General features: G+C 43.6%; 1 protein-coding gene across 2 annotated transcripts; it reads right to left on the reverse strand.

Moving 5' to 3' along the window:
- Nucleotides 1-52528: 52528 nt before the first annotated feature.
- On the reverse strand, nucleotides 52529-95558 carry LOC147884412 (serine/threonine-protein phosphatase 7-like). Of its 2 annotated transcripts, XM_087398407.1 has the most exons (5): nucleotides 95019-95558; nucleotides 79844-80341; nucleotides 79087-79233; nucleotides 77029-77136; nucleotides 52529-52823 (listed from the first exon to the last, which is right to left on the reverse strand). In XM_087398407.1, exons 1-5 carry the CDS (start codon nucleotides 95406-95408, stop codon nucleotides 52722-52724), a joined length of 1245 nt encoding a protein of 414 aa, XP_087254533.1. In that variant the 5' UTR covers nucleotides 95409-95558; the 3' UTR covers nucleotides 52529-52721. The 2 variants fall into 2 exon arrangements, with proteins under 2 accessions (XP_087254533.1, XP_087254534.1); XM_087398408.1 differs by lacking the exon at nucleotides 79087-79233.
- Nucleotides 95559-107868: the final 12310 nt, after the last annotated feature.

A 107868-nucleotide genomic window follows, 5' to 3' on the forward strand; every position in this document is an offset into this window, starting at 1 on the left:
TGAGTGATTTTACACGATGATTGATTACAATTGTTCAACAACGATCACACAAAAAAGTATTATCTACTTGTCTTTAGCATTGTAATAGATCATTGTGTTTCTCTATGTATATTTCATAGGATCAATCAAACTTTAGCAATCTGCTACCGCTCTATTATTCTTTTACTTTGGTCGCTTCCAATTACATAGAATCTCGAGTCAACAATTCGGGCCAAAAGGGTAGCATGTGCTTCAAATCTATTGGCAATATGAAGGCGCAGTCGTCAAAATTAAAGTAAAATAAATGGGATGAAAACCGTACCTACACAATTACTTTCTCCATGTCCTTTTAAGTTTTGGGTACCGAAAAACTGACGATAGGAGAGCACTACCTTGTGGAGTTTTGTAAGAATAACTATTTGGATCCAAGTCGGCGTTAGCTACTTGGGGCTGACAGCATCTTCTCAATCATGTAACCAAAGCAACGGATACCTGTTCACGCAAGACGCATCCTGCCCACAATTGACAACGCGTGAAACTTGCTACGACTGTGTAATCATACAAGAGCATGAACTCCTTCACGTAGCTCATAGGGTGTTGACACATGCGCGAATGAAAGCACCTTGCCCTCCCTGCACCTATGCTTATAGGAACTACGACGAAAGTCTTTAGTACACACAGTCGAACGGGTGATGTCAAGCGACACACCTTCAATCAACCGTCATGCGCAACACCTTATATATTGTTGTAATCGAGCATTCGATCAATAGATTCATTTGTCTCAATGAGCAATCTCTGAGTTTCTACATGGTATCAGAGGCTAGCCAATGGGTCCAACCCAGCCTCGACTTCCGCACAACCTAGGCCTCCTCATCCTCCTTGAAGTAGATGGAGTGACAAATGAGAAGAGGATCCTGCGGCAGCAGCAACCCAATCAAGATGCAGACAAGAAGGACCTGCGTCAGTGATGGCAACCTCCCGCCACAAATAGGAGAATCATACGATGAGGACAAAAATCTACCCTCAATCAGCGGAAACAATGGTCCGCCAAAGTTCGCAATCGCAGGGCCTCCCAACAAAAGTTGTCTCCAGCCAAGGCGAGGAGAAGATCCTGGCAACAATTTGCCCCATGATGGGCACACATGACCAAAGTCAACAAACAGGAGAAGTTCCGGGCAAATTGGAGCCCACTGAAATAAAAAATAGTGATCGCCAACATCCAGGTACAAAAGACGGCGATCCAAATGCAGCAGCAAGGCTACAGCAAAATCTAATTCCTGAACGACCTCGTTATGCAGACCTGGATAAATTTGCAACCCTGCGACAACTCGAATGTTTTGTGCGTCAATTTATTCGATGCATAATTCTATATGACGATGTAGTTAATCCCGACATCGTTCTCTTTATCAAGTCAACCCACTGCTCATCCTCCCAGTCATTTGTCCTCCATACCTAAGTGTTCCATCCACGTCTCTCTTTGAAAGCGGTATCCAACCATCTCCCACAGCAAAGCTCGAGTTCTTTTTTTCTACATATATTTTGAGCAATGAGAATATTTGCGCAGAGAATAAGTCTCGTGAGTGGATAAGATATGGCATATTACCTAAATGTCAACAGTCGTATTCATATTTCAACTCAAGAAATCAAAATCTTTGACGAACTAGTCACGTAAATCTCTTTTACTTTCTAAAATCATAGAAAACAAAATCTAAAATAGAAGGCATATCAAATAATATCCTAGTTTCTATCAAAACGTCATATATGATTTATTAAGTGGACTTTTTGGGATTCAAAGCAAAAACTTTTAGGATACATTTATTATTATGATATATGTACCAATTACACCTTTAGAATGATCTACGCACATACAATTATGTCTGCAAATTTGTTCGCTTCTTTGGGAACATTCTTAGCATTTTCCATGGACTTTTTAATCATGTACTAAAAGGACTTTTTGAAATTCGGATGTTGTCAATTTCTAGGATACCATATGAAAGTTGTTCCCATTTCCCTCAATGCAAAATTCAATGGCAAATTGTTGTGCCATGCAATACATTTTAAGAGATCATTGTGTTTCTCTATGTATATTTCATAGGATCAATCAAACTTCAGCAATTTGCTAGCACTCTCTATTATTTTTTACTTTGGTCTCTTCCAATTACATAGAATCTATGGAGTCAACAATTCGGGCCAAAAGGCAGCATGTGCTTCAATTCTATTGGCAATATGAAGGCGCCGTCATCAAAATTAAAGTAAAATAAATGGGATGAAAACCGTACCTACACAATTACTTTCTCCATGTCCTTTAAGTTTTGGGTACCGAAAAACTGACGATAGGAAAGCACTAACTTGTGGAGTTTTGTAAGAATAACTATTTGGATCCAAGTCGGCGTTAGCTACTTGGGGCTGGCAGCATCTTCTCTAATCGTCTCAATCATGTAACCAAAGCAACGGATACCTATTCATGCAAGACGCATCCTGCCCACAATTGACAACGCATGAAACTTGCTACGACTGTGTAATCATACAAGAGCATGAACTCCTTCGCGTAGCTCATGGGGTGTTGACAAATGCGCGAATGAAAGCACCTTGCGCTCCCTGCAACTATGCTTGCTTTCCTCTCTCTGCTTGCGTCTCTCCCCATAGTTCTCTCTTTCGATCCATCTTTGCTTGCACATCTCCCCATAGTCCTCTCAGATCCTGAGACAGACTTTTCTCCCGACACCGAGTCTTTCATTTTCGCAACATATTTGCCAACAGAGAACTTCTTCATGACATGGGTGGTATCCATGCAACTGTGACAACAGATAATTTTATAGCTATTGTGAATGTACAGTCTATGAGAAAATGCTTCCTACGTGTTTGGATCGAGAAGCAACGAAATAAAGGAAGAATTTTCACAGTTCTTTGTTTATTTCCAACAAATCGTCATTATCAGCTTTATGTAGACAGAATTGGAACAGTCGAAGGATGATTTCCATTTGGTACTATAGTGATTACCGGTACGCCTCAATCTCTGCAAATGCACCTCTTGCCCCACGACTGCCGTGTCAACTGTTAAACCCTCTCCGTCCATGAGCAGATTGCAATCTCTCCCCACAAATCCTATGGTAGCATGGGATCTCTCATTCAAAAATACGTTTCATTCGGGGTGCATGTGAAAGTGAATGGTGCGCAACAAGACTTCGATCAAAAAAAGGGAGAAGAGGCTATTGATTTCCCTCTTTCTTTGTTAATCTTCGTCTTGTGGCACATTGTGCTCAATTTCTTACCGGTCATCTATGAGTTGTTAATAGAAAGTGACAATCCAATCACACGAGGAAAGGAGATGGTGTGATTTGAGAAGGTGAACTATGGAAGATGAAGAACTAGGTACACTTAAGTTTTTTGGAGCTTGCATAACTTTTTGAGTGGACACCTCCATAAAAAGCTAAAAGCTTGAGAAAGCTCTTAACCCTTGGATGAATCCAAGATCAAGGGCTATAATTGTGACATGTGGCTCAAGGAGGGCTCATAAAACTAAAACATGCCTCTAGGGTGCCTATCATAATAAGAAATTTACCAACAAATGTCATGATTATGTAAAATAATACTTATCCAACACTATAGGCTCACTAAGCATGCATGTGCACAAGCGATAAAAGTATCGATTATATATTTATGAGGCAAATATCCTAATGTATTTGCCTTACATTTTGCATATGCCACCTATGCACATACTTCAAAAGGAGACTTTTGGCCACCCTTGGTGCTTGGTGTGCCCTTTTGCTGACTCCTTCGGTCTCAAGACTTATTGGGGCTTAATCCATTCAACTCAGCATATTGGTGGTGGCTCAATTTGCCCAGATTCAATTGCTTGGCATTCACTTCACACTTTCAGTTGGTTGTTGAACATTGCCACTTTGGGGATTCAACAAAGCATAAAAGATAGAGTATCACCAATGACACTTAAAAAGAGTCAATTTCAAATCCTTAAAGAATGACTCCATTACTACCACCCAAAAAGGTTTAACAAAAGTTACCAAATGATTTAAATCTCAAAATGTACTAAAGAGTTTGCTCATTACAATTCAAGATATAAGGTTGGTATCAAAACGGCCCTTTGTTAGTGTTTCCTCATCCCTTAGATTAGGAGAGGAATGTGAGTTGGACCAATGGGAGTGCCCCTTATGTGTGAGCGCAATTCATCACTTGATTTAATATTTACATCTTGTGTTAGGATGCTTCCATTTTATGTTTACATCTTGTGTTAGGATGCTTCCCCATGCCATTAAGGCCTCTTACTGGTGCTAGGTGGCAAGTCACCAACTATTTCACATTCTATTAACTTTGCATCTTTGCCATTACCTTCACAGTTTTCCCTCAAAATCATGATGCCATGTTGATTCCTTTACCTTCTCCATCGAGCAGGAAGCCAATGTTTTAAGCAAACATTTTATGGATGACTAGATTATAAACTTGTAGTGGGGGTGCACTATTAGAAGAATCTCCATACAATATGTGTTTAAGGGGCAATGTTTAAAACCCTACTTACTTACTAAAATTCCTATCAAAGTGCTTGAATTTTATGATTATAGGAAGCAAAAAACCCCTTGTGTTGAATCCATGTCGTATGACTACATTTTTTTAGGTGCACCCTTGGGCAAGCTTGTAGGTCTTGTGCTTTTCTGCATACTCGAATGCATTTGTCTAGTCCATGCTTCCTCTAGTATGACATCTTGTAAAGCATTGGTGGGAGATGTGCATATTCTTATTTCACATAATACTCCTTGCATTTCACAATGGTGCAATTCTTGCATTCCACTACACCATTCTATTATTCTTAGGTGAATAAAATTCTTTATGGATGCCATACTGTTTGCAAAATTCTATAAATATTTTTGGAGATATGGTCTCCCCCATTGTCGAAGCTAAGATATTTGAATGAACAACCCACTTGAGTTTTTTTATGTTCTTGAACTCTTAGAAAATTTTCAGTAGTCTAAATCTTGCCCTTAATGATATAGACACATTGCAGTGCGCATGTACAAGCATATTCAAAAGTAAAAATATAGCTATTGTTTGTAAGTGATTGCGTATTTGTGATGTGTTTACCATGTAGCTCACTATATCACTCTATAAAGCTTGTTCCAATGGATTCTTTGCCATTGTAGCTTACTTCTTGGGAAATGGTAGTGTGCTTCCTTCCATACATGCATTCGTCACCTCAACTAATTCACTTGGAATTCCCTTGAATTGTTGGTATACCAAAGTCTGATGGATCATATTCAATTATTCCATAATGGATAGCTATATGTGAATGGTAAAATGCAACAAAGAATGCTACTATGAAGTGCCATGTGGGTACGTGCTAGATGAAGTGCCATGATGGCCACTAGATGATTGGTAAAGCCTATAATAAGGGCACAACTACGATGTGATAGGTTGATGGATATATTGGCCATACTATAAAGCTAGAGAATACAACCTCTTCTATATTGGAGGGTAGTGCAAGCTAAGGGTGTTTTGATGGATTGGTTTCCAGAACTATTTAAAGGGAAAAAAACACCCATAGTTCCCTAAGGGAATATTTTTTTATACTCTTCTACTAAAAGACCATACAACTATTTGTGCTCACAAACATACCATCTGATTGAAGGTGTGTACCATTTGGATGTACAAGGACTATCCTAGTTTTAAACAAGGAGACACTATGATATTAAATCAGTTATATCTCCTCCTTATATATCATATGGCCATCTCTATTTATAGGAAAGACTCCTCACATAGTGTAGACCTTAATCCAATTTAGTATATTTTTAAAAGAATTTTTTCTAATAAAAAACCATTCAAAATTGTTTAAAACATTAGGAAAATATGGATTTTTGTGCCCCTAGCCAAAGGCACTCAAATTATAGTTTATACACATTTGACTATATAGGGGGTTCATAGGAGGTTATGTTGCCCAAGTATTAAATCTATAATCCAATGTTAAGATATTGTGAGATCTACTTTTAATTTTGACTTGAAGTTGTGAGAGGGTTGGTAAGGTAAATTAAAACCAAATGTAGTAATTTTTAAACAACTCCAAGCATATCCAACTTCATAAGGATAACGTAGTAAACAACTCCAACTTCATAAGGATAATGTAAATTGAAACCATATGTAATAAACAACTCTAAGCATATCCAACTTCATAAGGATAATATTTCTTGATGTGACGATGATGTGCAACTATATAAATTCATCATGAAAGAGTTGATTGAAGCCATGGTAGATGGATGGGGTGAATCCCACATTATGCACTACATGATGTGTTTTTTTCAAAATTTTAATTGCAATTAAATTTTTCTTATTTACCTCGGTTATTTTTCCTATGTATGTAACACGTTCTTTGTGCTCATGGTCCATGGTTTCTTCACCAATATGGTTCTTGAATGCATGGAGTGCCCAAGAGATGGAAAAGTCTCATTGTAGAGCTCAAGGTGCTTATTTCAAGAGTACATGGCATGGAGGTGGGATTAACGGAAGTAATGCTCTTCAAGGGATGTTCGAGCGGTTCTATCATGGTATAATTGGGTCCTTCTATGCAAGGAATAAAGCTTTGCAAAACGAGTTAGCCCAAGTAGTTCGTGGAACTCAAATGAGGAAAAGAAGGCATTCATGGATATCTTTGCAAGCTTCCCAAAAACATACAAGTTGGATAGCAATCACAAGTCCTATCGGAAAGCATTCGATCGCTAAACCAAATGTACATTGAGGTTAATCAAAAGCACACTTCAATATTTCTTGTGGAAATTTGATTAATTGGTTCATTTTTCTTTTTAAAGAAGCATTAAATTTTATACTTGTGGACCCAGCACTTAATTATTTCTTCCCAACACATTCAAGCAATAATTGTACAAGCACAAGAGAGCTTAAGCTTGAGATTTGAGAGGGCGGCTAACGAGAAAGAGGCAAAGGGGGGGAGACAAGAAGGCGGGGGGGAGCGGCAATGAGAAGGCGAGGGGGGGCGGCAATGGGAAGGCAGGGGGGAGGGGTAATTAATAATGATGTGCAAAATAAGTGTACCTCTATATGAATGCAAATACCTTCATTATCTCAATACCATAGTACTCTTTCATACCAGTACAGTCCTTCCTACCTTCACATGTCCCATAGCCCCACCATCATTGATATGGCAAGAACAAAGCAGATTGGAAGGCCGGTTGATACAAGAACAAGACTCCCAATCCTAGTCCATGTATACAATGAAATGATCGAAGAAAGACGAAAGACGAGACAGGAGTAGGAGGAGAGGTCAAAAAGTGATGAACACACATACGATGAAGAAGGAGATGATAGGGAACAATCAAACCTTCAGAGATAGCCAAAGGTGGAGCAGCAAGAGGTGAACCAGCCCGAGGCACCTCAACAGCTAGAAAGCAAACCAGAAGAATAAGAGTGCAAAAGGCATAGATTGGAAGAATGGGCCAAAGCATAAGAAGATGCAAGGCATATAAGGATTCAACTGGCTCAGCAATCAAGGCAACGAATGGACAACCAGGAACAACTAGCATGGTGCAATGCCACTCAAGACTTTCCACGATCTAGACAAGGTGGAAAAACTTCGCCAGAATTGAAGCGAATAGCGAAAGGCAAAGGCAAAGTCAGTGGTAGACGAGGTGGCGGTGGTGATGGTGATGGTGATGGTGATGGTGATGGTGATGGTGATGGTGATGATGATGGAGGCAGAGGCAGAAGCGGAGGTGGAGGTGGAGGTGGAGGTGGAGGAGTCCCTAGACGAAGGCACCTCAGAAAGCCTGCAATGAAGGCACTTTTTGAGATCAGAAAGTATCCAAAGAGTGTAGATCCTCTAATCAAGAGAGCCCCATTTACTCGATTGGTCGTGCAATCCCATAGGGATGATTATTGTATTCAATCAATCAGACTAGCTACCTTACAAAAGGTAGTAGAAATGGCTCTATTATCCCTTCTTGAGGACATGAACTTGTGTGCAATCCATGCCAAGAGGGTTACGATCATGACAAAAGACATGCAGCTAGCAAGGCGGATGAGAGATGACCCATTATGTAGGCCATAGACACTTTGGTGTATCATTTAGTGATTTTTTGTTATTGTTAAAAGCAACTTTAAGCAAAGATGGTTGTAAATATTTTCTAGTAATACAATACCTTTGGACACTATAATGCTTCTTGAAATTTTGGATCTGTGCAGAGTGTTCGTCCAATAATTTAATCTTCTCTCTGAATTTTTTTAATTTGTTAATAATATTTTGGACAAATTAGTATATTCTGAATGATATTAGGACTTGCACATCAAAGGAAGTTTTTTAAAAAAAGGCCCAATCAAGGGCATGAAATTTTGCATCAAAATATATGTACTTTCAATTAATTAGGGCTTGTAAACCATGGGGCATTCTTCCCCCAAAAAAGAAATTCAAAAAATGCCCACAAAGGGGGTATGTGCATGTAGGCATGAAATTTGGCCAAAGAGGGAGTCCGTCTAGCCCAAAGTCACACCTGCGTGGACATACCCCCTCTAGGGGCATTTTTTGAAAGCAATTTTGGTGGAAGCATCCCCCATTGTGTATTACTACCTAATACACCATCGGGGATGCTTCCCCCAAAACACTTAAACAAAAATTCCCCAGAAGAGGGCATGTGCGTGCAGGGGCGATTTTGGGCCAGATGGGGGCCCAAAATTCATGCCTACACGCACATGCCCCCTTCTGTAGAATTTTTTTTAAAACAATTTTGGTAGAAGCATCCCCCATGGTGTATTACTACCTAATACACCATGGGGGATGCTTCCCCCAAATTTTATTTTTTTTAAACGGCCCCAAAAGAGGGCATGTGTGTGTAGGTGTAATTTTGGGCCAGACGGGGGAAGCACAAAAATTGTTTACAATGAGAACACAAATTTGACATAATCAAATTCAATGATATTGCAAAATACCCAACATCTGGGAAAAAAGAAAAGTATATATTAAATTTTGATATGTATATACAATATTTCTTGTATACTTTAGCTGATGCGCTTTTTACCAAAAGTTTTTCTTACTTTGCTTGAGCTAATATTGATGCTCTTCTCTGAGATGACAAGACAGTGGGTTCTGTGAATGTTTCTACAAGCTGCATGGTCTCATTAACACCTGCTGAAGTACCCAAAGCAATGGCCGCAATAATTCTTCCTGCTAGTCTCTCTACAAAAGTGGAAAGTGCCAAATCCCACCTCACCAAAATACACTTGCGTGCAGATGGGGGTAAAGGCACAACGGAGACTAGATTTGAAAGTTCCCTAGACTTTATCATCTTCTCCTTCCCATAAGGAGAGAGTGAAGTATGGAAGCACACAAGGCATGGTGATACATTCCCATTAAGTGTCCTAGTACTGAACGTCGATGTTGTCACCTCAACCCCCACATCGTGTCGCAAAAATATCAACTTTATTGACATCCTAAAAGTTGCGATAACATCATTAATATTTTTTAATCTCAAACTAAGAACATATTGACAAAATATCATGAACTTACAATGTGTGCAGCATCTTTTTCGTCATATCCTGATTGAGAAATATTGATAGAGACTTTGATCTCATCAATTATTGGAGGTGGTGTCGATGATGAGGCTGACGAAGGGGTCTCAACTCTCTAGCGTTTCTGCTCCCTCTCTGCCTCTAATCTTTCTTGGACCTCATAAAACTCCTCTATAACTGCTACATTATTGGAGTCATGCTGCATTTCCTCCCATATAGTCAATATTGGATGCTCCAAAGTGTTTGTAGGTGCCAAATCTGTGCACCTATCCAACCCCTCTTCTTAGTAGCCTAAGTCAATACTACTCTCCCAAGCGAAGAGTGCCCCTAGTACTTCATCTTCTCTAAACTTTTTGATATATTGGATGTCAATCAAAAACAAATATTCTCTATTTTCAATCAAAATATAGGGAAGGGTTTGCATCAAAACATCATCTGCCATACCTTCCTCCTCTTCTTCCTCTTTTGGTTGTCCCATGGTGGATGATGTTTCGCATGCTTCTTTGGGAACCACAACCACCTCTGTCATGTGCTCCACTTTTGTTGTTTCCCTTGTCCAATCTTGCACTGGACCAGTCTAGAGCAAGGGCAGCTTCCACAAAAACATTGAGATTCTCTTCAACTTCAACATCTTGCTCTACTACTAGAAGAAGAGGTGGCTCTATCTTAATGCATGGAGGTGCATCTGTGTCCTCCATTTTTAGAAGAATTACACAATAGGCTATCTACAGGGACACAAAATGGGTTCCTATAGGATCCGCTTGCAGATCTAACTCTTCATCCTTTAAAATTCTTCTAAAAAATTTTGGACTAAGGGATTCACAAATTCTATGCAACCTATGTCTAAAAACACTATTAGCCTAGTGACATTCAATGACGAGATTGGTGGGAACCCATTCTACTCTATCTATGTCTACCCAGATCATGTAAGGCTTAATTTTCTCTCTATTGTAATCTACCACATCTCTGAAAAGATCTAAGTGCTTGTGGATTGTGCCAATGACGTCTATCTTGTGATAAAAAATCTCATACAATGATCTCATGCCTTCATCACAATCACCTATTCTCACCTTGTTGATTGAGCATTTAGACTTCTCAAAGTATAGAGTGTTTCCTAGACTTGGTGCACATAGAGAGAGAGGCCAACATGTAGCACTTGAGGTGCATAATAGTGTTCATTTCTCATATGCCTCTATCAAGAAGAGGTACACTATCCAATCACATAAGTCCAAGCAGCCTAGTTTGGAAATTGACTAAATAATTTAATTTAAATAATGAAACACAACAATTTTCACCAACCACCGGGCTAGTCATCAATCATTTCTATTTGTGAAATATATTTTAGTTTCAACTAGGTTGGTTTAGGACAATCACATAACTCCTGTTTGACCTGAGCCAGGCTCAGTGATATATTGCATGATGTTCCAACCATCGTCCGATTAAGGACACTCACATTAAGTCCAAGCTAGCCCGATGTGGGAATTAACTGGTACATGACTCGAACTAGCTCGGAGATTAAACTTGAATAATTTAACTACTAAAGAATACGGCAATTTGAACCACCATTGGGCTAGTAATCAATTATTTCTGTTTGTGAAACATGTTTTGTTTTCAACCATGCCAGTTTTAGGACAATCACATAACTTCTCTATGTAGCCAAGTGGTGACTCCACATGTTGTAGAGATCTTGGAGGAATGCCGATGGAGAATCCAATCCTGAGCAACTCCTTGTGAGAGCTTTACATGCATGAGCCTAACTCTTGTGTCACTCAAGTGTCTAGCAGATTGTGTCAATGTGATTGCACAAGAATGTAGAGGGAAGGGGAAGAGAAGAAGGGAATGTAGGATAAGAGAGAGGGAATGTGGAAGGGAAGGGGAAAGTGGGAGTGGCAATCACAATGGAAAGCCAGAAGTCTCACTCACAAGAGAATGAACATAATGAGAGAGCCTGTATTCCAAAAGTTTGCAAGTCATAAAGAAGACTAAAGTCAAAGTTTTGGCCTCTTGTACAATCCACCTTTTGAAGGGAGGGTTAGACCTTGTACTCTCTTTCTCTCTCACTCTCTTTTTACCAACACTTAGGCCCATATGGCTCCAAGGCAGATAGCATATAACTTTCCTCACACCCTCTACTACTCCTCACACCTGGCATTTGCATCAAGTGTTAATATTTTCAGTTAACATGCCCCCCTTCTTGTTCACAATTCGGCCCAGGATTGTGTGTGGGTGCATAATATGGGCATTGTTCATGATGCGATGCCTATCAAAGAGTTTGTGGGAGATTGGGAAGAATGCATGGAGAGGTTTTCAAAATTTGTCTCAAACATATCTTATATGTGGTGACCATGTAGATTCCAAACACATATGTAAAGCCACATAATCTAAGAAATAGGGGTCCGTTGTTCAAGTCAAACACAAGTTCAAAGTGGAGCCGTTGATGATTCTCCTCTGTCAGTGGCTCAAGCATAGGAATGTCCCTTAACAAAATGATGAGCAAAAAAAATGCATCGTAGCCATGACTATTGGATCTGGGACCAAGGCAAAGGAGGTATTAAATTCCTTCATTTGGGTGGCCAGTGCATAAGATGATCTCACTTCCAGAAAATGGAACATAGGGAAGTTGTATGCAATGTTGGGATCTGATGATCGCATCTTCTCAAAATCTGGCCAATTCCATCTTCGGTGCAAAGGCATATATTAAGTGGGATCTACTTGCCGGTTGACACTAACGGATCAATATGTTCTCAAAAAAGCTTCATGCTTCAAAAATAGGATGTGACATTGAGGCTAATGAAAGCAACAGCTGTCTTTTGTGGTTAGCACTTAGGATCGAGCCCTTCATCTTCTCTTCATATTACAGTAGATTATTCTATAGGCTGTCCCATTTTTAGGAACACGTGAACTTGTGGCACTACTGTGATCCTCATAGAATAAGCACTCAGGGGTAGAAGGGGGTTTCCTGTGGTTTTGCCCTAGTAGTAGGTTCTTGTAGATCTAACTCTTTCTTAGGGGTAGGTTCTTGTAGTGCTACCATTATCTTGCCCTTGAATGATGCTGAAGGATGCTTGGCAGTAGTATTAGGAAACTCTGAAGGAGGGAGAGAATTGTCACAAATAGGACCTTAGGTACCCAAATGTAGTCCTTGCTATTGTAGAAGCCTTGAGCTTGTAGTAGCCACTTAGGGATCCACTTGGAATGGTATTTCCATTTTTTACTTCTTGTCTTGCATCTCCTTACTCAAGATTTCTTCGGTCTAGCAGCTTGTACTCCCATTGCTGTAGGAAGTAAAGGGGGAAGCAAAGTTTTGCAATGACTCTAACCTTGCCTAGACTGAAGAGTTGAGGTTGGAGGTGTATTTTAATCTCTTTATGCCACTCTCTCTTCTCATTCTTTTACCATCCTCTTGGGCCCATCTAGCTCCAAGACACAATCCTGGCTCTATGGACTTGCCACTGTCCATCAAATCACATCACTAACCAGTGGTGGCATATTGTTAACCAAACTATTAACATGCCCCCCTTCTTGATCTCGGTCTAGTCCTCTGGATCATGCAACGTTCGTGGTTGTTGGAGGTTGTCAATGAAGAGATCATGCAAAGTAGTCTTTCTTATGCACCATGATAAATCTTCTTTTGGTCCATTGTGTAGTAGAGGGATGTAGTGGCTCCTTGTCATGGAATGATTGTTGGAAGTATGGATGAATGATTCTTCTAGAACTAGCACCTTGGGGTTTGAGTGAGCCGAGTTGAGTACTTGTGACCATTCAAAGAAGGAATAAGAAAAAGGAAAAGAAAAATCTAAGGGGTAAGTTATAAAGAAGAAGGTGTTAGTAGGGATTGATGTAAAATCCTAGTAGTGTTAGTGTTAGCAGAGTAAGTAAAGTGCATTCTCATGCTCCTCTTAAGTCCCATATTTTATTTGAGTGGGACTTCCAATGGATTCTCATCAGACTATGTCTTTGACATGCCATGTTTGAACATCCGGAGTTGTGCATGACATTTTGTCTTGCTTCTCTGCATTGAAGTTCCTTTAACATCCATTTTATGGATTATATTTCATTGAGGGATTTGCTTGGAAGTATTTAAGCTACCCAATAAGGTTGTGGCACCATCTGGAGATTTATTTGTCTAAGTCATCAAATTGAGAGGAGTCTGATAATACACCATACAAACGAGATACAAACCCCTAAAATGAAAACTATGGCTAAAGAGGTTTATAGAAGGAGGATTCTAGGAAAGGCTTCTAAGCTAGAACTGAAAGAAAATAAAAATAAAGAAAAGAGGATGAGTAGAAGTTAGATAGTTAATGATGATGTTAGTAAAGGAATATGAAAAAAGCTTTGAGGGTTGCAAGAAACTCATCCAAACCCATATTGCTGTAATCACCTTTACCTTGGAGTTGATCCTTGAGAACTTCTTGTAGAGAACCACTTGTCGTTCCATGTGTGAACTCAAATCCAAGACCCCTATGACTTAGGCATAAGACAGTGCCCTATTGTATTTTGGCTCTATTGATGGGATTTGTTGTTGATGCTAATTGGTGTATTGACTTTCCATAGTGTTTGTAGCTTATCTTCTGAACCAAGGAGCCCTTGGGCTAATGTAGTTGTGATTTTCTGAGTGTGCCATGCTGAGGACCGAAAGAGGACTGACTGCCTAATTTTACCTAGTCCTATTTTCACCTAGGACTTCCACATGTGAGCAGAGAGGTAGGACTTCCACATGTTATAACTTTATTGTTGCTGTTTATGGACACACCTAGACCTAGCACTTGGAGAGGAGTTCCTATTCACCTAAATGGCCTTAGTACCTATCAATACATCAAAAGGTGAGTGTAGTGACATATTGACTAATTGTGACCCAGACCTAGCAAGAACATCATTTTGTAGACCACTAGAGGAATGACCTCATGTAAGTCTGATAATCATTTCAAAGGAGAGTCATTAAGACATCACTAGAGATCTTTGCTTGCGAGCAGTTGTCATCCCATTGGCAGCAACATTGCTTGAAGTTCTTTGAGATCCTTGAATGCAATAGTAGGTTCTTGTGGAGCTACTCCATTTTTAGGAGCAAATTCTTGTGGGTATACTATTGGCATGTTTCTTGTTATTAGTGTTGCACCATTGAACATTGCAATCTCCCACATGTACCATTTCTAAGATACTCATCGTAATAAAGTGATATATGTTCTATGTATCAAATGTGAGTAGGATTGCAATGTCTCAGAGATATTTTGCTTTTGTTGAGCCCAAGTTTCAACTAAGAATGTTGTAAGGGATGAAGATGATTTGTTGTTCACATTGCAAGGTCCTTGTGTGACTTCCATTGTGTTGGAATTACTTGTGTGGCTGATTCTTGCGTTGCTTCCTTGATGATGGATGCCATATTTCTCAGTAAGGAAGGTTCTTGTGTGGCTCCCAACATGAATTCATCTTTTGTCTTGGCAGGTTCTTGTGTTACTGTCTCTTTTTTCAAGATAGGTTCTTGTGTTACTACCAGTTGCCTTGAAGATGATGTAATAAAGTGACATGCCTTTTGAGAGACTTGCAGTCGAGCAGGTTCTTGTGTTACCATCTCCATTTTTGAGACAGGTTCTTGTGTAACTACTCGAGAGGAGATAGATGAATTTCTTTGCATATCATTCTCCTGCATTGGTGCTTTTCCCTTGTCCTTGCAAGCAGATTCTTGCTGTTCTTGGCATATCTATGCGAAGTAGGTTCTTGTGTGACTACTAGTGGTGCATTTGCACTCGTTGATGCTTTTGTATTGCTAGATTTGGAGCTCCACCCCTACTTTTGCGATGGAGATAGTGTACATTTAGGACTAGGGTAAGCATGGATGGGTTGTTGATTACTCTGGCGAGGCTTGGCTACCCATATATTAGAGTTGCCAAGGTAATATCCATGGGCCTCGAGTAGTTTTATCGGAAACCCATTGGTAATGTACCTTCCTTGTTGGATGGCATCATCTTCTTCTTTGATGTTGAGTTTTGTTGTTTACATGAGAGGGTGGTTGGTGATGGTGAGTCTTGATGTTTAGAGGAGGGGGTGAATCCAAAAATATGATTCACCCTCAAAGTATCCTTTAGCCTTCAATAAATCCTTTCGAACCCATATTTGCTTGGTTGCTCTTCTTCTTTGTTTTCTTTGTTGGTGAGGTGCTTGCCAAGGTTGAGAAGCAAAAATGATGTTGATGTTGATGTTGATGTTGGTGCTTGAATGTTGGGCCGGTTGGTAGTTCTTAGCACATCTTGTTGGGTCGACTCATCATCATATAATTCTTTGTAAGTGTCTTGGATCCAGCTTCTACCAAGAATGGTGGCTTTTGTTAAGGTACTTGCACAAGCTACAAAAAACTTGCAAGGCACAATATAATTGTCCAAGGAAACATTCAACATTAAAGAACCAATAACCTTAATAGAGGTACCCTCTATGGACTAAATTTCAGAATCACATACTTGAAGGTGTACCTGGCCGATGTCTCCTAGGAGATGAGTTTTTTGCTTGCTCGCCAATCTACCATGGCTTGTATTCAGCATGTTGCACCTGCTAATGTTAGCTCTACCCAAAGTTGAGATGGAGTCGTATCTATCTCATTAGGATCAAGGGCATTGTCAATTCCTAATTTAATTTGATTAGGTAGTACCACTCTTATGGTGTAAAATGGTGTAATGGAGTTAAGTTGTTCATCATCAAGGTGCATCATCTAAGTGCCCTCAGCAGTTGGTAGATAGATTGCCACCAATGTATGCATCCAATCAAGTGAGTCTTCTGGTTTTGGTAAAGGAGCACACCAAGGTTCATCAAGACTCTTCTCACTATCCTCTTTCTCATATTTTTTAACTAGCTTTACCGACACAGACCTATCAATGGTATCCGATTCATCTACAAATATATTTTCAAACCTAGTGTGAGCCTTCCATGTTTCGAGATAAACTCTCATGACTTGTTGGTCTTTCCTTTGATAAATGTTGTTGGAGCACCAATCATGGATCAATACTACCATACGCATGAAAGGTCTCCTCCCTAGAATAGCCTGATACCCAAGGTTGTTTTGGAAATCCATTACAACAAGGCACACTCGATATGTGAGACCAATGGTTTTGATTTTAATGTCCTTGAGTACTCCTATGGGATGAGCCATGCCTCCATCAACTAATTTAACTACCAAGGAAGTACTCTCTCAGTAGGGACTTCCCCACTTTTCCCTGCATTGTTTCGTGATGATGCTAACACCTGCTCCTCCATCTAAGATTGCCATAGCTTTCTGATCATGGAAGGAGATGGGCAACACTACATTCATGTCATCACTCTCAGAATATTGGCCCAATTTTTTGACTGGCACCCTTGGAAGGTCTTGAGATTGAGTGAGAGATTCAACATTCTCTGAATTTGTGGATTGGGGTGTCACGATTTTCCCATTTATCCAATCCAAGAGGTCTCTCCATAGAGTAGGATTACCCCATAATAGTGTCGCGATGGGCATCTTGATCTCAGTGGATAGGAATGAGGCTAACCCTGCAATGTCTCAAGAACCAGTGATAGGTTCCCTGCCTATTGATTTCGACTCTTCTAAGGATATGTTGTCAACCTCCTTTAGTTGTTGCAAGATAGGGTCTTCTTCCAACATCCATTGCATTAGGGTGGATACCTCTATTGAAGGGCATGACACACCTTCTTCATCTACCCTTTTAGGTATTTGCAAGGCTTTTGAGGCTCGAGTGTTTATCTCATTTCTTGGATGAATTGTATCAGTACTCTTGCTTAACTTGAGCCTTTGCTCACATTCCTCTCAACACTTCCATTCCAATTTATGTGCCTCGGTGAGATCATGTTTCCCCACCCATGGGTTGGGATATTCACTTTGACCCTTAGGTGTTGTGGCTTGGCCATGGGTTGAAGCCATTATAATTGCCTCATTTGCCTCATGCAGGTGGTTGTTGCTAGTACCATTTGAGAGAGTATCACCAGAGGAAGATGATGTTACTAGGGAGGCTGTATCTTCACCTGACCCATCTTGGATGATGACCTTATTTTTTCCCTTCCCAATCTTTGTTGCACCCTTGGTGCTTACTCGTGTTGATTTAGCTGCCTCTCTAGGTTGTGATGTGCTAGCTTTATCCCTTTTAGCTTGTTTGCAAAACTCATGATTACATTCAAGGATACTGATGACACTTGGCCTCTCTCAATGCTTAGCAAGTTAAGGCTTGTGGACTTAGATGGCCTTCTCATCGTAAAAAGATGGTCCAGAGTGCTTAATGGCGGTGGTGTATTAGTTGCTAGTGCACATGTGACCGGCTGATTTGTTGCTCCCTTAAGGGGACACTCATTGGATTGGTGGGGCCCTTGACACATATGGCATTGAATGGGTTGTGCCTTGGTCAAGTTGTTCCTTTCTTCCATTGTTTGAGAAATCGGTGCCATTTGGTAGACCGAAATGTATTGGCCATCTTGTATAATGTAGTGACTTATAATGCCATATAGATTTTGCATTGTCACCATTTTGGGGATAGTTGTTTCTAGTGAAGGTAGGTTTGGGGTCTCCCCACCAATCATGAGGTAGCTCTTCCACCAATACTTGATTCAAGGGAGTAATTCGTGGTGGTGGTGGTTGAGGTCCCAATACTAGCGGGGGTAATGGAATATTTTGAGCTCTAAATTGCCATTGATTGGCGAATGTGGCTCCTGGTATTGGCAATTGTGCTTGACTAGATGGATTGGGTAGTGCAAGTAATGGTAGATGTGGCATTTGTTGATACATGGGTTGAGGAATCACTTTAGGATAATGACATAGGATGTGTCATGATTTCCCCAATGAACATAATAGGCACAGTAGAGTGCTGGTCTAGCTCTAAGATGAGGGCATTCCTTAGTGGGATGATTCCCAGTGCATACCCCACAACATATGTTATCTCTTTGTGGAAATATATGGGAGTTACTGGGGGCATATTTTGGTGCTTCTATCTTCCATTGTTGGCTCAACTTGTTTAATAGATCTGTGACCAACTCTTCCATGTTGAGCCCTTGGGCATCATGCTTGCATCCTTAGTTGCTTTTGAGGTTGAAGCCTATGCTATTTGGGACATATCAGAGGAACCTAAGGATTTATCCTCTTGGGGCTTCTCCCTCATGTTATCCCCTAAGTGTATCACTGTCTTGCTACATAGCTCAAACGATGTGGGATGCATAGCAAACAAATGATCATGCATCTTAGCATCCCATAGCCCTACAAGGAAGCGTGGAAGAAGTTGCACATCACTCATCCTCTCGTGGGGTTCATATCGCAAGTTCAGATGTCCTAGTGATATATTCTATTAAGGACTTAGTATTCTTTTGCTTCACCTCATAAAGTTGATTAAGCAAGCTCCACTTGGGACCACTGGGGGCAAACCCCACAATGAAAGATTTATGCACTGTGTCCCAATTTATTTTATCCTCAGGGTTTAAGGATCTAAACCATTGTCTAGCCTTGCCATCAAGACTCAAGCTAAAAGCATTGACCTTGTCTCGATCCCCAATATCATGAAAGGTCTCACAGATTTGTTCAATCTCTCAACATGGGAGACTGGGTCTCCTTCTCCTACAAACTTGCTGATTAGCTTGGAGACTGTGATAGGCTTGCTCCTTGAGGGGTTGTTATCCCTTCCTAGAAACATTGGTGGTGGAGTGGCGGCCCCCCTTCCTAGCGCTTGCACTAGGATTCTCATAGCTTCATCCCCATAAGGACCGTTTGTGATACAAGAGAAGTTGTGGAATGGTGAGCCCTGTCTCATACATTGGTGGTCTTGATGAAGGGTTCCATCAATTAGATGGCTCAAGGTTGGGATGGGAGGATCTAGGTCCACTAGGCATTTTCATTGTGACTCGGGTTGGGTTGGGCTTAGTAGGTTGGTTTGGAGGTCCTCTAGGGAGTGGTATGTTCCCTACAAGCATAGGTCTATAAGGGGCACTTGTTGGGTAGGGAATATCTCCCATGTTTTGTTGCCAAGGAGGCATCATAGGGGCTTCTATGGTGGAGGGTCTTAATTGTGGACCTTCAAGGTTACTCCTCTGCCCCCTTTGCTCTAGCATTTGGGTTCCTTGTGAGAATGTAAGTCCAAATCCATCCCGAAAAGATTGTCTATCATCAAAGAATTGGTATGACGGGGGTTGATTACCATTAGGTATCATGGGACTTGGCTCCCTGAGTATTTCTTCTGACATCAATGGTTGGGCCGCCATTTGAGCCTCTCTAGTCTATCCAACAAATGGGTTTAGCCACTCTACTAGGTCTATCAATCCAAACCTTCCCATGATATTGGAAAAGGTTTCCCTCAATGTAGTTGCTATTGTAGATGGGGTAGGAGTGGAGATCAGTGGGAATGGAGTTCAGAGCCACTGAAGCTCTAACATTAGAGGTTCACCCATGTCTCCGTCCTAATTTAGGCACTCTTCCGAGTTGGATAATTCACTTGGTGGTGGTTATTGCAATGAGCAAGAACTAACTTTTGAGCTTACTGCCCTGAGGATGCCAAGCTAGGTATGGACGCACTATCCTTAGGCTCAAGGTGAGCTTGTAGGACTCTTCCTAATCTCAAGATCATGTGTTCATTGGCACAGTTGAGGCCCCAATTCTAGGTTGATTTCTCCTTGATGCGAGGTCAAGGGACGGCAGCCGCTCGTGGCTCCTCTGTGCCACAACAAGGCACGGTCCAAGGACAGCATCCTGGTGAGGTGCGGGGGGTGCTTTTTCTTGATTTTTGTGTTCCTAGAGCTATCCCTACAGTCGTGGGGATAGAGCTATGGTGACTACCCGTGGGGATAGGGCTATGGAGATCACTGGTGGGGATAGCAAGCCGACGAGATAGAGTTAAGGCAATGACCCATGTGACAGAGCTAAAGCAACAAGTCAATGCCTATTTGACTGGTGGGATAGAGCTATGGTAATGACCCATGGGGATAGAGTTAAGGCGATGTCCCGTGGGAATAGCAAGTCGATGGGATAGAGTTAAAGCAACAGCCGGTAGGATAGAGTTAAAGCAATGAGTCAATGCCTATTTGACCAATGGGATAGAGTTAAAGCAATGAGTCAACACCTGTTTGACCGGCTGGATAGAGCTATGGCAACGGCCTGAGGTGATAGCAAGTCGGCGGGATAGAGTTAAAGCAATGGCCGGTGGGATAGAGCTAAAGCAACAAGTCAACACCTGTTTGACTAGTGAGATAGAGCTATGGTGATGACTCGTGGGGATAGAGCTAAGGCAATGACCTATGAGATAGCCTTATGGCACTGAGTCAATGCATGTTTGACCAGTGGGATAGCTAACTAATAGTAATTAATTAGGGTGATGGGTTAGGTATTGACGTGTGTTAGGTCATGGGGATAAGGCTAAGGCGATGGGTCAATGCAAGTTTGATTGGCAGGATAGCGCTAAGGCGATGGGTTAGTGCAAGTTTGACTGATGGGATAGCACTAAGGTGGTGACCCATAAGGTAAGGAACGCATAGTTTTGTCGACTGTTTTTTTATGATTCTTGATTATTTAGAAGTTTTTTCATGTTTTTTTGTGATGGGGGGATGCTAAACTACCTAATCTACCTACCCAATGCAAAAAAGAAGAAAGAAAAACAACATTTGGTTGCAAAATGAGATATTTCTTGAAGAGGTGACTGTCAACACTCAAAACCACTTCAATTTTTAGCATGATTGAAAATGAAATATTTCTTGAAGAGGTGACTGTCAACACTCAAAGCCACTTCAATTTTCAACATGATTCATCATTCTTGGTTGTTTTTTATGGGTTTTGACACCATACACTCCTTAGCAATCTTCCAAACTATCTTTTTACCAAATCAAAACACTAAAAAACATAAAAAGCAAGCTTCAAATGATCAAGAAAACTTTCCAATAGAAAATGACAGTTTTCCTCACTTTTCTAGCCAAATAGATACTTCTTCACTCTTTCCTCTCCTATAACTCCACTAAAATGGCTCCAAGTTAAGCTCAAAACAATGTGCAATGGGTAGACTATGAGAGAAGGCAAATGCAATGCAAAGGCATACCTTGAACTCCCCAGCAGTAGTGCCAAAAATGTGTAGTCTTGACGATGACTCACATGTCATGGGGATCTTGAAGGAATGCCAATGGAGCCTCCACTCCAAGCTACTCTTGTAAGAGCAATGCAAGGCATGAGCCATCTGCATGTGTCACTCAAGCAGCTCTCGGATTATTGCAATGTGTTTCCATGAGAGAAAGAGGGGAGGGGGATAAGGGAGAAGAGAGGGGAGAGGGGAGAAGGGAGGAAGAAGGAGAAGGGAAGAGGAGAGTGAAGGGGGATGGAGTTGCAAACACAAAGGCACTACAAAGGAAACAAGAGAACACCCAAAGACACTCTTAAAGAGAAGAGTGAGCTTATATTCCCAACTTGTGCATGCAAGAATGAAGACCAAAGTCAACCATTTGGCTTTTTATACAAGTCACCTTTTGAAGGGAGGGCCAACTCTAATCTCTTTATACCGCTCTCTCTTCTCATTCCGTTACCATCCTCTTGGGCCCATCTAGCTCTACACTTTGTAGGATATCATGTTATGACTTGCCGCTGGGTCCATAGAGGCTTCAACAGAGCTAATAGTCTCCCTACATAGTTGAAATTTCACCTGTGCCCTAGCCAAAGCAATGGTGAGATCATCCATGGGGTTTAACCTTGTCATGGATGCTTTGCAAATTGTCACTAGCCCTAAGTTTTTGGTTTTGGCTTGCCAAGCCCTAGCTTCCTCTATCGCATGTCGCTTCATGCGCGCAACCTCATTTTTCATCTCTTTTTCCTTATGGATGGCTTGTGGCATTTTATAGCATCAAGGGACCATAATAGCATTTGATATTGTTGTCGTTGATGTAGCCACCCATCTCCACTCCATCACCTTGTGTTGTGATTTCTACAACTCAGTATGGACCCATACCATGATATTTCAACTTATGCTTCATATTCCTTATGCTATATAGTAATGCAAGGTCTCCTTTTAGGCCCTTATTCTAGAGGTTGTGGTTAAACCACTCCTTATGGTAGAGTTTAATGACCCTTATGCCATATGTAGCTCTCAATCTTGTCTCATCAAGCTTCTTAAGCTCAATTAGCCTTTTTGGAATCACCTCATCTAAAAATTTATCTCTAATTGCAACTCTGAGGCTCGGGACTATGAATTCCATAGGCATGACTACTTCCTCCCCAAATGCTAGGCTAAAGGACGTGCAGTTGGTAGGACCTTAGACACCATCCTATATGCCCAAAGTGTTGCGGTGAGTTTCTGTTCCCATTAATTATGGCTGGCCTCCACCATGCACATCATTGTGCGGCACAGGATTTATTCAAACTCTCAGCTTATCCATTGGCTTGAGGGTAGTAATGTGTAGATTTCTTGTCCATGATGAGTAACTCACTCATCCGTATGCGAATTGTATCATTAACAAAGTGTGTCCCTCGATCACTCACAATTTCTAGTGGGAGGTCGAATCATGATATAACATTCTCGTACAGGAACTTAGCAATAGTCCTCGCATCCACTTTCTTGGAAGCCTTGGCTACTGCCCACTTTGTAAAATAATCGATGGCCATGATAATATATCGGTCCTAAGTTCCTTTAATTGTTGGACTGATTGGTCCCACAAAGTCGATACCCCATTTCTTCAATGGTTGATCTATAAGGACCCCTATTAGAGGCATATAATCTTGGTTGTGGGGTATGGAGACTCATTGGCAAGCACTGCTTGATAAATTCTGTAGCATCCAGAAGAGTGTGGGCCATCATAATCCTACTTGTAGTACCTTGTGGGTAGTAAGCTCTCCAATGAAATGACCACCTGCGATGCCCAAATATGCTTCCTCCAAGATCTCTATAAATTCATCCTCACAGACATGATGATGCATTATGCCATCCTTCCCCATTCGGTAGTGTTGGTCGGCTATCAATTAATATGGTGGCGCATCCTTAATAAGTTTCTTAGCCTTATCCTTATTGAGGGTCTTGTCTTGAGGGAATATATTGGCTAAAAAGTGTCTAATTTCCTGAGCCCATTCTAGAATTAGACCCATAACAAATAGCGGGGCATCTAAAAGACCATCTTGAGATATCTCAACAACAAAAGTAGAATGGAAGACGGTGAGAGAGAGGGGGAGCTAGAAGAGAGAGTCACACAAGTTTTGGTGGGTGCAGGACACCCTAATCTTCTATGTCATCCATATGTATATGTGTTTGAGTATTGTACATAACCGGGGTTAAGGTACAATGGCCTTTAACCCCAACAACCTCCCACTTAAAGGCCAATGTACCTTCAAGGGAGAACAACCAATAAGCATACTATCCAATGCCCATCAACACATGACAAATACTTAAACCGCTGACTAGGTAGACTCTTCGTTAGCATATCTACAAGATTATCATCTATATGAACCTTGATAAGCTCTATGTGCTTGTCCTCAAGTACCTCCTTGATAAAATGGTACCTGACCTCAATGTCTTTGGTCTTTGCATGAAAGACCGGATTTTTGCTAGTTGAATAGCACTCATGGAATCACTATGCAATGTCGGTACACCTGTATGAATCCCCAAATCTCTCTCTAGCTGATCAAGCCATATAGCCTCCTTGCAACCCTTTGTGGCTGTAGCATACTCGGCCCTCTGTGGTAGACAAATCAACACACTTCTGTGCGCGAGACATCCATGACATTGCACCACCTACAAAGATGAACACATAACCAGAAGTGGATCTCCTCCTATCCACATGCCCTGCATAGTCTAAATCTGTGTACCCAAATACACACATCTCTCCTCTGCTAAAGAAGATACACTGCCTCCTTGGTACCCTTCATGTACCTCATGATGCACTTAACTACCTCCCAATGCCTCTTTCTTGGATTAGCCATATACCAGCTAACAACTCCCACTACAAATGCAATGTTCTGTCTAGTAGCTATCATAGCAAACGTAAGACTCCTAGCCATTGATGCATAAGAAACTTGGCGGCCCTCTCCTCATATGATTTGGAACTATCTGCCTAACTCAGTTTCACATATGGAGGCAATGGAGTACTTACTGCCTTCCCCCCCTCCATATTGAAATGCTACAACACTTTTGTAACATACTCCTTCTGTGAAAGCCAAAGGAGTTTCCTACTCCGATCACGCGTGCTGCACATACCAAGAATATGTCCTGCAGGTCCCAAATCCTTCATGTCAAAGGCCTCATGCAACTTGGCCTTCAATGCATCAAGCTCATAAATGTCCTTGCTAGCCAATAACATATCATCCACATAAAGTGCCAAGAGTATCAGGCTATTATCATTAGCCCTTTTATTGTAGAGGCAGTGATCAATCTCACTTCTTCTGAAACCTTGGGACTGAATGAAAGCATCAAACTTGTGATACTATTCTCTAGGTGCTTGCTTAAGGCCATAGAGACTCTTTTTTAGCTTGCAAACCAAATGCTCTTTGCCCTTTTCTTCAAAGCCTTCCAGCTGTACCACGTAAATTTCCTTATGCAAATCCCCATGCAAGAAAATTGTCTTGACATCCATCTGCATAAGCTCCATATCCTCTATTGCCACAAGTCCAAGTACACATCTAAGTGTGGGCATATTCACAACTAGAGAGAATATCTCATCAAAGTCCACACCCTTCTCTTGCTTGAACCCTTTAGCAACCAAATGGTCCTTGTACTTAGGCACATCATCACCTGTGATCTTCATCTTATAGACCCATTTACATGGCAACAATGCTTTCTTTCCATGTAGCAAAGAAACCAAGTCCCAAGTATTATTCTTTATGAGTGAACTCATCTCTGATTGCATAGCATACTCCCACTTGTGCTGATACTCACACATCATAGCCTCTCTATAGCAAGAAGTCTCTCGGCAATCAGTAAGCATCACATAGTCTACCCCTAGAACAAATCTCTCAGGTGGTCTAGACACTCTAGATGTTCTTCTCAAGGGCATTTCAACTTGCTGTCCTGCTTGCATATCAACCACATTTGGCTCATCGTTGCCACCAATAGATGATCCATCATCTGCTCTTGATTGTGCACCTGTGGGAGTACCTAGTGGCACCATTTCCTACACATTTAGTGCATAGACAGCTTATTGTCTATCAACATATGCAGGTGGATTCACATCCTAGAAAGTGATTCTCTGCATTTCCACATCCCTCATGGGTGTCTTATGCATCTTTTTCTCATTGAAGGCCACATCATGGCTTCGTATGATTTTCTTTGCTTCTAGATCACAGAGACGATAGCCCATCTCTCCACTTTCACTATAACCTAGAAAGATGCATTTCCTAGACTTAGGATCTAACTTCTTTCGAAGCTCTTTTGACACATGTGCATATGCCTCACACCCAAATATACATAAATGAGAGTAAGAGGGCTTCTTGCCACTCCATGCCTCTTCAGGAATACCACCATCCAAACTCTTGCTAGGTGATCTATTGATCACATGCACTGCAATCTTCATTGCCTCAGCCCAAAAACCACCAGAAAGACTTGCATTGGAAAGCATACATTGCAATCGTTCTTGAATGGTGCAGTTCATCTGTTCTACAACTAGATTTTGCTCTGGAGTATGAGGGAGTGTGAGCTCCCTCTTGATCCCATGTGTATCATAGAAATGCTGAAAGTCATGAGAGATATACTCTCCAGCATTATCAATCTGTAGGCATTTAAGCATTCTACCTGACTGATTTTCAACCAAAGCAAACCATTTTTGAAATACCTGGAACACATCGCTTTTCTGAGCTATATCATAAGCCCACACTTTCCTAGTTGCATCATCAATGAATGTCACATAGTATTCGTTCCCACCTAATGACTGTGTAGGCATGGGACCATATACGTCTAAATGCTCTAGATCAAGCTTTTCTTGCTCTTCCTTTCCCCTTCTTTTATGGGCTGATTTAGTCTGCTTCCCATAGAGACAATGCTCGCAAAATTCAAAGTCAGAAAGACTCAAATGTGATACATAACCCAAACAGCATAAGAGCTTCATTCCATTCTGGCTCATGTGCCCCAACCGGCAATGCCACAAAGTAGTACTTGGCTACTTAGTTATTGCAACAACATGATCAGACACCCCTGATACATGTAAGGGATACAGTGTCCCACACTTGGCACCCCTTGCCAAAACCATAGAGCCCTTTTGAATTTTCCAACTCTAAAAGCCAAATGTCGTCTGAAAACCGGCATCATCTAGCTGACCCACTGAAATAAGACTCTTGGTTAGCTTAGGCACATGTCCCCCATTTGTAAAATGTAGACCCATTTGCAAAAGAAAACTTTGTCACCTACTCCCACCATGTCACATGCATAGTTATTTCCAAGATGCACACAACCTGTCTTTCCACTATCATAAGTGGAGAACCATTCCCTATGGGGAGTAGCATGAAATGAAGCACCAGAATCCAAAATCCAATCCTGGGAATATGCATCATCTGAAGTGGTAAGCAAGTCTGCAGGTAGACTAGACATGAAGAGAATGTCATTGTCACTATCACCAGTGATGACTCTATTAATCTCCTCGATCTTCATTTTTCCTTTGTCCTCCCTTGGACTCTCTTCCTTCTTATTTGCACCCCAATTTGCATTCTTTTTCTTCTCCTTTTACTCTCTTTTTAGCTTGTAACAATCCTTTTTCATGTGGCCCTTCTTGCCACGGTGGTAACACTCAATGTTCTATGCCCTAGATTTGCTACGAGACTTCCTTCTTTCTTGGGACTTCCCCTTGAATTGTGATCTACCCCTTTGCACATTTAAGGTGAGAGTGCTCTCAACGGAAGCAAGAACGGAAGAAGGAGAGAGAGAGAGACAGAGAGCCACACAAGTTTTGGTGGGTGCAGAACCACCCTAATCTTCTTTTTCATTCATTTATATATGTGTTTGAGTATTGTACATAACCGGGGTAAAGGCACAGTGACCTTTAACCCCCACAACCTCCTATGTAAAGGACAATATGCCTTTAATGGAGAACAACCAGTGGTCATACTATCCAATGCCCATCAATACGTGACAATACTCAAACCACTGACTAGGTAGACTCTTCGTCAGCATATCTGCAGGGTTATCATCTATATGAACCTTGACAAGCTCTATGCGCTTGTCCTCAAGTACCTCCCTGATGAAATGGTACCTGACCTCAATGTGTTTGGTCTTTGCATGAAAGACTGGATTCCGTGCTAGCTGAATAGCACTCATGGAATCACTATGCAATGTCAGTACACCTGTATGAATCCCCAAATCTCCCACTAGCCGATCAAGCCATATAGCCTCCTTGCAACCCTCTATGGCTGCAACATACTTAGCCTCTGTGGTAGACAAAGCAACACACTTTTGTGCACGAGACATCCACGACATTGCACCACCTACAAAAGTGAACACATAACCAGAAGTGGATCTCCTACTATCCACATGCCCTGCATAGTCTAAATCTATGTACCCAAGTACATGCATGTCTCCTTTACCAAAGCAGATGCACATCTCCTTGGTACCCTTCATGTACCTCATGATGCACTTAACTGCCTCCCAATGCCTCTTTCCTGGATTAGCGATATACTGGCTAACAACTCCCACTGCAAATGCAATGTCTGGTCTAGTAGCTATCATAGCATACATAAGACTCCCAACTGCTGATGCATAAGGAACCTTGGCCATCATGGCCCTCTCCTCATCTGATTTGGGACTATCTGTATGACTCAGTTTCACATATGGAGGCAATGGAGTACTCACTGCCTTCCCCCCCTCCATATTGAAACGCTGCAATACTTTTGTAACATACTCTTTTTGTGAAAGCCAAAGGAGTTTCCTACTCTGATCACGCGTGATGCACATACCAAGAATATGACCTACAAATCCCAAATCATTCATATCAAAGGCCTCATGCAACTTGGCCTTTAATGCATCTAGCTCATAAGTATTCTTGCTAGCCAATAGCATATCATCCACATATAGTGCCAGGATTATCAGGCTATTATCCTTAGCCCTTTTAGTGTAGAGGCAGTGATCAATTTCACTCCTTCTAAAACCTTGGGACCGAATGAAAGCATCAAACTTCTGATACCATTCTCTAGGCGCTTGCTTGAGACCATAGAGACTCTTCTACAGCTTGCAAACTAAATGCTCTTTGCCCTTTTCTTCAAAGCCTTCCGGCTGCACCATGTAAATTTCCTCATGCAAATCCCCATGCAAGCAAGCTGTCTTGACATCCATCTGCATAAGATCCATATCCTCAGATGCCACTAGTCCAAGCATGCATTTAAGTGTGGTCATCTTCACAACCGGAGAGAATATCTCATCAAAGTCCACACCCTTCTCTTGCTTGAACCCTTTAGTGACCAAACGGGCCTTGTACCGAGGCACATCATCACCTGTGACCTTCATTTTGTAGACCCATTTACATGGCAATGCTTTCTTTCCATGTGGCAAAGAAACCAAGTCCCAAGTCTTATTCTTCATAAGTGAACTCATCTCTGATTGCATAGCATACTCCCACTTGCGTTGATCCTCGTGCATCATAGCCTCTCTGTAGCAAGAAGGCTCCCCGCAATCAGTAAGCATCACATAGTCTACCCCTGGAACAAACCTATCAGGTGGTCTAGACACTCTAGATGATCTTCTCAATGGCATTTCAGCTTGCTGTCCCACTTGCATATCAACCACATTTGGCTCATCATTTCCACCAATAGATGATCCATCATCTACCCTTGATTGTATACCTGTGGGAGTACTTGGTGGTACCATTTCTTGCACATTTGGTGCATGGACAGCTTGCTGTCTATCAACATATGTAGGTGGATTCACATCCTGGAAAGTGATTCTCCTCATTTCCACATCCCTCATGGGTGCCTTATGCATCTTCTTCTCATTAAAGACTACATCATGGCTGCGTATGATCTTCTTTGCTTCTAGATCCCAGAGATGATAGCCTATCTCTCCACTTTCACCATAACCCAGAAAGATGCATATCCTAGACTTAGGATCTAGCTTCTTTCGAAGCTCTTTTGGCACATGTGCATATGCCTCACACCCAAATATATGCAAATGAGAGTAAGAGGGCTTCTTGCCACTCCATGCCTCTTCAGGAATACCACCATCCAAACTCTTACTAGGTGATCTATTGATCACATGCACTGCAATCTTCATTGCCTCAGCCCAAAAACCACCAGAAAGACTTGCATTGGAAAGCATGCATTGCAACCTTTCTTGAATGGTGCGGTTCATCTTTTTTGCAACTGGATTTTGCTCTGGAGTACGAGGGGATGTGAGCTCCCTCTTAATCCCACGTGTATCACAGAAATGTTGAAAGTCATGAGAGAGATACTCTCCACCATTGTCGGTCCGTAGGCATTTAAGCGTTCTACCTGACTGATTCTCAACCAAGGCCAGCCATTTCTGAAATACCTGGAACACATCACTCTTCCGAGCTATAGCATAAGCCCACACTTTCCTAGTTGCATCATCAATGAATGTCACATAGTATTCAGCCCCGCCTAATGACCATGTAGGCATGGGACCACATACGTCTGAATGCACCAAATCAAGCATTTCAAACTCTTTCTTTCCCCTTCTTTTATGGGCTGATTTAGTCTGCTTCCCATAGAGACAATGCTCACAAAATTCAAAATCAGAGAAACTCAAATGCGGTACATAACCCAAACGGCATAAGAGTTTCATTCCATTCTGGCTCATGTGCCCCAACCTGCAATGCCACAAAGAAGTGCTTGGCTGCTCGGTTATTGCAACAACATGATCAAAGACCCCTGATACATGTAAGGGATACAAAGTCCCACACTTGGCACCCCTAGCCAAAAGCATAGAGCCCTTCTGAATTTTCCAACTCTGAAAGCCAAAAGTGGTGTGAAAACTAGCATCATCTAGCTCACCCACTGAAATTATCCTTTTGCTCTCTTTTTAGCTTGTAGCAATCCTTTTTCATATGGCCCTTCTTGCCACAGTGGTAACACTCAATGTTCCATGCCCTGGATTTGCTACGACACAGAGAGCCAGAAATCCAATGAAATGATCCCGGATTCAAGAATGAAGGTGTTTCCAAGCTCCTGAAGTGAAGTGGACACCAAAAGCAAGCAATAGTTGCCTCTACAAGTCAATACGGAGTCTCTGTCATCGAACGGAACAGGGAAAAGCTCAAAAAACGACTTTTTCTTTGAAACCACTTAACAGGCTCTCAAAACCACTTCGCAAAGCCAAAGTGACTTTTCCAAAGGTTCCTCCAAGGTCTCTGCACACTCGGATGCAAAGCTTCCCATAGAGCTTCTCCTTCCTCCCACAGAGCTGCTGAGCTTCCAAGCATTCACGCACGCTTAGCTAGATCACCCGGGCTCTGATACCAGTTGAGAGTGCTCTCAACAGAAGCAAGAACGGAAGAAGGAGAGAGAGAGAGACAGAGAGCCACACAAGTTTTGGTGTGTGCAGAACCACCCTAATCTTCTTTTTCATTCATTTATATATGTGTTTGAGTATTGTACATAACCGGGGTAAAGGCACACTGACCTTTAACCCCCACATTAAGGTACATCCTGCTTGTTGCCATCCATAGACTTCTGTCTAATCTCCTTGGCTAACAAGCTACCCACAACATCATCAAACTTCAGTACTCCACCAGGTGCAGAGTTACTTACAGCTATACAGAAGGTATCCCATGAGGATGGCAATGAACATAAGAGAAATATTGCCTTAGTCTCCGCATTAAATTTCATCTTTTGAGCGTGAAGCTGGCTGAAAATAATATTGAATTCATTCAAGTGATAAGCAATGGAGACCCCTTCCTTTATCTACAACTCAAACAACCTCTTCCTGAGGTAAACTTTATTAGAGGCAGTTTCCTTCTCATAAGTGGCACATAATTTCTTCTACAAATGTTCTGATCTGGTCATTCACTACTATGAAATAAACTGACTCTACAAGATGAAGTCTTACAAAAGACTTTACTAAAGCATCCAACTCATTCCAATCATCCTCAGACATATCTACAGGCTTAGCTGCAATCCCTGCCAAGGGTTTTATCTGCTTCTTTTTTAATAAGCACATCCCTTGTCTATTCTTTTCACAAAGAAAAGTTTGTCCCATCAAACTTTATAATGCTGAAAACCTCATTTTCATACATGGAAGAGGATGCAATGATGCAAATGAAACAAAATCCCAAATGCTAGTACCTACAAGAGAGAAATCACACCAAATACTAGGTGCACCCAATATGTCTGCCTTAATGAAGGATAGTGTCACCAAAACTCAAGGCTCAAAGCATCAAAAAATGCATCTAACTCATGTGCATATACTATGCATCCATATGAGCAAATCTGGCCCAAAATAAAATGTCAACCCACAATGACAAAACAATGGCAAATATAACGCCAATAAGAGCCAAATGCCTCAAGCATAAATGCCATCCATGGGCATAAGCATCATTAATATCTCATCCAAGAGATCATAGCACAACCCATTACAATATGTCAAAGCTGTCCCTCAACATAAAATAGCATCTATGTGCTAAACATCCATCAATAAAGCATCCCACAAGGAAATCTAGGCCTATCAATGCATTCAACAAGGATTGCAATGCATATAAATGGCCTATAAAGCATCCATTGCAACACAATGCAAACCACAAATGAGTGCACATGGCTCAGACTGCAACTAGAGTGATCTGCATAAGGTATATTCAAGAAATCATGGCCCCACGGCAATGACCGCTAGTGAAAATAAAACTTGGGATGTCTCAAAACATGGGCGTCACTACACAATCGAACTCAGCAAGACAATATGCAAATATCTCTCCTTTGCCACAACTCCAAAATCTCATCCAAGGATGGAGTAAGAGCTAGTCAACCCTTGCATTTACTTATAAAAAATGAACCTTAGGAAACTTAACCTTAGCCAAAATGCCACATGGTAATCAATGAGAAGGTCTTGGAAACTTTGAGAAATTTCCTTCAAAGAGATGACGGGAAAACATAGAGAATCACAACTCTGTCAATTCTTCAAGGAATAGCAAGCAACTTTGTAGACATATGTTTCAGGCAATCCTGGATCCAATGGTACAGATAGCTCTACAAATGGACGCCCGGATGTTGAGTTTCCACTCATGCAGGAAATGACGGAATGAAGACATTGGAGTAGACAGAGCTTCACTATAACTTCAGAACTTCACGGAATCAAAAGTAGCTTCACAAGTAGAAGTTTTGGACTGCTCTGAATCCACTGGGAGTGTCTGAACTACAAATGGTGGCCTGGATATGGAGATCCAACACACGAAATCCGCACAAGAAATTGAATTTCGTCACTTTTTGCAGGAGCTATAACTTTTCACTGAAAACTCAGATGATAGAGATGTAAAGGCAAAAAATGAAGTACTCAAAGTCTTCTACAACTTTGTTTCATATCTTAGGGCTTGCAAAAAACCACTCGGAGAACTTTCCAAAGGTTTCTACAAGGTCTCTGCACATCAGGATGCAGGTAAAGACACCCATTGAGCTTCTCCTTCCTCCCATAGAGCTATAGCAACAATCTTTGGGCTCCACAGTCAGGACCCGCCGGGCTCAGCTAGAACACCCGCGCTCTGATACCAGTTGAGAGATCTCAACAATGAAAGTGGAATGGAAGAAGGTGAGAGAGAGGGAGAGCCAAAAGAGAGAGTCACACAAGTTTTGGTGGGTCCAGAACACCCTAATCTTCTATGTCATCCATATATATATGTGTTTGAGTATTATACATAACCAAGGTTAAGGTACAGTGGCCTTTAATCCCCACACATCTTTCACTCCTGTTCGCCGGTTCTCCTTTGGGAATATAGGACATGTGGTCAACCATAAAGTGGGTGCATCCCTTCGATACAACAATGGTGAAAAACTCTAGAAGCATCCACCGTGTGATGTGTCCTATTATACAAGGCTTGTTGGCTAGATAGAGGAGAGCCTAGTGATCTAGAAAGAAGACTAACTTGTTTGCCAACAAGTACTGCCTAAACGTTTTTATAGCATATACCATCACAAGTCCTCCTCGCTCAATTCTAGTATAGTTCATTTCCATGTCATTGAGTTGGCATCTTGGAAAATATATCGGGTAATCTAAATTAAGCTCACCTGGTTGTGCCAACACGCACCCTATTGCAAACTTAGAGGCATCAATGTGGACATAAAATATCAAGTCCAAATTTGGGGCTCGCAAGATGGGGGCTAAAGCTAGAACGAGCTTGAGAGACTCATGGGAGCTTTGACACTCTTCTATCCAATGAAAATTTATCAACAACTTATACAAAGGGAGTACAAAGGGTGAGCGATCTTGGCATAATTATAGATAAATCTATAATAATAGCCCCTATGCCCAGTAAGTCTCTGAACACCCATTGCATTAGTGGGGGGTGGTAGCTCCAGGATGAGTTTGATTTTATTATAGTTTGTGAAGAACCCATTCTTGTACACATGTCCAAGTATAACCCCATGTTTAACCCAAAACTTACATCTAAGTGGGTTGGGGAAATCTGATAGATGCAAAACCTTTCAAAAACCAGTCGTAGGTACTTAAGGTGATCATCCCCAATGGAATGAACACACAAGTTTTGTAGGAATACCTCTAGGAAGTCCCTCAGATATTCTTTGAAAGCCATGATCATTAGTCTTTGGAATGTTGTTGGAGCATTGGTGAGCCCAAAGAGCATCACCTTGGAAGCATAAACTCCCCATTCTATGGCAAATTCAATTTTGTGTTGATCCTATGGTGCTATGGATACTTGATTATATCTAGAAAACCATCCAAGAAGCTATAAGCTTCCTTTCCAGTTAATTTTTTTAGAACATGCTCTATAAAGGGAAATGGGTAGTGGCATGTTTGAGTCACAGAATTTACCTTTTTGAGATCTATGCATACGTGGATCTTACCATTCTTTTTTAGCACTATGACAATGGGGGATACCCAGTCCATATACTCGATCTCGTAGACAAACCCGGCATTGATCAACTTGTGTACCTCTTCTCTTACAATCATCACATACTTTGGATTCATAGCATAGGGTCTCTTCCACACCGGTCTAATATCATCAAACATAGGGATAGTGTGTTGTACGACCTCGGGTAGCACACCCTGCATATTGGTATACTTCCAAGCAAAGTAGCATTGATACTCATGCAAAAGGGCAAGTAAAGCCTATTCCCACTTAGCAGTGAGGTCATCATCTATGTAAACTAGTTTAGGGTACTGTGGCAAGGTCCACTTCTTTGACCTTAGCTGGACCATCATAACCTTGTTGATTCCTTTCTTTGCTATCCATTTAGCTTTCTCAAGCTTGTGGTTTGAAACAGTGTAAGATTTAAAGTTCTTGGGGACTTGTCACAAATCAGGTTCCCCCTCTTCCTCATCCTCCAAAGCTTTTGAGGTAGGTTGATTCTCCTTAAGAGAATTCTTGATGTCTTTGGCTTTTGAGGCCTTGCTTTTCTGTGTGGTTTAGCTTCTAAAGGGGCCTTAGCCTGGGCTAGATGGGATTCCTATCCTTTAAGGGTTTCTAGGGGGCCTTAATTCTATCCAACGTGGCTCCCCAATTAGTCAAGAACTCATGGTGTGTGGTAATGGCACCCACATATCTCAACCAGTGAAGATCTGTCTTCACTTTTCATATCCTTAGGTCATCCTTTGGTGCCTTGAAGATGTTCGTCATGTTTAAGGGAGCTATGGTCCTTGGCATCTTGGAATCATAGGCCGCCATTTTTGTCTCCATTGCATCTAGGGTGGTGAGAACATGCATCCAGTTCTATGAGAACTCAGCTTCTCACAGCGAAGCATACCAGTGTTCATTTTGGTCCTCTCACATGTCCTTCTTATTACATTCTTGGAACACATTTACAGAAGTGGTTCTTTGTGTAGTATCTAACTCGGCTACAAATAAATTGCCAGTCATTGGGTGGGATTTCCATGTCTGGAGGCTGACCCTCACAATTTGTTTGTCCTTGTGTAGATAGATTCTATTAGAGGCTTAGTCATGGACTAGACTTGCCACATGCATAAAGGGTCTCCCTAGAATGACATCATAATGATCTGGTTGTTTATCTAAATCCATTACAACAAACCAAATGTGGTAAGTGAGGCCAAAGGTCTTGATCTTAATGGCCCTCAACACTTCTACTGGCTAGGTTGTCGCTCCATCGGCCAGTTTGACAACCAAATTGGTGCTTTCCATCTCAAGCCTAGCACTCTGTGATAACAATGCTAACTCCTGCCCCCCATCCAATATTGCTGTAGCATTCTTGTTTTGGTAGGTGATCGGAAGCACAACATTCATATCATCACTGTCAAAGTATTGGCCTAGCTTGTTCACTAGTATCTTTAGTAGCTTTGGCTCTTTTGTGGGGGCTTTGACTACCTCGATGGTCACATCCTCAAGGGTGATCATATGACCATTCATCTAGTTAGAGAGATTTCTACAAAGGATGGATTTCCCTCTTAGTAGGGCTGCTATAGGCATTTTTACCTCGGTGGACAAGAATGCAACAAGCCTAGCACATCTCGAGGTTGGATGATTGACACTCAGCCTTTTGACTTCTATTCTTTGAACACATAAAAGGACATGGGGTCCTTGTCAATAGCCTAATGCCAAGTAGGATCCTCTTCAAACGTTTTGTGTCATAAGAGCGATCGTCCCACCAATGTGCCCTTTGAGACTTCCTCATCCATCTTTTCTAGGGTGGGCAAAGTTTTGGGGGCTCCTTTAGGGCTTGATGGTTTGGATGAATGGAGTCCATGCCCTTCTTGATCTTCAGCCTTTGCTCAAATTTCTCTTGGCATTCACGGGCTAGCTATTGTGCCTCTGCGAGGTGTTGCTTCTCAATAGTAGCATCAGGGTATTCATTATGGCCGACTGAGAACTTAAGTCTTCTCTGTGTGAATCGTGAATGCCTCCCTGCAAGCTGTTGCCCTCACTGCCATGAGTGCACATGGCACCACGCGTCACACTAGTCCTCCATATGGGGGGCAAGCTGAGCTCACATCCCCTCTATGCCACCATTTGGGATAGCCATAGCTAGTTGCCACAACTCACGGGATGTGGCTATCATATGCACCAACCTGCCTCCCAAGGGTGGTAGAAGCCTTCCTTCTCAAAAGTTCAATAAGGCAACATCAAGGCCCACATAGGAGCAACTCCCATGCCACGTCTACCACCAAGAGTGCGTATAGCCAATAGCTCACTTTGGTGCATCGAGTGGCAACCATGCTCATCGCTTATCCTTACTCTAGTCTCTTGCACCAAGGCTAGCAAGAAGTGCCCAGCCAACCAAATCCTTTTCAAAGATACAACTAGTCCCATTGAGCCCACTCATTGAAGGCAGAGGCCCATGTGGATCAATAGCTCATTTGTGCACTCCATTCTCACCCATGATTGAGAGCTTGATCTTTCTTGTGCAAGCACCTCGGATAAGCTCCCCTTCAACCTTCCTCTACTCAATCACCTCTAAGTCTTCTCCTATTCAAAGATTCAACTAGAGGCTCTTCCTAAGCTGTGGCACGATTAAGGCCTTCTTGGTGGGCCTTTTTCTTACGAGCACTTTCATTCCTTCTCTCTTTAACTTCTTCTTCCAAGTTCCCATATTTCAATGGGAGGTGCAATTTATTGCTTATCCCAGTGATCTGGTTCTTTGGTGGCAACCCCGGCCAAAGGGGCTCTATGGTACCACCCTCAATCTCCATAGCTATCAAAGTTCTTCTTTCACCATCAAAGAAGCAATAGGTATAGCAAGTAGTGAATCTTCTTCATGGCAAGCCAAGATAGTTGGCCTCACTCCCTCGAGAAGACAGATCAAGGAGGACTAGCAAGCTAGCCTAGCAATAGATGGTGACCACATTCAGGAGGTCATTATTTATGTACCTCTAGCTTGGATCCCCGAAAACTACTATGGATCTTGTAGAGAGGAGCCCTATTCTCCTAGGCCCTCATTTGGTGTATCTTATCCCTTGGTGTCATAGATTCATGGTGGAGGACATGGATTTGACTCACCATGTCCCCTGATTTCCTATTCTACTCTGCTTCCCTTGGGGGGCTTTGAGGGAGTACAAGTCCATCCTTCCTTCCATAGGGTAGTCCTTGGCACAATTTAAGAGTATCCTTCAGAGTCAAAGATGGTATTGGTGACAGATGATGGAGTCCCTCGACTTAGGCTACTAGTAGAGGGCCTAGACACCCTTTCAGAGGTGATCCTTCCACAAACCTTGGAGGGAGGTATGTTTCGCTCTAGCGTGTGGAGGTCTTTGGTCTACCAAGATAGTTTTTGAGGTGCAAGTATAAGGGGAACCTAACCAGAGATTGTATGAGAGGTCTGATCAAGGTGCATCCCTCTTCACACGAGACATTGGGACAACATAGCGACACGAGAGAGGGTGGGACTCAGAGACCATTTAGGCAGTCACAACAACAATTTCAGCAATAGCAGGCTGAGTCCCAGACCCCATGGGTTGAGCCTTTAAAGGGAAGGTGGACCAAGGTAGGGAAAAAGAAGCATAGAAAATGTTCCAGAAAGAATCGATGTGTCAATGTGCCAACCACAAGAGGCAAGCACAGACACAGGGAGATCAGGTTGGTGGTCATAGTAGGCATACCACGAGACCCAGAGAGAGGAGGGATTACAGAGCCCTTGGACCCCCACATCTCTTTAGGACAATTCTTGCGAACAAGGGTACCAATCTAGATACACTTCTTTTGGGAGTCTCTTGGCTCCCACCTGTCTCGTTTCTATAGGGTGGGACCGAGAGGCTCACTACAGGCTAAGTCAAAGTTGGAGGAGGAGACAGAGGTGGACTTATAGGACATGGAGTGGCAAAGGGTCAGGATTGTGGGCCACTTGGGTAGGACTTGGTACGTCGATCCCTCCATAGTCTTATCGACCCCAGAGGGAGCAATGTGGCACCTATAGATTTAGGAGGGCAGACCCTTATGTGACATTCAATGGGATCTAGGAGAGTGGTTTTGGCGCACTTGCATAGGGCATTCGGACTAGGTGGAGGAGGCCTCATTCTTGTACCCTACTCGCATTGGGCGCCATTTATAGCTTGAGGTAACAACATGGTCCCCCATGATGGAACACCATTGGTTAGAGCAAGATGTCCCAAGTGAGGTCATAGCCTGCTTTTGGCCCTGCCTTTGGACGAGTTTGCACCTGCGGAAGATCTCCTACTTCTTCTGGGTATTGGCGTATGGGGACCTATGCATCGGCATTGGCTAGAGCAGATGCACCAGTTGTGTGGATGGAGTTTTGGAGATGACCTCTCATTGTCTATGGGACTACCTAGTCACACATTAGTATGGCTGACATCCTTTAGGATTGTTGCTAGCACACAGAGGATGAGCAGGGATTTCACATGGGGGATGGTAGCCTCTCTCTCATAGAAGGAGGCCATGCCTTTGTGATCAACCCTTTCACTCTGGCTTACAGGATACATGGACAACAGGTCTCCTAGATTGGGATTCATGACACAATTTAACCTTGCCGCTACCACCTCTTCTAGAGGATGGTGTGTGGGAGACCATTTCCAGCATTACTATGTGAAATGTCTGGGTGGCTCGATACAACCAAGTGATGGAAGGTTAGAGGATTTCTCTAATAGCTACTTTAGTAGCCATTTCACAAGATATCATCTTCACCTTGTGCGTCATGTGGGAGGGTGTTACTCCAGGCTTGAGAGCGATTGCCGAGAGACATGGCCACCAAGAGAATTGTACACCCTTTTCTTGAGGGATATTCACTAGATGTATAGACCACCATCATGGTTGCTAGCTCCTATTTTAGAATCTCTATAAGCAATGAGCCATGAGATCCAAAAATAGGTCTATGCTCTTAATAGCTAGCAACTTTTTATTTGTTTTCATCGACAACTCCTTTTGGAAGCCGTTTGTCTGGTTTTTTAAGCATTAATAGAATTTATCCTCTTTCTAGCAATCTATTTCTTTGTTTTCATCGACAGCTCCTTATGGAAGCTATTTGTATGTTTTTTCAAGCATTAATAGAATTTTTCCTCTTTTTGGAAAAAAAAAAGTCTCATCTATGTGACTCTATCTCTCACACGTTGCACTTTCCTTTGGGCCAAGGAGTAGTAGGATCTAGGATTGATCGAGCGGGTTTTGAATATGTGGAGATAGAAACCATGATAGTGTCCTCATCCAAACCACTCACATCTCCCTTACATGGAGATGTGGTCGCTTTTTCTTTCTTGGCATGTTTATGGAGCTCTTTACTCATAGCCCTAGCTTGGGCCCTCATAATCACATCCAATGAAACTGAGGACATTTGGCCTCTCTCAATACTCAACAAATTGATGCTGACCTTAGGATCAGGGGATCAGGGGCCATTCTAAGTGCCCTTCTCATGGGACAGTACTTGTATAGATGGTCCATCCCACAGCCTAAACATAACAGGGCATTTGGGTTAGTAGAGGATGTTCCAAGAAAGGGTTGGTCATCCTATAGAGGTATAGTCCTTGAGGAGGTGAGGTCTTTGGCACTTAAAACAAGCTATGGGCTAGTTGGCCATTGCCTTGTAAGGACACTTGCTGGCACTGTTGTGGTCCTTGACAAGTATAGCATTGGATGGCTAGCCTACATTTCACGCTGTTCATATCCCTAGCTCATTGCATAGTGATAATGGTTTGATACACTGGAATATATTGTTCCTCTTGCATAATATAGTGTCTTATATAGCTGGACTAATACATAGAACTCTCTTATGGTGAGGAATTAGGTGTCAGAATGGCATAGTCTGGATCTTCCCAGTCACTCGATGGCTCTTTAATAATCACCTGATTTGTAGGTGTAACCCATGGTGGTGGGTCTACAAACCCAACATGGGTGGTGGCAATGGTAGGTTTTAAGCCCTAGGTGGCACTTGATTATCCAAAGGGTCTCCTTGTATAGCTAATTGACCCCCCTAATTATATACTGGCAAGGTCAAGGGTTGCTTTTATTAATACATGGGTGGGGTAATAGCCTTGGGGTATCGACATTGTGAAGTCTCATGATTTCCCCATCTTGCACGGTGGGCACCATAAAGTGCTGACCTAGCCCTAAGGCAAGGACACTCAATTGTAGCGTGGTTGCCCGTGCATATCCCACACCATACATTGTCTCATCTTGAAAACAAGTGAGGATTACTAGGGCCTTCCCTTACCAACCCACCCTTGAGCTATTGGTCCAATCAGTTCAATAGGTCAATGGCCATTTCATCTATGGTGGTGCATTTGGCTAGCAGAGTTGCCTCCGCTTCACTGGTGCTAATTGTTTTTCTGGTATGTGACACCTCAAATGGAGCTACAAGTGGATTCTTTGGTTGCACCTTATCATTCATATTATCATCCAAGAGTACAACCATCTTGTTGTAGAGCTCAAACGATGTGGGTTTCAGGGTAAATAGATGATCGTGCAACTTTGCATCCCTTAACCCAATGAGGAAGTGTGGCAATAGTTGCCCATTGCTCATCCTTTCATGAGGCTCGTGGAAGGAATTCAAATGCTTAATCCTTGCAATATGTTTTTGTAATGCCTCGTGCCCTTATTCTTGACCTCATACAACTGGTTGATAGGGCTCCATTTGGTGGGAGTGAACCCCACTATGAATGCTTTTCTCAATGTCTCCCAGTTGATTTCCTCTTCCACACCTACGACCCTCTACCATTGGCCTACCTTACCATCTAGGCTCAATCCAAATGCATTCACTTTGTCTAAATCACCAATGTCCTCGAAGGTCTCACAAATCTACTCAAACCTAATAGCTTGCAGTGCGGCCCTTCCTAGTGCTTGCACTAGGTTCCTCATAGCCTCATATATCAGTACCATTTATGGTGTGGGCAGAGGTGCTTGAAGGGCTGGCATAGTACCATAATTCGGTGGTCTTTGGGGTGAATTATATAGAAAGTTGTAGGCGTGTAGGTGTTGTGTTAACTAGCCCTAGCCATAGGACCTAGAGCCAACATTCGTGGCAGGCTTAGCCGTACTATCTACACGAGGGTGGGCCTTGGCATGGGTATGTTCACATTGGGCACCGACCTATAGTGTGCAGCCATAGGGAAGGGAGTGGCTTGTGGGGCTCCTACCCAAGTTGAGTATAGATTGGGACAAGGGGCCATCGTGGGAGGAAGAGTACTTTTTCCAAAGTCCATCTGCTCATTTCCTTGCCCTTCAAGACTCAGAGGCTAAAGGCTAGGTACCCAGGGCTCAGAGGTTCTGGTGAAGGATGGCTCACCCTCATAGAGTCAATTGAACATGAGGCCCCATAGGATCTCCGATCGAGATGGGCATTGGGTTACTTGGAGCACTATTGGTGGTAGATGTTGGAGGAGGATCTGGATGCTCCTCTAGCACTCTGGTTTGCCTGGCAAAGGGTCTGATCAAATTTGGGTAGGATAGGCCAAACCGCCCCATAAAATTAGAGAATGATTCCCTCAATCACGAGGTTTGTGGTTGAAGGTGTGGGAGATTGGGGCCTAATCAGGCTGGAATTAGTGGCCCCTAGATTTGGGTTTTCCCCCATTTGGCGTTAAAGCTCATCATGTCCTCTGAACTCAGGGACTCCGTGTCTATGGGACCGTGCAGTAAATAAGAATTTAAGGTCAAGATTTTGGATGAAATTGATAATGCAGTGTGCGATGGGCCAGTTAGAATGTTATTTGCATTGTCTTCTAGCTCTTGGTTAATTCCTATACCAAACCTCATATGTATGTGTTGCTCACTCAGGACTGCTCTAATCAGACTCAGTCACTGTGTCTCTCTAGCCTTAAAGCAGCAGTCGTCGTCATCACTGTGTTAGCCTTAAAGCAGCGACACCTTAACGTGACGAGTTCTTAAAGCATCGATTCTTAATGCCTCCGGTTGTTAAAGCAACGACTCTTAATCCAACAGGTGAAATAACACAATGGCTGGTAAAGCAGCAACCTCATAATGGAACAGGTAATTAATGCCATTGAATATAGCAATGACTCCTTAACACAACGATTTTGGAGTCGCCATGTTAGCCTTAAAGTAGTGGGTTGACTTGTGATGTGATAGTTGTGAGTTCATTTAATGCCACTCTCTATTAGGTGAGGTGGGTGGGGGTAGTTGACCAACTAACAAATAACGCATCACTGCATTATAATGCACGACTTCGTATAGCATGGCTCCGTGCAGCCACGTTGCATTAAGCTTAACACAGTGACACAATTTGGCTATGTCGTCGACGGTTTTTAGTGCTCCTTGTGAATTTTTGAGTTTCTATGCAAGGTTTGTGAGCACCAAGGGGTGCTATCCTACCTAATCTACCTACTCAAATCAAAAAACCACAAAAAACAACGACTTAAAAATTAATAAATGGGAGACTTTCCAATGGGGTGGCTGGGAACTCTCATACCTCAACCAAATTTGATTCAAACCCCATTTTTTAGCATTTTTAGTGACATTTGGCACCACACCCCCACCACACACACCTTAGTAATCACACTAACTAACTCCTCCGATGATTTGACAACAAAAACACTTCAAATAAGCTCAAATGCATCAAAATCACTATATGGATAGAATGGACAGTTTTCGCTTTTTCCACCTCAAACACACACTTTTTCCTCTCAAACCAACCCTATTCTCCACTAACAATACTCCTAGTTAAACTAGAAAGCATTGTGCAATGGGTAGTCAATTGTAGAAAGCTCATGCATAGCAAAGGCATACCTTGAACTCCCCCGGCAATGGTATAGTCAAGCAGTGACTCCACATGTGTAGGAATCTTGGAGGAATGCTAATGGAGACTTCACTCCCAAGTCACTCCTTGTGAAAGATTTGCATGCACAAGCATAACTCTTGTGTCACTAGTGTCTACCAGATTGGGGAAAAGAAGAAGGGAATGTAGGACAAGAGAGGGAATGTGGAAGGGAAAGGGGGGGGAGTGGCAATCGCAAGGCAACACACAATGGAAAGCACGAAGTCTCACTCCACACACACACACCACGCGCACGTGTGCACGCATGTATGTACATACATATGTACGTATGTACGTATGTATGTATGTATGTATGCATATATATACATATATATACATTGTATATACATGCATACCTACATACGTAAGTACATGCATGTGTGTGTGTGTGTGTGTGTGGGGGGGGGGGGGGGGGGGGATGATTGAGTTTGCCATGTGCTACCGTTTGTTGATTCATGGTTGCATCTTTGTATAAAATCTTGTTGCCTCCACCTTGGCCAGTAGCATCTAGTTTGTGCCACATTCCTCTCGGTGGTGGCACCAAAGGTGGCAGTATATTTGGGCTTCCCAATTTCATCTTTGGCAAAAATTCTTCTTGTGTGGCGAGGTTTACTTGGAGTTCTTCCATTTGGATTGCTTTTGTCTCCTCGTCATATTGCCCTTGTGAGACTTCTCAACAATGTCTATCCTCATGGGGGTCTATGCCCAAAATCTTATGATTTCTTGTGCAAGCTACAACAAAGGCTTCATGCTTGTCTTCCTAGTGCACACTTTGACAAGCAATTTTAGTTGTTTGGTTTTCATCCAGTAAGGCAGGGATATGATCGGTTTTTTCATTGGGTTCGCTATTGAGCACTATGGACTCTATGGAAGGACCATAACCATCGAGTCTTTAGTGATTCCTCTCTATCTAAATATCAGTTCTTCTGGGCACACTTAAGGCAATCATTTTATGGTTGTGTACATGTGTGGTATCTAGATTATCCTGCCTTCTTGTCATATAATGATATCCTCTTATACTTGTAATTGACTTTCCCTTTTCTTGGGACTATTCTTTGTAATATAATGATAACTAGATTTTACCCCCAAAAATTGTATGTGTCTATGTGCACGTGTAGGTGCGTCCATGCATGCGCACACGTGCGTGCATGCACTCATGTGTGCACACGTGTGTGTGTGTGTGTGTGTGTGTGTGTGTGTGTGTGTGTGTGTGTGTGTGTGTGTGTGTGTGTGGGTGTGTGGGTGGGTGGGTGTGCGCGCGCGCGCGAGTGTGTGTGTGTGTGTGTGTGTGTGAGAGAGAGAGAGATGCCTCTGCTCCTTCTCCAGGACAATCTTCTACCTTTCCAAGCAACCCCATCTCAAAGGCATGGGTTAATGCAGTCAAGAAGGGTCTTCCCCTTTGTGAAGAAGATGATATTATCAGGGAATTGGATGCTGAGGGTCAGCAAGACCCTGTGGCAATGGAAGAGGCTTGAAGCCTCCCTTTCTTTTGGAGGACCGATCATCTCTTGTATATATTTTCATGCGTGCTTCTCTTAAATGTTTTTCCTATACAGGGCCTCTGCAACCAGAATAAATGGAGGCTTCTATGGCATTACATAAATACAACTCATCCGGATGTTGTGTGTCTGCAAGAGCATAATCAGCATTTTTTTGCTGGCCAGCATGGGTTTTTTTTGGATATAATATATTTTATTCAGGATCAGAACAATTCTCTGGGCTGTGCATTTTAGCCAGACATGATCTGCAACCCTGGATAGCATATGATGATCTTGGTGGACGATGGATGATTATCCAATGTGTGATTAATGGAGAGATTTTTGAAATAGGATCTTTGTATGCCTCTCAAAATTCAGCTTCCAGAGCTCAAATGTGGAACTCCATCAGGCAATATCCTTGGTCTTCAAATGCTCTACTTTGTAGTGATTTCAACAATTCTCCTCACTGGAAGGACAATACCACACATAAATCCCATATGCCGCCCTCTGAAATCCAGCAATGGGAACATATGACATCATCACTTCAATTTGCATATTTATGGACAGCAACTCACCCATCAGTTATGGGATTTACATATCATCATAATGCTTTTACAGAATATTGGGCCAGGCTTGATAGATATTATCTCATTCATGCTCAGCAATATGATGAATATACATGTCAAATGTGGACTGATTATTCACAACAATTATCTGATCATACTCCACTTTGGCTCACCCTTTCTTTTGGTATGCCTCTAGATGATTTGCAGCTCTCTTCAGTCAGAAATTTACAAGTCAATCAATTGTATCTCTCTCATGAAAAATTCCAGCATATATGATCAGACTGGCTTGCAGGCCATTGCTATCCCATGCTTAGGAGGATCTGGACTTTGCTTGGACTTCTTTCATACATCGTATTCAAAATGTCATTAAGGAATATGGAAGATGGTACATGGCAGAAACCAGACAGCATATCCAGTGGGCAAAATCATACAAGCAGTATATTTGTCCAAATGGCAGATCAGGGCCAAAGCTAAACCTATGCTAGATAAGTGCTGTTCCTTGAAATCTTTTTTTCGGAACTTACATGCACATAGACAAAGCCAATCTATCATGAGGGTCAGGAAACCAGACGGCCTTTGGACCCAGACTCTATCTCAGCTAGAAAAACAATGTTTGGATCATTTTCAGCTTCTTTTTTCTCAGCCATCTTCTTCTACACCTCAGGTTGTTTCAGCTCGTAATAGATTTACTGAGCTTGTTTCTCCTATTGTCTCCTTACAAAAAGCCTCAATGCTGGAAATGTCTTTTTTAGATGTTGAATTGGATGAAGCTCTTAGGCATTTGGGCAAACATAAATCCCCTGGCTGGGATGGTCTAACGGTTGAATTTTTTGAAGCCTTTTGGCCTGAATTGAAGGGTCCAATTCTACAGTTTATAAATGTAGCCTGGCACCATCAACATCTTCCCTCAGCTTGGAAGCATGGTTTGGTTAAGCTTGTGCCCAAAACCTTTATGTGAGTCTATGGATGACTGGAGGCCCATCACTTTGATGCCGGTTATATACAAACTGATTGCCAAAATGTTGGTACATCGGATAAAGGATATCCTTCATGATGGACTTCATCCCAGGCAATATGGTTTTGTTCCAAGATGGCACATACATGACAATATCTCTAACACTCTCATTGCAATGGAATATGCAAAATATTTAGATCAAGATGTGTTGGTCATGCAGGTGGATGTGGCGAAGGCATTTGATACAGTACAGTGGGATTATGTCTCTCAAATCATGTTAAAACTTGGTTTTGGGTCAAAGCTAGTTAATGTTATATATTGGCTTTACTCAGATTCCACTGCACAATGCTTTATAGGGAATCACTTGTCTGAGCCTTGGACTCTCGAACGTTCAGTTCGACAGGGATGCCCTCTCAGTGCTCTGCTTTATGCCATTGCTTCACATCCTTTGCTTCTTTATATGGATCACATGGTTGATATTGGACAGCTAGAGGGGCTTCAGATTTCTGGTTCACGACCTTTCATTGCACAGGCATATGCAGATGATTCATTCTTCATGCCAAAGAATAGTCCTTTGGAGATTTGCCTCTTGATGGATACCCTTTCGGATTTTGGGTTGGCAGCTGGTCTTAAAATCAATTTTCAGAAATCAAAACTCTTGCCTCTCAAGCATTGTGACTGGAATGCTATCTTGTGGCCAGGCCAGATTATTTATCCGGAAAATATAGTAAGACATTTGGGCTATCCTATTGGCTGGAAAATCAGCAATAAACAACAAATGTCGTGGGTGTCAAACAAAATTCAGGACAAATTAGAATATTGGAAGATCTCCACTTGGCCTCTGCATGTACGGCTTCAAATTGTCCAGTCTATTGTTCTAGCTTATGTCCAGTTCTACCTTCCTCTATTACATTGGTCATCTCGAGATCTCACTTCCTTTATGTCTCAAGCCATGGAAATTTTTTGGAAAACTAAGCTTCATAAAAAAGCTTTACGGTTGCTCAAAATGGACTTACTTTGCTCACCAAGAATGCATGGTGGCTTGAATATAATAAACATCCAATTTCATGTGTTGGCAAGAAAGATCACTATGCTCAAGACATTTTTTCAACAAGAGCAGCCTTGGTCTATTATGTTGGCAATTTTGTGTGGACAGATGAGCACACATGCTTATGGACATTGGCTAGTTGATCCATCGGAAGTAGTACTTGGCAAATTTCAAGGTAAAATCCCTGGTTGTCCATTTTCTAATTCCTTGATTCAGGACTGGAAGCAAGTACTCTCTCACATCAAATGGTCTCCCCATCCTGCTTCTATAGCTTCCTCACTAAGAATGGAAAGTATTCATTGGAGTGTTGTGTTTTCCTCTCCCCTTGCTGTTCAACATCCCATCAGAGCTTACAATCTTATGAAAATGGGTATCTGGTTCATTGATGACGTGGTAGATATGCAAGGAAATATTCTCCCTTTTCCAGTAGCATGTCGACAATACAATCTGGGGATGCATCATAGACCTATTTGGAAAGCTATTGCTGATCTCTTACTCCCTCTGGTTCCGATTCCGACATTGAATGTTAGAGACAGGCTTCAAGATTGGCACCTTCAGTCTTCAAATACAAGCATATCCTCAAGGCCTTTGCATTTATTGGCTTCTATACAGGCTTATCGATTGATATTACCTCCTCCCTGGATTGCCCATCATGCTAATTCTCTATGGCATATGAACAAGTCATTAGCCTGGTGGAAAGGAAAATTGCAATTGATATGGAAGTTGAAAATACCATTGAAGCAACGACTCTTTTTATGGAGATGTATTGTTGGTATTCTTCCAGTAGGGGTGAAATTGGCTCAAAGACGGATAGCTTCACCTCTTTGTCCAAGATGTCACCTTTCATCTGAGAGTATTCCGCATTTACTGTGGTTTTGTTCATATTCCAGAGACCTTCTAGACAGCATCTCCTATTTCTTATCTCTCAGATTTCCAGCACACAGGTTCTACAAGTTTTTCTGGATGTATGGCAAACTATCAGCTTCTTTGTCACAGTATTCTCTTTTCCTCCACTGGATCAGATACTGGGCCTGATGGACCCTCTGGCTGCAGCGCAATCAAGCATATCTGAATTCTCCCCTTCAGCATCCATATGAGTTCTTCCGAGCCTCATTGCGGCAGTCTTTATATGATGCCTTACATGAGGAAGATTTGGATGTTTCTTGTATTCAGCTTTTCTTTTACTGCTTCTAATGGATAGGGCTTTGGCTCTCTTTTGAGCTCTGCCCAGATGTAAATGAATGTTTCATAATATAAGTATCTTGGTTTCACAAAAAAAAAAATGTGTGTGTGTGTAAGAGAGAGAGAGAGAGAGAGAGAGATTGCAAGCATATCAAATGCATCTATAGTCTTCTCTTTTGTCTAAGATCAACACACTGTCATGATTGGCATATAGCGAGATAAGTATGACAAATTGTGCAAGAGTCAGTCGATGCCCTCCCAGCATGCCTACTCAAGCTCCCTTCTAGGAGCACATCCTTACCCGAATCACGGTAGCTTGTCAGGAGATCTTCGACTCAACTTCCGTAATCTTTTAATAGAGGTTGGCTATGCCTGATTCTGAAGGAAGGAGATAGATCACGTATTCACCAGTGGGTTGCTTGACACGACGTACAAGATCTTGGCCAAGATCCTGAGCTTGTGGTTGAGACCCCACTTACCAACACCATCCAGGACATGCAGACAGATTTTGTTCAAGAACGCAGCATCCCAGACAACATCTTCACCTTTTGGGAGGCAATGGACTCGGCTAAGGGAGGAGTTGCAAATTCTTGGATTTCGAGGAGGTGTATGACAGAGTAGAGTGGTTTCTTTTTCGAGGGCACCGTGCAAAGACTTGGCTTCTCAGAGAGATGGATTAGAGGGGTATTCGCCCTTTATGCAAGCAGCTCAAGCCGGAGGATCATTGGGGAACACACAAAAGAGGCCTTTCCTCTTTCTCGTTCGGTGAGACAGAGCTTCCCTCTTGCCCCCTACCTCTTTCTTTTCATAGTGGAGGCATTAGGTTACTTTTTGCACTCTCGAGCATTAGGCCTCACAAGGATGAGGCTCCCAATCTGACAAGAGGAGCAACTTCTAGACTCCAAGTTTGTAGATGGCGAGGCTTCCGGAGCTCGCATCGATTGGACCAAATCTGTTGGTTTCTTCACAAGCCCAAAGGCGGTCTTGGAGGTCCGAGGCCGAGGGGCTGATTTTGGCTTTCGTTGGATCCCAAGGGAAGAGACGATGAGAAACTTGTGCCTGCCAAGTTGGCATTGATATCTCCGCAGAGCAACAGTTCGTCCCAATTCTAGAGAGTGCTCAGCACAAGCTCTTGCCCTCGACCAAACTCTCTTTAGCAGGTAGAGCGCTGTTGGTAAACCAAGTCCTTCTTGCCACGGCTTGGTACATCGCCTCTTGTTGTTTCCATTGAGGTTGTATGAGACATCTGAGACACTTGGTGCGTAATTTTTTGTGGGCACGATTGGATGGCACGCACAACACTAGAGCTAGAGTAGCTTAGCAAGCAGTGATCATGCTGCAGGCATGTGGCATACTATGCATTATTGATCCAAAGATGTAGAGCAGAGCCTACTAGGCAAGTTGGTGGTACGAGGCCTTCTGGCCTCACCTCTAGACCAATCTGCGGCCACGTAAGATCTCGTATTTTTTTTTGTTGCTACCGCACGGAGGACCTACCCATAGGCCCCTCGCTAGAGCAGATGTGGGTAGATGACAGTGTATCTGCTAAGCAGAGAGTTCTAGAGATGATCTCCCATTGACTTTGGGGATGCCTAGTCACACAGAGAATATGGTTGGCCTCCCTTATGATCATGGCCAACACACACCGAATACAAAGGGACTTCACTTGGGGGAGGATAGCATGTCTCACCAACATACAAGATTCATGGATAGCAGGTCTCCCAGATAGAGATCTACGATGCATGGCCGCCTTCCTGATCACACCCGTCACGTTTTTGGGAGACAATGTCTAGCATCACTGCTTGGAACATTTGAGTCACACGGTGCAATCGAATGATGGAGGCCAACTGATCTCTCCTCGTGGCTACCCTAGTTGCCATTTGACAAGACATCATTTTCACCTTGCGTGCCACTTGGGAACGCAATACTCCAGCATTGAGAGCGACCGTTGAAAGGTGAGAACATTTCTGCAAGGCCTGGCCTATAGGAATCTTTTACACCCTTCCTAGGAGGAGTATTCATTGAATGTATAGACCACCACCCTGGTCGCTAGCTCATGTTTCGAAGCCTCTCTAGGCAGTGACCTAGGAGATCCGAAAACAAGCTGGCTTTCCTCTAGCTAGCAACCAGTTCCTTTTATTGTGTACTCATCATCCCTAGCTCCTTTCGAAAGTTGTTTTGTATGTGTTTTGAAGCATTAGTAATATTTTGTTTTCTATGGAAAAAAAGAAGCCGACTCGTTAATGTACAAGCCAAAGAGGGTGGGGAAGAGGATATGCAACTCATCTTCTCTAACAACCTATCATGTGCACTCTACCTATGAGTCATACAAAGCCATGACTTCCCATATGATGTCGTGTACACTATCAATGACTTTCATATGATAACTAAAACAAAGGCCTTCCGAAAGTCCACAAAGCAACAATATACTTGTTTCCGATGCTTGGCCTCCTATATGATGTCTCTAAGAGTGAAGATGTGAGGGAGTGTGAGGAAACCCATATGCCTTCCCTCTTAGCATGTTCACTTATGAGTCTTGGCCATCAAGTGATCGACCATGATAGTCCAATAGTTACATCCATCAGGTGACTCTTTGGTCTCAAGGAGTGAATTTACAATATCAACATGCATCAGGTGAAACCCATGGAGACACATACACAACAACATAACACAAGTAACTAAGAACCCAATCATAGCATTATTCATTTCTTGATGCAAGAAATTGATGAATGAGCAGTACACAATTCATATGAATAAATCTGCAATCCAATCCATGAATTCCATCACGCCCTTCAGTATGGATTTTCATGTCCCGTGTTTTACCCTTCATGAAGATTCATGTTGATGGCTTTGTAGAGCCCAAGTACCAAACAAACAAATTGGCCACAAAGCAGAGATGGTTCTTGATGGTTCTTAGGGAAGCCACAACCACCATCCAAAGCAAGAGGTAACGGATGAAACAAAGTGGGAAAGCTAGAGGCAACAAGTGAAATAGGGATAAGTTATGAAGCTCAGTCTCTTCTCTACTTATTCCCTTACTGTAGCCACAAGACACAGGAAGAGGAGCAACAGCCTAGAGCTTCAATAAATCTTTGGCTGTAATGAAGGATTGCTTTCTTGCAACCCTTCTCCAATTATATGATACTTCTAAAGGTTTAGGAGGCACATCCCACACCTTGTAGCACTATCAGATATTTGAGTATATTTGCACACAGTAAGGTGTAGTATATTGCAGCAAGTCTTGCACGTATGGTGCGAATATGAAGAGGCCATGGCAAGTGTTTTGCATGGTTATATCAGAACAACACATACTGGAATTAGTCTTAAGGCTTTCAGGGATCCCTGAAACAAGTTGATCAAAATACACAAATCACATACCTTAGTAATGAATGGAATTGCTAATCCTTGTATCTGATACCTTAGTAATGCATGGAATTGCTAATCCTTGTATCTGATACTAAGGTATCTGATTTGTGTATTTTGAGCAACTTGCTATCACTTTCGTAAGATTGTAGGATTACCAGCACAAGCTGACTTCAAAAATTAAGAAACAAACAATATGAATGATCAAAGAATTCAGTCTTTGGAATGCCAGCTACATTGGTTGTTATATACAATAACTCATGTTTGTTGGGCTCCTCGTCTATGCATTTGAAGAATTTTCCATTATACAGTGAAAAGGTTTGATATACATTTTGGAGCCTCATTTCTGCCTATGTAATTTCCAGATGGGTAGTAGCCCCCTGTGTGTCATATGTCCAGTTACATACACTGGCTGCTTATTTTGGTATATTTGGATATTTCTGCCTGCATACTTGTACTTGTGCGGCCTTACATACTGCAGCATCCAAAACCTGTCTCAATCTTGTATAAATGACAAAATTGCCTTTTAAAAACAACAATTAAGATTGTATCTCCCAATACTTCACTGTACTAACAGCATTACATGCCCAATAAAGCATAATATATGCCAGGAAATTATTGGGGTGAACTCATATCTAAATGTTAAGTTACAAAGGCCCTAAGATCAATGTACAGTACAATTGATTCTTTTCAGGCAACAACAATACATAGAAAATATCAACACTTGTATTGCTCCCTCATAGACCGAAGTGAATGAGAGAAAGAACTTCAGTGATTGATAATAACTTATAACCCCTTCCCTACTCCGAATTGCAGATACTGCCATGTATATAAGAGGCTCTCCTATATTTTAAAGATAAGGAATTTCAATTAACACACCCTTATTCCACCTGAAATGTATTCAGAGATCTCCATCACTTCTGCCAGATCCTTCTGAACTTGCTCGCAAGTCAAGCTCCTCATCAGAATCTATAGCATTACCAAAATCATAGTATGCATTAGCCTGCACAAGAAGCCAAACAATAAAACGGAGACATTAGTGCCCAATGCAATATAACTCAAATGCATACCAAGCAGCATATTCGTCTGATAGCATAATCTACAGCATCAAGACTTACTACCAGAAATGAATAAATTGATGTACTCGTGCTTCCTAAAGATACTGCGACATACATAAATCTTTTGCTTTTTTGGCCTGCCTTAGAAGACCTAAGTTGAGCCAGCGACTTTTTGAAGAAGCGAAATTCGCTAATTTTTGAAATATGTCTTTTTTGTAATTTGTTGAGGCTCCTTTTTCTTCCCCCTTTCTCTCTCGGTCCCCCTTTTCCTTTCTATTTCGGTCCCCCTTTTCCTTGGCCACTTAATTTCTATTTCTTGTCCTCTTCACGGCAGGCCACTTGAACGTGGTTCAACTTGTTTTCCCATTCTTGTTCCCCAGTCACCTATTTCCCCATCTACTTAGTTGTGTAGAGGCGCATTACTTGCTGTATTTACTGGCCTTCATACTTAAGGATCCACCATATAAAGTTTCAAAGTCAATTTGGGCTGTACCTACAGTTGCAACCTAGATCAGGAATGCTTCACACCCGTTGTCAAGAGGTCAAGTGCTTGTTGTAGCACCTGTAAGAAGAGGAAAACAAATTCTAAAACGCATCCAATGGTACGCTGTAAATGAACCAACATAAAACACTTATGTAAGGGCTGTGCTGGAGGCTATTACTGCTCAGTGTATGCTCCTGCATACATTGGTGAAGAGGGATTCAGTTGGATGCAAGGACTGAGGCAGGAGCCTCCTTTATATAGGGTATTCCAGCCCTCAGCCAACAAGGCCAAACAGCCAACCAGATCTGTTCCAGGTACATCGCACCTGACCAGGCCAACATGGTCAACCTGTTTGACCCGACCAAAGATCCTGTACCCCCCAGCCAGCTGGCCAATTGGACAGGCCAATAACTGAGGTCTGCCGACCCAGTTCAAACCTTCTCCCCACACAAAAACAGTGCTGTGTGCAGACCCATGTGCAGGTATTCTGCCTCAAATATAAGCCTACTACACCTATCAGAATATCCTATTTCCTACCCCTCCAATCCTGCTCTAATGCCCCACATCCTCCTCATATGGGAGCTTACAGATGGGGTTAGTGATCTTTTATACCCTATCACTGACACAATGTGGTCCGGGGAATAGGTCTGCAACATTTTATTTTGTTGGACAATAGGTGAGCTCAATCAGTTCGTCCATTATCAGCTCTCTGATGAACTGATAGTGAACCTCGATGTCTTTCATCCATGCATGAAACACCTGATTCTTTTGCAAATGCAAATTTGATTGTTGCAGAAGATCTCCACCATGTCTTCAAGGATCCACCTGACCTATAATGACTCTGTCAGAAAGGTCACCTCCCCATCTGTAAGCCCCCATACGCGGAGAGCATGGGGCAGGTGGACCAGGGTAGGATGGGGCTGCCACATGGGCAGCACACAAAACTGTACCTGGCTGTTTGGAAGACTCTGGTGCAGAATCAGAGCAGAAGCAGTGTTAGGAATCCTGTCACGTGCAACTGTGATGACACGTGGCATGGTCTGGGGCTTGTTCAGCATAGTTACCAGCCGAAACGGAAATGGAAGAAACGGAGTTTCCGGGCCCCGCCGAAACGGAAACGGAAGAAACAGCAATATGATACAATTTATGTATAAAAATTTATTTTTTATACATAATATAATTATCAATAGAGTGCAAATCATACATAATACAAATTACAATTATCTATACTTGAAGCTTCAGCCTTCAAGCATCAATGCATCATTCATGCCTCTATGATTCTAAATTCTTGAATGATGCTTCAATAATCTGAAATCAACATGTATCATGAGTCATGACTAACAAGTTTGGCATTACAAGAATCTGAAATTTAAAAGTTTGAAGTACTTTAAAGTTTAAACTTAGCACACAAGTTGAAACTTGAAACTTGAAAGTATCCAATGTCCAGACTCCATAGATGATCATGATTCATGATCCACATATTTCATGATCATGAGTCATGCAAGACTCAAAATAAAAGCACCCATGGATGATATAAAAAAAAGCAGCAGGACTACTGATCATCTGCATCATCCATGGACTCCTCGTCATCGTCATCCTCTGCGTCCTCAGATAAGCTTGAGGCATCAGTGTCACTGTCTGAAGAAGAATCATCAACATCAGGATCAGGACCATCGGGTGCAACTGAAGTACTAGCACCATCTCCAGATGGTTGAGTGTATGATCGTGTGTGGTGTGCTGGTGCTGACAGCTCCTCATACAACATGGTGTATATGTCCAGCTCCTCCCGTGGGATATCTAGTATGGCCTTCATCTTCTCCACGTCCACCTTGTCTACATTCACTTGGCGAGGTTCGGGGCAGCCGGCGGCGAACTCAAGGAGACGGAGGTTGCAATGACAAAACACCAACCGCTCCAATTGAGCCGTGCTCAATCTGTTCCTCTTCTTTGTGTGAAAGAGGGCCCAAGTGCTCTAGTTCCTCTCACAAGGACCGGAACTGCAGTCCTGTGAGAGAACACGTATAGCAAGGCGTTTCTGCCATAAGCCAATTAAGCAGAGATAAGTATCAGGAACTTGATAACTTTAAACATATTTGTAGTAGATAAAACTTCAAATTACTTAACGACTAAGCTCTAACTAGTGGCGTTGGAACTTGTCTCTTAGACTCTTACCAAAGTAGGAGTACAGTTGCCATATTTCTCCCACCAGGGGACAGGTTGCAACTGTGTCTCTCGGAGCCTAGCCGTAGGTCGACCAAAGGAGAGGCTGTGATTGCGGAACAATAGAAGTTCATCCTCCATTCTTCGTTGCATCTCCAAGTCACCACCCGTCCAATTTTGTAGATACTGTTGCATCCCCTCCTCCAACTCGTCATTCTCATATTGCTCTTGACTGCGCCAGAGCGGATGCAATACATGTTCCACCGCATGGATTGGGCGGTGGAACCAATTCCACCGCTTATTCCACATAGCACTGATGGACTCAGCCCTAAATCATGCCACAAGAAATTAGAATGCATTATGCATGCAAAATTCAGACTATAGATAATAGTACATACATAATATATATCTGAAAATTCCAGGCTTCATGATAACAAATTGCAATTTAGTAATTGCAATAATTATACATATTACAAAAGTAAAAAGTCTTACTTATCAGGCGATAGGGAAGTGTTTCTGTTGAGGGCCTCTGCAATCTTGTCCATAAACTCGTACAAGAGCCCTAATGTGCTTCCCTCCATGTCCGTGATGCGAAGCACCGTGTAGATAGGATTAATCGATTTGATTAATGCCTCCGCCTGATTCCACCAAGACTCATCCATGATCATGCGAAAAAATTTGATAGACTTTGCTTGGCCTCTATCATCCCAATCTCCCCACTCCCGAGACACAACCGTGCGCAATAAGCCGTGGCGCACTCGCACAAGCCTCTCCACCACTATGAACATGTAAGCAAACCTTGTGGCTGGAGGTTTCAACAGCTCAAGGTCACTGTAAGCCCGATAGATGTTGAGGACTTTGGGTCTCTTCGTGACAAACTTCACGATACTGCGGGCTGTGGAGAAGATGGCATCAATCCAAGGTATCTTCCCTAGGTCCTCGATCAAAAGATCAAGGCAATGTGAGGCACAGGGTGTCCACACAATCTTAGGAAACTCATCTTCTAACATGGCACCCATTGATACACAATTGCTGCCATTATCTGTCACCACCTACACCACATGCTCAACACCTATCTCCATAATGGTTGCGCGTAAATGCTCCCAAATATACAACCCCGTAATCACTGTACCTGCAGTGGAAGCGTCTATGGCTCTCAAGAACATGGTTCCCTTGCAAGAAGACACTAAAATATTGTACACATTCCTCTTGTGTGCATCTGACCATCCATCGCATAAGAGTGTGCATCCAAATTTTTTCCAAGTCTCTTTCAAGGGCTTCATTTGGTCTTCCACACATTCCCTCTCTCTTCTTAGCTCTCTTGTCCGCAAGGCCTCATATGTAGGCCCTTCCCATTCATACTCAATGCGGCTTACGGCTCTCATGGCCTTCCTCCATCGTGTAGTCTTCGCCACATGAAAGGGTATTGCACACTGTATGAAGAGCTTTGTGAGCTCACTAGTGGCCTCCTTCACTGCTTGCTTTTGTAAGCGTGCTTGAATGCTAGACCTTTGCAGTGATCCTCTTTTCCCCGCACTAGCATCCACACTAATTGATCCATGTGGCAAGGGTGTTCTTGTAGCACTAGGACCCGCGCTCGACGTAGTTGATGCCCCTCTACTTCTCTTTGCAGAACCCAATGTGCTGGCATCATCCAATGGCTCAGTGTCAGCAGCCTCTTCTTCATCTTGCAGCCCTTGTCCTCCACTTTTTGCAGCCAAGGCTGCCATATGCACACGCTTCCATTATGTTAGGCCACCTTTCACTGGAGTAGGCACGAACTCACAAGGTCCTACATCCTTGCTGTGAACACCTGCTAGATGGTCTTTCACCCGTGTGACAGACCCCGTTTTGCTTATGCCGCAATAGTTGCATCTCCACTTCTTGGAGCCACCGCCTCCTTTATAACTATCCAGGAGGGAGACATGGACCCAATAAGCATCTCTCGGCATTGAGGAGGATGGAGAGGTGAGAAGGAGGATGGAGAGGTCACAAGTGAGAAAGGATGGAGAGGTAGAAGGAGGATGGAGAGCTCAGAGGTAAAAGAGGATGGAGAGGTGGAAGGAGCCTGGAGGATCAGAGGTAGAAGTGAAGGAGGATGGAGAGGTTACAGGTAAGATTAAAGAGAGGATGGAGAGAAAAAGGATGGAGGGATGGAGTCTGGAGAGCAGGCTGCCAAGCTGCAGCTTGCAGGATGGAGAAGATGGAACAAAGGATGAAGAAGATGGAGAGAGAAGGATGGAGGTCCAAGGAAAACGGGATGGAGAGTCCAACAGCAAAGGATGGAGGGATGGAGAGAGCTTAGAGAAGGTGGAGAGAGCAGCAAGGATGCACAGGAGGAGTGGAATGGGCGGGAGGCGGCGAAAGATGAAGCCAGGCGGCGAAATCACGTTTTTAGGGTTTAGGGCTAAGCAGGTTTGACGAAACGTCGTTTCCGTTTCGTCGTTTCCGTTTCGGCCACGAAACGGCCGTTTCGTGCAACTGTGTTGTTCAGCAACTGTAGCGGGAGATAGACTATCCTCACTCTTTCTCATGCTCAATACTCAATACATAAATTGAAGCTGTGGATGTGAGTGAGAATCAGAGGGAGAGAAAATGTAGTGGACCTCCGAAGAGGAATATATAACTGAAAAGTATGAATGCCCAAAGGGCTGAGTACAACTGTATGGAGGGGCTGAAATCCTCAACTACAAAACTTGAAAAGACTGAGCTAACTAGAGGAGGTGAATCCTCAGTAGATCCTTGGAGAGGCTGAGGCACCCTGCTGGTCTGCTGCGAGGAAGCATGACTCTGCTGCTCTGAAGGCTTGAAGGCCAGAGGAGTGGATGAGAACTGAAGGCCAAGGGGGTTGCTTTTATAGGCCCCCTTGGGCCTCAAACTGACCAACCAACCAGCATCTCATTTGCTGACCGACTAGGCTGCTGCTAACCACTGACCTGCGCGACTGGCTCCTGCACTACACCTGCGCTGCAGACGTTTGCATATGCTGGTTGACTACGTGGCAGTTGCTGTCGTGGCTGCCTGCGTGGAGTGTTGCTGAGCTGGCTGCCTGCATGGCAGTCCAGCATGGCCACAAGCTGTGGATGCCCATGACATCCCCTCTGCTGAAACTCGAACTAGTGTATGAAAGTGGCCTCCTGTTGTGCTAATGGAGGTGACTAGCTGAGGTATACCTGGATGATAAATCCTGATGTGGATACCTAGTTCATGAATCCAAAAATGGTTGCTAAGCTCATGAATCTTAATCCGTAGGTACTGAATTCCTGAATCTGCTGCTAACTTCTGGTAAGGATATCTGATGTGGGGTTAATACTCCAGGATGATGCTCCGGGTGGTTTTCCTCGGTGCATGTAGGTATAGGGACAGAGGAAGACTGGGTTTGAGAGAGGCATCCTGGTCTTGGTGTAACCCTGTTGCCTGCTGTAATACTGTATCCTGCTATAATACTGTGTCTTGCTGTAAAACTGTGTCTTACTGGCGCCGGTCTCAAAGCCCTTGAATAAAAGATATCAAAGGTCGAGGTGGAACACCTTAAGCCAATAGATGAACTTGGACCCATGACTTGGGATTTTGACATCCAAGCCTTGGTGCTGATCTTCCGGTCAGACTTCGAACCACCAATGTGCTCCCAAGAAGACATCCGCTGCCTGAGTAGGTGCGACCCTGAGTGGCCGACTATGTACCCACCCTAAGATCTTCAGAGTGGCTGAAGCTACTTGCACATTGCTCTCTATCGGCTGCCCTGGAAATGCACCATTCAAGGTCATTGAATCCGTAGGCGTAAGAGACAACTGAGCCTTCTGAGCTGCTTTGGTGGAAATGATGTCCTCAGAACTGCTTGAATCTGATTCAATCGTTGGAGGAGCTCCCCGTCTGCTGCTGCCCGCCACCGCCTATCGCCCAGCCCCCAATCCCTAGCTGCCTGGCCGCGCAGGCCCCTTGGCAGCCTCCGCTCCCTAGCTGCCTGGCCGCGCAGGCCCCTTGGCAGCCCCCGCTCCCTAGCTGCCTGGCCGCGCAGGCCCCCTGGCAGCACTTCGCTCCCTAGCTGCCTGGCCGCGCAGGCCCCTTGGCAGCGCCCAGCTCACAGGTCGCCTTGTGCCCTGCTGCCTCGGCCACGCAGGCCCCTTGGCCCTGCGCCCTGCTGCCTCGGTCGCGCAGGCCCCCTAGGCAGCGTCCTGCTCAGGTCGCCCCCCCACTTAAGCCTGAATTTCGCGCCCCCCCCTTCAGCCTGCTGTCCTGGCCGCGCCAGGCCGCCTTTCAGGCCCTCTCCCTTGCTGATTGCCCGCCCCTCCCTTGCTTCAGGTTAGGCAGTTTCAGGGCCCTCTCCGGGACTGTTCGACTCGTGTTCCAGGGAGCTGAGATCCTGGGCTGTTTCCAGGCATTGGCGGATCTGTCTGCTTCAGCACTAAGCGACCTGTTTGCATCCCACGCAGGCTGAAGATCGGAGCATTATTTTTTACAGGTTTCTTTGGGGGTTTTACTTGTGGTTGGTTGCGAGTTCTTGGTGGGTATTTTCAGCAGAAGTAGCTCCTCCCCTCAGGACAGCGTAAGCTGAGACGATGGAGGACACTAATGCCACTCCCGTCGCCGAACCTGAGGAGATTGAAGTCACAGTTTCTTTTCCTCCCGACATTGTGCAGATGATTGAGGTAGCAGAGGAGGGTTTTCGTTCGACACACATCATTGGCTTTCTACCCGGTAGATGCCAACAGTTACGTGATTGGGTGTACACCAGCATGGCCTCTTTGGATGTCTCAGTTACGGTTTTCCGATTGCTTGGCAGAGGGTACTTTTCTTTTGGCCTTCAGTCTGCAGAGCAGGCTCAAAGAGTACTTATGAGCTCACCGATTCAGTTTCAGAGCAAAGTCATCCATTTGTGGCCTTGGCGGAAGCACTTCAGTTCCACTTCCCCTGGACCGCGACAGGTCTCCTTTTGGATCCTTTTCCCTGGACTTCCTGATGAGGTCAACTCTTGTCGCAGAGCTATGGAGCATATGGCTAGTGTGGCAGGTACAGTCATCCCTTCAGGTGCTAGACTTTCCTATGCTCAGTCACTTACTGGCACAGGGGTTACGAGGGTCAGACTCATTTCAGATATCCCCCCTCCTCGACCTTTGCCTACTTTGATTTCGTACTCCACTGGAGATGGGGTCCAGATGCAGTAGAGGGTTTTGTACGAGGGTCTTCCTGATCAGTGTCTTTTCTGTCGGAAGAGAGGTCACTTTATTAGGGATTGCCCCAGTCGTCGGCATCGATCAGAGACTCCGGATACATCTCATCCTCCGAGTGACCCAAAACCTACAGCTCAGCCTCCAGGGGTCTCTGAGCCTGCTTCGACTCATTCAGCAGAGCGAGAGGAGATTCCTCTAGGGGAGCCTCCAATGAACTCAGAGGACTTGGAGGTGCCTACAGCGGAACAGATTTCACGGAGAGCTTGGAGGAGACAGAGACAGAGGGAGAGTCAATAGTACGAGCAGCCTCCAGGGGTCTCTGAGCCTGCTTCGACTCATTCAGCAGAGCGAGAGGAGACTTTTTTGGGGGAGCCTCCAGTGAACTCAGAGGACTTGGAGGTGCCTCCAGCGACACAGCTTTCACGGAGAGCTCGGAGGAGAAGGAGACAGAGGGACAGTCAACAGTACAAGCAGCCCCAGGTACGAGCTCACAGTTGGCAGAGAGTTGAGACACATGTGCAGGAGACCCCGGAAAGGGAAGATACAGAGGACCATCCACAGGCAGGTCTTGACACTGTGCAGGAGATGGTAGCTCAGGGAGTTGAGACACACGTGCAGGAGACCCCGGAAAGGGGAGATGCAGAGGACCATCCGCAGGCAGGGCCTCACACTCTGCAAGAGACAGTAGCTTAGGATTTGATGACACTTGACACTTCTACCCCGGAGGTTCATATATTGGTTTCTAAGACAGTTATCCAGCAGGAGACTGCTCAAGCTGCGGACACGGTGATGGACGCCTCTTCACAGCAGTCCAGTGAGAGAGAGGTATTTCACGACACAGATCAGAGTCACAGCCTGTCCCAGGATCCCATGCGCCTGTATGAGGTTCCCTCGAGACCTCTCTCTCTTCCCTGTCGCAGAGTACCTTCTTTTGTTGCTATGAGGAGCATCCTCTCAGACACCCCTCCCAGTACAGCCTCGTCCTCGCAGCTTTTCACTCCTGATTTATCCAGATCTTTTGCAAGTGCGGTCACAGATTTCGCTTAGTACCCAGACAGGCATGAGGGTTGGGAGATCCTAGCAAATGAGATTGAGCGAGATTTTCAGTCACCCTTGCGTACAGGCACCTTGTCGCAGATTCTTCCTCTCCCTCTCACCTATTCCAGGTGTAGAGTTAGGACGGCTCAACCTTTTTCAGCTCTTCTGACTCCTAGACCTGACCCCAAGATGGTTGATAGAGATCTGCCCATTGAGTTTTGGTCCTTTTTGGCTCGAGGGGTCTCCACAGACTCCCTCACTACATTGGAACTTCTCCCGGTATTTTGTCGACGGTCAGAGGAGGTAGAGGAATACTTGGGATCTGTTACTCTATCCAGAGAGGGACACATTCTTCGTTTCTCCGCAGGTAGCTTTTGTTCTCGAGGGAGCGAAAGCTGGTCAGCTGAGCTACTTGAGAGCGAGATTGATAGACAGCTTTTGAGCATGACTCAATTTTCATCCGTTCACCGTATTGTCGGCTCGCAGATTCATTCTTACCCTAGGACTCTTCGACCTGGCTTCGGTGGCAGGGCCTTTCTGTTTCTGTTCTTTGAGGTTCAGGGAGACTTTGATTTGCCCAGGAGTGCTGGTTGGTTTGACTTTCAGCTCCTCAATTCACTCCAGAGTATTATTCCCTTGGATGGAGCCATCTTACATGAGTTGGGGCAGATTTGGAGCTTGATCAGAGACCGACTTTGGCTTGCGCCATCAGAGAGAGTCATTTGTGCCGCTGCCACTGGCATCCCATCACTTCCATCTGATGTCTAGGCTGTCCATCATTTCTTGGAATGTCAGAGGACTGAACGGCCGCAGATTTATTTCAGATGCAGATGGTCGTAGATCCGGAGTTCCTAGATTGTAGTTGCTTAGGGACTCCCTTCGATTTATTTCCTCAGGGTCCCCTCCAGACATTGTGCTTATCCAAGAGCATAAGCTCTCCCAGGACAGGATTGACAGATGCAGATCCTTACTCAGAGGACAGAGCCGGACATATTGGAGCCCAACGGATGGTACGAGGGGAGGAGTCTGCATTTCAATTTCAGCCAGGTGGGCCCCAGAGATCACCCAAGAGGGTACACTAGTGGAGAGCAGGGCATGCTATGTTATTCTTCAGATTGAGAGCACAGCAGTTGGTGTCATGATGCAGCTCGATTGGACGACTTTCATCACTTGGCTGATAGTCTTCAGTTCTCTTGGTCTGGGGTTTTCCATGGCTCTCTCTCTTTGGCTAGGCTTCACAGGTTTTATATTGGCCATTGGGGCCAGGCCAGAGGAGGATAGATTGGGATCCGCCCGGGTTATGTTTTATCTGACCATGCTCCAGTCCTATTACAGATTCTCCCTACCTCTCGATTAGAGAGTACAGGCTTTGTGAGAGTTCCGGACTTTGTTTTTCGAGACACAGAGTTCGTGGAATGGTTGAGAGAGGCTTGGTTGACAGAGGACACTCCTCAGAGGCTCATGAGAGACTAGAAGAGATTCAGGGCAGGAGGGCCCAGTTCAAGTTTTACTCCCAGATGACTTTCTGGATCCAGAAGGGGGATAGATGCTCTAGAGAGTTCTTCAGGGCAGTGGATCAGAGATACTCTTCGAACAGTCTTCGTAGACTTGTGGATGAGGCCGGGTCTCTTCAGACGGATCCTCATCGTCTTGTTGAGATCACTTATGATTTCTATTCCACTCTTTACACCGCCGATCCAGTCACCGAGGAGATGATCAGAGCCAGAGAGGAGATTTGGAGTCATGTCCCCCATGATAGGGGGAAGAGAGGAGAGGAAGTGAGCAAGAGAGTGAGAGTAAGAGAGACACAGTAGTGCGGGTGTGAAGTAATGAGTGAGCCACACCACAAACTCACTTAAGTTTTATTAGGATTAGGTTTACCCTATGACTGTCTTAAGACAGTCATAGGTGTCCTATCTTTAATTCTTTAACTAAGGGTTGGCAATGTGCCTTTACCCCAACAACCTCCCACCTAAAGGCCAATGTGCCTAAAGGGGAGAAAAGAATAAAAAATTACAGCAATATACAGTTACTGTATACAAGACCATAAAGTAAGAATGGTCTCATCCTAATCCCATGATGTGGCGGCAATGTGCAAACCGCTCTGTAGGCAAGCTCTTAGTGAGCAAATCTGCAGGATTATCATCAGTATGTACTTTCACAAGCTCAAGACGCTTGTCTTCCAGTACCTCCCTGATGAAATGATATTTCACTTCTATGTGCTTGGTCTTCTGATGAAAGACCGGATTCTTTGCCAACATGATAGCACTCTGACTATCACAATGCAAAACTGGCATATCTCCTGTAATGCCCAAATCTCCCACCAGCCGAGTAAGCCATATTGCTTCCTTGCAAGCCTCAGTGGCTGCAACATATTCAGCTTCTGTGGTTGACAGTGCAACGCATTTCTGCCACCGAGACACCCATGAGATAGCACCTCCTGCAAATGTGAAAATATAACCGGTAGTAGATTTCCGGTTATCTGCATTCCCTGCATAGTCTGAATCTGTAAAACCATGCACCAATGCATCCCTCCTACCATAGCATATGCACAAGTCTTTGGTACCTTTGAGATACCTCAAGACACCTTTCACTGCTTCCCAATGCCGCTTGCCTGGATTTGCCATATACCTGCTGATGACTCCCACCGCAAAAGCAATATCCGGACGAGTGGCAACCATGGCATACATCAAAGATCCAACTGCAGATGCATACGGAACCTTGGCCATTTCAGCCTTATCATCATCTGATCTGGGGCTGTCCTTACTGCTGAGTTTTAAATGTGGAGGCAACGGGGTACTAATGGACTTCCCCCCCTCCATTTTAAACCTCTGCAGTACTTTTTCAATATACTCTTTCTGTGACAGAAACAAAAGTCCCTTGGACCTGTCACGAGTAATACGCATCCCAAGAATATGATTTGCATCACCCAAGTCTTTCATGTCAAAAGACTTATGCAGTTGTTTCTTCAATAAGCATGTCATCTACATATAGAATGAGATTTTACTGGCAATAAGCATGTCATCTACATATAGAATGAGTAGCATCAAACTACCATCCTTTGCCCGTTTGGTGTATAAGCAATGATCGGTCTCACACCGAAGATACCCTTGGGACTGCATGAAGGCATCAAACTTCTTGTACCATTCTCTTGGTGCCTGCTTGAGTCCATACAAGCTCCTTTTGAGCTTACATACAAGCTGCTCTTTCCCTTTAACAGCATATCCCTCTGGCTGACTCATATAGATCTCATCATGGAGATCTCCGTGAAGAAAGGCTGTCTTCACATCCATCTGACATAAATCCATGTCATCATGAGCAACAAGAGCTAACACTGCTCTCAAAGTAGTCATTTTGACTACAGGGGAAAAAATCTCATCAAAATCAATGCCCTTCTCCTGCTTAAATCCCTTGGCAACCAATCTGGCCTTATACCGAGGTAAAGCATTTGAATCCACTTTGACTTTGTAAACCCACTTGCATGGCAAAACCTTTCTGCCTGCAGGTAACTGCACCAAGTCCCATGTATCATTCTGAAGTAGGGAGTCCATTTCTGATTGCATGGCTTTCTCCCACTTCTTTTTCTCTGCTCTTCCCATAGCTTCCTTGAAGCTGGAAGGCTCACCACAATCTGTCAACATGATAAAATCAGCCACATTATTGGCTCCTGGAACAAACCTGACAGGAGGCCGTTGTGCACGGGAGCTCCTCCTAACAAAATGTTCCGGATTAGGCTGCTGTCCAGCCTGTTCTTCATGAATGACAGGTGGCTGTACCACCCTATCTGGCTGTGCTACAGCTTCATCTGCTGGCATATCCAGTGGTACATCATTGGCAAAATCATCTGGCTGATTACCAGCTTGTATACCCTCTTGAACAGGGTGATCTGCAGCAGGCTGCTGCTGCATATAAATGGGCATTCTTGGCTGTCCAACATCATCATAAATAACCCTCCTGTATTCCACAGGTTGCACGGGTTCCTTGTGTACAATATCTTCTTTAAAGATGACATCATTGCTGCGTATAATCTTCCGTTTAACGGGATCCCATAACCTGTACCCCATTTCACCTTCATCACCATATCCCATAAAGATGCATCTGATAGACTTTGGGTCTAGTTTGGTGCGGAGATCTTTGCGTACATGAGCAAAGCACTCGCAGCCAAATACCCGTAAGTGCTTGTATGAGGGTGGCTTGCCAGACCACACCTCCTCTGGCACTTTCAACTCCAAAGCCTTATTTGGTGACCTGTTAATAATGTGAACTGCTGTTTGCACGGCTTCTGCCCAAAAGCCATGGGGTAATGCAGCATAAGACAACATACATCGAACATTCTCCTGAATAGTTCGATTCATCCGCTCACTTGCACCATTTTGAGATGCATTATGAGGGGCTGTGAGTTCCTGTTTGATGCCCTTAGCTTGGCAAAACTGCACAAAAGCATGTGACACATACTCACCCCCATTATCGGATCTGAGGCATTCCAGCCTACGACCTGTCCGATTTTCAACCTGAGCGACAAACCTCTTGAAAGCACTTAGGGCATCTCCCTTATGCTTCAAGAAATAGACCCACACCTTACGTGTGGCATCATCAATGAAAGTAATAAAATATTTGGCACCCCCTAGTGATAACTGTGGCATCTCACACAAATCAGTGTGCACTAGATCAAGTGGTGCTCTATTCTGGGGAGTTCTCCTCTTATGAGGAGTCACAGAATGCTTGCCAAAAATACAATGATCACAAGTAGGCAAATCTGAAAAAGAGAGAGGCGGCAGATAACCCAAACGTGACAGTTCTTGCATTCCCTTAACAGACATGTGTCCCAACCGGCTATGCCACAATGAAACCTTTGGCAGCTCGGTTATGGCAACAACATGATTACCCACACTGGAAACATAAAGAGGGTACAAGGTATCACTCTTAAAACCCTCAGCCACTACAGTATGGCCATCAGTAATCACCCATTTGGAATCTCCAAATGTGGTGTGGTAACCACTGTCATCCAATAAGCCAGTGCTAATCAGATTTTTCTTGATTTGCGGCACATGGCGAACACCATCAAGCATAAAAGACTGTCCATCAGGAAGTACTATCTGTATACTGCCAATCCCTGCAATCTGACATGCATAGTTGTTCCCAAGATGAACAACTCCATGAGTACCTGTGTAGGAAGTAAACCACTCCCTATGAGGTGTAACATGAAAAGAGGCACCTGAATCCAAGAGCCAGGTGTGCATGTCATGGCCATCAATAACCAAAGCATGTGCTATTACAGCGGAAGAGCATAAAACATCATGTATGTCACTGTCACTGTCCTCTGCTGCAACATTCACTGCATCCAAGTCAACTATCTTGGCCTTGCCTTTGCCTTTGCTTGCATTTCCTGCATCTTGTATTTCAGCCTTCTTGGCTTTCTGATCCCGTATGAACTTGAAGCACTTCGACTTCACATGTCCCTTCTTGCCACAATAAAAGCATTCAATGTCCTTTTTGCCACGGGACTGACTGCGGGATTTGGACTTACTAGCAGATCTCCCCTTCTGCTGAGTCCTGCCTCTATCCTGTACCTGCAAAGCATTTGAAGACTTGCTGCCCGCATTATTCTTCCTGCTCATCTCCTCCATAAGGAGAGAGCTCTCTACATCAGCATAAATAAGAGTGGCATTTGAGTTTGACAGGGTGGTCTTGAAAGTGTCCCAACTCTCAGGAAGAGTACACAACAAGAAAGTAGCCTTGAACTCCTCATCAAGGTTCAACCCCTGTGCAATCAGCTGTGTAAAGATAGCATTCAACTCACTCAAGTGTGAGGTCATAGCTGTACCTTCCTTCATGCGAAGATCGACCAGCTTCTTCAGCCAATAAACCTTACTGGCTGAGCTCTTTTGAGCATACAGTTCTTCTAGTCTTTGCCATAGACCATAAGAGGTCTTTTCAGCCTGTACATTGAACACAAGAGTGTCTGAAATAGTGAGCATGATAGCTGCCCTCGCAGACAGATCAAGCTCTTCCCAATCATCAGCTGCCATATCAGATGGCTTGACACCCTTTACCCTTATGGGCTTAGCAATCTTCTTTAACAGAAGAACATTCAAGCACTGTTCTGCCCATAATGCATAGTTATGTGCTCCTTCCAGTTTCTTTATGTTCAGAATTGAAGAATCACCTCCTCCTGATGCCATATCAGATGAGGAAAGTACCTGACTCCCTGGAAGTAAAAAGACTGAATAAAAAAGTTCTGATTTCTCAGAAAAGCCTGCTCTATTCAAGAGCCAGAAGCACTCTCAAAGGTGCTGTTTTTACTGTCAGTAAAAAACTGCAGCAAAACAGTAAATGTCCCTGCAAATACTGTACCTTCTGACAAACTGTTCTGAGCTCAAAAAGGCATAAAAACAGTAATTTCAGACGGCTGCTGCTGCTCAACAAGAGCTTAACAGTGCATACTTATCTGACAAAACCACCAACACTGCTGTAAACACTGCTGTACTGACTGTACTGATCACTTCTCCCACCTCAGATGAGGTATGTCACTGACTTAAATTGCAGAAATCACTTGGCAAACACCCAAAAAACAGTAAATGACCCTCCAGCCTGTCACAAAACCTGCAACAGTAAATGGGATAAATCCCAAGCAATCACCCTTATACCAAGGGGAGAAAATGCATCTGAAGATCTCTGTAGGTAACCCAAGTGCTGTCAAACAAAGTCTGGGCAAAAGCCCCTTGATCTGACACCTGAACCAAGTGGAGAACACCTCAACACTGAGGTAGCATGCAATATGAAAATCTCTCTGACAAAATCATCCACCAGTGTAATGCATATACTGCCCTGTTTAGAAATGACATACACAGATCCCAACGTACAAACACTCAATGAGGGACCTTTTGAGCACTGTCAACGATGGACAGTTAGGGACCGAGTAAACTCGATGCGCCCTGGCCAAGCGTGGCTCAACTGAGGTTCTCTGAGTGTTGCACAAGAAATGTGATCTGCAAGAAAATGTCTCCTCAACACTGCGGAAATCAAGACAAAAGTGTGATCTCTGGCACCACACTGCCTCAAGGCATACAATGCATCACCTTCCGGGCAAAAGCCCTATGATCTGCTCACCTGTAAACTGAGATTTAAACCCAGTAAAAGCATATGTCCTCTTGCAAAATCAGGGCATTACCTTGCCAGAACAAAAATAACTGTGCAATCAACCACACACTGTGGTTCTCATCACCTCAAGCACGAGATGAATGAAAGTACTTGCTGTACTTTCAAGATAACACAGTTTTATGAACTGAAAAATGACCCTGAATCAAGAGGAATGAAGAGCAGAATGCTCTTTCTCCTTTCTTTCTTCCCCAAACAAAAAATGTACCTTTTGTACTTTTGTACTTGCGGTACTTGTGCAAAAGCCAGATCCAAGGAGAGAAGTTGCCTCTGACACAGATCCCGAAAACAAGAAAATGTACCTCCCTGCTGCACAAAATCGGAAGCAGCTCCCTGCTGAATGACCTGTCAACGGACAGTACGGTACAGGGCTGTCCGTACAGTTGTACAGACGTACGGCCACCGTACGGCTGTACGGCGCCGTACAGATGAAGCAGATGTACGGTGCGCGAGCCTGCGCCTGCGCCTACGCTACCCCCTGCGAAATGGCAAGCTGCTTCACTGCCCTGCCTTGCGCGATGCGCCGCCTGGCCCTGCCTGCTCGCTGCGCCGCCTGGCTCTGCCTGCTCGCTGCGCCGCCTGGCTCTGCCTGCTCGATGCGCCCGCGCCGCTGCTCAAAGCCCTTTTCTGCCTACAGCCCTGCGACGCCCGTCCGTACGGATGTACGGACGACGTACGGACGTACGGCGGGCCAGGTAGACAGGGGTTAGGCTAGGGAGTGGAGTAAGGAGAGTAGGATAGGGAGAGGAGGCTTGGGAGGTGAGGCTCTGATACCAGTTGATAGGGGGAAGAGAGGAGAGGAAGTGAGCAAGAGAGTGAGAGTAAGAGAGACACAGTAGTGCGGGTGTGAAGTAATGAGTGAGCCACACCACAAACTCACTTAAGTTTTATTAGGATTAGGTTTACCCTATGACTGTCTTAAGACAGTCATAGGTGTCCTATCTTTAATTCTTTAACTAAGGGTTGGCAATGTGCCTTTACCCCAACACCCCAGATGGTCTCAGACAGGATGAGTCATGTTTTGGATAGCCTGCTATCACTCCTGGAGATCACAGATGCGTTACATGAGCTGCCCAAAGACAGATGCCCGGGGGAGGATGGTCTGTCGCCCCTTCTTTTTAGAGCTCTCTCAGATACGATTGGGCCTCATCTACTTTCTGCCTTTTCAGAGGCTCTCGATACAGGATCTTTGGGTGAGGCATTATGCACAGGTATGATTTGTCTCATCTCGAAAGGGGGAGACAAGACAGTCCCACGTAATTGGAGACCCATTACACTTTTAGGGACAGCCTATAAGATCCTAGCGAAGACCTTCGCCCTTCGTTTAAAGCCTATGCTGCCAGATATCATCAGAGCTACTCAGACAGAATTTGTCCAAGATAGGAGTATCTTGGATAATATCTTCACTTTTTGGGAGGCCACTCACTGGGCGAAGGAGAGTCAACAGGAGATAGCAGTTCTCCTTCTCGATTTTGAGAAGGCCTATGACAGGATGGACTGGGGTTTCTTGGAGGGCACTATGAGGAGGCTAGGCTTCAGTGATAGATGGATTTTATGGGTCTACTCACTTTACTCCATAGAGCGTCACCAGAGACGGGGTCCCACGGAGGCAAGCATCATGGAGCTGCAGGATTTACTTTTGGTACCGGTACCAGCACAAGATTCCATGCCTACTTCAGCTGCAGGGTCAGCCTAGGAGGTCATTTCCAGCATTACCCTATGGTGGATATGGTGTTCGTGATGTTCTTTTGTCCTTGGGGACCATTTATGCACGGAGGCTCACACTCTTGCTTCCATTTGGGCAGAGATTATCTTCACTCTTAGGAGTCAGTGGGAGAGGTGTACAGGCACCTCTTTGGCAGCTCGTGGGAGACTTTTATCCTTCATGAGGACATGGGACTGCTCTTTATTTTTTCACTTGACCCCTTTTGGGATGTCGTGGCATTTCAGACCACCTCCATGGCTTTTTTGCCACATTGTTGAGGCCAAGATAGAGTACTTTCTCTCCCACCTGTTGTATGATTTGTTTTGAATGGAATATATCACTCTTTATTTTAAAACTGCTTGAATCTGCCAGGATAAGGACCTTCTGACCACCAACCTGTCCATAAAACTGAAACATATTAAGGAACTGATGAGGCTTCCCCTTCAGCTGAGCTTCAAGCTCCTGTATGACTACTGAGGTTGTCCCTATACTCTGTTGATCATCAAGATCCTCAATGACTACTGAGGTTCTTGAAGCTGTTGCGAAACCACTTGACACGGCTCCTACTGTTAGAAGCTTGTGCTAACAAACTGAAAATCATCTTCATTATAGATGCTATATTCAGGCTCAAACAGTTCCAAAAGTCATTGTGCTTCCTCGACATTCCAGGGATCTTCAATCCTCACATGTAAGGCCTTCAACCCCGGGCTGGACCGTTGTAATTTCCTTCTAACCATGACACCCATGAGGTCTTTGAAATCTGCACATGCGTAGGGTTTCCAAGATGAAATCCTCATCTTCAACCAAAGCCTGGACATGATGCATGCTATCATAAAGAATCTTGCCCTCATTATCCACTGGATAAAATCTGAGATCTCCTTCCAAAGCTGAGAGCCATTCTCCCTGCTTATTAGGATCCTAGGTTCCTCCTTTGAATCTATGGTCTGCCAAAATATCATTTGAGTTTGTACCACACACTTGTCCAACCAAGCTACTGCCATAATGCAAGAAAGACAAGTTATCCCCGACTTCAGATGGTACACCCACATAGGCATGGTGCTGTTTTGACAAGGCATCATCAATGTCCCACTTGGCCTGCAAACTCATGTACATATTGGGCATGTGGCGCCCTTCCACATAAATCTGTCCAGGCTGTGTTCGAGGTTGTCCAGACTCTATGTAAAGCCTACTATCTGATTGAGATCGAGACCAACTCCTCTCACAGGCATCGTGCTGAAATAGAGCTGAGAAATAAGTGCTGGAGGGATATGCTTCCCCAAAAGCATCCACATGAGGTTGGGATACGCCAAATGGCGGTAGTGAATACCGGTCTCTATCCCCTGCATGTAACTCAAGGATATCACCCCTTGGAAGAGTCACTGGTGGAAGTCTTTGGCAGAAATTTCCCATGGGCAAGATCATAGTGGACTGCTTACTAATAGGCTTTCCACAGATGGAAGGACCTGGCTGGTTGTGTAATAAGTACTCTGCCCTTTGCCCAAAATGCACCTTGTGTGGCGTTACAATGAAATTCCCATGCATTAGTGTGCCTTGGTGCTCTGCTGACAAGGATGCAGCATTATCGTGACATATGAGATCACCACCCTCAGGAAGAAGCCCTTTGTTCTTCATGATCCTCAACTTCTGTTGTGGCAAGTTTGCCTCATCCCCAACTATAGACTTACCTCGGTCTCCTGCAATAGCACTTCCATGTGCTTTCCCATCAAGTTGCATATCTGCATTACGTTGCTGCTGTGCACTAATGTACTCCTGGGGACAGTAAGTATTTAGACCAATGTGGTTGTGCAAGGGCTGATTGTCATCGATATTATAATACCCATTTGCAAAACAGTCATAACAGCCATCTTCCTTTTGCTGTGCATTATCTGCATAACTTTGGCTGTCATTTTCAGGTTGTACCATGTAGATGCCGCTTTTGTCATTGGCATTGGTCATGAACATATAAGAATCAGCTGTAGGGATCTCCCATATGGCATTATCCCTGCAATCCACATGCTTGGCCAGGTTTCCATCCCCACCATTAAGTTCGGTCCTAGATGAATGCATCTCTGTTGTGTGCTTCATATACATGTCATATAAGTTGAAGAGCTCAAATTTTGATTGCCCTTTGAAAACTAGCCCCTCAAATTTTGCAAGTGCCAATACATGGCAACAATATTTTTGATGTGCTGTACACATCATGAGGACATCCTTCCAAAGTTTTTCCTCTGCATTTATAACACTCCTGTGTGATGCTGTCGTTCCCCTTATGGCTGCTAAGTGTAGGAGGTAGAACTTCCACGTATACTCACCTAGTGAGCAGTAGCGAAGGGCATTATTGATGTGGCTATATTCCCCATTGTCATGCTCCTGACTGCGTTGTGATGCAGCTTCCGGGATCAAACTGTCATGCATATCTTATTCTTGCTGCCCAAGCTGCTTCTCGTCATGCATATCTTGTTCAAGCTGCTCCTTGTCACTGTGGGTAAGTTTACTTTGGCATCCCTTTCTGTGGTTTATGGAGACCATACAATGCTGGATACTCACCTCCTCCTCAAAAACTGTCCTCAAAGTTTGCATGCCTAGAAGGATCAAGTGTAAGTGCATCCACATCTTTAATTTGCTGGTCAACATCTGCATCTTGATTCCTATTAAAGACTTGCTCATCATTGCTTGGCTCATCATCTAACTTTTCACCCATCAGGCCTGCTTCGTTGTCACTGTCAGGTAAGCATTTTCCATCACCCTGCATAGAGGTGTTAGTATGCTGAAGTGCCAGGGCATCATCCCGATCAAAGTTTTGTTCTTGCAAACTGATATAACAGCCCTCTTTTTCTTGCTGTCCATATTTGCCTCCATCATGTGGGCTGCTCTTTTTATATGAGCCGATATCTCCAAAAATCCCATTTGTATTTGCAGCTGTAATCACCTGGAAATAACCAGATTTGTGTCGTGCATACAAAGGCATGTTCACTAGCTTTGAAGCATGATTTGGCTGTGTACGAGTGAGAGGCATAGGATGGTTGGGCTGCATTGGACGCGTTGCCAGCATTGGCATACGTGCATTCTCCTCATATGTTGGGTGACTATTTTTATCGCCCTGCTTAGCCTTTGCCATCACCTCTAGGCATCATAGCTCCAAAAACAAGTGGCTGCTTTATGGCATTTGTATCTCCACTTTTAGCATGGAATGACCCCACCAATGACAACTCTGTTTGTTTTAACAGCTGAATGTGTAAGGTACAACCACCGTCATATATATTGCGACCTTGCAGAGTGTTTTGCACTTGCAATGCACTAGCCCACAAGGCAAAGTGTATTTCAGCTTGGAGACCATCTGAAAGCTGATGCATGATAATCTTATCAATAAGCCCAAACGGGAAAAATACTTGATGCAACACATCCAATGTAATGGGGTACAACAAATGATGGATGGTGATCACAAGGATTCCCTTGGGCTGTGAATCTTCCTCCTCTTGAAGCTGCCCTAAGCTTCCTGCATACTGCTCAAAGCCCTGCATAAGCTGCCCAAAAGTCGAGGCACGTTGCCCCATGTTCCCTCCAAAGGCATGTGGCTGTCCCATAAGCTTTGTTGCTGTCCCACTGCGCCAAATGCATGCACATGTGCTCAATTCCTGCCTATCTCAAAGCTCGAAATGTGATGGAGAGGATCGGAAGAAGGGTCGTCGAAGAAGCTTCGGAAATGGGGTCCAAATGAGCCCAAATAGGACAATGGAATTCTAAGTGAATTTTTTTTTTTTTTTTTTGTGGGGGGGGGGGAAGGGGTGAGACCTAAGTCACCTAGGACAATTAGTACAGTTGTAGCCTAAGACCTTTAGGACTGTTAGGGCACTGTCTTAGACCAACCTAACCTAGCCTTTAACCTTAGTTAGTACTAACCTAACCTAGAGCCAAACTAACTAAACTTAATTGACTAAACCTAAACTAACCTAGCTAGACCTAACTGACCTAACCCGACCAACCTAACCCTAGCTAACTTAACCTAGGAAAATATACAGACTAAGGTTTCTTTGCAGGCGGAAAGGTCGACGACAGCACGACGAAAGCGGCGTGAGGCACTGCGACGGTGACGTGGTGTGGGCGGTGTCGCACAAGTGACGAACGGCACAGCTTAGCAGATGGTGACGGGTAAGGTGATCACGCAACAAGAGCGAGATGAGCATGGCATGGTTGATTGCCCTACATCACCAATTCTTTTCCCCCGGTCTGTCGCCAGTGCTGGGGTGCTTGGAGAGAGTCATCTGGTTGTTGTTTGCTACTTCCAGCCTCCCTTAGATGCCCGTGGTCCGTGTTGGATGGTGGAGCGTCGTTGCTATGCTCTGAGCTTGTGGCGCTGATGAGGTAGCCTTTTTCGTCAGTGCAAGGAGATGGTTGGTCGGCTGGTCGAGCCTTGGAGTACGGGCTCGTTGGAGATATTGAATGCGTTTGTACCGCTTTGTAGGTGCCCGATGCCCGAGTCGACTGTGAATGGGGAAGCGCTTCATTGCTAAAGGATTTCCTCGTTCAAGCTTTTGTCTTAGGAGCCATCGAGATAGGGAGCCGTTATAAAATTGGCATGTGTCTAGTCGTGGCTGTAGATAGTGCTAGGTCGTTTGTTGGCACTAGTGATCAAACTACAGAGAATGCGCCTTCGTCATACAGAGGCTCCTGCGGTCTGTTTGAAATCTGGAGCGTAAGACAAGCTACTGCCAAGGAAAAGACTGTCTGAAGAACTGGATCGCGAGGTAGTCAACGATGGAAAGGGGCAACGGGATTTGGGCTGCTGATTCGGTGAGTTTTGTTTTGGCAAAGGACTTCTGCGCTGCTCACAGCTGATTATGGATCACCACTCAAGCTCGTAAGGTGGTCCTCGGTGGTCCATTCTCCAACAACTTCATCTGCTGCCTGGGTGAACGCAGAACAAGGCAGCACTGAAAGCACTTTCCCTCGCTACTTGGGAGCAGAGAGAGGCATATTTGTCACATCGGGTTCACCAGTAGATTGGTGTACAGGAAAGGGAAAGCAAGGGTGCCAAAGTCGGAGGCTCTGATACCAATGTAGAGAAGGGGGTAGGGACAGATTTGGAGAAAGGGGGATAGAGGAGCAGAAGGGAGAGAGAGAGAGAGAGAGGGGAAGAGGGAGAGGAAGGGTAGGAGAGAGAGAATGAGGTAGGAAAGAGAGGGAGAGATTGAGAGGGAGTAGGGAAGAGAGGCCACTGTGACCACCGTCGGTCAGGCTCCGACCCTAAACAAGGAGGGGATGTCCCCAAGTATGGTCTATGAGTCAACCCTCTGTCTGAGCTGTCGGATCACAGGCTCTTGGTCACGGTCATGACGAGGCCTCTCCATTGTTGGATCTCAGGGGAAACTCCTCAACTGCTGGAGACAACCTCTACTGAACCAAGGGGACTGGTGACTGCTGAGATGAGGAAATGGAGGGCAGAGGATCCCTATATATAGGAGCCCCCCCTCCCCTAGGTTGGCCGACCTGCTGGTCAGTGGACTGCATGGGGTTGGGAGCCCAACCGACCCCCTAACTGAGGTGCCACCTAGGCACCATATAGGTGAGCCTGGCGGCAGCCCTGAACGGGGCCATAACAGGTCCCGGGGGTGGGCAGAACAGGCCCATACCCCCCTGACACCCCGTGACAGTCCACCATAGATCCAGGCATGGGGGAGGATGCGAAACAGGACAGCACTCCTCCGTACTGCCCTCCATCTTAGCATCTCTCACGGGACTCCTCTCAACCTCTCCTAGGCGGGCAAACCCACAAGCCTTGCCCTCACTCAGCCTCACATGGGCGGGCAGACCCACAACCAAGGCCCTCTCTCTATGATACAGGAGATGACCTCTAACAGGCAACTGTGTGCACTGCTTGAGTATCCCCTTCAGTTTCTTACACTTCTAGAATATGCGTTGCCGGTATCCTCCTTCATTGTGCAACATCTTCTGAAGATGAGCAAAAGCTACAAAATTGACTTCCACTTCTAGCAGATCATGATTGAAACCTTGAGGAGAATCTGACGGTTGACCACAAGTTTCTTGCAATCTACTTAGATGATTCGTGTGTTTACACGAATCAAATTACAACAATTGTATCAACGATTACTCTACTTTACTGAAGATGGGAAATCACAAACTGACAACTACTAAACCGTCTTGGCACAACGATGACTACATTTCTGATCCAATGCTTTTCAAATTATGCACAAAGTGGCCATCTAAACACTCTAAAGTTGGCCTCCTCCAAGCAACCTTTAGAGCAAGCCATTTTCTTTGATGAGAGGAATTTTAATTTTGCAGAACCCCCATTCAGTTCTCTTCTAGCATGTGTGTTAAAACAGCCACACAAGATACCCCTGCATTTTAATATTTATTTGTGTTCTAATGAATTGGGCTAGACATAGAGAGAATGTCATTAATAGAGACCATACCTTTGGTCTGGGTAGTACTGCTTTAAATATGAAAAAGTTTGGAGTAGAGAAGTCTGGGGGCTCCAGCACAATGTATGCCCCTTTATTATTATATCGATCATTGCCAGCCTGCAGAGAATACAAGCACCATGCTTACTTTTTAGCCCATGCACATCAAAGTTTTGACTTCATCTATATCACTAGTTCTCTTGTCTTCAGGAATGCATTAGAATAACACAGTTAACTTCCTCATGGTCTGCATTATAGCATCTGATTATTCAGGTTGCAATAACACTCAGAGCGTTACAAAGTGCAGACCAGACCGATACTGCACAAGTCCACTAAAATAGGCCCAAAATCAGAGAAATCAACATGCAAATGCAAGTACTGTTTTGAACCAAGTAACTTCTAAGAAAGGGGTCAAGCACCTCTTCTAAGCCTCACCTCAACCCCAATTTCACCCCTATCCAGTATGGAAACTCTTTCAGGACATCTCCAGACATATTATCTGAACGTGACATAGTATCTGAGCGTGCATACCATATACCTTTGTAAGACTAGAATAAGTCCAATTATACAAATTTAGATTTTTTTATCGTTCTAAAGATCAAAAATCTACACAGAAAATAAAAGAGAAAATGAAAGAGAAGAAAAAAAGAGGTAAACAAAAACTTTTATGAAAAACAAAAGTAAGACATACTTGGCAAGCAAAGCAACACTTATGTCGTCATCAGTGCCCAAGCATAAGCAGCTATACTGGGTTTCTAAAGACCCGCGGAGTCTAACTTTATTTTCTAACAAGATACATTCAAAGTTTTACTATGCCACCAAGGTCTTCATATCCAAATTATCGTTTGATTTAACAGAAGACATCAAACATGATCGAAGAGCTCGGGGTTTAGCATACACACAAAAAACAAGCATGACCCAACAGCTCAGGGTTTAGCATACACACAAAAAACCACTTCTCTTAGTCTACTTAAGTGCGCCATCAAGCAAGTAAACTTACTGGATGGAGGCCCATTGCAACACTATGTGCCCATGGACCAGTATGCTAGTACAGATGAGGTAGTCACCAATGGAATGTTGGAAAGGCATGTTGCTCCACTTTCAAAAAATAGAAGATACACTTTCATTCAGAGGAAGCCTAAGCAAAGAGAGCCTCCAGCATCAATGTACAAATGTCATTGGAATCGGCGCAACAAGTTTCTTCAGGCATTGCCAATGAGCTGATCAAGAAATGCTAATGGCATTGAGGAAGAATTTTTGGGACAACTCCTTGGAATCTTGCACAAACTTTGTATATAATATGTTGTCAATGGATTGGCATCATGGCACAGCTGGGAGGGTATGCTACAACTTACCTCCAGTGCCTTGTCACACCTACATAATTTGACCATTTAGTGCATGATGATAAGTGCTGGAGTCCAAAGAATTCTGAATGAGTACAAAGATCAAGAAAGTAATAGTGCATCTCTTGATATCATTCATTACTAAATAAGACTCCAGCTAATCGGAATGCAAGGGCACCCTTCCTGTTCCATTGCAAAATGGAACTGCAGGTACAACTCTTTGCTCATATTTCTGTTTGCTTCTGTGCTGCTACTTTTTGTACTCAAGATATTTGCTCAAATTTGTTTGTCTTCTGGCATTCCATCCACCCATATCTACCCATAAAATAACTAAGGCAAAGGCAAGAAGACGAATGAAGGAAATAAAAAGAAATAGCAATTGTATTTCATGATTGGTGAAAAATATTTCAAACCAGAAGTCAGGTAGAAAAGAGAAGAAATCACCCTAGGAACAAGACCTGATAATATGGGTAATCTGGTACAGAAAAAGTACACACGTTTTTACTTGACCACGAGAATGTTGTGCAGTTTTTATTCATTTTGGAGATCTTTAACAACTTTAACATTTCCATCAAGGCCCTCACTTAAAAAAAGGACAGGAAAGAAAGAATAAAACAGAAAGAAAAGGAACTGATTGTTATTTCTTTCTAATGTTTCTATTCCCTAAAGAGACAAGGGAGGGGATGGAAGAATGAAAGGCCTAAGCTAATAAACAAGATATCTAGACCTGAAATTGTGGATAGTCTGGCGCACTAAACAGAGTGATCAATTTTCCCGACTTGACCACATGATCTATCGTGTAGCCTTTATCCATGTTGCCCATCTCTGGCCGCTTTTGCCTTGCATCAGGACCCTCGTGCGACCTTACAATCAACTGCACCTCCAACAATCAACTGCACCATATCAACCATGCCACGAAGATAGAATCATGGAAAAACTAACAGACCTTCAAATTTACATAGTATTTTCAGAATTCAGAATTAACATTTTAAATCAGCAAAAGGCCAGAAACCAGGTTAGATGGTAAACCATATTATCCTCTGAAAATTTTAGAGGACATAAATCTTTGCTGGCTCCAAACAAACATAGTAGAAACATAGCTTGAATGGTTAGACCTCCCGGCTTCCAATTCGTCGCTCCCAACATCATGTTTGAGATTGAATTCCCACTATCCATAGAGATATGTGGGTGCGAGGCGCATGTGTGTGCGCACAGACATGCATTCGCAGGGGTGCATGTCTGTGATTAGAGAGAGGTGCGAACCCGTATACCAGGTCCACCCACTACTTCGAGGATGTAACCAGAACTTCAGGGGTGCAGGTTCCAAAATTACTGCAGCAGTTGGTAAAGTCCTTCTTCTTCCTTCTTTTGCGATAGAGTTGCACACACAGAGATTGCAATAATACAAAATACTCACACCACCCCTATTCTGATGACAAGGAGTCAAAATGAAACATTATATTGAGAAGCTGAAACACCCTCACCTTTAATCTGTTCTTTTGTAAAAACTCTTCAGTACAATCTGGACCCCAAAGAAGACCAAGCCCACGCGCCTTATTTGGAGAGAGTCCTTTTACTGGTGTAGGATCAGACCACAGAACATCCCCAGGTATTATTGCATTGGTGCCCTGCCCTGAAGGATTTAGTAAACCTCTCCCAGCCTTATCTAGCTCTTCCAAAGAACCTAATTTCAGAGCTCCTTGTTCAGAGTTCATTAAAATCTTGCAAGCCCTGGCTTTCTTGCTCCCCTTCATCCGAGGCACTTCGATGTGGCGGAAGAGACCCCCATGTGCCATGAATACACAATCTGCAATAATGGCAGCAAGAGGAAGGTCCCTGAAACACCCCAACAGTTTCCAGTAGAGGTGTTTCGCCTGCTCACCATATTTTGCCATCACCTCCTGCTCAAATCCATAAACAGATGTACAAAACCGAGTTTCATGGTTCCCACGAAGGAGAAAGACTCTATGAGGCAAGAATAACTGCAGTACGGAACAGAGAAAGTAAAAATAAGTCAACGTAGCTTGTTCAGATGAAAAAGAAGGAAGAATGGAGAGTCAAAAAGCCACCCCATCACAGTGATTTCGACCAGAAAACTAATTGTTACATTATGAGGATGTTGACTAGACAATTCTGAAAGATAAATGAAAGATATGTCACGATAAATGTGAAACATCACTAGTAAGATGCATATTGAATCTCAATATCAATTATCTTGATTGTTTGATAACGTTTTGTTAAATGACTAGGCTTTTACATAAAATCCTAACAAATACCCTGGAGCAAGGACGCAAATGGTGGGGTTCGTCACTTCAACTTTTTTAGTTGCCACCTCACAAGCAAAAAAGTTTTCTTGCTAGCTTCACTTGCAAAAACAAACAGAACCTGGCTAACTATTCCTTCCAGCCATTGTTATCAAATAGGAAGCGCTGCTCTAAGACTCCTCAAATTATGAATTAAAAACTTTCAAGTGAACGAGTCACAAATGGTCCCAAAACATTTGCATATACCACTTGATAAAGACGCTCAGCTGGACACCAATAGACAGCAGCAGCACTTCTTTAAATTGGTTACAAGAATGAATACAAGAGATTATGTATCACATATATCCACTCGAGGATGTCGTGGACATGCTTCTTGCCACTTGTATACAGATAATGGCCCATTTTATGAGCCCGCCATTGAAGGAAGGTAAGAGACCTTAGAAGCATTTTGCCCCATTATTTAAGGGAGATAAGAAGCCTCAGATTCATTTTGCCTCGAGTCTGGGCCCTAATGTGTCCAAAATGAAGAGAAAGAAAGAAAGTCGATTAACGTCCACGGGAGACCAAGAGGCCTATGAGAGAGAACAGAAAGATTGACAGCCATCCGTAGAGCAAAAGAATGAGCACAAGAATTGACGAATATTTTTCTGATCGGAGAGCGAATGAAGCGTGCATAAAGCAATCAAGGTTAAACACCACCAACGATTGGCCTAGTGTGCTACCCATGTCCATTTGTGGTATCAGGGCACAAGGTAAAGCCTTAGATACACAGAGAGCGCTCAAGACAAACGGTGTTTGCTGCTGATCCGAGCAGGCGTGGACTGTATGGGACGAGGAGAAGCAGCCAGCAGGAGGTGTCATTGAAGGAGAAACAGCAGCCTTTTAGTCAAAGTCTTCGCAGATGAAGGATGACTCAGATCGTGATGCCTTGAAGGCCAAGCATACTTGTAACCAATATGGCAATAAGGGCCAGTACTAGAGGAAGTGCCCTCACAGAGCCATGAGAAAGGTACTAGTTCTTCAACTGCAGCCGCACAACAACTCCAGCTTTTGTGCAATTGGAGATCTTGGACACAAGATCTTCATCTTCTTCGAGCACGGAGGCAGTTGGTCTCATCTTTGGTGGTTCTTAGGAGTAGATTCTCGATTGTGGTGCTTCCATGCACATGAATCCTTCTTGAGAGCTGTTGCAGGACCTTAGATGGACATTAAGTAATATCTTTATCGGTGAGAAGTCCACCAGTATCCCAGTTCGAGGTGAGAGCACGTTGGAGATCATTCCTAATGGCAGAGGTGGGAAGCATTCCTCCCAAGTTCTTTATGTTCCATCTCTTGGCTATCATCTTTGTTAGTACATGAGGTTTGCAAAGCTGGTTTGTAGGTGGACTTTGAGGAGGTCCAATTGCTATCAAGAAGCAACATGCTAGGTTGTTTGGGAAAGAGCAGTCAATAAAAGGATTTACAACTCTCTACACTCTTTTCTCTTACAGGTACCCGGCTTGATGATTTGTGCCATTTCCTCTATCGTCACTTAAACATGGATCTGCTGCAGCGGGCCTTCAGGAACCACATGGTGGATGGCTTGTCAAATGTGGCCAGCAAGCAGGAGTGTTGTAGTTCTTGCATTCGTGGAAAGCAACATAGGGAGTCTATTCAGAAGTAGGCTAGCAGGGGGACTTCGCAACCACTAGAATTAGTTCACACTAATCTAATTGGACCAATGCAGTCCCCTACCTTGGGTGGAGCCCTTTCTTTCATGCTACTTGTGGATGATTGCCGCAGGTTTACATGGTGTACTTTCTAGGATCAAGCCTTTGCTCAGCTTAAGAATTGATGTGCTCTAGTAGAAAAGGAGCACGGGGGAGGAGCGGACCTTGTTTTAGTGAGAGCATGGCAGATCTGTGATGCGGAAGCCTTGACTATCATTGTGGGTATGACGGTGGATGCATTGCTTCCTCGCATACAAATGGCGAACTCTTCTTTCGAGGCCTGGACAACACTAAGGAACATGTATGAGCTCAATAACAAGGCGAGAATATTGGACCTCGAGACGGAGTTGTATGGCATGAGCATGGATGAAGGATCATCGGTACAGGAACACATCACCAAGATGAAGGTGGTGCGAGATCAGCTGGCAGCAGTTGGTAAAAGGACGAGCTCGACCAGGATGGCAAAGCTGTTGTCCCACTTGAGAGCCCCCGTATGAGGAGCGCATCATAGAATAGGATTTAGCAAGAGGCTGCCACATGGGCAGTACATGGGCCTCCATGTGGGCAGCACAGAGAGAGAGAGAGAGAGAGAGAGAGAGAGGAGATACTTGGCAGATCAGGTCCACCATGGAGGTGCAGGAGTGCCACAAGGCTGTTGATGGATGGAGAGGACAAGCATGTGCAGGGAAACCTCAGTACGCACTGGTTGGAAGTCCTAGAACAGAGCTGAACAAAGTTGGAACAGAGGCAGCAGGTTATGGAGGGCCTAGGGCATGGAATTGAGGCTGAGTATGGGCAGGCCTGCCTGGGCCAGTGGCAGCCAGCCACATGGCCAGGCAGGGCCACCCAAAGACAGGAAATTTAGCCCCCAAGAGGGGATTTATAGGCTACAAAGGCTGAGTCGGTTGGCAGCCTGTTTAAGTCGGCTACAAGGAGGCAGCAAGTCGGCCAGTAAGGAAGGGGCTCCAACCCTATAAAGCCGGCCCTGGGGGCCTCATTCATCATCACTTGGAGCAGCCCTCAGGACAGCACACAGGAGCAGCAAAGGGGCAGCCTTGGGCCTACATTCAAGAGGAGAGGGTGACCCAGAAGAAGCTGCAGACTGAGCTAGAGTGGCAGCCCACCTAGGCTGGTATCCAGTAAGGAAGGTGGAAGAGATCCTTTGGACAGAGAGTCTACATATACTCAGTGGAGCATGCAGGCGAGATCTAGAGATGCCAAGCATATAGTAGGAGGACAATTTGGTATTGTGTTGCATCCGGGTTTAAACGAATGCAAATATATAAGTGTTGCTTCTATATTTGTCTATGCGCACAGTCTATTTGCTGGCTTGTACTCACATTAACGGTTGTGAAGTACACATATGTTGAAGAAGCTTGATTCCATGGTGAAACACTTCCGCATGTGTAATTCCTGGGCCCATCTATCAATCTTCCGCCACGGGATACCCTTTATAACTAACATGGTATCAGAGCCCTGACAGAAGTTCTCGGGAAGTGGAGCTTGAAGGCAAGGCCCTTGTTGAAGGACGACCTTGATTCATTGCTAAGAAGAATGAGCTCCGGTGTCTAAAGGACTGTTCCCAGGCGGAAGGATCAGGTTCAGACAGGCGTCTGAAGGGTTGTACCCAGGTGGAAGGCTCAGGTTCAGACAGGTGTACCACACTCTAAATTCTTTCCCTCTTTTAGTTCATTATCATGGCCAATAGATTCCAGATCCCGAATTTTGGTGAGACAAGCAAGCTCGATGGGACCAATTACCCGTTGTGGAAAATGAAGGTTCAGAGCCAATTGGTGTTGAGTGAGTTTTGGGGGATTGTGAGACAGTGGGGACGGAACTGATACCTCAGGCCACCGTGACTACTCCAACCACATCAACCTAAGTAGCGGTGCTGACGCCAACAGACCCTATTTTAGTGAGAGCATGGCAAATCCGAGATGTGAAAGCCTTCGCTATCATTGTCAGTAGGACGGCGGATATGGTGCTGTCTCATATTCATATGGCAAACACTTCTTTCAAGGCCTGGATGACATTGACGGATATGTATGAGCTGGACAATGAGGCCACAATCTTGGACCTCGAAACAGAGATGTACAACATGAGGATGGATGAAGGGGATGTTGGAAATAGAGGATAGAATCACTCACTTCGTATCGAGAGCGGCAGAGCAGAGCGGTTACCCAGGGAGAGGTGCATATGCACACTGTGTGACATGCAGGAGGTTGAGACAAAGGAGCATTTCATCTTCAGGTGTCCTGTTTACCATGAGATCCGAGGGCGTTTCTACTGCCTCTTAAGAGATAGTTATGGGGTTTTGGCCCGTTTCCTCTCCTACCCAGACCAGCGATGTTTGGCTGGTTTCATTCATGAGGTGCTCAGACACTGCGATAGGATACTCCAAGCATTTAGACAGGAGCAGACCTCTCCCTCGACTGATACCTCTCACAGCTCTATCACGGAGTTCTTTCAACCAAATCACATAGACCCCCACTAGGCGAGACCTCGACATGACCGTGACCTCAAGCCTGTGACCCGACAACTCAGACAGAGGGTTGACTCAGAGATCATACTTGTGGACATCCCCACCTTGTTTAGGGTCGGAGCCCGACCGACGGGGGTCACAACGGCCCTGGTTAGACGCGGAGCTACGACCAGGAGACATCCACAACCTCATCCATCCTAATGTCCTCCTCATGATGATGATGATGATGATGATGATGGTTATGATGATGTCGACGATGATGCTAAGATTGATATATAAGTCGAGATATGACTATGTTATACTTAAGGAATTAGTACTGCCATTTTGTATTTTTTGGCATTCTGCATTGGTGTGGATGCTCGTTTAGTAGCTCCACTACCATAGCTCGGTTTTTCACAGTCTCATAGACCCATCGGTCTTCCGAAGACTTTAATAAAGTTTCTTTCTTTCTTTCTTTCAGCAACTCCATTCTGTTGAGATGTGCGAGCTGTAATGAGCTGTCTCTTAATCCCTTGCTTCTTGCAGAATCCATTGAACTCGGTAGAGGTGAACTCTCCCCCTCTATCGGTGCGGAAGGCTTTCTCCTTCTCTACCAGGGCCTTCCAGTCTTTGAATTTCTCGAAAGCCTGAGATTTCTTGGCCAGGCAAAATACCCATGTCATGCGACTAAAATCATCAACAAGTAAGAGAGAATACCACGAACCTGCAAATGAATTTGTCGACATTGGGCCGCAGATGTCGACATGAACCAACTCAAGCGACTTCTTGGCCCATGATGAGGCCTCCTATGGGAACTTGTCCCTATGCTGCTTCAAGCTTGCCTTCTACACAAGCCTTGCAAACACGATCATTGCCTGCAATCGGTGGAAGTCCATCCACCATCTTTGTCTTCTGCATCTCAGAGAGACTGTCATAGTTAACGTGACCGAACCGCTCATGCCATAATCTGGATCTTCCATGGTCTCCGTGCACCAACAGAGCGTTGAGCCGATATAGCCCATGCTCCTCGACACCTTGAGCCACCACCTGTCCATTTGCTTTGGATGTGACAGTGACCTTGCCGTTGTCGAATAATACCAACATATTGTGCTTGTCCATCTTACTAACAGACAATAGGTTCTTGCACAAATTCGGTAAATACAGTACATCGGAAATCAACTCCTCATTTCCTACACTCGTAACGAACTGAATACTATCGACACCCTTCACACGGCATGACCGGTTATCCCCAATAGTGACCTTGGAATCAGGATGCGTACCTTCCATGGTTTTGAACCAATCCTTCTTGTTAGACATGTGCTTTGAAGCTCCACCGTCCACATACCAACCTTCCTCTCCTTCACTGACTGCATAAGCGGAGTAGTACTCACTGATGATGGGAGAGCGCCAATCGTGACGTTTGCCGATTCGGTCTTTGGCTCCTCCTTGGATTTGGGCTCCTCCTTCTTGAGGTCCGCCTTCTTCTTGCGGCACTCTTTAGCGGAATGACCAAGCTTCTCACAGTAGAAGCACTTCATTTGCCTCTTTTTCTCTGCATCCTCGATCTTGTTTGAGCTTACCCTTGCCGAGCTTTTCTCTCGCCATGAAAGCCTATTCGTCCGATTGCATAAACAATTTTTCCCGAGCCTCTTCCTGCAATAGTAAAGGCCCAAGCTCCTCGAAGGTGAAAGGCTTGGTCCTCTGTCCTGCAGTGACCGTAGTCACAAATCTCTTAAAGCTTCGAGGTAGCTTGTGTAAGATCAACAGTGCCAGTTGACTTGAATCTACCTTCTGACCAACTGCCGCGAGCTGGTCCCTTACCATCTTGACATTTGTCAAACGGTCATGAACATTGTCTACCTCATTCATGTCCAGATTGTACACTTGGTGTTAGAGCATCAAAATTCGAGATGTATTGACCGTTTCATACAAATCCTTTAAGATAACCCATGCCTCTACAGACGTCTCGGCTATCTGGATGTTCAGAAGAACAGAGTCCACCGTGGTCCCAATGATTAATGCTAGGGAGTGGGCATCTCTCTCTTCCCAATTCTCAAGCTCTTCACCATCCACTGGAATGAGAATCTTCCCCTTGTTGTCCAACAGGTCTTCCGGTTTTGCCTCCACCCCCGTTGTTAGCTTCCATAACTTCCGCGCCACAAGATGGCTCTGGGTTTTCATCTTCCAGATTGGGTAATTCGACCCGTCTAGCTTCCCTGACTCTCCAAAGTTCGGGATTGTGAATGAGAGGAATCTGGAGGAGGAGGAAGGAAGAGAAGGGGCTGAAGAGGCAGCAGTAGAATCTTTGTCCTCCATCCTTGCTGTAATAAAGAGCAGTAAACTGAATTTACAGCGGAGAGCTTGACCACGCAGCAAACCTGAGTGTCGATTGGAGTTGCCTTCTTGCAGAGGTACTCCGATATAGAGCTGTGAACCTAGCTCTGATACCATGTGGGAAATAGAGGATAGAATCACTCACACCTCACTTCCTATCTAACTCATACAACACTCAAAAAAAACTGAAAGAGAGATAGAACAGAACTCAGATAAATTGTGGGCAAACAAAAGCTCAATATTGAGCGTGTACAGACAGCCCAAGATGCTGTCAATGATGCTGAGGCTATTCCTCTCCCTGTGTGCTTGCCTGTGTGCAAGGCAGTCTGTGCAGGTGATGAGGAATGAGGGCTTTTTATAGGAGGGGCTAGGCCCCCTAAAACTGGCCAACCAGGGAGTCAGCTCCCTGCCCAATGCACCGACCTGCCAGCCCACCAACCGACCAGACTGGTCGGCCTTTGCTGGCTGATCTGGCCGGCTTGGGCCAGGCCTATATAAGGGCCCATGAGCCCTGCTCATGGGCTGCTGTTGCAGCTCCCGCCGCCGCTTGTATGCAGGTCCGAGAGGCACCTAGGATGCCGCGCCATCCTTTGCTGCTGCGTGGGTTCCCTGCCAGGTAGGTCTTCTGTCTTTTACCTTCCCCTACCCCCTATGGTCTTCTGCCCCCTTGTCCCCTCAAATCAGGGGCTCACACGTGGGGCAGTGACCTTCTAGCAGGGGAATCGGTGCAGAAACACATAACCAAGACGAAGGTGGTGTGGGATCAGCTAGCGGCAGTTGGTAAAAGGACATGGCAAGGCTGTTGCTGGGAATGCTCCCCCGGAGCCATAGTAGTTTTGTGACTATGATAACTACAAGGCATAGATGGCACCAGTGACTTTTGAGGAGCTAGTTTCATTGCGGCTGCAGTGAGAAGCTCAAGAAAAGAAGTAGGACACTACGAATAAAGATGACAAGGCCATAATAGCTCTAGACAGGAGCAAAAAGGGCAAGGGTAAGCCTAGCAAAGGCAAGCCCAAATCTGACGACGGAGCAGATGAAGACAACAAGAAGAAGAGAAAGAAAGAAAAGAAACGATATCTTCAGGCCTTTCCTAGACAAGTTTGTCATCGTTTCCTAGATGACATCCTTGTCTTCAGCAAATCCTTAAATGAGCACAAACAACATCTACAACAAGTTTCCAACGTTCTCCGCATCAGTTCTCTCTACATCAACTTTGAGAAAAGTGAGTTCTACTCAAGGCATCTCTGTGGATCCCAAAAAAGTCGATGTAATCCGAAAGTGTATATATACCTTTGTAAGACTAGAATAAGTCCAATCATACAAATTTAGAAATTTTGTTGCAACACTTTATATTTCCGTCCGTCTATAGACTAGGATAGGATACAATACCAAAAGGTCCTTCTACTACAAGCCTGACACTTCTAGATCTTTGAGCCCGCGTGCTCCACCTCAAGCATATCTAGACTCTCTGTCTAGATCCCTTCACCTTGCTGTCCAGAAGCCAGCCTAGGTGGGCTGCCACTCTAGGTCAGTCTGCGGCTTCCCCTGGGTCACCTTGTCGTCCTAGATGTAGGCCTAAGGCTACCCCTTTGCTGCTCCTGTCTACTGTCCAGAGGGGTGCTCCAAGGAATGACTGAATGAGGACTGAATGGCCCTCTTTTAGAGGCCCAGGGCCTGCATGGAAAAACCGACCAGCAGCCTGAATTTGGCAGACCCAATCAGGCTGACCAGGCTGCTGCAAAACTGCCCTACAAGGGCTCTCATAACCAGGGCCCCTGGCCCACACAACTAGGCCTTTTGGCCCTCACTTCAATGGCTGATGTAATCCGAAAGTGGTCTACTCCAAAGAACGTTCATGATGTCCACTCTTTTCTCAGTTTGGCAAACTTCTACCATACAAAGGTCTATCACTTTTTCCAAGATTGTAGCTCCTATGTCCGAATCATTGAAAAGCATGGGAGCATTTCAGTGGCTTCCTGAAACAGAGTATAGTTTCCAATAGCTCAAGCAAGCACTCACTACCACACCTGTTATGGCTTACCCAAACCTTCCATTTGAGGTCATGAATGACGCTCCCGATATCGCTACAAGAGCAGCCTTGATGCAAGAAGGCTGAGTCATTGCTTTTGCAAGCAATAAACATTTTGATATACAAACTGATATCCAATTTATGATAAAGAGTTTCTTGCTATTATTGTAACCGGCCTTTGACTGACAAAGGGCAGTATATCTTATTCTATTGTCTCACAACACCAAGATACAACCACCATGTTCCATTGCCATTGCCCAAACACAATACTTAGAGCATACAATTCCACAGCATAGCATCACTGAACCAAACAAAACAAGGGAGGCTAGAATGCCCCTACTCAATAGCATACACAGTGACACCTGTTGGCCCCATTGGCGCCCCTTGTGGTATTTATTTATTCACTGGTTAGTTCAAATACTGGGGACTCCCTTCTTGAACTCACCCGTAGGTGCATCCCAGTACAATGCCAACCCGTGGCTGTGCAAGTGACCAACTTCCAGTGCTATCCTCTTGGTTCCCTTCAAAAGCCAAGCATATCACAAGCAGAATAACCCAACATCATGCCGAGCGATGCATCTACACAAATCAAAGCCATTATTGAGCCCAAGGCTCGCCACTGCTTCCCCAGGAAGAGAGTATCACAACCAGTGCCCCAATCCTCTCCCGGGCCAACTAGGCTAAATTCAGTGACAGTTAGTTTAATCACTTCACCATCACGTCCCCGTGACAATTATTCATGCCTATTGCTCATGGAAACATTATCTCATGGGAGCTGACTCAGTTGTGAAGACAAATAATCACTTTCTAAAGTATCTTCACTCAGCCAGTGATGAACGCTCCTCAAGCACGTTGGGTTGAGTTTTCATATGATCATTGAGTGCATTCCATGACTACGCAATGTAGTTGCAGATGCACTTAGCAAGTTACCTCTAGCTTCCACTATGGTGATCTCTACACTCTCGATCGATCTTCCCAATTCTTTCAAAGGGAAATATCCCCAGGATAAAGACTTCGGCACAGTGGTACAAGTTCTTTCCAAAGATGAACCTTCTACCTCGGAACAAAAGATTCTCATCCTACTCTTATGCTGACGGCCTTCTGTATTATCAAGATCGCATCTGTGTACCACACGACAAGTATGTTTGACATCTTTTGTTAAAAGAGCATCATGTAGTTCCTTATGCCGCACATCCCGGCATCAACAGAACTTACAGGTTACTCGATGCAACACACTACTGGCCTCAAATGGAAAGTGACTTCATCAAGATGGTTGTTGAGATTGACATCTCTAGGCCTCCACAGGGCGCGCTCCTGCACCACACCAGCTCCCACGCGATAGGGCCGAAGCAGGGGGGACAGAGGGGGTAGACCAGGCCGACCAGCCCCTGGCCGACCAGCTGGTCGGTCCAGGCCAACTAGACCGGCCCTCTACCCTGGCCTTCCCTATATAAGGGCCCTCCCCCTCCTCATTTCACTCACCCACTCCAGCAGCTCCTCAGGGCTTCAGTTATTGCCTGCTCCTGGCCGTCCCTACCTGAGCCCCTTAGCTGCCCTGTTGGCTGCCCACGCTCCCTCTGCAGATCCCTCATTCTTTCCCAGGCTCCTGCCTCCTCGCTCCAGGCTCCTCCAGTCTCCTTGTTCCCAGGCTCCTGCCTCCTCGCTCCAGGCTCCTCCAGCCTCCTCGTTCCCTGGCTCCTGCCTCCTCGCTCCAGGCTCCTCCAGCCTCCTCGTTCCCACGCTCCTGCCTCCTCGCTCCAGGCTCCTCCAGCCTCCGTGCTCTCAGGCTCCAGCCTCCTTGTGCCCCTATCCTCTGCTCCAGTTCAGCCCCTTCTGCAGCTCCTGTTTCTCATCCTGTTCAGGACTCCTTGTATTACAGTTGCTGCCCTGGTTTATGGGCTAAGTTACAGCAGATCTGTTTGTGGCACATCTTGTTGTCTCTAGTGTTCTCTGTGTGACTCTGTAGCTTCAGTTTGCTCACATCTTCCGCTGCCACTTTTAACAATGGTTACTTCTTGCTTATCTTGTCAACAAATGAAAGCAGGCACACGACTTCCAGCAATACTCCTTCAACTTGTTCTAGTTCCAACTAAAAGATGGGAAAGCATTTCCATGGATTTTATTACGACACTGCCACGATCTTCCAGAGATAACACTCAGATTATGGTAATTGTTAATCGCTTGTCCAAAATGGCACATTTGTTGCTTGCAAGGGCAGTAGTCCCCAGGCTCTAGACATCGCCAATCAGTCTCCGATAGAGATCCCAAGTTTACCAGTCATTTTTGGATTTCTCTTTTCAAATCCTTAGGTACAACTTTATTGTCCAGTTCAGCCTACCACCCAAAATCAAATGGCCAAACTGAAAGAGTTGGAAGAAATGCTCTCACATTATATTCAGTCATGATTGTCATCTTGGGAAGAGTATCTACCACTCCTCAAGTTAGCTTATAATAACTCTTTCCATCCTGCCATCAATATGACTCCATTCCAAGCAGCTTATGGACACACTCCGATTGTTACCAACAAATTTCGTACTTCAACATCAAGTGGCCCTAGCCGATCAACTGGTGTAACTTACAACGGTTATCTAATCGTGTAATCACAGCAAAGACCTTCTTTAAATCTTTAGCTAGGAATTAGTGTTATGTACCATAGAGAGTGAAAGGAGATGAGGGTAGAGAGAGAATAGAGACGACAACCGATTGAGTCCCTATACCCATTGAGAGCCCCCTCCCAATCAGGGGAGAATTTGCTTTAATAGTTGGAGAAATGAAAGATACAAATAACACTCTTCAAGATAGCACGGAAACGCACTTCTGAAGAGTATGCTATGCACACGTATTGCAGACCCAATGACCTAAGAGGCAACTCCAACCAATACCAAGACCTTGATGCTGTCCACACAGACAATATAGGGCGCGGGCACTTTTGCAAGGCAAGGAAGAGGCTTGTGCTGTCCACCGGTATGCAGGGTTACTGCCTAAGTGAGAGAGTGAAAGCTAGGAGTAATAGATCTAAGAGAAAGCTGAGATATGACTAAGATATAGAGCTGAGAAGTGACCTGTGCAAACTGCAAAAAAAAACTTCAAAGAGCTGCTGAAACAGTACCCAAACCTTACTCCATTTGCTGGTTCAAATCCCCGACTGTTGGGCTGCGTAGACACCTTCCAGAAAGGCTGAACTGAGGGCCAAGAGCTGAGGCTGAACTGAGGGCCAAGAGCTGAGGCTGATCAGGGCCAATCTTTGGAAGCGTTCAGGGCTGCACAAGGGGGGGCTGGAGTGGAGCTGTAGGAGTGGCTGAAGGCTGGCAATCTAAGTGAGAAATGAAGGCATGGAGCTCCCCTTTAAATAGGGGGCTGGGGCTGAGCCAACCAGCCCCAAACTGGCCGACTTTCAGTTAGCTGGTTTGGGCTGGCTTTTAAGGCCCTTTGCCCCATAAACACATGCCTAGGGAGGGGTGCAGGGCAGCCTATAAAGGCAGCCCTTCCCCAACCCATTCCTCTTCATTGTTCCAGCCTTGAGGGGGCCCAAAAGGGCTCCTATCCTAGGCTGAGACCTAGACCTCCCTAGAATCCTAAAATGGAAACACTAACCTATTGTTCTCCAGTGGGTACCAGTGAACAAGGATTAACTGTCTGACTTGACCTAAGGCTGAGAGACTGACCTACGTAGCTTGTGCCTGACTGTCCCTCGACAAGGGCTCACCAAGGGGTCATAGCGTACGACAAAATCTCCTATTAGGGAACTATAATGCACTTGTCGATGTAGCCAGTGTGTCACATTGCACCCAAGTGCAAGGGTGCATGTGACAACTAGTTCAAGAAATGCAAGACATTCTACTTCAAGTCAAGGATCATGTGTGTAAAGCGCAAGAGCTGTATCAACGGTCTGCCAACTCACGCAGATATCATCTTGAATTTGAAACCTGTGACATGGTGCTGTTATTTGTAGCTCCACATCGCTACAAAATAGTCAAGTCTGTGTTTCCAAAAATGCGACCACGATACCATGGACCATTCCAGATGATTAAGAAACATTCACGTTTAAGTTATAAATTGGAGTTACCACGTTTCATATTTATAACGGAAACATATATTCTTTTGGTAGTTCTATATCTGGCTAAATCATTGTCTATTGATGAGTCTGCACATCTATTTGATGCACATAAGTTAAAGAAGTTTGTGATTCCACTCCCACACACACACTGTGTGAGCTCCTGGGCTATTCTATCAGTCTTCCGCTGTGCATGCGTACCCTCTGTTGGTCGATTTCTAACACTTACTTCGTGAGCCCTTTGCTACTCTCAAGGACCCTTCAAATGACTAGATGCTGAACTAAAATCTGGTCCAGATCGGGCACATAAGAGTATGCCCACTGGAGGCTTTGGCTCTAGAAAGGTCACCCCTTAAGAGAGTTGTGGGATCTAGGAGAGTGGTTCTAGCCCGCCCTAGTAAGTCATCAAAAAGGATGTGAATGCCTTTCTTCTTATACATTACCCACATATGCAAGTGTTTGCAGCTAGCTACCATAGGCCACTGAGCTAGGACCTGGAAAAGCAGGCTCCAAAGCAGTCGGGATTCTCCTTCAATACCTCATGGAGAGCCAACTCTTTATATTGTTTTCAATTTTTGTAATCGAACATACTCTCTCCTAAGAAAAAAAAAAGGGCACGAGTGGGATGCTCGGAAAAGCATGTGTAGTGAGGGACGGTGAGGTTAGACCTGGACCCAAATCGTATCAATAGCCCACCCAATGTCGGCTTAGATCTGGGCTCTAGGGAGCCCGCCTGCTGCCTATAAACAAGAAGCAGTAGGCCTGCCATTCCAGCCTACGTGCCAATCAAAAAAGCCAACTAGGGCCTCCACACACAACGCTTAGCAGGAAATCCAGTCATCCTGGGTCTAAAACCTATCTACACTAACATTTGAGCTTCACTAGTAGAAAGACAATAGGAATGGAGGGAGTGTGCCATCCCAAGGGAAAGGTGTACAGGTCTACTATCTTTCACTAGATACATTGTTGTAAGACTAGAATATATCCAACCGTACAAATTCAGATTTTTGCTGTTCTAAGGCCAAATTTCTACAATGAAAATAAAAAAGAAAACGAAGGAGAAGCAAAATGAGCTAACAAAATTGGGGAAGGTAGACATACATCGATGCAAGGTTGAAATATCATCCCTGCCTCCCGAGTCCCATTCCTCGACCCTACAGAGAAAGTGTAGATAGCTAATCTTCGGACACCTACCCTCAATTCTCCTCTCATATAATGTGCAGCAAAGTTAGGAGGATATGCAGCGAAGCTACCCCGCCGTATGGCACAATTATGTGGACTAGTGACTAGGAGACTAAGACATGGCATACACAAACGACCAGGTATGCAGGACTTACGACACTTGGACAAAATTTGACGTGATTACATCATGTTCTGAGGGCTTGGTAATAAAGCCAGTTTCTTATATCAGGCATATACTAGTAAATCCACGTAAAGGATAGCAAAATGTCTACCTGGGTAGGTTGCCTAGGAAACCAGATTTGCAAAATGCATCGAGATTGGCAGCCATTATTTGATACATACGGCTTTTGACTTCGACCACGTGGCACCAATAAGTGAACTTCTTGATTAGGTGAAGTTTTGCATTTTGGGTTTATTATTCTGAAGTACAGAAAAGCTTCAAAGTTACGTCCAGTGGAAGCAGGGCTTCTCAAAATCAATAGAGGAATGGATTCTCTAAACCAATAGAGCAGTATTCTCATTGCGAAGCATCCCACCTTCAGTCCACCCTTGGCAAACAAATTTCATCCAATCAACAAAGATTTTGTCATCTCATGAACATTGTGAATTTCCGATCGTGGTACCTTCCATGCCAGCAGTACAAGAAACGTCTCGAGACCCCATGCTCCGCGGTCGACGTAGTCCCCATTGAATACAAACATGCGGGTTGAAGAGGGAGGACCTGCTATCTCCAAGAGGTGGAGGAGATCGTGCAGCTGGCCATGGATATCGCCCACGAGGACGACAGAGCAAGAAGGGTCGACTTGAAGCCGGAGGCAGTTGGGTTCTCGATCGAGAAGCTTAGAAGCAGAGGCGATGAGAGTTTCAGCAAGAGGGACTGGCAAAATGGAGACAAGCTCGGAGGCAGGAAGGAATCGGGAGGCATGGTCGAGCGTGGTGGTGAGGTTGGCAACCCATTCTTGGGAGAGAACGCCATCGGGGGGCCATTGCAGGGGACTAGCGTCTGAAGCCATTGCAAAAGGCTAGCATAGGCACTCTTCCTTCGCTAAGGTTTCTTGCACCTGTTCCAATGAAACAGAGCGAGAGAAAGAGATGTCAGCTCAACAACCAGCTTCTTCTACAGCGTGTTAGTCGAATTTTGTCTCCGCCCTAACACTGGAGTTTTTGGCCTGCCGTTATCGAAGGTTGTCGTTTTGAGATGGGAAAAATAATATCATTGTTATTATTTATGCTTTCTTAGATGTTAATTTGAGGTTGGTGCACTTGTAGAGTATTGATAATTTGGGGTCCCCTTGTATTACTTTTGGGCCATTCTCATTTATTCCTCTTTGCACACTCTTAATCTCCTTCCCTTGGGCCTCATATTTTAGGCGCTCTCTTGCGCATTTCACCCATACTTAGGCATTTCACCCATACACAAGTAGGCCTAATGAATGATAGATATATCATTCACCTTGTTTCTACAATATTGGGATGCCAACTCACCCACAGTACTATATATTATTAACCACGCGTGGGAAACTCAACAAATGCCAGCCAGTTGAAAGAAAGGATTCGATAAAACTATTCCCCAAAAAACATCTGTGTGTCTCTTTTGTAGATTGGAGACCCATTACTCTCATGCATATCATCTATAAGTTGGTTGCTAAGATGATCGTGGCTCATATCAAGGGCTTTTTACATGAAGGGTTGCACCCTACTCAGTATGGTTTTATTCCTTGCAAACATATTATAGACAATATTGCCAATGCCTATGTGGGGATTGAATATGCAAAGTACACTGAGCAAGATGTTAGGTGGATATTGCTAAAGCCTTTGATACTGTACAATGGGATTTCATCTCACAAACTATGAAATCTCTAAGATTTGGGGGGGAAATGTAGAATGTTATTTAGACAATAAACCTATTGACATTCTAGCATGTGATATTATAGATCACTGGACTCTTTTTTATTCTTTACGGTAGGGCTACCCTCTCAGTGCTTTTTTTATGCGATAGTTGCTCATCCTATGCTTCAATACATGGATCATTTAGTAGATACAATCGCCTTCCATGGTATGGAGATACATGGCAGTACGCCCTCGATTGCACAGGGGTATGCTAGTCATTCCTTTTTCTTGTGCCAGAACACATAAAGGGATCTTTCATGCCTCATGCGTGCTTTATCTTTATATGGTCTAGCTGCTAGTCTACAATTAAAATTTTGCAAACTTAAACTTCTTTCTCTCGATTGAGAAAGCTTGGCATCATATCTTATGGCCAAGAGACACAGTCTTACCCACGCAGCTCATACATAATCTTGGCTACCCTTTGGAGTGGACTGTCACTCATTCATTAGCAAATGGACTAGGTGCTTGACATGCTAAGAAGAAACTAGAATATTGGAAGTTGGCCACATGGCCATTACATGTTTGTGGGGGCTTCCCTTTTTCGAGCCTAAACCCTCGAGCTTCGAGCTTGCATTGCCAAGATAGCTTCAAAAAACAACCACCCAAACTACTCTTTCTTGGAAAGAAAGTGAAATATATGTCCTTTGAAGGAAGTACTCAACCATGTGCAATGTGAGTCTTGAAGTCTTGGAGTCTTACCCAAGTCCAAGAGTCACCCTTTACTATTGTAATTATCATAGGATGTCTCTGGAACAAGATTAGTCCTAAACTCAAATCATGTACTCAAATTTGTGTGTATGTGTGCGTGTGCATGTGTGTCACACACACATACGCATGCATACACACACACACACACAATAGTTTTGCATACTGCCTACATCTTTGGGTGAAAGGATACTATTTTACACATGCATTATACTTTTGTATAGTACCTATAACTTATGATAAAAGGAAAACACACAAGAGAGAGAGAGAGAGAGAGAGAGAGAGAGAGAGAGAGAGAGGACTTTAGATTAACACTCTTTGGTCATAAGGGATAACAACATCATGTCAATTTTCCACGGTTTCAGAAAGAGTCCTTGGAGACATGCAACCCTTAGCACCCCTTTTGCTAGCAAAGGGGTTTATTAACCCTTGAAACCCCTTTTGTTGGGGCTTCATCATCATGACTTGCATTGGTTGGGTGGATGAGCCCTTTGTCACCCCTTTTTCCAATGAAAGGGATGTTGAACACTTCATTAATCTTCTAGTGGCAAGGGCACTTTATGAGCCTATTGGAACATACTAATGGTAGGATATGTTTCACCATGAAATCCTTGGTAGAATAACATCAAAGGAAATAATTGTAATGCACATGAGCCTCTTGGAATCCAATGGTCGTAGGAAACACGTGCTCTCAGATGGATGCCACTGTGATCCCTTTCACACTAACAAAAGGTCGCAAAGCACCATGTATATACTATCTATCTTTTTCATTATGTATATACTTAGCGCACCATGCATATACTCATATTTGGAATGTAACCCTCTCTAGCTCTTTTTTGTGTTGGGAGGTGATTTTTTTTCCTATAAGATTAATTTCACCATTTGGTTAGATCAATTTTTATAAATATATATTTTCACATCTCATCAATCCGAGCTATGCTTTAAGAGTTGTGACCATTTTTAGTTCTCATCACATCTCCACGGACCCTTTCATTAGTGAAAGGATACTAGAAGGGTGCAAAGACTTAATTTTGATTTCATGGCTAGATAGAACAAAAAAATAACATACTCTTTCTTTATTTAAAAACTTATTTTTGATTGCATGGTTAGACAAAGCACAAAAATTCTATCTTTTTTTCTTTTTACAACTTGTCAATCTGAGCTACGATTTGAGAGTTATGACCATTTTTTACCATCATCACGTCTCCATGGACCCTTTCGCTAGTGAAAGGATATTAGAAGGATGAAAAATAGTATTTTCAACTGCATGGTTAGATGGAGCACAAAAATTACATCACTTTTCCTTTTACAGCTCGGCAATCCGAGCTACGATTTGAGAGTTATGACCCATCTTTTACGTTCATCACATCTCTATGGGGACCCTTTCACCAAAGAAAGGGTCCTAGAAGGATGCAAAATCTTACTTTTGATTGCATAGTTAGATAGAGAAAAAAAATTAAATCACTTTTCCTTTTTAAATCTCATCATTCCGAGCTATGGTGGTTTCAAATTTATGACCATTTTTTCACCGCCATCACGTCTCCATGGACCCTTTCACTAGCGGTCTAGAAGAAATATTATATTTGATTGCATTGTTAGATGGATCACAACATTACATCACTTTTTCTTTTTATATCTCACCAAATTTGAGCTATGGTTTGAGGCTCGTCACATATCCATGGACCCTTTCACTAGCGAAAAGGTCCTAGAAGGATGCACAATACTACTTTTGACTACATCTTGGCTAAGAACAAATATCTCATCGGATCCTTTCAAAAAATTTTGTTGCCCAAAGAGTGAATAAATCAAAATTTCATAAGTTTTCTAGGCTCTTTAGAAAAAAATAATCTCAAAGGGTCATTTGAGCTTTTTTTGGATGCAGTCAAATTGAAAATAAATAAATGAATTTCGCTCTTTGAAAAGCCCATGAGATTGGATGAAAGGGTCCTATGAGAATTTTTTTGTTGCATTTAAATAAAAAGTAAGTCAATAAATTCAGTTCTTAAAATGGTCTAAGTGAACCTTTAGCCAGTGGAAGGGTCCTATGAGCAATTCCTTTTTAATAATTTGAGGCATAATGCAACAAAAAAAGGACAAAGGATCCTTTTGCTGACCAAATGATCCTATGATCTTTTTCAAACCAAAATTGATTTCATTTCTTGAGACTCAATACAATAAAGAAAAAGTCCATGAGACCCTTTGGCCAACAAATGGGTCCTATGGGTATTTTTAAGACTTTAATTTAAGATCAACTCTCTATGTATTACTAGCCCTTCTCCATTGTAACTTGCGTCGCTTCTCTTTTGGAGCATCCACTTCACTCCCCCTTTTTACTTTCACTAGGTATGATAAATGGAGGTGACCTTTCAAAAACCATGGAAAGTTATCATGATGATGGTTAACAAAAGTGCTCATAACTCTATAACATTGATGAGATGTTAAAATAAAATGTGATGTACTTTTTGTGTTGTATCTGACTGTGTACTCAAAATAAAATTTCGCATCTTTCTAGGACCCTTTCACTATCAAAAGTGTTCATGGAGACGTGATGATGGTCATAATTCTCAAACTATAGCTCAGATTGTGATGAACTATAAAAAGGACAAATGATGTATTTATAAAACTCTACCCAGGCAAATGATCAATATAATTTTATAAAAGACTTTGGTCCTCCCAACATCATAAGAGAGAGAAAGGATTACCATGCCAAACATGATTGGGCCGAGACATCCCCCTCTTCCGACTTTGCCATTGCAAAGCCTTCGCGCCTTCATTCGTAGAGCCAATGGTTTCACCTCGAAATGAGCGAGTATATATATGATGCAGTGCACCAAAATAGACTCTTCCTCTAGAGGAATAGCAAGAGGAAGAGGATATACTACATTTTCTAACAAGTGTGGAGGCAAGAGGACTTCAACTAGCCAAGATTTTGGAGTCGAGAGATTTAGTGGGACACATGAAGAGCTTCTCCATGATATTGAGGGGGAAGACCAACATCATGAGAAGGAGGAGAGCAAGCCTCAAGTATGTAGATGATAGTGAGAGAGGTGGGGATCACATTGGTTTGGAGGCCAATGATGCCAACTTTGAATTGGCAAGTGGGGGAGATATCATTAGCAAATGGAGGGTTTTTAGTTCAAATTAATATCCTTGAGTACCCTCACACACAGCAATCATTCGTTCAAGGGTTAGGTGGTATGTAGTAGTCCTTAAGGTGTGTGGGGACTCCATACATGAGGGTACATATCTAATGTTATGGTTTTATTCTATTTTCAATTGACCAATGTAGTGGTTAGATTGCATGTTGTTGGAAACACTTTGAGTACGATATGTTTGCTTGTTTTTAAAGCATGGATATGATCATGACTACAATATGCAGCTTTACATCTTTGGTATATGCTTGAAGGAATGTATTGTGGTATGACAAGAATAACACCATATCTGTAGTGTTTTGTGGTTTGGGTGCACACTTGAAGTCCCTCTTGTAGGTACTCCTTTAGTCCAATTGTGAGATATGAAAAGCTTGAGCTTTTTAGAGGATTGCCAAGTTCTAGAGTTGGCCTTATCAAGAGGAATGGGCTATTTTATATCATTTTCCCCCATTTATACTATGTATTATTTACTAGTAATTGTAGAGATTTTGCTGGCAAAGTAGTATGAGAAGGTTGATACAAAACCATAAGGCATTTAGATTGGTATGCCCAAAAAGTTTCACAATTAAAATATGACATGAAAAAACTCCCCCATTTAATCTTGAAACATTCTTGCTTACAGGCATTCCTTCCATTTAAACACTTACTACCATGTGAGGAGTCATGGAAATATAGAGTATGCAAAAACTTTGAACCTTACCTTGAGAGTGAGGGGGGGGGCATACAACCTTCCCCAAAGATTGGGCTATGTAGGGTAATGAAGCCTAACAATACAAAGGAAAATTAAGAAGCTCAACCCATATAAGGCATTTGTGTCTGATCAATCATTAATAATCCATGGTTGGTGGCCATGGATAAACATAACCAACTATTATCAATAAATAACAAAGAGCTTTATAGCAAAAATTTCTTGTATTTGGGTCTACAAAGATTGCCTCACAAAACTTCCCATTCCACAATGTAGAATCCTCTCACAAGGCATCGGATCAATAGAGCCTTAAGCCATTGTACTATATCCATCGGATCAATAGAGCCTTGAGCCATGGTTGAAGGCATTCATCCTAGCAAGGAAAGAACAACTGCATTGTCTACCAAATTCATCACACCAACTCAAATATTGCCTGCCTCGACACTTCCACCTTAAGAGCTTAGTTGGTTGCATCACTATAAGTGACAGGCACAATCAAAAGCTCTCATCAAGAATATCTATAAAGAAGTGAATCACTAGATTGTCACACATGGAGTCTTCAGCATTATTCAACTTTTCCTTTTTGAGTTTCTCTATTTTTCTTGAAATCAACTCGAGCAAGAAATTCGAGAAGTCAAAACAGAGAGACCTACACACTCACAATCTCTTTTATATATCATCCTTACCCCAATAGACACACCCACGGGCAGACACACTCACCATATAGGAGATACTGAGAACAAATAGGAAGCATCTCAACCTCTCCACACACACACACACACACACACACACACACACCCACACACACACACATACTTGTCCCCTTACTTAGGATATTTGTTGCCCTGGGATATGAGGCTTGTTGGATGGGGCTTAACTATGTATATGCTTTGGATAATGGGATGTGCCTTGTAGCAAATTTTATATAGTACCAAGAGGGAACAACAACCAGGCAATGGTTTGAAGCTTATAAAAACAAATGTATGTTACTGCGGAGGGATAAGTACTCTAAGATGGTCATGACAATTAGACCAAATGTATTGACTATCCACCATAGGTCCCAATGGATTACGCTTTAGAGGGGATATCCTGTTCATTTTATTGGGATGATATATGGTTGTTAATTCAAGTGAGAATAGGGTGGCATATATGGTATGGATCTACTAAGCACCATATGGTATATGGACATTTGGAGTATTTAGAGGTTAGACTCTAATATATGTGTGGGACTACCTGTGGGGCATTATATGCTATCATCGACAGGGAGTGCACCACCACTCCAAGTGTTTGCAGCCAATCCTCACCAAGGGGGGTGAAGCAAGTGGTGATCTACACACCATGCTCCATGTAATTTGCAATTGTATTTGCATATGTGATGTAGACATTATAGTAATGAATTGCAATCCTAAGGACATTCAACCATCATGGGATATGAGCCACTAAGCTTATTGTCCTTTATAAATGTTCCTTTCAAGCAATGCATGTGTCTCGTTGGTGTCCAAAAAGAGGCAATCTTCTTCTTGATCATTGCCTCCTCTCTCGTGGAAAAGATCCATGGTGCTTTTATGAGAATCACTCTACCACCATGGGTTTAGGGCCATAACTTGGACATCCTATCCATTTATTTTAAGTCTTCTTATGCTCCCCATGTGTCTTTGTCACTAACCAAATGCGCCTAAATAGAAGCCCCAACATTCTTGAAGATATACATGGGATCCAAGAGATGATTGATTTGTAAATGACCCCAATAAAGAAGCCCGTGAAAGATAGATAGCCTCTTCATATCGGATGGAGGACGCTCTTGCCTAAAGCCCATCACTTGCCTTCAAAGAAGGTGGTTTAGCATCAATGGTCCATTCATGTGTAGGATGCTCATGCAAGAGGTATCAAGTATGAGCTTCATAAACAAATTTATTCTAGATGTTTGGAGTGTCATGCCTCCAAATGATCACCATAGGTCAGGCATAGTGCCCACTTACAAGAAGACTTACATGCATAAAAAGGCCATTAGGCATGCATATATCACAACACAAAGCACGTGCACTTCATTTTGTGTCAAATTTATGAATAGATACCTGAGAACTCCCCATATTCTAGAAAGTTACACATGGTCCACATCAAAATTGCCTTAACCAAAATGTCAATAGTCTGTCTCAGAGCTCTATAGATATCAAAGACATGTATGCCTCTCCATAGAATCTAGAGCTTCTCTGTCAATGGTGCCATAAAAATGTCCATATTCTTCACCTTATACTTTGCTAACATAAGGAGGACAACCATAAGGCTCCACTTCTTTATTGTTAGCCATTGTGGGATGTTGTGATTCACCAAAACTATGGCTTTGTTGACCAAGACATTGAGAAGAAACCAAAAGGATTCATGTCATCCATCAAAAGCCCAAGATGTAAGTGATGTGGCTCCTTTGTAAAATCCATGAGTCCAAGGAAACTTGCATCTTCACTCATCATTTTCTTTAGTAGCGCTGCCATGTCCATGTTCTTGCTAGCCATCTTGATCCTACATAACATAAGCATAAAAAAGTATAGTTATTGTTAGTATCCAATAAAAACACACGAAATAGAAATAGATGTAAAAGGAAATCAAATACAAATACGTACCAAATCTGTTTTCGAATTCCTTGAATGATGTTAACTTCATGTATCCTAGCTACATGCCTAAGATTGCCACATGATAGGAACTATCTTGGCTTTGCCTTGAACTACCATGTTCTTTGTCTTGATAACATTCCACGTCTCTTTGACAGACACACAAAACCACCAATCCTTCCATTCGTTGTCTTCCATTGAGACCTTCCATCTCTTTTCCTCAGGGTGAACTAGCTTTAGCCATGCTACTTTAACTTGATTTAGCATGTGATCCACATCTCTGACAACGGCATACTTGAGATCATTTGGTGAGCATATTGTATCAAGAGCAGACTTCAATAAAACAATATCATTCTCCTCTAGCCAAGGAGGAATACATCCAATGCAACCAAGCTGGATTAAACGTGTTCTCAATCCTAAATCTTTTGTCTCATATGCAATGATACCACCTCCATGCTGTAGAGGAATAAACTTATGCAATAAAGAACTAATTGGCCTTATACAATTCCAGGTGTATGGCAAATATGCATTTTGTAGGACACTCATGCCAGTGGTGCCATCAACATCTAATCTTTCATATCCTCTTTCAACAACAATGCGTTGCCTATAGTAGTGTGCTCCAAAGAATAGTTGCATGTCACCATTATGCTGAAAGGAAAAAAACGATGCTATACACGCTTTCCAGTGTCCCACACTAGAGACTAATGTTGCATCCTCTTCAGACTTTACGATAACCTTATCTTCAATATTATAAACCTCACCCTTGAACATAATTTTCTTGTATTCTGTTACTCTCTCAATCCTGAATTGAAGATTTTGCTCTACATACCTTCTTTCCTCACTTGTTGCGTATCTAACTTTTGGCTTCTTTCTTGCTATTACAATACCCTTTTGGCCAATGACTCTTTGGCAAGGATAGTCTTTCGCATGCAATGTGGCTAAACTCCATAAATGTTTCGCTTTTTCTATGGATGATACATGTATCAATCCTAATGAATGCCATTGAGGACAGTCATAACATCCATGTTTATCCACTAAATATCCATCTGGGACTGAAAGAACTCCATGAAACTCTTTCAACATCCTTTGATGAGGAAACAACCTATCAGCATCTTCTTGAATATGTAGAAAGACCCATGTGAAAAATTTCCTTCGATGATAGTTTGCATATGAAATCTCATTGTCCTTATTGTTTGTTTTGATGCTAGCATATGTTGAGACCATACGCTCATATATGTAGCACCAAAACCCATCGTGGCTGCCATGTCGCAAAATATCATCAAGAAATTCTCCGAAACCTGCAACATGCTCTAATGGAGCTGAGTTTCTTCCAATCCACTCTTTTGATCTTACTCTCCAAGAAGCAAGCAATACCCTCAGAGTGTTTATGTTTTCTTGAGACCAGCCATTACTTCTAGTATAGTTATAAAAGGCATGAGCAATATCTATGATCAAGAGACCCAAATCATAGAATTTCTTAGGAATACCTTGGACTTCAGTCAGGACATAAGGAAGACACCATTGTACGAACTTTTGTGTTTCCTCTGCCTTGTAACTCTCAAAATACTTGCTAGGAAACCTTGGCCATCAACCATATCGGATGGAATAAGGTGTGGCCAATGTCATTCTATGAGTTGCTTCATCGATTTCTTTCTTCACTCTATTATCGATATCTCTCATTAAAGAGCTCATGTACTTTGAAAACATATTCAATGCTAGTATGTGCATACAATCGTACACAAGATCAAGAGATAAATCAAACCCATAAAGATCATATAATCTCCATAGAGATGATCTACCTGAAAGACCAGCCTCTTTGAGAATGTCTTCACGTTGCGTTTGAGTGCTTGCTCGCTGTGCAAGAAGCAAGTCTCTCAACATATCTTTTGTAGACCTCTTGGCTGGAGCATATCTGAATTGGAATCTATTTTGGTCATAAAGGTATTGACTTGATCCTTCACATTCTAAAGTAGCTATAGGTTTGTCTCTATGACAAAAAGCTTGGCCACCATCTTTAAAAGCTCCAATCTTACATTGAGCTAGATGATCACCAGTCACCATCATAAGCATAGCACGTGCTTTGAAGGTTTGGGAAAAAGAGCTATCATGCCCAAAAATTAAAGGCATTGGATAATTGAAATCTATATCAATTCCATCTATGAACAAACTTTCTAATTCATCTATCAAAGGTTTCATAAAAACATGAAACAGTTTGCTTGAGCTTCCTATAATTTTTTTGCAACTAAATGGAATGAACAAGACTGGTATTGCTCCAATTATGGACTTCTTTCCACAATTGAGAACCTTTATCTCAACGACACCACAATTCTTCTGCGTTGTTCTTGATGTTTGGAACCCATCCCAGTGCAATAAGAGAGCAAAATTGCGTGGATCTCCTTGTATATGTAAACAAAGACACATTTAGAGTACAACATTACGTGTAATACTCGAACATAAATTAATTAGAGACCACACATAGTATAAATTAGGAAGATTTACCTTACAGAGTCTTTGGGGACCTTGTATCAGAGCTCGACAAGCCTTGCAAACAAATTTGTAAATTTTCTCACGTTCTTTCCAACCCTCCAAAAGTGCTTCCGATTTATGTGAAGATGGCCATGCTGTATAAGCTTGTTTGCAATACCCCTTCTCACATACCAATGGCAACTCAAACTCCGATTCTGGATCCCAAATCTCTTTAACACTTTTACATTTACTGCCATCCCAAAACTCATCAATTCTAATATTTTCATTAGAATTGTTCGATACCAACCATTTGTCTTTATTTCGCCACATTTCCAATAATTCGTGGCATAAAGATCTACTTTTAGTAAGTAGTTTCCATTGTTCACCAATCGAAATGTAGTCAAAACATAACATTTCCTTTTTAGGCACTGCACATTTCTCACACTTCTCACAACATGCTAAACAATCACGCTTTAATTTTCTCTTTCCAGTGACATTTCTATTGCATTGGCATTCAACAGTGTTACCACTATAAGCGTCCTCTTTGCTTGGTAGATAGAGTATTGGAGCATGATTGGAATCCTCTTTCCCTTGACATATTCTATATCTCTTTGATTCAACCATTCCAAGCCTTGTCAACATAGTACTTAATTGCTCCCAACATGTGGGAACAGTTATTCCATTTAGACTTCCATCCCATGTTTCTGGAAGTTGGACTAATAGTTTACTCAGACTCGATCTTTTTGCGCCTTCATGTGTTGTAGACCTAGGACCACCCATATCTCCAAATAGAATTTTAAGCATACTATCTTGAAACTCCACTAAAGCTTGATGTCCATCCCAAAGAGCTTGCAACTCAATCAATCTTTGTATGATTTTATCAGCGAGAGATAAATGGCTATCCTCTCCTAAAGCATCCATGTTATCCTCATCATCATCCAGCCTATCCTGTTCATGCATATCAGTAAATTCATCATTCCCTTCCATCTGATGCATAGGCTCATTGTTCTCCTCTTCTTCAGGTCCACAAGAGCTAAAGTGTGGAGCATGCAAACCAAGATTTTCTGCAATAGTTTCAAATTGCTCAGCGACTTGCATATGCCTTGCATAAGTTGATGGAGCAACCAAGCGGCCACCATGGCAATAAGTTTCACATCTACACCATACCTGCCTCCGTCGATTAGATGATTCAATGAGTTCTTCATTCACTACAGTATCATTGTCATCAGAGTTCTCCTCATTCACATTCCTCAAAATTGATGCGTGTAAGTTTCCAATGGAGTCTTGTTGCAAATGCACATAATATGTCCTCCGGCTCACATCTTGATAGCCAAGAGGCAAATGCCTACACCTATAATTGCATCTACATCTCCGTAGGCTATCATATGTTGCCATCTGGAATAAGGCACATGAAATCATAAATAAAACACCCTAGAGAACAAACACTTACATAAGCTCAACAAAGTCCATCACAAGCATAGAGACATAGCATTTATAAACATGTATAAACACATTTAAAATAAAAACACATAGTAGGATCCTAGGTATGGGCAACTAGTGCCAGTCGTATAGACGGCCTTCCAATAGATATCATCAAAGCAACCTCACCCATGGTAAAGCCGTAGGTAAGCCGTTGTAGGCCATGCAAATGCACACCCTAGCAACGACTCCATGGATAAAGAAGGACTATACCCGTGAGATTTTGTCACTTCTGGTACTTAGCTCCCACACATAGGACCATAGACACGTGTCTAGCATAGCATAAGTGCATAGCATATCATAACATAAAAATGAAACTGCCATACCATAAGCTAATAAAAGAAATATTGCCATACCATAAGCTAATAAAAGAAACAATGGCATTCACGTAGGCACAAACACCAATAGAAACATCCATAAAGCATAAAGCATAAAGCATAAAACATGCATAAAGAATTAGGCATATAGGCATTCAAATAGGCATAAG

The sequence above is a fragment of the Dipteris shenzhenensis genome, chromosome 27, assembly GCF_047967505.1.
Source record: "Dipteris shenzhenensis isolate YYH24624 ecotype China chromosome 27, Dip_SZ_1.0, whole genome shotgun sequence".
Classification (NCBI taxonomy): domain Eukaryota; kingdom Viridiplantae; phylum Streptophyta; class Polypodiopsida; order Gleicheniales; family Dipteridaceae; genus Dipteris; species Dipteris shenzhenensis.

Coding starts and splice junctions, on each gene's coding strand:
- LOC147884412 (XM_087398407.1), bottom strand. CDS start 95,408: ATGGCTTCAGACGCTAGTCCCCTGCAATGGCCCCCCGATGGCGTTCTC. Junction 80,342..95,018: donor TTGTACTGCTGGCATGGAAG/GTACCACGATCG, acceptor TCCGTACTGCAG/TTATTCTTGCCTCATAGAGT. Junction 52,824..77,028: donor CAGTACTACCCAGACCAAAG/GTATGGTCTCTA, acceptor CTTCTTGTGCAG/GCTAATGCATACTATGATTT.